The 112,131-nt window shown below is 46.4% G+C and overlaps 1 protein-coding gene across 1 annotated transcript; it reads right to left on the minus strand.

The window, feature by feature from the left end:
- Positions 1-6,896: 6,896 nt before the first annotated feature.
- LOC311105910 (inactive phospholipase C-like protein 2) lies at positions 6,897-103,328 on the minus strand. Its single transcript, XM_084148139.1, has 6 exons — positions 102,614-103,328; positions 35,511-38,000; positions 29,143-29,346; positions 26,754-26,829; positions 14,162-14,271; positions 6,897-8,833 (listed from the first exon to the last, which is right to left on the minus strand). Exons 1-6 carry the CDS (start codon positions 102,935-102,937, stop codon positions 8,441-8,443), a joined length of 3,597 nt encoding a protein of 1,198 aa, XP_084004265.1. The 5' UTR covers positions 102,938-103,328; the 3' UTR covers positions 6,897-8,440.
- Between the last annotated feature and the right edge of the window lie 8,803 nt (positions 103,329-112,131).

Consider the following 112,131-nt stretch of genomic DNA (forward strand, 5'->3'; position numbering starts at 1 on the left):
TCCATTCTAAAAACACTAAATGCAAATTAGGGAGCATTAGCGAGCATTACCATTCCCTTTAGTACATGTACCTACATGACCTTTGTCTGAGGACCATAATGGTTGCTTAAATTATTCACAGTAAAACCATCTGTAATAAAAGCTGTGTTACATAGTCATTCCTACCTTGGTGGATGAGCATCCTGTGTCCATCCCTGGTACTGTAGTCCGGTGCTTTGTGTTGAAACACATGTTCTGTTAAAGGCTGTGGGGTCCACTACTACTCTCACCTCTCTCTTTGAAGCCAGTCTCCTTTTATAAGGCCCTATGTTGTCTCATTTACACCCTCCATAGACGTCATTAAGATATCTTTAGTCCAGTGGACAGGGACATCAACAAAAAGACTGTCCATCAATGCTCTTTTTCTGTTGTAAAGTTTGACTTGTTTGCTCATTTGATGACTTGAAGTCTATCAGCCGTCCTTAATGACTCTGATCCCGCTACAGACCATCTCTAGGACATTTCCTGGGTTTTGAATAAAGTAGTGGAATGCTATTATGTCAGGGTGGTGGGGAGCTTCGTTAGGACATACCATTATGATTAGTGGTGAGGGAGACTGGGTTAATTAGCTGCAGTAATAGACATGGTCTGATCAAAGATATGAGGGAACACAAAGAACCATCCCTGATAACCTTTAGAAGCTGACTGACTGAATGGTCTGTAAATAGATGGTCATCTAACAGTCCTAATGAGGGCTAATGATCATTATCTCTATTGTATTAAATATGACATGTGTCGCTCCGGGAATACTGACACACCAAGAACAGTGTGTTTGTTGTTTCAAACACTGTTCTTGGTGATGTTATCCCCCTAGCTATTGGTCATTGGTGGTAGAGGCACCTTGTCACACATGTACAGTGTATTTGGAAAGTATTCAGACCACTTGACTTTTTTCACATTTTGTTACGTTAGACTTATTCTAAAATGGATTCAATTGATTTTTTCCCTCATCAATCTACACACGATACCCCATAATGACAAAGCAAAAACAGGTTTTTATAAATTTATGAACATTTATCAAAAATAAAAACTGAAATATCACATTTACATAAGTATTCAGACCCTTACTCAGTACTTTGTTGAAGCACCTTTGGCAGCGATTACAGCCTCGATTCTTCTTGGGTATGACACTTCAAGCTTGGCAAATCTGTATTTGGGGAGTTTCTCCCATTTGTCTCTGCAGATCCTCTCAAGCTCTGTCAGGTTGGATGGGGAGCGTTGCTGCACAGCTATTTTCAGGTCTCTCCAGAGCTGTTAGATCGGGTTCAAGTCCATGCTCTGGCTGGGCCACTCAAGAACATTCAGAGACTTGTCCCGAAGCCACTCCTGCATTGTCTTGGCTGTGTGCTTAGGGTCGTTGACCTGTTGGAAGGTGAACCTTAGCCCCAGTCTGAGGTCCTGAGCGCTCTGGAGCAGGTTTTCATCAAGGATCTCTCTGTACTTTGCTCCGTTCATCTTTCCCTTGATCCTGACTAGTCTCCCAGTCCCTGCCGCTGAAAAACATCCCCACAGCATGATGCTGCCACCACCATGCTTCACCGTAGGGATGGTGCAAGGTTTTCTCCAGACTTGACACTTGGCTTCCAGGCCAAAGAATCTTGACCATAGAATCTTGTTTCTCATGGTTTGAGAGTCCTTTCAGTGTCTTTTGGCAAACTCCAAGCGGACTGTCATGAGTCTTTTACTGAGGAGTAATCCATTTTAGAATAAGGCTGTAACTTAACAAAATGTGGAAAAAGTCAAGGGGTCTGAATACTTTCCCAATGCAATGTAGGCACATCATATAGGGCGGCAGGTAGCCTAGTGGTTAGAGCGTTGGGCTTAATTTGTAAATCGGGAGGTCCCGGAACACGTAGTGAGCGTGGGGGGGGGGGGGGGGGGGTAATCCGGGGAGCTCTGAGGTACCGAAACACATTGAGAAAAAAAGTGTCAAACATAACATAGCAGCGCAGCAGACAGAGTAAACAGCCAAGTAGCCTACTATCTATGGTGGTGAAACGGACAGCACTCTCCAAGGTGCTGATTAATTCAAAGCATTTTAGACGTCACTGCAGTATGCCCACATACTTGAATATAGCTGCGGGGTTTACATGTCCGAATTTCTTATAGCCTAATTTTCTAGACATCATTGTACATTAACATTTTTAGACGTCACTGCAGAACACCCGCCATATGCATATGCACACATACTCAGCTGTGGGGCTTACAAAACCCGAATTTCATGTAATTTTCAAGACGTCAATGTAGCAGTAGAACAAATATCACAATATCGGAATATAACTTCAAATAAAATAAATCAATGTAGGCTACAGCAGAACACACATGAGAATATATAGGCCTCCTGCCTTTGTGATAATATGACGTACCACTACATGACCAAAAGTATGTGGACACCTGCTCGTCGAACATCTCATTCGAAAATCATGGGCGTTAATATGGAGTTGGTCCCCCCTTTGCTGCTATAACAACCTCCCCTCCATTCTTCTGGGAAGGCTTTCCACTAGATGTTGCAACATTTCTGCGGGGACTTGCTTCCATTCAGCCACACAAGAGCATTAGTGAGGTCGGGCACTGATGTTGGGCGATTAGGCTTGGCTTGCAGTCGGCATTCCAATTCATCCCAAAGGTGTTTTCGATGGGGTTGAGGTCAGGGTTCTGTGCAGGCCAGTCAAGTTCTTCCACACCGATCTCGACAAACCATTTCTTTTTAGACCACGATTTGTGCATGGGGGTATTGTCCCGCTGAAACAGGAAAAGGCCTTCCCCAAACTGTTACCACAAAGTTGGAAGCACAGAATCGTCTAGAATGTCATTGTATGCTGTAACCTTAAGATTTCCCTTCACTGGAACTAAGGGGTCTAGCCCGAACCATGAAAAACAGCCCCAGACCATTATTCCTCCTCCACCAAACTTTACAGTTGGCACTATTGGGGCAGGTAGCGTTCTCCTTGCATCTGCCAAACCCAGATTTGCCCGTTGGACTGCCAGATGGTGAAGCTTGATTCATCACTCCAGACAACGCGTTTCCATTGCTCCAGAGTCCAATGGCGGTGAGCTTTACACCATTCCAGCCGACGCTTGGCATTGCGCATGGGGATTTCATGAAGCTCCCGACGAACAGTTCTTGTGCTGACGTTGTTCCAGAGGCAATGTCAGCTTCCGAGGACAGACAATGTTTACGCGCTACGCGCTTCAGCACTCAGCGATCCCGTTCTGTGAGCTTGTGTGGCCTACCACTTCGCGGCTGAGCTGTTGTTGCTCCTAGACATTTCCACTTCACAATAACAGCACTTACAGTTGAGCGGGGCAGCTCTAGCAGGGCTGAAATTTGACAAACTGACTTGTTGGAAAAGTGGCATCCTATGACGGTGCCACGTTGAAAGTCACTGAGCTCTTCAGTAAGGCCATTCTACTGCCAATGTTTGTCTATGGAGATTGCATGGCTGTGTCCACGATTTTATACACCTGTCAGCAATGGGTGTGTCTGAAATAGCTGAATCCACTAATTTGAAGGGGTGTCCACATACTTTTGTATATATATTGTATGAGAATATATAGGCCTCCTGCCTATGTGATAATATGATGCATATATTCAGATTAACTTCACAGTACAGAACAAGTTTGTAAAGGAAATAAAATGCTTAGTTTTCAAAACCTCCCACAATGACTCTCCCCATGTCAAGTCCATTTTACTCCTGACAGTCAATTTCTTGCTCAAAGCCATGAGCGGGCCTGTGGCTGTGACATTTATCATGGGCCTGTGGCTGTGACATTTAGTCTCCTTCTAAGGCTGTTCAGGAAACTCTGGCTGAAGTGTCTATTTTTTTATTTTGAGTGTTAACTATAACCTGGGTGTCCTCTTTAGCCTTGTCTACAAGGCTTACTGCCACCAAATGCGCCTTGGTTCGGCATGTTCAAAAACCTTTTTCAGGCGGAGAGAATGTTACTGTACATTTCACCCACTCTTTTGCTAGTTTAATCCCTCCAGTCGTTTCTAGACCCAAATTCCCTACCTTTTTGCATGTTGTACAGCCCAGCTTTGAATTCTGCATGACAAGCCAGGGGTTATACGTTTGCTTGTTCTTGAACTGCAAATTGCACCTGCTGGGAGCACTTCGTCGGTGAATGATGCTAATCCCCCCCAGCTCCCCGTCTCCCTCTCCTGCTGAGAGCGGAGGTGCCGGTGGTGCTGAACTGGTGGGATTAGCAGCGCTGCTAGCTAAGGCATCGCCATCAGGAACAGTTTGCCCCTCACTCCTCTCCTCCGGCACAGACAGCTCAGACATTCTGGGTTCGATTCACCATCTTTCTCTGGATTTCTGGACTTGAAAAAAGTCATCAAACTCGATTGCCTTTTCTTATCCATTTATATTATTTGGCTTTCCCACGTTTCAAATTCAGTAGGGGACGACTAGCCTAGGCTACGTGACGTGATTACGTAGGGACCTCTTCACTAGCTGACCACCACTACCAAGACCTGTGTCAAGATAAATTACTTACCCCACTGGCCCTCCATAACCTCTATTTACAAATAAGAGAGCAAGTCTGGAATCAGTGTGGCAGGATAGGATGATTACACAGAAGGATCACTGCACTTTTACATTATGGTCTTTCTGGGGGGCGGGAGAAATAACAAGGAGGCAACTTAATTTAACGCTGATCGCTTTTATTAGAATGTTTATAGTGTGAACAGTGAAACAATGAATAAATCACGCCGCGAGAGGGACCGGATCCGGGCAAATAGGTTCCGGAACGAACAAAGTGAAATCTAAGAGGTGCCGGATCCTTGTTCCGGCAGGATCCGGCTTAAATTAAGCACTGCTTGGGCCAGTAACAGAAAGTTTGGTAGTTTGAATCCCAGAGCTGACTAGGTGAAAAATCTCCAGTGTTGCAGTCAATAATGGCTGATCCCTGGCCATGACCCCACTCTCTGAGGGTGTCTCAGGAGGAGTGGGATATGCAACACACTTGTACAGGTTACACACTTCAGAACGTATTCATACCCCTTGATTTATTCCACATTTTGTTGTATTACAGCCTGAATTCAAAATTGCTGAAATAAAAATGTTTCTCACCCATCAACACACAATACCCCATAATGACAAAGTGAAAACATGTTTTTAGAAATGTTTGCAAATGTATTGAAAATGAAATACAGAAATATCTAATTTACATAAGTATTCACACCCCTGAGTCAATGCATGTTACAATCACCTGTGACAGCGATTACAGCTGTGAGTCTTTCTGAGTAAGTCTCTAAGAGCTTTGCACACCTGGATTGTACAATATTTGCACATTATTCTTTTAAAAATTCTTCAAGATCTGTCAAGTTGGATCATTGCTAGACAGCTATTTTCAAGTCTTGCCGTAGATTTTCAAGCCGATTTAAGTCAAAACTGTATGTAGGCCACTCAGGAACATTCAATGTAGTCTTGGTAAGCAACTCCAGTGTATATTTGGCCTTGTGTTTCAGGTTATTGTCCTGCTGAAAGGTGAATTTGTCTCCCAGTGTCTGTTGGAAAGCAGACTGAACCAGGTTTTCCTCTAGGATTTTGCCTGTGCTTAGCTCTATTCCGTTTCTGCTGATGAAAACCATAACCATAACATGATGCGGCCACTACCATGCTTGAAAATATGAAGAGTGGTACTCAGCGATGTGCTGGATTTGCCCCAAACATAACACTTATATTCAGGACATGAAGTTAATTTCTTTGCCACATTTTTTGCAGTTTTACTTTAGTGCCTTATTGCAAACAGGATGCATGTTTTTATTCTGTACAGGCTTCCTTATTTTCCCTCTGTCATTTAGGTTAGTATTGTAGAGTAACTACAATGTTGTTGATCCATCATCCATCACAGCCATTAAACTCTGTAGCTGTTTTAAAGTCACCATTGGCCTCATGGTGAAATCCCTGAGCGGTTTCCTTCCTCTCCGGCAACTGAGTTAGGAAGGATGCCTGTATCTTAGTAGTGACTGGGTGTCTTGATACACCATCCAAAGTGTAATTAATAACTTCACCATGCTCAAAGGGATATTCAATGTCTGCTTTTACCAATAGGAGCCCTTCTTTGTGAGGCATTGGAAAATCTACCTGGTCTTTGTGGTTGAATCTGTGTTTGAAATTCACTGCTCGACTGAGGGACCTTACAGATAATTGTACGTGTGGGGTACAGAGATGAGGTAGTCATAAAAAAAACATTTAAACACTATTATTGCCATGACAATGGGATTGAATACTTATTGACTCAAGACATTTCAGCTTTTCATTTGGAATACATTTGTAAAAATGTATAAAAACATAATTCCACTTTGACATTATGGGGTATTGTGTGTAGGCCAGTGACACAAAATCTCAATGTAATCCATTTGAAATTCAGGCTGTAACACAACAAAATGTGGAAAAAGTCAAGGGGTGTGAATACTTTCTGAAGGCACTGTGTGAAGCAGGACAAATATAAGCATCCCCTATTTGACCTGGACCTATAGTACCTGACCTTAGCAAAAGGCTGAATCCCTCATGCCCATCCCTCCAGTCACTCATAACCTTTTCCCTACTATTTGTCGCCACCTTCTGGAGTTGCCTCAGAATTGCTTCATACAATACATTCCCCATTCTTTTCCTGCAGAATAAATCCTACATATTCACATACTGTCCATGTCAGGTAGGCTGCCAGCATAAAGACAATGACAAAGTGGAAGAATTGAAGGAAAGGAGGCAATGAAGCCAGTTTTAATGGGCCATTTTAAGGAGCTCATACAGAAGTCACATCACTTTACAGTGAAACACAAGTCAGGTTATTGTTTGACCCAATTTTTGGAATGATGACCCCCAACCCAAACCCACCCTGACCTCTAACCCCTACACCCGACATTCTACACTACCTGTCTTGATCTGCAGCACAAAACAACAGGTATCAAGTCACTGTATATGTAGAAGCAATGTACTGTATATAAAATAATTGTAATATGAATATAACTAACATCAATTATAACAATAATCATAATATCAATGGGATGTTTTGTTTCAGGGAGAATTATCAGAGATAAATGTAAAGTGTTTCTTCATTACTTGTACATACATACAGTATACATCTATATAGATTCATAGTTTCTCTTTTAGGTTAGGTGTGTGTTTGATTGACAGCAGGAATCTGCCCCAGGTCCATGTTTCTCTTGTGATAGTTGACCTATAGAGTCCTTTTGTCTCTTCAGCGCAGACGGCGTCGACAGACTGTTCCAGTTAAAACAGGCTGGTGAGCTCTTTCTAGTAACTACCTCTGAGCGTTGGAGCGTGGGCAGAGCACGGCCACGCTCCCTCCATCCATGGGACGACGACAGCAACATACGGGACGTTACGCACACAGCCCCTACTACACGCAGAGTCCAGGCATGTTGTGATTGACAATTAACAAAAATAAAAATCTTTAACTAAGGGCACTGTGCAAGTGTTTGGGGTCCTGTGGAGGTTGGAGTCTCCAGCAGGGGGAGCCAGTGCATCATTGTAGAGGCCAGGTAGGTAGGGACTGACAGAGAGAGGCTGCAGAGCTGCAGTCCTTTACCGTCTCTCTCACAGACAGCTCCCAGGTTAGTTTGTGCAGTAATGGTCCTCTAGCTAGGATCCCTACAGAGCTCAAGAGTCTGTGTGAGCTGCTCTACGTTGTGCACTTAAAATGGCAGCCGCCTCCTCAGAGAGAAGGGCAAAAGGTTGAAGCTCAGGATGATGCATGGAAGGGCAGATCTACCGGTAAATGGAGTAAACATAAGGGAGAAGATAGAGGAGGAGGAAAGGAAAGGAAAGGGTCCTGGACCTGCTATGGGTATCTTAGGGGAATCCAAAGGCGAACTTGTGCGGTATGAAATGCCAATGTAAGGTGCCTGTACCCACAGGGCCGGCAGTGCTGGCACTGCCCAGAGAAAGACAGCGAGACTGTCCTGACAGACTGACTGACTCAACGATTGACTGACTGAGAGACTGACAGACTGACTGAACTCACTAATATGGGTGTTATTCGCTCTTTCGAATCCAAGGGAGAGAAATAGGACAGGAGAGAGAGCTGACTGAGACATTTCTTCTTTGTCTCAAACTTGTGTCTCTTGTCTTTTACGGCGAGTTTTCTTCCCCGTCCCTTGCTCTGTTTGCTGTTTCTCTTCTGCTCTTTCCCTCTCACCATCTCTCTCCCTCTCCTTTTCCTGCTCTTTTTCCCTCTCCTTCCTTCTCTCCTTCTCCCTCTCCTCTTTTTTCCTTTCTATCTCACTCTGCATGTCCATCTTCGGGGGTGTTAAAGGAACCATCCATGTTCTTTGCTCTTCTCCTCTCTGCTTCTCAAGCACCCTCTCTCTTTCTATTCTCCTCTCCCTGTCTCTCTTTGGGTGGACTCCACTGCGGGTACAGGCAACGGGTCAGCAGGAACCATCGCTGGCCGTCTCGTTCTCAGAGATGGCATCATGAGAGCCTGCTGCCCTATACTGTGGGGGCTGGGGCGGGAGGGGAGGCAGGGGATGGTGTTGAGTATGGAGCTGGGCCTGGAGCTGTGCTTGGGCCTCGGGCTGGGGTTCCGCCAGGGGTTGGGACAGAGGCTGGGGTTGGTTCTGGGCCTGAGGTTGGAGATGGTGAGGTTGGGGTGGATGGTGGGGCTGGGCCTGGGACTGGGCTTGCGCTTGCAGTGGATTGTGTTGGAGCTGAGGGGAGGCAGCTCCGTTCTTGCTCAGGCCACAGGACTGGGTGGCACAGTGGATCTGACGCAGCGTGTCCAAAGCCTCACTCTTAGCGTGCTTCAGCAGGTCCGCCTGACCCTGAGAGAGAGAGAGAAAGAGAGAGAAAGAGACAAATGAGAAAGAGAGAGAAAATGCTGTCACAGTAATGCCCTCTATACCAGACGGTGTCAGAGGAAGGCCCAAACATTTTTCAGACTCTGGCCACCCAAGCCATAGATAGTTCTCTCTGCTACTGCACGGCAAGCAGTACCAGTGCACCAAGTCTGGAACCAACATGACCCTGAACAGCTTCTACCCCAAAGCCATAAGACTGCTAAACAAGACTGCTAAATAGCTAATCAAATGGATACCCGCTGCTGCTACTACCTATTATCTATCCTATTGCCTAGTTACTTTAACCCTGCCTATATGTATATAGCTACCTCAATTACCTCGTACCCCTGCACATCGACTCAGTACTTGTACTCCCTGTATATAGCCATGTTATTTTTACTCGTAATTGTTATGCATTATTCACTGTGTATTTATTTCTTGAGTCACTATTTCAGTTTTTTATCTTTAACTCTGCATTATGAAAAAGGACCCCTAAGTAAGCATTTCATTGTTAGTCTACACCTGTCGTTTACAAAGCATTTTGATTTGATTTAATGCCCTACATTCTTTTAGCCAGCAGATGGCAGTCTACATCCATGCTGCGGTGTGGTTGGAGGAATTCTCTGCAGTTCTTCAGAGCTCCTTTAAAAGTAATCTGTTGATAAGTGATCCCCCACCATCATCATCGTCGTCTTTATTTAGGAACACCCCAGAGATTAAACTGGGCCAGATGGGGAGGAAGTGATCAGGGCAGGTATCCCGCTTTATGGCGTTGTAAAGTCAATCAGGGCAGTTTCCGTGGCTGCCTTGGTTTCTGAGTGAAAGAGTGAGCTACTGCAGCCCTGCTGGCTCTATTCTGTAGTGTTGTGGGCTTGGAGTAATCACCGTAGACACTCTGACTAGAAGGACGTAGAAAGGGGTGTCTGGGGCGGCATCCTCAACAACAACAAAAACCCAGTCCCCGCCTGAACTTCTGTGTCCCTAAAAAAACCCATAGACCCTCACTACTAAACCTTTAACACTCCCCTCTTCTCTTCTCTTCTCTTCCTTGTCTTCTCTCTACATCCTTACCACTACCACTCCCAGTATGTCTCTCTCTCCATGTCCTCCACCACCACATCCCTTCACAGCCCACCTAAACAGCAACCGTCCCCTATTCTCTTCTCTGACTCTGCTTGTCTCTGAAGCGCTCTGAGTCTCACCACCATACTCACATATTCTACCCTGCCGTCCTCAGCAGTTAGCTGGCTAAAGGAGCCTGAGAGACGTCCCTGTGGGACGATGCTGTTCGAGGCAGGGACCAAGGAACATGTATTGTCTGTACTGGGGGTGTCTGCCTGCCTGCCTGCCTGCCTGCCTGCCTGCCTGCCTGCCTGCCTGCCTGCCTGCCTGCCTGCCTGCCTGCCTGCCTGCCTGCCTGCCTGCCTGCCTGCCTGCCTGCCTGCCTGCCTGTCTGTCTGTCTGTCTGTCTGTCTGTCTGTCTGTCTGTTTGTTTGTTTGTCTGTCGGACTGTACTACAGTCTATTCCCATTGCCACTGGGCAGACAGAGTAGAGTGGCGTGTAGTACAGGTGTGTTGAGGGTACAACCCTGGACAAAATGACAAAATGTTCCCCTCTCACGTGAGGGTAATGCTTAGCGACACCTCTATTACACGAAGGGCCTTAGAACACAATCCACTCCAACAGCATGAATAGATTATGTAATGTTGCTGTGTGAGTCACAAAGCTGGTGCTGCTGCGCCAGTCAGGGACTTGGCTGGTGGTCCCGGAACCAAATCACAATGGGCTGAGCTCAACCATGGCTACGGGGACACTCACCCCAGCAGCTGTCCTGTACTGCAGCACAGCGCTCCACTGGGGGTTAGCCAAGGCTGAGGCTCCACAGCACACAGAGCCAACAATCACACATCTCCATCTGTAGAAGATTCTAACTCCTAGACAAATACAGTTGTTCGTTCCTCGTCCCCAACACAGTCCATTAACCTGTTTCTGTCATTTTTGAGAAGGTTTATCTCAACCGCCAATGTGCCTCCAGATCTGAACATATGGGTCAGAGGGAGAGAGGACTCCGTGAAACTATAGGTTAGCTGTGGAGAGAGCAGTGGGCAACTATAGGTTAGCTGTGGAGAGAGCAGTGGGCAACTATAGGTTAGCTGTGGAGAGAGCAGTGGGCAACTATAGGTTAGCTGTGGAGAGAGCAGTGGGCAACTATAGGTTAGCTGTGGAGAGAGCAGTGGGCAAAGAGTGACTGGTGACAGGAGGAGCTTCAACATGGACAGTCCTTTAATCATTGACTTCTAAGTTACTATGCTTCAAGAACAATACTGTATCTAGAGAATCAGACTAGCTGGTGCTGCTGGAGGGAAGGTAGTGTTCTCTACAATCTCATAGTGTCTTAGGAGCTTCTTATGTTTCTCTCTCTCTCTACCCCCTACCCTCCTGTGCCCAGTAGAGAGAGCTGGCAGGCTGGGTACCCTCATGGAGTCTGTGGGCTGTGGAACCAGCGAGTTGGACTGAATGGAGAGGTGACTGCCTGCCTGGCCTTGGGCTGCCAAGCCTGGCTGGCAAACACAGACCACACTGCCTCATACCAAATGTTCACCACCATAACGAGAGGTAGATTGGCTGTTAATGAGCCCGTGTTTGCTGTGCCATGCAGATACGGACATGCAGCCTGTACCCATAACTCACCGTACAGACACAAGGAAGGAGGAAGGAGGGAGAAGGATGAGGGGTGGAGGGGCCGAAATATGGAGGGGGTAAGGCATTAGGTTTTGTGTGTCCACGATAGGCTTCTTAAGTGCTTAAGTCCTTCAGTTCTATAGAGTGAATTAAAGCTTAATTAAGATAAGCCTGCCAGCCACATATGCTGGCAAAGAACAATGAGTGCAAACAAAATAAGTTGAGCAACACACTTTTTGAAGGTGAATCTAAAACGACTATTAACATTGTCTAGTGGCTACCACTACCTTTGAGCATTCTATTTCTATCCTCTCTTCTAGACATTTCCATTTTGTCTTTAACTTTGTTTCTGATCCTGTTTGATGCAGCCCAGACGTCTCCCTGATAAATCCTGGGGAATCAAATGTCTCCCTCGTCACATCCTCCCTCTTCTGCTGCCTGCCAGCCCGGCGGAGCTCCAAACCAGGCTAAACACGTCCCTCAATCCTGAATAATTACATCCAGATGAGATCGAAAACACAGATCACACATTCTCTCTATATCCTTATTTGTGTCTGGGCGAGATGGCGGCGAGGCTTAGTGCTTTATCAGTGTCGCTATTACCACAGGTAATGATTAATTGAGGCTGTGAAACGAGGGCGTTGGGCCCCGCTTTATATGATTGTGAGCCTGTGTCACAGGCGAGGAGACAGAGCAGAGAGGGCAGAGAAGGGAGAGAGGGGAGAGTGGAGGGAGAGGGGGGATATAGAGGGGAGAGAGGGGACAGAGGGGAGGGGAGAGGAGAGCGAGATGGAGATGGGAGAGAGGAGGGGGAGAGCGTGACTCCAATGGCCCACCGAAGGGCACGTCCGCTGGGTCCAAAACTCCTGGGAAAGGGGGGTGATGGTGGAGAGGGGTGGAGCTTACTGTGCATGTTGGCTAACAAATGGTGTGCGATGGTATCATCGCACATGAAAAAATACTACAGTTTACTATAGAATACTACAGTACTTACTATAGAATTCTACAGTAAACTGTAGTATACTGTAGAATACTATACTACACACTGTAGTATCCCTCGATCATGTGTAGTACTTACTATGGAATGTTGTAGTATACTGTAGAATACTATAGTAAATACTAAATTATTATACGCAAAAAAAGCACTGTAGCAAATACTACAGTAATGTCCGCAAAAACACTACAGGCCGCAAAAACACTACACTTTTTAAACTATAGTAAGTACTACAGTATTTAATTAGCATATACCCTGCCCATTCCCCTCTCCCACATCGCAATTTGCGCCATCCATAAGTGAGAAACCTACATGCCATGTATAGACCATATATTGTGTTCCCTAAACAACATTAATTACTATAGTATATACTACAGTTTTCTTTTACTACAGTATTTATACTATAGTTAACTGTAAATACTACAGTATACTACAGTAAATACTACAGTATACTACAGTAAACACTACAGTGAATACTACAGCAAAGTCTACAAAAACACTACAGTGAATACTCGACCCCATCACCTCCTCCCTTCTCCAGACCATCTGTGGAGACGTTCTCCCATTCCTCACTTCCCTTATCAACTCATCCTGTTGACTCAGCCCGAGTCACTCCCCTCCTCAAGAAACCAATACTCGACTCATCTGACATCAAAAACTATAGACCTGCATCCCTTCTTTCTTTTCTTTCTAAAACACTTGAGCGTGCTGTCTCTGATCAACTTTCTCGTTATCTCTCTCAGAACGATCTTCTTGACCCTAACCAGTCAGGCTTCAAGATGGGTCACTCAACTGAAACTGCTCTTCTCTGTGTCTCTGTATCTCCGCACTCTCAAAGCTGACTCGCTCTCCTCTGTTCTCATCCACCTAGATCTATCCGCTGCCTTCGAAAACCGTGAACCATCAGATCCTCCTCCCCCCTCTCAGGGCTGGGCGTCTCAAGCTCTGCACACTCTTCGATTGCATCCTACCTGGCAGGCCGCTCCTACCAGGTGACGTGGAGAGGATCTGTGTCTGCACCACGTACTCTCACTACTGGTGTCCCCCAGGGCTCGGTTCTAGGCCCTCTCCTCTTCTCTCTATACAGCAAGTCACTCGGCTCCGTCATATCCTCAAAAACATCTGAAACAGTATCTTAAATAATCCTCCTCCTCTCCCCGACCTAAATGTAAGCCACTCAGGATAAGAGCTTCTGCTAAATGACTAAAATGTCAAATGTAAATACTATACTATAGTATTTTTTCATGTGGGATGTGTTATCATGTTAGTTACTGCTGAGCCTACAGACACAGCTATATCTGGGAGCTGCACCAATTAATTAAGATTTAAGGATTACAAAGAAGGGAGATGCCAAATTGCTGTTTTAAGATTGGATGTAATCTCTTGGGAGAGGAGTATAGCGTCAACATAATTTCTGAATATTACTGTAAGTTGTTGCAAATCAATAACCTTGTGAACTTATGCAGACCGGGGCAGTATTTCTAACGAATGATGCACTAGCCATACATTGCTAGTGTTACCTTGACAAAGTGTGTGGATGTACACTATACACTATCCATTAGCCTTCAATGGTACAGTATCTTGTCAAAGAGTTTCCTGTCTTGTGGATGTATGGATGGATGTACTGTATTCATACCTTGAGGACGGTGATGTTCCAGGCGTAGCTCTCCATGGCCTTCTGTAGCTTCCGGCCCTTCAGGCCCTCCTTCACTCCGATCCTGTGAAGGTCCACATGGAAGTCCAGTCCTGGACAAACACACGCACAAGAGAGGTGAATGGACTGTTCATAGGGTACAGGCACATAGGGTACAGGCAGCCAAGGTCAGAGGGGTTAGTATAAAGCGGAAGTCGAATTTCCGTTGGAAATAATTTTCTTCATTTTACTGTAACATCACCACCCGGACGGCCTCATGGCCTGTAGGGCTTACTGTAACATCACCACCCGGACGGCCTCATGGCCTGTAGGGCTTACTGTAACATCACCACCCGGAGGGACCCATGGCCTGTAGGGCTTACTGTAACATCACCACCCGGACGGCCTCATGGCCTGTAGGGCTTACTGTAACATCACCACCCGGAGGGACCCATGGCCTCTAGGGCTTACTGTACCATCACCACCCGGAGGGCCCCATGGCCTGTAGGGCTTACTGTAACATCACCACCCCAGACGGCCCCATGGCCTGTAGAGCTTTCTGTACTGCTGTAAATCTGTCCACTGTCCAGATCATCTGCCACTGGATTGACACTGACTTCTACAGTACACAGATACCGTAATGCTGACTACAGCTGCTTCCCTAGCCACATTTTCAGAGTTTGAGGACGAAGTCTAAATACAGAGCAAGTTCCCACTACAAAGACATGTCTCCTACCCTTCATGTTCTGTGCTCCAATTAAAAAGTCCCCTCAACAAAGTATGCCATCGCCATTCCGGTTCCGCACGGCACACATTGGCACACCCATTTCTAAAACCCCAAAATCTTCATTCCTCCTGCAGAGCCACCCCTTGACACGCACACACCCATAAAACCAGACACAAACACACCCACATCACCACAGTTCAGTGGCTGAGAATCACCCTAGCCGAGAGGCATGCAGAACGAAACAAGAGAGGGAAAGAGAGAAAGATATTATTAGTGAGTTGCTTCTGAACAGTAGTGTAACTGGGGCATCCAGGGGTTATAAATAGCTCCTGGGCGTGATACTAACAACAATAATAACGGTGAGCGACAATAAGTGTCTAGCCAGAGGTCATTTCTCTCTATCTCTCTCTCTAAAACACTCTGTGCCCAACCTTCTGACATGCTCTCCTCTCATCCCTCCATCCACTCATCTATCCATCTCTGTCTCGCCTGGCTTACTGTACTGCTGTCCTTTCAAAGTGATAATAATCAGTGTTGTTATATTAAGCTGTTTTGTTCCCATTTATTTGATGATTGAATATTTTTGTACTGTGTTTCCACGAGCTGTCAGTGAAATGAATCAGTGATATATAATATCCTGAACTTCAACCTATTCATTTATTTCCTTTATACTCACAACAAAACCAAAAGTAAAGGTGTCAGACTCTGTATATTCTTAAAGGGGCAATCTACAGTTGCTACATCCATTTTTTGGCTTATGAATTGATATATACCCATTCATTCTTGAAGAATATAACTTATAAATGCCTCATGAGCTTAGTTCAACTGTCAAATCCAATCAGAACCCAACATATAAGTTTGCTTTACCAATGTTTGTAAACATTGTAAATGTAAACAAACTCTGTATAACCTCAAAACATGCTTAAAACTATCATTTTTATATATTGGATGGTCAGTCCTTGCATCCATAGCTCTGTCTATGACTTTAAGAGTGTTTATATTTTTCTCCAGGCCCATCCCTCAGCTGGAGGGAGCTTGTCGCACACAGCCTCTCGGACCATTTCGTTTACCAATTGTCCTTTTCCCCTCCGGTGGCACACTTGTCGTTTCTAACTGTCACTTCAAGTAAATGTGCCCCTATGGCATACTCTACTCTAGCACGGCTGAGTCTCACGCTTTGCTACTCGTGTGAAGAGAGAGAGAGAGAGAGAGAGAGAGAGAGAGAGAGAGAGAGAGAGAGAGAGAGAGAGAGAGAGAGAGAGAGAGAGAGAGAGAGAGAGAGAGAGAGAGAGAGAGAGAGAGAGAGAGAGAGAGAGAGAGAGAGAGAGAGAGAGAGAGAGAGAGAGAGAGAGAGAGAGAGAGAGAGAGAGAGAGAGAGAGAGAGAGAGAGAGAGAGAGAGACGGGCGTAGAGATAGAGCGGGTGCAGAGTGGGCATGTCAGTGCTGGGACGTGCTCAGAGAGACACACACACACACACTCTCTCTCTCTGTTTCACTATGTAATGAGTACTGCAGCACTGAACCTATGCTCCATATACATATACAAATTGTTTTTATTATTATTTTTTATTTTTTACTTCAGTTTATTTAGTAAATACTTTCTTAACACTTATTTTTCTTAAAACTGCATTGTTGGTTAAGGGCTTGAAAGTAAGCATTTCACTGTAAGGTCTACACCTGTTGTATTCGGCGCATGTGACAAATAAAAATAGATTTTTGATTTGAAATACAGAGAGAGAAACAGGGGGAGAGATAAGAGTGAGTAGTAAAATTGAACAAAAGATGAGCGAGAAAAGGGGACTAATGAGAGAAATGAACAGAATGAAGAAAAAGGCAAAGGCAGAACCATAAGAGAGTGAGAGAGTAACAGAAATCACAAAGGAGAGGCTCCGAGCCGATCTTCATTTATTTATTACGAGTGATGTGCTGCGATGGAGGGAGCAGCCAAAGCCGGATTTCATCACAGGACACCACAGAGAATGGGATTTTCTCTGTCCGGAACGGCGGCATTGACTATGTAAAGACAGGGATCTCTTTATCCCCTGCATTTCCATGGTAATGGGATCCACGGTGAGAGGCTGCTAACCATAACAACGCAGCCAGAGCTGGTGGAGCATCTCATCCATGGTCAGAGAGGGGGAGGGAAGGAAGGGATATCAATAAATAAACATGGCCATATCCATGCAGCCTGTGCCTCCTACCTCCTCCTACGTCCTCCCTCCCTCCATCAGTCCTCCAGCCCTCTACCCACACTACTAATACCAGTCTACTGCTGCTGTCTCTCTCACCCTCTGGTGCCAGGGATGTAAAAGCCCATTATGATATGACCTCTGTGGTTTTCTTAAACATGATTGCAGGATTTTAATAAGCATTATAGGGGTATATACGTGCTGTGTATGTTATGAAAAGCACTATGTATGCACGTACACACACACATTCATGCAGTCACTTGTGCACACATCCACAGGTAGTATCTGTGTCCCAGAACGTGTGTCATTAGTGCAGTCTGTGTTGCCATCAATAGCACCCAGGGGGTTCATCAAGCAGGCACCTCTGTATGTGCAGTTAGCAGGGACATCTTGTCGCCTCACGTCCCGCTTCTCTCTCTCGCTCTCTCTCTCTCTCTCTCTCTCGCTCTCTCTCTTTCTCTCTCCCTCCTCATCAACACATCAGCGCCACTTCTCAAATTAAACTGATTAGAAGCAATAATGGCTGGGCATAATGATCACAGAGAGGGGGAGGAGGAAGGAGGACATAGAGAGTAGCCATTCAAACAGAGTGCTGTTTTCTCTACCGCATATATTTCAAACGGCTGTGTGTGTGTGCGTGTGAGTGAGTGTATTTGAATGTGTGTGTGTGTGTGTGTGTGTGTGTGTGTATGTATGTGTTGATGGAGGGGACTGATCAATTATCAGCGGCATGATGACACACGTGTCCCACTGTGACAGCACCACACTGACATGTACCTCAAATAACCAGTGTAGATGTCAGCTGCAATCAGACCTTGCAATTAAGCACAGACGTCATGGTAGACACACACACACACACACACACACACACATAACCTTTCTGTCGATCACTGCCAGCTCTGTCTGGGATGTTATATTAACTTTTTATGCTTCTCGCCCAGCGACTAAATGCTAATTATACCTTTTGCTATCAAAATCTATCATAGGACAGACCTTCTATTCCATGTAAATGTACCTCTCCCACCCCCTCTTCTCCAGAAAAACGCATGTCAAAAATGTTATAAATTGATTTGCATTTTAATGAGGGAAATAAGTATTTGACCCCCTCTCAATCAGAAAGATTTCTGGCTCCCAGGTGTCTTTTATACAGGTAACGAGCTGAGATTAGGAGCACACTCTTAAAGGGAGTGCTCCTAATCTCAGTTTGTTACCTGTATAAAAGACACCTGTCCACAGAAGCAATCAATCAATCAGATTCCAAACTCTCCACCTTGGCCAAGACCAAAGAGCTCTCCAAGGATGTCAGGGACAAGATTGTAGACCTAGACAAGGCTGGAATGGGCTACAAGACCATCGCCAAGCAGCTTGGTGAGAAGGTGACAACAGTTGGTGTGATTATTCGCAAATGGAAGAAACACAAAAGAACTGTCAATCTCTCTCGGCCTGGGGCTCCATGCAAGATCTCACCTCGTGGAGTTGCAATGATCATGAGAACGGTGACGAATCAGCCCAGAACTACACGGGAGGATATTGTCAATGATCTCAAGGCAGCTAGGACCACAGTCACCAAGAAAACAATTGGTAACACACTACGCCGTGAAGGACTGAAATCCTGCAGTGCCCGCAAGGTCTCCCTGCTCAAGAAAGCACATATACAGGCCCGTCTGAAGTTTGCCAATGAACATCTGAATGATTCAGAGGAGAACTGGGTGAAAGTGTTGTGGTCAGATGAGACCAAAATTGAGCTCTTTGGCATCAACTCAACTCGCCGTGTTTGGAGGAGGAGGAATGCTGCCTATGACCCCAAGAACAACACCATCCCCACCTTCAAACATGGAGGTGGAAACATTATGCTTTGGGGGTGTTTTTCTGCTAAGGGGACAGGACAACTTCACCGCATCAAAGGGACGATGGACGGGGCCATGTGCCGTCAAATCTTGGGTGAGAATCTCCTTCCCTCAGCCAGGGAATTGAAAATGGGTCGTGGATGGGTATTCCAGCATGACAATGACCCAAAACACACGGCCAAGGCAACAAAGGAGTGGCTCAAGAAGAAGCACATTAAGGTCCTGGAGTGGCCTAGCCAGTCTCCAGACCTTAATCCCATAGAAAATCTGTGGAGGGAGCTGAAGCTTCGAGTTGCCAAACGTCAGCCTCGAAACCTGTGTTGATGTATGTGTTGATGGAGGGGACTGATCAATTATCAGCGGCATGATGACACACGTGTCCCACTGTGACAGCACCACACTGACATGTACCTCAAATAACCAGTGTAGATGTCAGCTGCAATCAGACCTTGCAATTAAGCACAGACGTCATGGTAGACACACACACACACACACACACACACACATAACCTTTCTGTCGATCACTGCCAGCTCTGTCTGGGATGTTATATTAACTTTTTATGCTTCTCGCCCAGCGACTAAATGCTAATTATACCTTTTGCTATCAAAATCTATCATAGGACAGACCTTCTATTCCATGTAAATGTACCTCTCCCACCCCCTCTTCTCCAGAAAAACGCATGTCAAAAATGTTATAAATTGATTTGCATTTTAATGAGGGAAATAAGTATTTGACCCCCTCTCAATCAGAAAGATTTCTGGCTCCCAGGTGTCTTTTATACAGGTAACGAGCTGAGATTAGGAGCACACTCTTAAAGGGAGTGCTCCTAATCTCAGTTTGTTACCTGTATAAAAGACACCTGTCCACAGAAGCAATCAATCAATCAGATTCCAAACTCTCCACCTTGGCCAAGACCAAAGAGCTCTCCAAGGATGTCAGGGACAAGATTGTAGACCTAGACAAGGCTGGAATGGGCTACAAGACCATCGCCAAGCAGCTTGGTGAGAAGGTGACAACAGTTGGTGTGATTATTCGCAAATGGAAGAAACACAAAAGAACTGTCAATCTCTCTCGGCCTGGGGCTCCATGCAAGATCTCACCTCGTGGAGTTGCAATGATCATGAGAACGGTGACGAATCAGCCCAGAACTACACGGGAGGATATTGTCAATGATCTCAAGGCAGCTAGGACCACAGTCACCAAGAAAACAATTGGTAACACACTACGCCGTGAAGGACTGAAATCCTGCAGTGCCCGCAAGGTCTCCCTGCTCAAGAAAGCACATATACAGGCCCGTCTGAAGTTTGCCAATGAACATCTGAATGATTCAGAGGAGAACTGGGTGAAAGTGTTGTGGTCAGATGAGACCAAAATTGAGCTCTTTGGCATCAACTCAACTCGCCGTGTTTGGAGGAGGAGGAATGCTGCCTATGACCCCAAGAACAACACCATCCCCACCTTCAAACATGGAGGTGGAAACATTATGCTTTGGGGGTGTTTTTCTGCTAAGGGGACAGGACAACTTCACCGCATCAAAGGGACGATGGACGGGGCCATGTGCCGTCAAATCTTGGGTGAGAATCTCCTTCCCTCAGCCAGGGAATTGAAAATGGGTCGTGGATGGGTATTCCAGCATGACAATGACCCAAAACACACGGCCAAGGCAACAAAGGAGTGGCTCAAGAAGAAGCACATTAAGGTCCTGGAGTGGCCTAGCCAGTCTCCAGACCTTAATCCCATAGAAAATCTGTGGAGGGAGCTGAAGGTTCGAGTTACCAAACGTCAGCCTCGAAACCTTAATGACTTGGAGAAGATCTGCAAAGAGGAGTGGGACAAAATCCCTCCTGAGATGTGTGCAAACCTGGTGGCCAACTACAAGAAACGTCTGACCTCTGTGATTGCCAACAAGGCTTTTGCCACCAAGTACTAAGTCATGTTTTGCAGAGGGGTCAAATACTTATTTCCCTCATTAAAATGCAAATCAATTTAGAACATTTTTTACATGCGTTTTTCTGGATTTTTTTGTTGTTATTCTGTCTCACTGTTCAAATAAACCTACCATTAAAATTATAGACTGATCATGTCTTTGTCAGTGGGCAAACGTACAAAATCAGCAGGGGATCAAATACTTTTTTCCCTCACTGTATATCCTCTGAATAACTTAGTGAATGTAGATGGTGTGGGCCCTCAGTCAACATGTAACCATTTTGGACTGTGACTGTGGGTTTAGGGGGCCATAATAGACTATAGTCCCAACTTCAAACAAGTTATCCTTATCAAAGCCAGGAGAACACACACTGAGACCTGAGGTTACAGTGAGAGCTATCAGGGTATGATAACCTGCCTCCCCATCCTCTGCAGGCTGGCTTCCAGGGCCTAAGGCTTAACTCTGTAGGCAGGTAGCTAGGAGATGAGTTACACACTGACACACACAGCCTCAGAGCATCAGCCGTTTGAAATGGAAGACGGCACCGCTGGAGCCCAGCTGGTGGACAGAGGGAGAGAGGGAAGGGGACGGTGCTCGCTGCCTTTCACTCACAGACGTCCTTTCTCTGTGTTCATCACCAAACACACTCATCAATCTCTAAATGGACTTGAAACATTGACTCATTGCCTAACATCGAATTCCTTTCAAACCTTTGTCATTGGTTAACTAGCTAAACCCCTGCGATTGTCACTGACCAAAATCACAGGATGGATCCTAATCTGCAGCGGAACTGAGAGTCGGATGAGAATCTTTGGTTCTGTTTTGAATAGCTGGCTGATCTCAAAATAGCTGCCTGGCCATGCAGTCAAGCGGCTCTCTCCTCCCTAACTGGTTCTGGCAGTTGATGGTTGGCCTTTGTCTTTTGATTGGCTGGCAGACGGCCATATTTGAATGTGGGTTGGCTGGTTGACCTCTGCCCATACATACACGTGGATGCACACACGCACGTACACCCTCCCATCTCTCTCCTAGTTTTCTCCATCGTTGGTTTTATTAAAGGTGGTGTAGCTGTGCTCCCTATGCCCAGGTGCCTTGTGGGTAAACAGTGGTGTGTTGCCGTGTCTCCGTGGGGCTGCTGAGAGCCCAGCCATGTGTGACACAGGAACACAAAGCTGCTTCAGCTTCCTGTGTTTGTAGTTCCTTCGCCACACACTTTTTATTTTCCCATTCCATTTTGTTCCGCCTGGCATAGCATTACCAAAACAGCCACCTTGTCAGAAAGCATGAGCTGGAATGCAGAGGCATGGGAGAAGTTAAGTCTCAGAAATCTGTGTGAATTCAGCAGAGAGTTTGGGGAGAGGAGAAGGATGGCTGCAGGACATGTCTTTTTACGACTGGGTGAAGGGTGGGGTGGAGGAGCGTGAGGGAGGGAGGGAGGGAGGGAGGGAGCTGGGTCTTAGAGAAAGTGTTATGTTTGGCATGTGGCTGATGGCCCCTAGGGGTTCTTTTTTTTCCAGTTCCCCCACCCCCAATGTTTTCTTATTACATAACCCACCCCTTGACATCCTACTACTGACACCAACACACAGCTATGTGACTGTATAGCTGTGGAGTTACTGTGTGGAGTTTCAGCCATGCATAACCCAGGGCTTCTAATGGGGCTGTTCAATGGAGGAGCGGGGGAGTGCATTCTGATTCAAGCCCAGCTTTCATGCTCCGTCCCTGGGTAATAGGGAAGCACGACACTGGCACAGGGACATGGTGCTGTCCACATGGACGTGGCTGGGCATGGGCATGAGCCTGCTACTGTGTGACTGAGGGGAGACATGTGGGGTGCAGGCTCGCCTCATTAGATTTGGCACACTGGGTGGGCATGTACAAGCCTGTCCAGTGGCTTCAGTGTCTGCTGAATTCTTTGAAAGTCCCCGTCCACCCCCATCTCTGTATCACTCTAACACACTCTCACACAAACACACACGCACACACACACACAGTTTAGGGGACCTAAAATTAATTTCCATTCAAAATCTTATTTTCCCTAACCCTAAACCTTATCCTAACCTTAACCTTAACCCTAACCCGTAACCCTAACCCAAACCTAACTCCTAACGCTAACCACTAAACCCTTAGCCTAATTCTAACCCTAAGCCTAAAATAGCCTTTGTGTCACGTTCGTTCATGAACGGGTCAGACCAAGACGCAGCGTGATATGCATACATGTTTATTTGGAACGAATAAACAAGCGACAAAACAACAAACTAAACGAAACGTGAAGTCCACGGTACACAAACAACATACCTCACACGGAACAAGATCCCACAACCCACTAGTGCCAATAGGCTGCCTAAGTATGGTCCCCAATCAGAGACAACGAGCGACAGCTGCCTCTGATTGGGAACCACACCGGCCAACATAGAAATAGACATACTAGATTCTACAACAATGAACAAACACAACACGGAATATACACACCCTGACTCAACAAATAAACGTCCCCTGAGTCAGGGCGTGACACTTTGTCCTCATGGGGACCTGGGTGTGTGTGTGTGCTTAATCAACACTTTTTTGTTGTTGTTTTATTTTACTTTTTTATTTAAAATAAATGCACTGTTGGTTAAGGGCTGTAAGTAAGCATTTCACTGTTATGTCTGCACCTGTTGTATTCGGCGCATGTGGCCAATAAAATCTGATTTGATTTGATTTGATTTGAAAGGTCCCCACAAGGGAGAATTTTCCTTGTTTTACTATCCTTGTGGGGACTTTTGGGGATTTTAGGTCCCCACAAGGATAGACAAACCAACCAACACACACACACACACACACACGGAGGTCTAGCTTTACCACAGAGTGTGTCTTCACTAAGACAGTCCTGTGTGTCTCTAAGCACGTAAGCCCTGTCTCTGCCTGGTTCTGTTAACATATGGATGTTTTTCATTCCATCCACAGTTCATTCTGAATACTATATAGTGCCTTCAGAAAGTATTCATAACCCTTGACTTATTCCACATTTTGTTGTGTTACAGCCTGAATTCAAAATGGATGAAATGTATATTTTTGCTCACCCATCTACACACAATACCCCATAATGACAAAGTGAAAACATGTTTTTAGAAATGTTAGCACATTTTAGGAAAATGAAATACAGAAATATCTAATTTACATAAGTGTTCACACCCCTGAGTCAATACATGTTAGAATGACCTTTGGCAACGATTACAGCTGTGAGTCTTTCTGGGTAAGTCTCTAAAAGCTTTGTACGCCTGGATTGTACAATATTTGCAAATTTTTTATTTTTTTATTCTTCAAGCTCTGTCAAGTTCATTGTTGATCATTCATTGTTAGACATTTTCAAGTCTTGTCATAGATTTTCACGCCGCTTTAAGTCAAAACTGTAACTAGGCCACTCAGGAACATTCAATGTTGTCTTGGTACGCAACTCCAGTTTATATTTGGCCTTATGTTTTAGGTTATTGTCCTGCTGAAAGGTGACTTTGTCTCCCAGTGTCTGTTGGAAAGCAGACTGAACCAGGTTTCCTCTAGGATTTTGCCTGTGCTTAGCGCTACTTTTTTTGCAGTTTTATTTTAGTGCCTTATTGCAAACAGGATGCATGTTTTCGAATATTTGTATTCTGTACAGGCTTCCTCCTTTTCACTCTGTTATTTAGGTTAGTATTGTGGAGTAACTACAATATTGTTGATCCATCATCAGTTTTCTCCTATCACAGCCATTAAACTCAGTAACTGTTTAGAAGTCACCATTGGCCTCATGGTGAAATCCCTGAGTGGTTTTCTTCCTCTCCAGCAACTGAGTTAGGAAGGACGCCTGTGTATTTGTAGTGACTGGGTGTATTGATACACCATCCAAAGTGTAATTAATAACTTCACCATGCTCAAAGGGATATTCAATGTCCGTTTTATTTATTTATCCATCTACCAATAGGTGCCATTCTTTGCGAGGCATTGGAAAACCTCCCTGGTCTTTGTGGTTGAATCTGTGTTTGAAATTCACTGCTCGACTGAGGGACCTTACAGATAATTGTATGTGGGGTACAGAGATGAGGTAGTCATTCAAATATCATGCTAAACACTATTATTGTACACAGAGTGAGTCCATGCAACTTATTATGTGACTTGTTAAGCACATGTTTACACCTTTACTTATTTAGGCTTGCCATATCAAAGGGGTTGAATACTTATTGACTCAAGACATTTCAGGTTTTCATTTGTAATCCATTTGTAAATCTTTCTAAAAAATATAATTCCACTTTGACATTATGTGGTATTGTGTGTAGACCAGTGACACAAAATCTCAATTTCAACCTCAATGGTGCAGCTATAGAACTTTTTGAGGATCTGAGGGCCCATACCAAATATTTTCAGAAGTGTTGTCATGCCCTCTTCACAACTGTGTTGTGTGTGTGGACCATGTTAATTCCTTAGTGATGTGGTTACCGAGGAAGTCTTGACCCGCTGCTCTATATCCCCATCGATGTGGATGGGGGGCGTGCTCGCCCCTCCGTTTCCTGTAGTCCACGATCAGCTCCTTTGTGTTGCTGACGTTGAGGGAGAGGTTGTTGTCCTGGCACCACACTGCCAGGTCTCTGACCTCCTCCCTATAGGCTGCTTCACTTTTAGCTTCACGTAGGGGAGTGTACACGTGTGCACTTCTGCTTACGTGCATCTGTTTAATATCAATGAGCTTATCAGTGAAGAATGTACTATCTGTGTTTTGTCTCGCCTTCAGAGGCGGGTAGATACAAATACTGTAGGTAAACAAACATAATGATGATAAGTCAAGAATCCTGATTCATCTTTATCTTATCTTCTCTACCATTTAGGAACACTGTCTGTCTGCAGCCGCTCAGTACTGCAGTGGGGGCAACCTGCAATTACAGCCCCACGCAGAGGATGGGGAGCAATCATTGGCCCCCTAATTTGGAGCCATTTTGTACTTAAAAATCTCACTTTAGTCAATTACAACCACGCACCAAAAGCCTTGGTAACCACTATTGTCCACAAGCCATTACAAAAACGGTATTGACGATTCCCTGCTTCCATTATCTCCCCCATTCTAATTTCTATCTATTACTGTCCTTCCTGTCCTTTCAGTTTTATTTAAGGGAATATTGTACTTTATTCACTCCTCTTCTTCTATTCAATGCCGTCTTGCTCGGTGCTAACTACCCAGAGCTGAGTCCCTGAAGATAAACGGTCAATTACTGGATGACGACAGCAATAGCAATGACAGTGACTATGATGACATGCATTTCTATTTCCTGGGCCAGCAGCATTCCACCCTGCATTCCACTGCTGACTTGCCTCTGAAGCTAAGCAGGGTTGGTCCTGGTTGGTCCCTAGATGGGAGACCAGATGCTGCTGGAAGTGGTGTTGGAGGGCCAGTAGGAGGCACTCTTTCCTCTGGTCTAAAAAAAATATCTCAATGCCCCAGGGCAGTGATTGGGGACATTGCCCTGTGTAGGGTGCTGTCTTTAGGATAGGATGTTACAACAGGTGTCCTGATTCTGTGTGGTCACTCAAGCTCCCATGGCACTTATTATAAGAGTAATGGTGTTAACCCCGGTGTCCTGGCTAAATTCCCATCTGGCCCTCATACCGTCATGGCCACCTAATCATCCCCAGTTTCCAGTTGGCTCATTCATCCTCCTTCCTCTCCCCTGTAACTATTCCCCAGGTTGCTGCTGTAAATCAGAATGTGTTCTCAGTCAACTTACCCTGTTAAATAAGGGAAAAAATATATACAGAAAGACTGATCAGAGACCAGTTTGGGATGGGAGTGAGGGCAGTGTTATGCCTGGGTTTGGTGAAGTTCCTGACCTGTGGCATAGACTAACAGATCGGGGACCAGGCTATGTCACTGGTAAAGTGAATACTACAGAGCCTTACCTGCCCGTTGTGCTTGTGTGAGCTTGGAGTAGACCACGTCAGCTGACTCGATCAGCGTCCGGCTCGTCTGAATCATCTACAGAGAAATAAACAAGGGACAAGATTATGCAAAAGGAAGTGAGGTCGTACAGTATCAAGCAATTCCTGTGTCGCAGGGGGACTTCTTATGTTATGAGTCCTACTGTAGCAAAGGCTAAACAGGACAATGGAAACACTAACTCTTAGTAAAGAATAACACACAGAATTATCATTGAATGTATGCGTAGCCAAACATAGGGGAATACCATAGGAAGAATGAATAACAAAACATTGGGAAGAATCTAAAGGGAAATCATTCTCAGAGACGTGATGGAAGAGAAAGAGGGTATGTCAACATTTCTCATAGTCCTTTGATCATTGGCTCTTTATAAAAAATAAGTGAATTCCAGAGAGAGAAAGCGCCTTGAACTTTTTTCTCCCTCTGCTATGGCCAGACACCCTGGGAATCACACCCACACACACAGAGACAGACAAAACACATGCAGGCACGCACACACACACACACATACACACACACACACACAGAGCGAGTGATGTCCTAATCATGTGGTGATCCAGTAGAGGACAGGAAGTGAGAAGAGTCTAGTTGCATCCCAAATGGCACCCCGTTCCATATTTAGTGCACTACTTTTGACCAGGGCCCATAGGGCTCTGGCCAGAAGTAGTGCACTACATAGTAAATAGGGTGCCATTTTGTGATGCAGCCCTTGTCTGGTCCCCTCCCTGTGTTCCTGGAAGCATTGAGCCAGCCTTACAGCTTTAGCCCAGTTCCAATCCCCAACCCTGTGACCTGAACCGAAAACCTTCTGCATTTACACCGACAGTGAGAAGCAGCTAGCCTGCCCCAGCAGTCAGGAGAACGCTAATGGAGTTTCACACTTTAGTTAAGAGCACTAAGACAAGAAGCAGGCCACTGTGTGTGGGCTGGTACAGGGCCATTGGCTCTGGGATCATATTGGTCAGCAGACAGGACAGGGGGCTGGCTCCCATTGGTTCAGGCTGAGCTGGATCTCTCTGGCCTGGTCTCATGGGCGCTGGCCACAGAGTTCCAATCTGCTGACACTCAGTTCACTCCTAGGTTACGGCGCCTGCGTCCAACCAGCCCACATGAGGATGTCTGAGGACAACCATTAATGTCCTAATGGCTAGAGCTGGTACACACACATACACACACACACACACACACACACAAACAGATACACACACACCCGCACACACTGGAGCCTCTGTTCTTGAGAGTGGGGTGTGTGCCAATGGACTAATCTTTGGAAGCACACAGTAACACTCAGCTGACTGACCCTATGCTCAGGACAGACAGCCTCTGTCTCAGACACACTCAGCCTCACTGTAGATCACCTTTCATCTCTTCAGCTGTTGGGACTCTGCTAGCTAATGCTGGGAGGCTGGGAGAACAGGAATGTTGCAATGGAACAGCAGTGGGATTATTTTTAGGCTCTTCATTAAGCCCTTCACATGTGAATGTAATGTACTGGGGCCATAAGAGGTACTCTAAGAGAAGCACGCTCAGGGAGAAAGCTGATTAAAATACAAAGCTCCTGCTATTTAGAGCCCCAGCTATGGAACTTATATGAAGTTGTTGCACACTAGGTGTCAGCAATAGGAGTGACTGTGATGTGAACAGTAATATTATGTAGCTACAACATCACAACACTTCCTCTCTGATGACCCAGTTCAATGGGTCAAACCAATCTCCATCAGGGGGGTGGAATAGTGGCGTGTTGACTTGCCCTGAGAGCTGGGAGAACTTTAACCACCCCTGTGTTGGCCTGTACCAGTAGGTGCCTGGTGAATAATGCATAAGCTGGGTGTTATCACGGATCAGACAGCAGCCAGGATGGAGAGTGACGGCTTGGGAAGGCACAGGGCATGATGGGATGCCGTGCGGATGCGGAGCAGGATGAACTGCTCCGGGATGAGTTAGTGCTTATCACAGCGCTGCAGTATCTATTGTAAATGGTTTGTTGTGGAGGTCATCTGTGGCATGTTGCCTTGCTGTGTCATAATGTGCTAACAATTTATAACATTTTCCAACACTGATAATATTATTTCAAGGCATAGTGTGCAACAGACTCTTAAGACTGTATAATTCACAAGGGTGTTGTAACATGTTACCTTACTAGGTTGTGATGCGTTATCATATCATAGCACCTTTTTAGTGAATAACGTTCACACACCTTTTAACCGTATATGAACGTTGATGAAAGTTAGCGCCTGCGCTACTCGTTCAGCATTTCCCCACAAAATGTTTCTCTCTGAATACAACATAGACCTCAACAGAATGGTAGCTCTGTCGTGTGTGTTATGCCCACGTGGTGCTACTGTAGCGTACCATGTCGTAGGCGTTGAGGACCTTGCGGAGCAGCTCGGGGACGGGCCCCTGGGCCTCCATAGTGGGATAGGCTTGACTCAGGTCCACAGTGACCCTGAGGGCTCGCTCGCTGTTCATCAGCCAAGTGGACACGGTCAGGATACACTGCTTCATGTTGGCCGCCGGCGTCAGACCACACAGCTCCTTGAACGACACCATGGCATTCTGGTAAATAAACACAGAGGATCATGGGTGAGGGTTAGCATCACAGAATCTGTAAATATTGAAAGAGATTGTAAGATAGCAGACCCAAGGGCCAATTCAAACACAGAGAGGATGTTTTATTGATTATTTTATGATCATGGGACAAGTTCACCATTATTACAACATTGCCCACAGCAACTTAAAAACCAAGAATCATTGTGACCAAAATGTCCCACAAGACCGTACTCTACACATGAGAAAATGTGGTCAACCGTATCCTGATACTCTCCTCAGGTCAGAGAGAACCTCAGGAGAGAGAGAACAGTCCTGACTGCGTTTGTGTTCATTAGTGAACCTAGCGGTTCCTATGACATTAGAGCCTGCTCATTCAGCGGTGCAGCGCGGCCCTGGAGCCTCCACCGCAGCCTGCCTGGCCCTGCTCTGTTCCCAGCCTCTCTCCTCTCACTTCCCCTGGGCTGGCCCTGCTCTTCTCCCAGTCTCTCTCCTCTCACTTCCCCTGGTTCTGGCCCTCCCACAACGCCTGCCTCTCAGCCTGCACCTCCAGCCCTGCGTGACCATTCACATCACAGCCCAGCATTGTTCCCTCCAGCATGGGAATCTGAGCCCTGATTCAGAAAAAAAGCAATGAGGGATGAAAGACAGAGACCAAAATTGGAAAGATAGAGTGAGAGGGAAAGAGAGGGGAGGGAGGGAGAGAGAGGGGAGGGAGGGAGAGAGATGGGAGGGAGAGGGGAGAGATGGGAGGGAGGGAGAGAGATGGGAGGGAGGGAGAGAGATGGGAGGGAGGGAGAGAGATGGGATGGAGGGAGAGAGATGGGAGGGAGGGAGAGAGATGGGAGGGAGGGAGAGAGATGGGAGGGAGAGGGGAGAGATGGGAGGGAGGGAGAGAGATGGGAGGGAGAGAGAGAGATGGGAGGGAGGGAGAGAGTTGACAAGGGGGGGGGGGAAGGAAAGACAGAATAAAAGGAGAGGGAGAAACAACAGAGAGAGGTAGGAAGAGAGTGTGTGGTGATGGTATTTGGGAAGCGGTCAACAAACCAGGCAGTGTAGGCCAGGCAGTGTGGGAACGGGGCTGTTTCCCCTTGCAGGACCTCCGGCCCAGGAGAAAGGCTCTTTTCTCCCGCCGGAGGATGGCTGTCATTCTGTGGGCCGACCTTCCTGGACATAGGCATCTGTACGCACACACAGCCTCAACTAAAGCTATTAACACCCTCCGGCTGAGGACGCACAGCCAAGGAGAGAGGCTTTTACTGTTGAATGGGAAATGGAGATGATGTGTTTTGGTTTACTCACTGTAGTGTAGGTGTAGATGTGTGTGTGCACGTGCACGTGTGCCAGTGTGTCTGTGTGTTCACGGAAGTGTGTGTGTGTGTTTGTGCATGCGTGCAAGTGTTTCTGTGTGCCTGTGTGTGTGCATAGTACGTTTCTGTGTTTGTCTCTGTACGTTTGTGTGAGTACACGCCCCTGTGTGTGTGGTTGTTGTTGCTCATTAAACTCCATACTGTATCCAGACTGCAGGCAGGGCCACATAACCAAACAGAACAGTTAGCCACTGCCTTTAATTATCCTCAACCCCTCTTCCTCTACCCCTCCAACATTACATTCCCCAAATGAGAACTGCGTGTCTGGTTTCACTGCTGTTTTTGTTCCCCTCTCTCTTTCTCTCCCTCTCTCTCTCCTTCTCTCACTCTTTCCCCCTCTCTCTCTTTCTCTCTCTAATCTCTTTCTCTCCGGACTGTGGTTTGGAGTTGGAAGTGAATGCAGCAGGCCCTTTACTGGCACGCATGCTGCGGGAACAGAGTATGGGCCGTCTGCCTGCTTGCCTGTTGCAGTGTTCCAATCAACACTCTGCAGGGAAACATACATAGGCATTGCGTGGTAAGCGCACTCTCTCTCTCTCTCTCTCTCTCTCTCTCTCTCTCTCTCTCTCTCTCTCTCTCTCTTTCTCTCTCACTCTCTCTCTCACACACACACAGTGTATGCGCATACACACACAAACATGTCCACGCAAAGGCACACACACAAAGGAAAGGGAGTGTTAAAACCCTACAGAGCCTGAATCGATTTCCTGCCACTCCATCTCCTCTCCCACTCTCCTCCTCTCCAATCCCCTGTAAGAGGAACACACTTCACTCTGTTATTGTTTAGAGTAGATCACCTGGAAAAGTAGTTATTTGAGATCAATCACTCTCTGTGAGAGGTCACTGAAGTGTGATAATGCATTTCTTAATACCATTCCATGCGTATTATGGGGTGTGACTGTAGGAAGTACATTTGACAAACAAATTATCAGACGCTCTTATCCAGAGTGACTTACAGCTGGCCAGAGTGACTTACAGTTTTTACTGTATGTGTTTGCATGTATGGCCAACATTTTAATTAAAACACTGCACTATACAGTATCAATCTGCATGCATGCATAAATGCATGAATGGGTGTGCTATTGTGGTGCGGTTGTGGTGCTGTTATGGTGCTGTTATGGTGACGTGACAGTGTGTGCTGAGGCATGTGAGGCTTCTTTATGCAAATTATCTCATTCCCATGCACCCTCAAAACTTTGTGAAGAGGACTTGAAGTCTACAGCTTTCTTTATTCTGTCCTGTGTGAGTCAGTGGCTGTGTGTCTCAGGGGAGAGGAGGCTCTTTATTGGAGCCTGGCCTACTCTGTGTGAAGCTGCCAGCTGCCAGCTCTGATCTCCTCTACAGGTGGTAATATCATCCAATGGGATGGGGCTCCCCTCGTCTCTGGGTCCTCCTGCCCCCAGCACCACAACCTCTACCTTCCCTTATACTACGGGTACAGGCAGGGTCCATCTGGGGACACCATCTACAAGAAAGCTTTGATGCCAACCACAGTGTTTTGTGACGCCATCCATATCAACATCAAGCCTGAGGCCTCTCTTTCAGTCAGCTTTCATTTATCCGTTGAAAAGGCTGTTTTCCACTTGTTATCTCTGTCCCTCTGAGGGAGATGGACATTTTACATCTCCCTATGGGGAGCAGGGGCAGCTGCTGTGCAGTCTACTCACATGCTGGCAAAAACACAAGCACACACACACAGATCTGATCACCTACTGTACCAGTTACCTAATCGCAATTGTCTTCTAAAAACGTGTATTATGATTGAACAATTAATAGCTCCTGCATGCACACATAAAAACGTCACAACTAACATGTCTCGCTTGTGTATCATTTCCATGCTTAGTATAGACCCCCCCCCCCCCCCCCCCCCCATTTAATGTGGGCGTGTTATCTTAGACTGAGTCATTGTCACTGGCTTCACAATAAAGCCTATTTTGAACGTTGTGCAATCATAAAGGACAGCTTTGAAATACAATTATTGGTAACACTTTATTTGGATAGTCCATCTGTAAATGCTCTACAGACTATCTACAGACTATCAGTAACATTTCAACTATCTACTAATCCTAACCCTAGCTCTAACCCTAACCTTAACCCTTATCCTAACCCTAAATGTAACCCTTACCCTAACCCTAGCCCTAACCCTTACCTTAACCCTCACCCTAATCATTTTTCTAAACCTCAACCTAACCGTAACCTCAGCAAGCAGTTAGTATGACCATCTGTAGAAAATCTAGAGATGGAAAATCTGGACTATCCAAATATAGTATGACAAAATGATTAACTGACAGTATCTGTGTCAGGAATCTTGCTTCGAACCACATTTAACAACTGCTTGACGCTTGTATCGAGTCCCCAAATATGTTCAGTTGCCTTTCACAATAAAAACATTTCTCTAAACAGAATATTTACTGTATCCGCTGATTTGCCTGCAAATTACCCTCCACTTATCACATCCGTTCCAACACTATAATTCAACAGCAAAACTATTCCCCAAAATTACAGTATTAATTTCAAGTCTGGAACACAACAACATCTCCTTTTTCTGTAACAGTGCCTGGGGAAACGAGATGCCCTTTTTAGAAAAGAGAGAGTCAAGATCATCTGCATCAATTCCCACAAATGAAAAATGTATGACAGCATGCTGCTGGATCTCTAATCACATCCCCTGCCTAGTTATTGTGGTCTTGGCTCTTGTTCGCCATGTCCTTAGGCCTAAATTGAGGTTGGCTAGCGGGAGAACAGACCTACCTACCTACAACAACAGGTCTGGAGACAGTCCTAAAGGCTCTGAAAGGATTACCAAGTATAGTACCTGGGATCAGGAGTCAATCGTGCTGATATCTGGGGTAGTGATTTGAAATGGAAAAATCTGGGAGCTGAGAAAGTAGGTAGCTCTATGTACCTGGCGGCAGGTAGCTTAGTGGTAAAGAGCGTTGTGCCAGTAACCGAAAGGTCGCTGGTTCTAATCCCCGAGCCGACTAGGTGAAAAATCTGTCGATGTGCCCTTGAGCAAGGCACTTAACCCTAATTGCTCCTGTAAGTCGCTCTGGATAAGAGCGTCTGCTAAATGACTAAAATGTAATGTATGTAAATGTACCTGGGTTCATAGCGATCATAGACTGAAGATGCATAGTGACCTAGTTTCTTTCCTTCGCTAACAAACACAACATCTAACAATCATACATTTGTTATTTACTGGTACTACAACAGCTTTTTCAGTGCTTGGAGAGACTGTACAAATTGCTGCCAATCTATGCAGAAGAATTGTCATAATAAGTACTGTTATGAATTCCCCTGAGACCTAGCTATGGGTGTGCATTGCAGTTCTCCTTTGTGTAAACTATCATCTCAACCCTTGAGAAAACATATTTGCATGGACGCCATTCATAACCAACTATCATTGCAGAAATATTAATTAAGAAAACATCCTTCCTCTTCAGAAAAAAGAGAGCTATTGTTGAGTTGATGCAACTGCAGTACTATGCGATAGACGGATATGGAGGATTTAAATTATATGACTATGCAGCCTAAACTACTGCCTGTTTGAGATGATTTGAAATAGGCCTAAATCCCTCACATGAAACAATATGTGCTCATGAGCTACTGTAGTAAAGAAGGAAATCCAATTAGGAATGATAGTAGAAATGGAGCTAAGAAAGAATGGAGGGAAGACACAAATAGAGAAAGAGAGAAATAAAGAAATATGAATAATGAGTTTTATGATGCTCTAGGTTTTCACATTTTTATAATCAGCTTTTATCTTCCAAGAACTGTGGCAGTTGGTTTATTAAGGAACCAGGTCCATTCCATTCCTCAGGTAAATCAAGTGTTGTTGATGGAGTTAAAAAGCCCATAACCTACCTGGGATATAAAGCAATGTCAACAAACTATGAGTCGACGTCTGACCCTGATGAAGTTCAAAGTATCCAGAGAAATAGTATATTCTCAAATCTGTCAGACAGGACAAGAGGCCTGCCAGTCTAAACCAGACAGTTGATGTACAAAGTATATAGGGCGTGTAAAGCCTCCTCGCATCCCATCTTTATCATCACACAGACAGACAATAGACCAGACAAGACAGAGAAAAGCTTCATTTTACGTCCTTCAATCATGACAACAACAATTACAAGTCGAACTGCCATCCTCTCCTGACAAACATCTGAATATAAACTATTACAAAACATAAATTGATGGCTATTTATAATCTCAGGGGTAGGGGTAGAGGGAGAAGGGGGGATTCATAACAAACTATTATGAAACATGACTGGTTCGTCATTTATCATTTCTGTGGGGGGTTCATAAGGGTGCTCTAAGAGCCTAACAACACAGACCCTCATCTGCTTAATGATGACACTTTACATAAGCCTTTTAATTGTCCAGCTTTAATGACATTATCATTTATTGCTCCTTATTTACATAATGTAAATACAACACAATTAGCAATGTTTCTCTATCCATCAGAGGGACAAACAGAGAACGAACTGAAAGTCACCTCAACAATGTTTTGTTCCTATTCAGTGAGGTGCTAAGGGGGCACCCGTCTAGTTACCAATTGTGCTATACTATTTCTTCCCAGGCTCCCTCACTCCTAATTGGTGTCTCCTTCTATCTCTCGTGGAACGATTGAACAGCTTTATTGTATTCCATTATGGAAATGCAGGCTGAGAGGCAATCACGACAGCTTAATATCGCCACATCACCCAACCAGATATAATGTATGCAAGGGAAAGTGCCTGCCTTTAATGCTCCTTCAAAGAATTTATAAAAATGTGTACATGTAATGAATGTTAAGTCCTTTACCTGGACGTTCTCCCGGAGGTCTGTGGCTTCCCTCAGAGGCTGGGTGGATGCTCTGAAGAGCTCGTCTACCACCTTGATCCCGGTGGTCTTGGTGGAGGTGTACTCACGAGCCTTCCTGCCCTTCCTCACCGACAGGCCTCTCTTGTGGGCCTTGCCCCCTCCCCTCCTGTTGGTGATGGCCACATGTACGAACAGGGTGCAGTTGGGTAGGAACTCCCCCGTCAGCGACTGCAAGGGGACGTGCCTGTAGCCCGGCTGCAGACATTCAAAGGGGATGGTGTACTGGCCGATGAACTCGTCTCCGATGTAGTCGTCGTCCAGCACTACGAAGCGTAGCGCCGCCAGCTCCGGCAGGTTGATCTGGAACTCAAAGCTCTCATCAAAGACGGGGTTGTCTCCGTTTTGAGAGACCGTCTTGGTCCTCTGCTCGGCGCAGTCTGCCGGGATGCCGTGGATCTCCGCGTAGATGTAGGGTTCCACCACGTCTCCCTTTGCAGCGGAGCCCCGGGGCTTGGGCAGGTTCTGCCCGCTGATTACCTTGATGTGGAGAAGCTGGGCGGACACCCCTGGCAGGGATTCCCTGGCGTTGGCACTGAAGTATGACACCTCCTCCCTCATGATGGCCGGCCGCAACACATAGCCACAGTTCCCGTTCTGCCTGAACCATCCCAGGTTGAGGTCCATCATCAGGCCCGGGGTCTGGTAGTTCATGGCCACAATCTGGCAACCACACTTCCAGAAGTCCTGGGGGTTCATGTTACTCGCGTCGATCCGCATCGGAGTAGGGTACACCCTGGAGAGGAAGCGCTTATTGTAGCACACAAAGTCCTCTGGGAACTCGTTGGCGAACCTGTTGGCGTCGACCTCATTGAAAGAGCACATCTCCCAGTATTGCTGATCCCTCTTGGAGATGTCAAAGTCCCTGAACTGCACTGACTTACAGAGGGAGACCAGGTCTGACAGTTCCTTACACAGCCTCAGCCGTTTGCAGCCAAGGCCGTTGAGATGGTCCTTATCATCTGCCCCCACCCTCCTGGTCATCTCCAGACCCTCCTCCTCATCAGTCACCTCCCCCTCTGACTCTGGGTAGTTTGGGGGCAGCCGCTTGCCCTTCAGCAGGATTTTACCCTTGAGTTTCTCTGGGGAGGGTAGGTAGTGGTCCTCTGAGCCGGGGGCGTCCAAGTACAGCTTGTCTCCCAGGATCTTCTTCATGTGCTGGGCCATGACCCTCTGCTGGGGGATGCAGCAGTGTGTCACCAGGCAGAGGATGAGGGGGTACTCAGAGCTCTCAAATGCATACTGGTTTATAATATCCAAGACCTTGCAGAGGGCTAGCTGAGATGCCACCGAGCTCCCCACGTAGACCACAGGTTCGTTGTCAGGGCCGTCCCACACAATGACCTCCAGGCTGCGGCAGCCCATCTTCAGTGCCCGGATGTAGCTGCTGATGTCGGAGGAGCCCCAGAAGTGGTCCTCTAGGAGGGAGGCGTTGTGCGAAGAGTTGATGTAGTAGTGGGAGAGCGGCTGGCTCATATCCTGGCACACCCGCTTGTGCTGGGGGTCGAAGATGTGACACTCGGAGGAGAGGAGGTAGTGCGTGAAGCCGTCGATGGAGAGGCTGGCCTTCTCCCGGCCCTCGGCGGACGGCTCGTACTTCTGGACGATGTCCCGGCACATGTCCTCCGTCACGCCCTCCATGCCCTGCTCCACCTCCACAAACAGCATCAGATCCTTGCTGTCCAGGTACTCCTTGTTGCTGGAGAACTGCACCAGCAGGAAGAAGATCTCTGGCCTTGTGCACAGCTCGCAGTAGGCCTCCACAAAGGTTTCCATGTCAATGTCCTCCCCGTACTGGTCTTTGGCCTTCTGGAGCTCCTTGAACTTCAGCTCTATCCGGGACTCCTTCATTCCCGGGTTGAGCCCCTTGATGATCTGGGTGGCCCTGAACAGGTTGATGTGGCCGTTCCTCTCCATGTCAGCCAGCTCAAACACCGATCCGATCCAGGAGGTCCTCAGGCTGGGCTGGCTAGGCTCAGCCACCTCCACCGTGTGCCTCCCGTAGGAGACCAGGTAGCGGAGGCCCATCACCCAGGTGCTGACCACATCAGCCGTGGTGGCCACCAGGTCCAGAGACTCATAGTTGTCCCCGTAGATGATGGAAAAGGCGCACTCGTCTGGGAACTGGTCGGACAGGCCATTGCTGCGCAGCACAGGGGTCTTCTTCCCCAGACGAACCTCCTTGATGCTCTTGATCTCCAACTTGGCTTTCTCTGAGTCCTTCTTGGAGGGCTCCCAGCGGAGCCAGTGCATGTCCGGGTCCAACAGGAAGTAGCGGTTGTACATGCGCGAGTTGGAGCGCACCTTCTTCATCTCGCAGCCCTCCATCATGAAAGCCATGCAGGCGGCTGTGCTGTTGATCTTACGGTCGTTGGGCATGGAGCTGAAGGAGACAGTCTTCTTCTGCCTCACCTGCCTCTGCTTGGAGCCATCCTGGAGAGAGGGAACGAGAGAGAGAGAGAGAGAGAGAGAGAGAGAGAGAGAGAGAGAGAGAGAGAGAGAGAGAGAGAGAGAGAGAGAGAGAGAGAGAGAGAGAGAGGGAACGAGAGAGAGAGAGCGAGAGAGAGAGAGAGAGAGAGAGAGAGAGAGAGAGAGAGAGAGAGAGAGAGAGGGAACGAGAGAGAGAGAGCGAGAGCGAGAGAGAGAGAGAGAGAGAGAGAGAGAGAGAGAGAGAGGGAGAGAGGAGAGAGAGAGAGAGAGAGAGAGAGAAAGAGAGAGAGAGAGAGAGAGAGAGAGAGAGAGAAGAGAGAGAGAGAGAGAGAGAGAGAGAGAGAGAGAGAGAGAGAGAGAGAGAGAGAGAGAGAGAGAGAGAGAGTGAGAGAAAGAGAGAGAGAGAGAGTACGTTAGCGACACATTGCCTTTTCTCCTTCCAAACACATCCACATAAAACAGATTGATGAGATTGATATATAACTTTGATTACATAAGCCAGGAGAGTCAAAATCTAGGAGACAAAGAGCAGAGCAATCCTTTCATCGCAAGGAGATGAAACACCTACGTGGATGGATGTGTACACTGTGGACACAAAATGTAAACACAGACTGTCCCTGTGCTGCTGGCAGGTAAAGATGGATCTGATTTACCTCCCTCTGGGTTGTGCTAAACCACACTGGCTCTGACAGCAGGCATTAACAACCTGTCATCATAAGACCAGTTACGGAGGACATTTGTGTTTTCATGCAGCCACCCCCTTCCTTCCCCTGCTCACCCCCCACCAAGCCAACCCCCAGGAGGTTTGGTCATTAGTGCTGGCACAGTGCCATGGATGCCCCATGCCGTGCCTGTTCTGACAGTTGACTGCTGGCAGAAATAACAAAACCAACACTATTAACAGATTCATAACATTGTGCGTTGTGCCAACACACAAAGACATTGACCTTTGGGATGATAATCAGATGCATGTTTAAAATGCATATTTCCTTGTCTGATTATTCAGCTCCCAGTTTACATTGTGTAACTACGTGGTGAAGGCAAACGTAACTCCCACGGTCTCCCCTCAAGACAAATGGTAATATAATGCATGCCGTACGAGGACTGTTTCCGTTTAGAAGTGCAGCACTCAGTTTAATGATAAGGGAATGAGGCAGTGGATACCATTTTGTTTTGGCTAATGTTTCAATAGTGTAGTTCCTCAAACACTCCTAAGGGCCGTCAAAACAAAGATTCAAACTACAATAAAGCTGCAAATGAGATTTTCGGGTAAAATATTTATCAATATTTGTTATTATTCTTTTTGCACACTCACACACTCACTCACACACACTCCAATACGCACACACACACTTGTAAATATCGTATTGGAATTGACCCTGTATATAGCTTACTTACTTTCTCGTGTTCTTCTTATTTCGTATTTCTTATTTCTATTTCTCGTGTGGTTTTGTTCTACCTTACATTATTTTATAGCACTACACGGATATTGATTACTGCATTTTTGGAATAAGAGCTTGCAAGAAAGGCATTTCACTGTACTTGTGCACGTGACGTTAAAACTTGAAACTTATCAGGAGTGGGAATGAATGTACATTAATTTCTTTTTTAGAGGCAGACAACAGGCACTAGCAGAGCCTGTAATGCAATATTTGCAGAGCCCAGTGCATTTCTAATTAGTCTTATCTCGCTCAGTAACTCCTGGGCAGCTCTGGATCCTTACAGATTATATTATAAGACTGACTGGGGAGACAGAGATAATGAGAGAGAGATAAAGAGAGAGAAATAGAAAGACAGAAAGGTTCCTGTCAAGAAATGGGGAAACGTTCGTTGTAACTGGTAAACACAGAATTGACATCCAGGCCTACCGCTATACAGTATTGTGGGTATTATCCAATATCCCTATTGGACCTGCGTACTAAGAGGGAGTGAGATAACGCACACACACAGGGAATAATTATTAATTATTTATGCATAGTCACTTTAACTCTACCCACATGTACATATTACCTCAACTACCTCAACTAGCCGGTGCCCCCGCACATTGACTCTGCACCGGTACCCCCCTGTATATATAGCCTACCTACTGTTCTTTTATTTTACTTCTGCTCTTTTTTTCTCAACACTTCTTTGTTGTTGTTTTATTTTACTTTTTTTATTAAAAAATAAATGCATTGTTGGTTAAGGGCTGTAAGTAAGCATTTCACTGTAATGTCTACACCTGTTGTATTCGGCGCATGTGGCCAAGAACATTTGATTTGATTTGATTTGAATAATGACCTATGCGACACAAACTATTCCAAATGTGTATGAATCTGTGAATAAGGGTGAACAATTTCTCCTTACTGAAAGATAAAGTGGGAATCGACTTGTAAGAAGTTTTCATGAAGGCAAATCAGACATAATGATCTATCGGCTTGTCACTTGGCATCGCTTGACTGAGCAACGAAATCTTTCGTGACACTAAATGGCAGATAGACACTCAATCTAGCTCACTCACTCTCTATATTGTCTGTGAATCTGAACTTTTTGTGAATCCTCTCTATTTGTTTACAGACCTGATAAATCCCCCCCAAAGCATGGTTTAGCCCCCAAGCCCCAGTGAAACACCTCAAAGCCATCCATCTTACACCTGACAGGCAGTAGCAGATGATGCCTGATGCGACATCACGATTTCTCCGAAAAACAAGCGTATCTCTGTGAAATGTCAACGGAGCACAGAGCGTACCACAAGCTTTTTATTTTCAAAGCCTTTTACATTTAATTCAGCTTGTGTCATGTTCATTTTGATTTTTGAGACCCACGGAAACAACTTCTCATACGACCACCACAACATGTAAAATCCTCAGTTCTTATTATCGGATGTATTAGGTTACAAAATCCGACTTCTTGGATATAATGTTAATGATACGTTAGAGAAAGACCCCACTGAATGATTCAGAACATGAAGAATCATATTTGTCTTGGTAAAAGGCATTTTATAACATAAGGAAGTGAAATTTCATCACCAAAGTGCGTTTTAACCCACTCTGGGCAGAGTGGGTGGACACCCTATAAATCATTGAATTCGAACCTTTTGAAGTCAGAAGGTATTAGCCCTGGTTGAAAATAATTAAATGCGAAAACAGGCCTTGGCTTTACTAGGGCACCCCACCACGGGGGCAGTGTCATGGGAGCCATAAACAATCTAAGGAAGGATAAATACGGGTGTATGTTTATCGTCCCCCCTTTCCGATAAATTCTTGGCATTTGCATTCAGTTGTTGTGCGAAACAGTGCCAGGAATCATCAGGGCATAGTAAAACATGAACCACCTCCAAGACGATCTGTTGGTTCAGCTGGAGGGAAGAGAAGCACTACTTCACTCTCACTCAACAGATACCAATTTAATAATAATCATAATCATTTGTCCTATTTCACACATTTACAAGTGTGTATTATACACATGTGAATTGGAAATGTGTTTCCCCTGAGACACCCTCGGAGAGTGGGGTCACGGCCAGGGGTCAGTCATTATTGACTGTGACCCAGGAGACATGAGGGTTAAGTGCCTTGCTCAAGGGCACATCAACAGATTTTTCACCTAGTCAGCTCCGGGATTCGAACCAACAAGCTTTCGGTTACTGGCCCAACACTAGGCTACTTGCCACCCCCAGCCTAAGAGGTGATATAGAGGTAAAGGGGCTGTGTGAACCACTTCACAGAGGGAGTAAGATTGCGTCCCAAATGACACCCTATTCCCTATATAGTGCTCTACTTTTGATAAGGGTCCAGTGCACTATATAGGGAATAGAGTGCCATTTGGGACGCCGTTCACAACATCATGGACCACCACACCACCACCCACCCTGAATGGGCTCCACATCCCCTCCCCCTGCTCCCTTTCCCCCGTACACTCCCCTTCCTCCCCCTAGCGCCCACATCGATGACGCCGGGGGCAATAATTATGACATCACATTTCACCCCCATCCTGAACTCTTTAATCTAACATGGCTTCCAAGTCCCTGCCCATTTGGCTTCTTCACAGGACCTACAGGCGACCACTCAGATGGCGGTCAGAGAGTCTATTTTAGTCCCGTACCAAAAGCAGTGTCACGATTCTCTAAAGCAGAACCCAGAAGCAGACCAGGACAAGGTGAGTAGAACGAAGGTGAGTATTTATTTACAGATTCAAATGTGGAAGCAGAATAATCCAGGAGACGGAGCGGGCAGCGGAGGTGAGTTGGTGGGAGTGAATAGGCAGATCCAATGATGGCACCGAAGCCACCGACGACCAGGCAGGGGTGGGGTGAATGTTCCGGGAGAATGACTGTAGACAGAGTAAACGAAGGTAAGTACACGGCAAGCAAAATGTACAAAACAACAAAACTAACTCTAGTAACTTTGAGGCTGATACGCTGACACAACATACTGTTCATGGCTAACGATCCGGCAGGGAATGGATGTCAGGTCAGAGCTTATGAAGAGGTGATGATCAGGACCTGGTGTGCAGATAGCTGATGAGATGCAGGTTACGGTAATCGAGAGATCTCCCGCCTAGCTTTGTCGCCCGGCAACCAGACAGGGTGCGTTCAGGAACCTTCAGGAAACAGACTCCATGACAGAAAACAGGCAACTCAGGCAGAAACAGACTCAGGAAGCGGGATTCATGACAGTACCCCCCCTCCGACGAACGCCACCGGGCGGACTACCCGGAGCACCAGGATGGAGGCGGTAGAAGTCACGAAGGAGGTCAGCATCAAGGATCTGACGCCGAGGAATCCAACTCCTCTCCTCAGGACCATACCCCTCCCAGTCCACGAGATACTGGAAACCCCGACCCCGCCGTCTGGAATCCATGATGCGGCGCACCGTGTAGACAGGACCACCTCCGATCATCCGAGGAGGAGGCGGAGGGGGCAGCAGAGGGCTGAGGAGAACAGGCTTGAGGCAGGAGACATGAAAGGTGGGATGGACTCTGAGCGTCCTAGGCAATTTGAGTCAAACCACAACAGGATTAATCACTCTCTCCACCACAAACGGACCAATGAACTTCGGTGACAGCTTCTTCGACTCAGTCCGCAGAGGAAGATCCCGTGTAGCCAACCAGACCTTATCTCCGATGGCATAAGCGGGGGCTGGAATACGGCGACGATTCGCCTGGAGCTGATACCGGTCAGAAACTCTAAGGAGGGCCTTTCTGGCCCATTGCCAAGTCCGGTGGCAACGACGAATGTGGGCCTGGAATGAGGTAACCGAGAGATCCTTCTCCTGAGAAGGAAACAAGGGAGGTTGGTAGCCATACAGGCACTGGAAGGGAGACATCCCAGTGGCAGATGTAGGGAGAGTATTGTGGGCATACTCGACCCATGGCAACTGAGAGACCCAAGAGGTGGGGTTGGAGGAGACAAGGCAGCGCAGCGTGGATTCCATCTTCTGGATGGCTCTCTCCGCCTGACCTTTAGATTGGGGGTGAAATCCAGATGTGAGACTGACTGTAGCTCCAATGGCCAAACATAAGGATTTCCAGACAGCAGAGGTAAACTGAGGACCACAGTCGGAAATTATGTCACTGGGCAACCCGTGGACCCTGAAAACCTCCCTAACAATCTCGGACGTCTCAGAGGCAGAGGGAAGCTTGGAGATGGGCACAAAGTGGGCAAACTTGCTGATTCTGTCCACAATCGTCAGAATGACCGTGTTCCCATCAGAAGAGGTCAACCCAGTGACAAAGTCCAGGGCCAGATGCGACCATGGTCGCCGGGGAATAGGTAGGGGGTGAAGAAGTCCAGAGCTGGGCCGATTGGTACTCTTATTCTGCGCACAAACTGGACAGGCAGCAACAAACCTCCGGGTATCTTCTCCCATGGCAGGCCACCAAAATCGTCTGCGTAGTAACGCCATCATCCGAGCCACGCCAGGGTGACAAGCCATCTTGCTGGCGTGGGACCATTGGAGGACAGCAGAACGGACGGACTCAGGCACAAACAACTGACCGGGTGGACCGTTACCGGGACCGGGCTGCGTCCGAAGGGCCGCCATAACCTCCTCTTCAATCCTCCACGTAACTGCTCCCACAACGAGGTTCTGGGGAAGAATCGTCTCAGTCTTGGCCCCACTCTCCTCCGTCTTGGAGAACATCCGGGACAAGGCGTCCGCCTTGCCGTTCTTAGAACCCGGTCGGAAAGTCAGGGAAAAATTAAAGCGTCCAAAAAACAAAGCCCACCTGGCCTGACAGGAGTTGAGATGTCTAGCCGATTGCACGTAAGCAAGATTCTTGTGGTCAGTCCAGACAATAAACGGTTGCTCCGCCCCCTCCAACCAGTGGCGCCACTCCTCCAAGGCAAGTTTCACCGCGAGAAGCTCCCGGTTACCCACATCATAGTTTCTCTCCGCAGACGAGAGACGACGAGAGTAGAAGGCGCAGGGATGAGTTTTCCGTCAGTGGAGCTTCCCTGGGACAGGATGGCGCCAACCCCCACATCAGACGCGTCCACTTCAACGACAAACTGACGGGCAGTGTCAGGTTGAGAGAGAATCGGGGCGTTGGTGAATCGACTCTTCAAATCCAGAAATGCTCGGTCTGCCTCAGGATTCCAACAGAAGGTTCTGGTGCTAGAAGTCAGGACAGTTAATGGAGCGGCCACATGGCTGTAATCACGGATAAATCTACGATAGAAATTCGCAAAACCCAGAAACCTCTGGAGCTGCAATCTCGTACCGGGCTGGCCCCAATCCAGAACCGCCCTAAACTTCTCTTGGTCCATCCTAATCTCTCCCCTGGAGATGATGTACCCGAGAAAGGATGTAGTGTGGGTGTGGAAATCACACTTCTCTGCCTTCACAAACAGGCGGTTCTCCAACAATCGCTGCAGAACCTGCTTGACATGCTGGACGTGGCTGGAAAGATCCTTAGAGAAGATGAGAATGTCATCCAGGTACACGAACACAAATAGACTGATCATATCTCTCAGAACGTCATTTACCATGCTCTGGAACACTGCTGGAGCATTGGTCAATCCAAACGGCATCACTTGGTACTCGAAGTGTCCCATAGGTGTGTTGAACCCAGTCAACCACTCGTCCCCCTCTCTGATCCGGACCAGATGATACGTATTGCGTAGATCCAGCTTAGTGAACACAGTAGCACCCTGTAAGGAGTCGAAAGCAGAGCTCATCAAAGGCAGGGGATACTTGTTCTTGACCGTAATATCATTCAAACCCTGATAATCAATACACGGTCGAAGAGAGCCAACCTGCTCCCAGGGGTGATGACGAGGGACGAATGAGACCAGCAGCTAGAGACTCCTTTATGTAGGTCTCCAAAGCTTCACGTTCAGGTCGAGAGATACTGTACAAACGTCCCTTGGGATAGGCAGCTCCAGGGAACAGGTTAATCGCACAATCATATAGTCGGTAGAGAGGAAGTGATAGAGCCTTCTGTTTACTGAACACTTCACCCAAATCGTGATATGTTTCAGGAACCAGGGACAAATCTGGGGGGGTAGAATCAATGACCTGACTGGGAGCAGAATGGGAACAGGCAGTCTTAAGGCAGTTAGCATGACATTCCATGCTCCAACTAGTTACCTTGCCAGTCACCCAATCGAACGTGGGATTGTGTTCTCTCAGCCAGGGGTATCCAAGAACCAGAGGAACATGGGGAGAAGGCAGAATGAAGAAGGAGATAACCTCTGAATGATTCCCTGACAACAGCATCTTAACAGGTTCAGTCCTCATAGTGATACGTGCCAGACTACTGCCGTTCAGAGTGGTAGCTTCAATGGCTTCCGGTAATTGCTCCTTGGAAAGTCCCAGCTGTTCCACCAAGTCAGCATCCATAAAGCTGCCATCGGCACCTGAATCGATAAAAGCGTTAATCGCTAAACTCTGATTCTTGTTCATGAGGGTTGCAGGAAAACGAGGTCTGACAGGGCTATTGAGAGGCTGAAACTGGCTCGCTAAAAGTCCTCCCAAACTTAGCGAGCTGGGCAGTTTAACGGGCGCTGGGGACAATCGGAGATGTAATGTCCCGAGTTACCACAGTAGAGGCAGCTGTTGGTCTCACGTCTACGTTGGCACTCCTCCTTGGTTAACCCGTGCCGCCCCACTTGCATGGTTTCAGGATCTGGAGGCAGGACCCCTCCACTAATCCCGTGAGGTGAATAACGATCGACTCGTTCTGGTCCACTTCCTGACCCGAATGGTAACCGAGTAGCTGATTGATTAGACGTGCCCCATTGCTTCTCCCTCCTTCTCTCTCAGACTCTGTTATCCACCCGAATAGATAATGCTACCAAACTGTCCAGGTCACTAGGCTCAGGATAAGAGATCAACTCATCCTTGAGTTGCTCCGACAACCCCTGATAAAAAACTGCTTGTAGTGACTCCTCATTCCACCCACTCTCCACAGCCAATGTCCTGAATTCCATAACTAAGTCGGCAACACTGCGAGCTCCTTGGCGAAGAGAAAACAAACGCTTAGCTGCGTCCTTACCTCGGACTGGATGGTCAAACAGCTTCCTCATCTCTGCCGTGAACTCCTGGTATGACGCCATGCAGGTGTCCTGACGTTCCCATACGGCTGAAGCCCACTCCAGAGCTCTACCACGCAGCAGTTCAATAACAAAAGCTATCCTAGCCTTGTCTGTGGCATAAGAGTGGGGCTGCAGATCAAACACTTATCCACACTGCATAAGAAATGAACGGCATCTTCCCAAATCCCCTTCATACTTATCTGGCGTCAGAACCTTGGGCTCATGGAAGGGAACAGCTCCAGAAGCGGCAGGCGAGAGGGTGAAACAGGTGGTGGATTCTCCTCCGGCAAACTGAGCTGAGCCTGGATACTCGTCAGACTGGCAGAAAAGTTCAGAACCGACAACGCTATCTCCTGTAGCGCCGTGCTATGTTGTCCCAACATCTTCTCCTGATGGGTAATGGCATGGCGAACAGAGTCCAGGTCCGCTGGGTTCATCCTTGGCCGGATCGTTCTGTCACGATTCTCTAAAGCAGAACCCAGAAGAAGACCAGGACAAGGTGAGTAGAACGAAGGTGAGTATTTATTTACAGATTCAAATGTGGAAGCAGAATAATCCAGGAGACGGAGCGGGCAGCGGAGGTGAGTTGGTGGGAGTGAATAGGCAGATCCAATGATAGCACCGAAGCCACCGACGACCAGGCAGGGGTGGGGTGAATGTTCCGGGAGAATGACTGTAGACAGAGTAAACGAAGGTAAGTACACGGCAAGCAAAATGTACAAAACAACAAAACTAACTCTAGTAACTTTGAGTTCATGGCTAACGATCCGGCAGGGAATGGATGTCAGGTCAGAGCTTATGAAGAGGTGATGATCAGGACCAGGTGTGCAGATAGCTGATGAGATGCAGGTGCGGGTAATCGAGAGATCTCCCGCCTAGCTTCGTCGCCCGGCAATAATAATAATATAATAATATGACATTTAGCAGACGCTTTTATCCAAAGCGACTTACAGTCATGCGTGCATACATTTTTTTTGTGTATGGGTGGTCCCGGGGATCAAACCCACTACCTTGGCATTACAAGCACCGTGCTCTACCAGCTGAGCTACAGAGGACAGAATGCGTTCAGGAACCTTCAGGAAACAGACTCCAAGACAGAAAACAGGCAACTCAGGCAGAAACAGACTCAGGAAGCGGGATTCATGACAAGGAGAACGGATACTTTGTAGTTTTCTTCTGTTTTAAGAGTCCACCAGACTGAGCTGCATGGCGTTCTAAGGATGTGTGTGTGCGTGAGGGAAGCTCTCTCAGACAGAAAGCAGATAGAAGGAAGAGGAGGGAGGGGGGAGGAGGGAGGAGGAGGCGAAGTGTTGGACATGGGAGATTGTTTCCAGGTCTGCCTCCTTTTGGGAAGTGCTGTGAGCACTAAAGGTCAAAGGGTGTGGGTAATCTTGTGTTTCATTAGCCGACCCTACATGAAGTTATAATTAGCCTGAGGGCTCAGCAGGACAAGCTGTTGCTCTCTGATCTCCCTCAATCACATTAAAGCAGGCACACAGAAGGTGCGTGTGTGTGGGATCTGTGTTTATGAGTGTATACATTCCTGGGTGCGGGTGTGTGTGGACTACAACATTTGAATTGTCACACAGATTCTGTTTTGTTGAGTTTTCATCTTGATTGAACCTAAATCAGCTGCATTGATTGCCAGAGATGGTTGGAGAACTTTGGGTTTTGTTGTTCGATTATTCAATTAAACCACAGCTCTAAAAGGACTGCAGGAGACAAGAAGGTCATGACAACAAAAAAATACAAATACCAATAAACCCATCCGTCCATCTATCTCCCCCTCTCTCTCACTCTCTCTCTGTCTGTTTCCCTCTCTCTGTCTCTCTCACCCTTTCCATTCTCCACATCCCCTCTCTCTGTCTGTTTCCCTCTCTCGGTCTCTCTCACCCGTTCCATTCTCCACATCCCCTCTCTCTGTTTACCCCTTCCCCTTTACCCCATCGCTTCATGTTCTCACCCCTCCCTCCAGGCTGTTTCCTGGCAGAGATGTCAGTTAGTCCCAGCCTGTCTGTCTGCCCTGTTCTGGTGGTCAGCTCAGCTGCCGGTCAACTTGGCCCTATCTCGCCTCCCTCGCCTGTTGCTGCTGTTGCTGGGGTGACGGGGGTATTTTGGTAACCCTGTGTGTGTTGTGTGTGAAGGTGGCTGAGCGCCCCCAGCGGGGTCGGGGTGGGGGTTGGGGATGGTGGTGGTGGTGGGGGGGGGGGGGGGTTTATGACTGGGTCTGACTGAGGGGTGACGCTGAGACAAGCCCCATCGTCCTGTGAATCACACCCGCTCTCCTCACATCAACCCTGTCTGTCTGTCTGTCACACGCTCGTCTGACTACCGCTACCCCTTAAACTGGTCCGACGTGGAGAACGCTCCTCACTTAACTCTTAAGACACTCAGTGTGACAAACCTTCTGAGGTCCACTGTAGCGTGTACACAAGACTGGTTTGCTAGATCTGGATAAAGATATTTACTGCTTGACATAAATTGTCTACTTGATTAGCTGAAAGCCGTGGGTATACCACGGATATGACAAAACATAGATTTTTACTGTTCTAATTACATTTGTAACCAGTTTATAATAGCAATAAGGCACCTCTGGGGTTTGTGATATATGGCCAATATACCACGGCTAAGGGCTGTATCGATGCACTCCGCATTGCATTGTGCATAAGAACAGCCCTAGCCATGGTATATTGGCCATATACCACACCCCCTTGTGCCTTATTGCTTAAATATTGACTGCATATTATTAACCTTATGATGGTGCCTACCTCCCACCTCCCATAGGGAAGACTTGGGAGGTTGCTGCAAGGTATATGTACTTCTTTATCTACCACTATGATCAGTATTCATTAGCTCCTCTCCAAAACTCCCATACCTTTCTCATGTGTTCCTACCCTCTGTCTATCCTTCCCTCCCCCAGCCCGTACCGTTGTAGACCCAGGCAGGAATGCAGCCCTATCAGGCCTGCCCTGGCCCTGCCTGCCCCTCCCCAGGGCCAGATGGGAGTCTGTGGAGTGTCAGGACCCCCAAGGACTTCGGGGGTGCCCTGTCTGCCGGACCTCTCCCACTACAGCATGGCTACACAGGGCTGCTCAGAGAGAGTCAGTGGAGCTGCACACTGCTCTTACATACACAAACAAACAGCTCAGCCACTCAAATAACACACATCTCTACACAGGATCGACAAGGCTGCTGCCACATGCCAATGCACAGGCCTGTAGAGTGTGAAAGCCAACAGTGTGTTCTGCTGTGCTGAATCCACAGCGTTGAATAGGACAGTGATGACTGCGTCCCCTTAGGGATGGTTATCTCTTCCTGTGGGACTTTGACATACTGCTCCATTCACCACGCCACTGCACTGGCAGGCCTGTCTGGGTTGCTTAGCACTAGAGCAAACGACTCTGCTAAGATCCTTGTACTACATCCTCTGCAACAAGTAGAATGTCATGAAGAAGTTCATGGAACTCTAGCTGAAGCCATGAATAACCCACACCACAGGGCCGTGGTGGAAAGAAAAGTGGAACAGAGGAGAGCGGATGACGTCATCTCTCTTTCTCTATCTCTCCAAACACACAGTGACTCATGGGGTAGATGAGCAGAGGAAGGGATCAGAGCATGAAAGCCTACACAGACAGACACACACACACACACACACACACACACACACACACACACACTGAGACAAGCAGTCACAGCTCCGTCTCGGCTACACAGTCCTGTACACATACAGTACATACAGGCAGAGGAGCCAGACAGCCATCAGCCTGGGGGATTTGACAGGCCAGCATGGCTGGTGAGGTGAGCCCTGCAGCTTGTCCCAGCACCGTGACAGGTCATCAGAGGTTAGACTCCACTGATCTGGTATTACCACACCATTACCCAACCTCCCCTTTCCCTCATCACCATCACACTCAGGGTGATATCTGAATCCAGCTACAGCCTGCGCTAAGCACACATCACTCACCTTTTACAAGGGTAAAACACAACAGAGAGCAGGAAAGATGTGAAAAGAGAGGGGCGAGGAGAGAGAGAGAGGAAGAGAGATTCACACAGCCACTGTCAACATTCTGGTATTTGTTACGCTAATCTCTCACATGACGGCAGTTTAGAGTCCCACATGGTGAGTTTGACTCTCACCCACGCAGAGGAAATCTGTCTTGACAGAATCTCAGCAAGCCAGTCTGAGGAAATCACAGTCGGTGAAGCCATCTCAACCCACAACTCAGCAGCATTGTTGCAGTTTTAACAGACATAACTAGTAGCTAATCCCACTCAGTAAGTAGTTCACTAATGCAGTGTGTGTGTGTGTGTGTGTGTGTGTGTGTATTAAATTAGCATATGCTACTCTGGTATGCTCTGAGTGTATTTTAATTTCTGTCTGAAGGTATTGTGTGTGTGTGTGTGTGTGTATGTGTGTGTGTGTGTGTGTGTGTATGCAGGTGCGCTCTTCTACGGATGTGCCCTGAAAACTAAAACCAATACAGTATGTGTTAACACTCTTTCAATTTTTTCTCCAATAATGACTGGAAACTCTCTGGACAACTTTAAACAAGCCAAACTGCACCAAACAATCCATTAATTACAGGGCCACAGAGAGGCTGGTCAATGGTATTGAACTCCCATATACCAACACTAATAACAGGGGAGAGAGACTTATAGGCTCTTCTAAATATATCAGTTACAATGCAATATTTTTACTATCCTTCATGAAACCCTTCGATACATGTAGCCTGCTGACAGCGAAAGGCTGTTGGTGGAGGCTGGAGCGGTCGTTCATCATATCCCACCTTTCTGAATATGGGGAGGGAGCAGCTCTCCTCTCCTGTAGTTCACCTGTCTATTTTCACTGTTGATTGCCTCTACTCTCCTCTACCTCTCTTCTCTCATTCTCTCTATCCAGCCCCATGTATCTCCGATGGGTCCAATTATCTACTCCTGTACAATACTATTTCAGCCCTGTGACGGGTAGAGAAACTGAAAGGGGGACGGGGCGTACGCCCTCTGAGGGTGACACTTAGGGAGGAGGTAAGATGGAGGTGGGAGGGGGTGTAAGATGGAGGGGGGTTGGGGGGGTGGTTAGATAGAGGGGGCGTGGGGGGGGGGGGGGGGGGAGGTTAAGATGGGGGGGAGGTTGTTTCATGTCTCATCTCTCTGATGTCAGAATGTTCTTTGAACCATGATGTTTGAAATCACACCTCCTAGATGTTCTAAGAAACATGGTATCTCTGTGGATTAGGTTAGATAACTGTTCCTATTTCCTGCACCGCAATGTCTCACATTGTCATTGTCTCTCTCTCTGTTGAATCACATTCTTATTACTTAGAGAGCACATTTTCTCTTATAAGATATTTCCCACTGTGTGTGTGTGTGTGCGTGTGTGTGTGTCGTTTGGTTTTACTATCCTTGTGGGGACCAGAAGTCCTCACAAGGATAGCAAAGCAAGGAAAATTTGAACAAGTGGGGACAAGTGAGCACGCCCCCATTCTCATCGACAGGGTTGTAGTGGAGCAGGTTGAGAGCTTCAAGTTCCTTGGTGTCCACATCACCAACGAACTATCATGGTCCAAACACACCAAGACGGTCGTGAAGAGGGCACGACAACGCCTATTCCCCCTCAGGAGACTGAAAAGATTTGGCATGGGTCCTCAGATCCTCAAGAAGTTCTGCAGCTGCACATTCGGGAGTGTCCTAACTGGTTGCATCGCCGCCTGGTATGGCAACTACTCGGCACACATTGACTCTGTACCGGTACCCCCTCGTTACTGTTATTTTCTGCTGCTCTTTAATTATTTGTTATTTTTCTATTTTCTTATTTTTTGTTTATTTTTACTTCAGTTTACTTTAGTAAATACTTTCTTAACACTTATTTTTCTTAAAACTGCATTGTTGGTTAAGGGCTTGTAAGTAAGCATTTCACTGTTGTATTTGGCGTTTGTGACAAATAAAAAATTATTTTGATTTAGCCGGTCCCCACAAGCAAAAAGCCTATTTTAGGGTTAAAATTAGGGTTAGGGTTAGAATTAGAGTTGGGTGTTAGGTTTAGGGTTAGGAGTTATGTGTATGACCTCTTGCACTATACCACTGTATGACCTGTCTTGATGTGAGCATTTTCTGAAGCTCACTGAATCTGCTCATCTTTGGTATCTGCCATCTCAGATCCATCTCCTCCGAATATCCCTCCTTTGCTGATCACAACAACCCACCCAACAACACACAACACACACAGAGCACTGCTCCTGTGTGTGCCAAACACTTTATTGGTGATCGGTGAACCAGTGGATCAATGGAAATATTTCCAATTCAACATGTTCAGTTCATTTAAAACATTTGAAATGTTCCTCCTCAAATGTTTCCTTGTTGTTCATCATCCAATTGAATAGTAACATAAAAGCCTTCCAGTTATATTCCAGTCATGTTTGTTCATTGTCATATTTGCCTACAGTGTGATGTTTGATTAGGTTTTACATGAATGGTTGTTTGCCCGGTTCCATACTGATGACTTTTGATGAAGGAGGTGTAATTGTTGACACTGGTGCGTTGACACATGGGTCTCTCCAAACCCCTTACTGATATCTGCTGCGCTAGCTAGTCACTGAGCCGCAATAAATACATTAGATTGATGCTGCAGAAACAATTAAGGCAGGGCTAGTGGTGTGTGCTGGCATCGCTGGCCTGCCCCCAAGGGAAATGATTAATCACCGCCTGAATACCAACTAACAAAGGCAGATGTTTTTAACCAACTCACAAACAGACAGATGGAACAGATGAATGGACGGTAGTGTGATTAAGAGGAAATATCACGCTGCCAGTCCTTTGTCACACATCTCCACGGCATTTAGTCCTACCTTGGAGATAAGACTTTCATGTGATATGACAGACTGCCAGCAGATCAAAGACACACAGAGAGAACGGGAGAGAGAAGGGGGAGAGAGAGAGAGAGAGAGAGAGATAGAGAGAGAGAGAGAGAGAGAGAGAGAGAGAGAGAGAGGGAGGGAGGAAGGGAAGGGAAGGAGAAACAGAAAGAGAACAGAGGACATAGGGAGACGGATTCTATCAATGCAATCAAATCAAATCAAATCAAATTTTATTGGTCACATGCGCCGAATACAACAGGTGCAGACATTACAGTGAAATGCTTACTTACAGCCCTTAACCAACAGTGCATTTATTTTAAACAAAAAAGTAAGAATAAAACAACAACAAAAAAGTGTTGAGAAAAAAAGAGCAGAAGTGAAATAAAGTGACAGTAGGGAGGCTATATATACAGTAAAATAAAGTGACAGTAGGGAGGCTATATATACAGGGGGGTACCGTTGCATAGTCAATGTGCGGGGGCACCGGCTAGTTGAGGTAGTTGAGGTAATATGTACATGTGGGTAGAGTTAAAGTGACTATGCATAAATACTTAACAGAGTAGCAGCAGCGTAAAAAGGATGGGGTGGGGGGGCAGTGCAAATAGTCCGGGTAGCCATGATTAGCTGTTCAGGAGTCTTATGGCTTGGGGGTAGAAGCTGTTGAGAAGTCTTTTGGACCTAGACTTGGCACTCCGGTACCGCTTGCCGTGCGGTAGCAGAGAGAACAGTCTATGACTAGGGTGGCTGGAGTCTTTGACAATTTTGAGGGCCTTCCTCTGACACCGCCTGGTATAGAGGTCTCGAATACAAATGAACTGTTTCTCCCTGCTAGGCAGCCCTGAAACTTAATTTGGTGTTGGATTGTGATACTGTGAGCTGCAGCAGTCAGCATATGAAGGTTCTCTGGCTATAAATAAATGCGGACAGAGAGAGGCCGGTACGTTTTCCTCAAGCTAGTTGGCTCTCTCCTCTCTCTCCGCCTCTCCTCTCCTCGGTGCCCTGAATACCTCAGCCCATCGCAGCGGCGACTGTGGTAACCTTGACTGCAGTCTGCAATGCAGCTGAAGGCGGAAGAGAGGTGCCCCTTCCTGCTTGTTTGACGCTTGAGAGTTGTACAGCTGCTGCAGTGCACCTCCACTCCACTCCCCCACTTATTTCTCCTGTCCTTTAACTCCCCATCTGGGACCATGGGTAAGGGGAGGGGGAGGGGGAAGGCAGGAGGGGCATCCTGTACTGTCCACACGCAGACAGTGCACACACACACACACAATCTAGTTTCTCCACCATCTCGTTTTTCGAGGTCATCATTGATGTCCTGGATCCATGCATACAATTCCTACAATATGACACACTCAATTCAGTCCAGCAATCTATTCTAGACCTCCTCATACATAGATGCATTCATAAACACACACAGGCAGAAAACATACACACACACACACACACAACAACAACTCCCATGCCCTAGTAGCCACCCGCCCACCAAGAGCTGTGTATTCTCCAATCCCAGGCAGAGTAGCAGGCAGGCAGACAAGGTAGAGGTGTTGTCAGAGGGAGGGGGGCTAATTGGCTGCTGTTCAGTAGAGCTCAGTCACCTGAGTAGGAGTTGAGGAGTGAGTGGTAGAAGGCCAGGCTGATTACTACACATCGAGCCAGAAATTGTTTTGTAAAAAAGCTGCCCAGCTCTCTCTCTCTCTCTCTCTCTCTCTCTCTCTCTCTCTCTCTCTCTCTCTCTCTCGCTCTCTCTCTCTCTCAATTTCAATTTATTGTCATGGGAAACGTATGTTAACATTGCCAGAGCAAGTGAAGTAGATAGTAAACAAAAGTGAAATAAACAATAAATATTAACAGTAAAAAGTTTGCCGAAGTTTTCTCTCTCTCTCTCTCTCTCTCTCGCTCTCTCTCTCTCTCTCTCTCTCTCTCTCTCTCAATTTCAATTTATTGTCATGGGAAACCTATGTTAACATTGCCAGAGCAAGTGAAGTAGATAGTAAACAAAAGTGAAATAAACAATAAATATTAACAGTAAAAAGTTTGCCGAAGTTTTCTCTCTCTCTCTCTCTCTCTCGCTCTCTCTCTCTCTCTCTCTCTCTCAATTTCAATTTATTGTCATGGGAAACGTATGTTAACATTGCCAGAGCAAGTGAAGTAGATAGTAAACAAAAGTGAAATAAACAATAAATATTAACAGTAAAAAGTTTGCCGAAGTTTTCTCTCTCTCTCTCTCTCTCTCTCTCTCTCTCTCTCTCTCTCTCTCTCTCTCTCTCTCTCTCTCTCTCTCTCTATTTGGCAAAATAAAAATATGTCTCAGAGCGAGCAGAGGGCTTTGATGAATGATGCGTTTTCTCTCTGACACATTCCACGCCCACGAAGCGCGCGTCCGTGAAGCCCACTCAACTCTATAAATAATCCCCAGCAGCCTGCTCCTCTCCTGGGCTCCTTCTGTCTCAGTCTCCCTGAGAGGCCTGGAGATCCAGCAGCCCTCCACTCTCATTGTTCCTGCCTTCTCCAGAGAGAAGAACTCACCCCAGATTCACTATTCAGGCAGGCAACATTCCTATCTCTCTTTCTCTCTCCCCCTCTCTTGCGCTCTCTCCCTCTCTCCCACTCCGTTCACCCTACTTCTTCCATAAACTGATCATTCATCAGAGCCATTTCCATGACCATATTTGGGGGCAGCATTCTAGCTAAGACTGTGTTTTTTAAATAATATATTTTTTAAATCATTTCTCAGTGCAGGTAAATGTTTATGGACTATGGCTGACTTGGAGTGCATTTGTAATAACATAGTATTACAGCCCCAGTCTGTGTTCGGAACAGGGAACAGGGAGGGAGCCAGTTACTGTAGTTGTCTAATTGACTCTAGTTAACCAACATCACCTGTTAACTCCTTTTATCTTCAACAATTAGAACAGCCTCTCCTTCATTGAAGTGAAATAATTCTGTCTTGATTAATTATATTAGCTTTGATATGATTTACAACTTCATTGCACAGTTCCTGTATAGGAGACAAATGTAGGCCATGGTTGAGCAGGCAGGCAGGAGGACTCAAGGTGATGGGGGGTGTTCAGTGCAGTATGCCCACTCTGCAGAACTGGGCAAAGGTGACCCACTGCAGCCTGCACAGGAAGGGATCGACTGCAGCGGGGAGGGAGGAGGGATGTCAGGGTCAGATCTGCTGACGGATGGAGAGGAGAGAAACCAGAGAGGAGACAGAGTGGAGCCCGCTTTCCACCCATAGGGCCAGCCAGGGGGAACACAGGGAAAGAGAGCGGGAGCGGACCCTATTTTTAGAGCTGCCACAGCATGTTCTTAAAAACACCCATCTGGCATCTCTTCGTCTTCTCTTAAGGTCAGGATTCCCTCAGAGACTTCTGGACGGAGAGCTGGAGCGGGGGAGAGAGACGAAAGCAGAGAGGCTGGGAAAAGCTTTAAGAGCACAAGCTTACACCTCAGCCCCCATGTCACCTGACCCACTTTCGCTGCGTGGCAACCTGATTCCCCTGGTATGTAAGGACACAAAGCAGTGGATTGTGGGACTGGTAGGAGGCTGAGACTAGGGATGAGGCTTGGGCTGGAGCTGAGGCTGGGGCTGAGGCAGAGGTCAGGTGAGGGCAGCCTTGTGGCCTGTGCGTGTCTGCAGGGTGTTAGGAGGTGTAGAAGGCTATTATCTCCTCTGGCTTAGTGCAGAGAGAGGTTCCCTGAGGCAAGGTCAGGGGCATCACACTGAGTGGTGTTATTGACTACCATCACATTCATTGATTCTTGGAAAAGAGCACTGAGTGACACGGGAGAGAGACAAAGCGAGAGACAGAGACAGAGTGAAAAGTGAAAATCTGTGTTGGAAGGAGAGGCTTCTAAAGTGTGTCTGACCAAACAACAAACGTTTCCTTGACATTTGGTCTAAGTGCCTTCTAAGGTAGGTAGCATAGCGGTTAAGAATGTCCCTAATTACATACTCTTTTTCCTGTGACATTGGCTGAGACTATTGTGTACATATGAATGTGAATGGGACAGAATTCAGCACAGCCTGAACCTGTATTGAAACTCAAGGTAAGTATGAGGGTGTAGGAGGCCTGAAGAGATTTGCTTCCTCCATCCATTCACCAGTCTACGGAAGCTACTTTATTTATTTATTTACACAATGTACCTCAACCAAGGCTGCATTCTCATTTTCTCCCCTTCTACGGGTCCAGGTAATGAACATGACTACACTTTTAGAAAATAAGGTGCTATCTAGAACGTAAAAGGGTTCTTTGGCTGTCACCGTTTTGGTTCCAGGTAGAACCCTTTTGGTTCCAGGTATAACCCTTTTGGGTTCCATGTAGAACCCTTTCCACAGAAAGGTTCTACATCGACACCAAAAGGGTTCTACCTGGAACCAAAAAGGGTTATCCTATGGGGACAGCCGAAGAACCCTTTAGGAACCCTTTTTTCTAAGAGTGTACACAACCACTCACTCAGTCTATTTTATGCATCACAACACCACTCTGCACCAAGGAGTTCCTCGGCAAACAAGCTGATTTGTTCTTTGTGATGAGGAGAAATCAATCTATTGTGCCACGTAAACAGCAGAGAATACAGAGAGAAAATAATGATCTGCCTTGGAATGAATCCTCCCAGGTCTACTGTTTTCTCTCACTCCCTCTTTCTTTCTCACTTTCTTTCTTTCTCTCTTTCTCTCTCATCATCTTTTACTCAGCATTACATCTAGCTAGGGTTGGAAAGCCACTGGTAATTTACCAAAGTTACCGGAATCTTCGGTACTTTCTGTAATAATCTACAGTAATCTATGATAACTTTGGTAATTTATACTTGAATACATTTTTTACAATTATTTACATATAGTATTAATTTTGTAGTGGATAGACCATATGGTTAAAAAAATAATTGCCTAATTAATGAAAAAAGCATCTAATCAACAATGGCATTCGTTTCAATTAACTCTGCAACTCTTCCAACTATTGACTTTTTTCCACAACTGCCACCAGTTTGGTGCCAAAACATTGACAACAAATACATATTGACATAGTCAAATAAATAAGTGTCAAAATATATTAAGGATATGTCATGCTAAAACCCTCATATTAAACACTAATGGTAATCACACTAAGTTGATGGTTTATATTTAGGATAATGTTTTACAGCTTTGTCATTCTATTTTTTATTTTTTAATAATCTTATTTGATTATTTTATATATTTTATCCCCTAGACATGCTAACCTCTCACCATTACCAATAATAGGGGAGGTTAGCAATAATAATTTAGACAATTTTGTTAAACAAAATCTCTTTCTCTGAGCAACTGCAATTGCAATTTCTACACCATTAAGTTTGCTGACGACATGACGGTGGTAGGCTGATCACCGACGACGATGAGACAGCCTACAGGGAGGAGGACAGTGACCTGGCTGTGTGGTGCCAGGACAACAACCTTTCCCTCAACGTAAGCAAGACAAAGGAGCTGATCGTGGACTACAGGAAACGGAGGGCCGAGCACGCACCTATCGACAGGGCTGTAGTGGAGCAGGTCGAGAGCTTCAAGTTTCTCGCTGTCCACATCACTAAGGAATTAACATGGTCCACACACACCAACACAGTTGTCAAGAAGGCACAACAAAGCCTCTTCCCCCTCATTAGGCTTTAAAGATTTGGCCTGGGCCCTCAGATCCTCAAAAATGTCTACAGCTGCACCATTGAGAGCATCTTCAATGGCTGCATCACCGCTTGGTATGGCAACTGCTTGGCATCCAACCGCAAGGCGCTACAGAGGGTAGTGCGTAGGGCCCAGTACATCACTGGGGCCAAGCTCCCTGCCATCCAGGACCTCTATACCAGGCGGTGTCAGAGGAAGGCCCAAAAAAGACTCCAGCCACCCTAGTCATAGACTGTTCTCTCTGCTACCGCACGGCAAGCGGTACCGATGACAAAGTCTGGAACCAACAAGCTCCTGAACAGCTTCTACCCCCAAGCAATAAGACTGCTAATAGTTAATCAAATAGCTACCAAGACTATCTGCATTTTGCACTCTTTTGACTCATCACATACGCTGCTGCTACTGCTTATTATCTATCCTGTAGCCTAGTCACTTTACCCCTACCTGTACATACATATCTACCTCAATTACATCGTACCCCTGCACATCAACTCGGTACTGGTTCCACGTGTATATAGCCAAGTTATCGTTACTCATTGTGTATCTATTCCTCGTGATATTATATTTTTATTATTTTTCAATTATTATGCAGCCCTATGTGCCACAGTAGATGTGACCCTGGCTGAGTCAGCTAACAGGGGACTTCTCTACCGCCTGTTCAATTAGGACGTAAAGCAGCCTGTCTCAACAGCTGTTTCATTACAACTAGCGCAAATGAAGCATGAAATGTGTCAGATTCAGGCTGCCTTGGGTTAATTGCTAGACCTGTACCAAAACCAAAATTGAAAAGGTTTCAATCATTTTAAAAGAAATCCTACACTAGCTGAATCTGTTCACTTCTCCAGAGATATCATTGAATGATATGCATGGCACAGTGAAAAAGGAGACACACAGGTACGTAAGCACCACATATGCACACACCCACACCTTTTTATGCAAGAGGAGGAGGGGAAAAGAGAGGAGATAAGATTGAAAGTGGTTCCTCCTCTCCTGCAGTGTGTGTGTAGCCCCATGCTGTGTGCTGGCTGGCAGACTAACAGCAGCTCTGTTACATCACAGTGATGTTTATGGGAGGACCTGCCCGGGCCACACTCAGAACACAAAATCTCCTCATCACTACAAAGCATTATTAATCACATAAATGAACCATGCCACTCAAACTCCACATCCCTGATTGGAATAGCTCTTAAATTAAAGCTCAACAACTGAGAGATATTGCTAGACTCAAAGATAAACAAGTTTCCATTAATTATTCAACCAAAACTAATCTGTGTGCTCAGTACTGAACAATTAAGAAATGTCTAAGTGAACAACAGAAATCAATAGTGTTTTGAGTATAGGGAGCTCAGACTTGTTGGCAGACTGTCTCTCTCCTTAGGAAATGAATGGCGTTTCCTCTGGCTTAGTGAACTCTGCTCCAACCAGTACAGTACTTGTTGTAGCCTACACTCCACAGTCAGCTTGTCTGTCTGCTGCCTGCAGGTAGATATTCTACAGGCCCAGGGTCCTCTTTAATCCAGGAGAAATATCTGCAGTCGTTTTCCCCCTCTTCCTCCTGCAAATAGGCTGAAAGTCCCCTCACGGCCCAGCAGAAATATCGCCATTTCGCTCTTCTTCTAATCAGCCATATCTGCAGGAAGCAGCCCTATACAACGTAACAAAATGTGGAAAAATAAAGGAGTCTGAATACTTTCCGAAGGCACTATATTCACTGGGAGTAAATACGGCTACCATTTCTCTTCTTCTTATCAATCTAGTGTGTTTAGGCTACTGGACGTTCTTTAATCATCGGGGCAGAGGCATTGGCAGCCCCTTTGTCATTTCCCCGATGTGGGGCTGTGTGTGATTTAGCACCCGCCACCGTGACCATCACCCTGATTTACTAGAGTAATTATGGACAAGGGCAACGTCGTCCTAGCACTGGCACAGATAGGAGGCAACATTGCGGTAACATTGCAGGAAGGTGATAACGCCACACAAACATTTCAAAAACGTTGGGAGTGATGATCAAGGGAGGACAGAAAATGAAAAAAAAACACTTCATCTCTCTCTCTCTATCTTTTTCTCTCTCTGGTTCTTTCTCTCTCTCTCTCTATCTCTGTGTTTGTAAAGGGAGGGACAGAGAGGATACCCGAAGGATGAGATGGCATACTGATGCACATCCTCACACACACACACACACACACACACACACACACGACTGGGCTAATCTGATCAAACACAAGGGAGAGAAAAGAAAGCAGCAGTCTAATCCTGTAAGATTGTCTTCAGAGAGCAAACATGTTAACGCGGGAGTCTGAGAGCAAGCAGCAAGGGATTCACCTTCAACAGGAAAAACACAGTAAAACAGCTCTGTATACAGTGGCGGCGTCCTAAATAGTATGCCATTATTTGTATGCAAAAAAAGAAAGTTTAATAATATGCGACATTCTGAAAATTGAGTATACTTTAAATGGCCGGATGTGGCTAAGTAGTTTTTGTTCTCCTTAAAATGATCAAATTTTCCCCCAAAATGGATGACTGTTTTCTCACTAAAAAGTGTTTCTTGGCCTTCATCAGAGCTCTTAAACTAAAAACTAAACAATCTTTTGATTTCTAACTGTGTCGACACCGGGGACTTGGGATGTGGCTGCGTTATTGATGTCATGTTAATCAGGCCTTTTGATTTGAACATATGGATTGATTTAGATTTGTAGGCTACCTATTACATTTGTTGTATTTATGGATCAAGCCTTAGCAGTCATTCTGATCTCGTTCCCAATGATCAGTGCTTTAGTCTATTATGTTTCTGTCCATGCACCCGACTGTCCACGTTTTTATGTGCAATAGCCTTTTGATTTGAACAATTGAATAGTTTTGATGTGTGTACTATGCTATTTGATTTAATTTATATACTGAATGTTACAGTATTTGGTTTCACTAATAAATATGTTGAAATGGAACCAAATGATCTGTTGTTAGATTAATTAGTATTTTAAGAATAATGACTAAAGGATTTCACCCCAAATACAGCATAAATGTGTAAACTGTGTTAGAATTATAATGTAGTGTCAACCCACTAACAGAGGGGGGCGGGACTAAACATTCCAGGGTGAAGGAGAAAGGTGGAAACTGTTTAAGAAAGCCTCCTAAAGGTGGGCGGAGCAAAGTGCCTTTGTGTGTCAAGGGGTATAAAACAGTAGTGTATGGGTTTTGGCGCCAGAGCTCTCCATGAATAAAAATACAGATCATTCTTGCTGGTTGTGGACCTTGAATCATTTATGATTAAAACCAGAGCCTTACAACCTCTGGTAATGATTCAAGCTTAGGTTGAATTAGAGATAGAAATTCTCGTAACATCTGTTTCTGTCTTCAGTCATTTTTAAATAGGATAGATGGGGTATATTGTCTACTACGGTATAGGTTGAATGTGATAATCTGCCTGAGTAGGCCTATAACTACATTCCTATTCTATTCAGAGTTGAGAGAAATGAGCTATTATCAGACTGGTTATTAATGCGATGCATGTCTGTTGAATATGGAAAAAAACTGCCACACTCGGCCCCGCCCTACCTACTCAGCCAATCAGGAGCCGCTACTGAGTTGCAGCCGTGGAATACTGCATACTTTTTACTAAACTTTACGTGCTAAATAGTATGCGATGATGAGTAAATAGTATGCAGTTTAAGTATGTAGTATGCTAATATGGGTATTCGGACACGGCCAGCGAATCAGGATGCACCACAGAGGACAAACAATAGTCACAGACTCCTATAGTCCACTGTGCTTTCTAGCTGCATTCCTATTTTTTTATATTTTTTATTATTTAACCTTTATTTAACTAGGCAAATCTTTTAAGAACAAATTCTTATTTACAATGACGGCCTACCCCGGCCAAACCCGGACGACGCTGGACCAATTGTGCGCCTCCCTATGGGACTCCCAATTACTTGTTCTCATTCAGTATTATCTCATTGGGCCAGGAGATTATTCCTGACCACATTACCTGACCAAGAAAAACTTCAGGCCATAAAGAAAAAAACTAATGCTCACCCTAGTTCTAGGCTGTAACTGGTGGGGTTGCATGGTCAGGAAAACTCCCTACACAGAGTTACAGAACCTTTAGACAAACACCTGCTATAGCACCTTAACCTCTACAGTGAGGGGAAAATTGGCAGTTGATAGTTATCTTGTTTAAAAAGCAATCATCTGAAATTTGCTAGACATTGACATTTCGCCCATCAAAGTAAAGTGAGACCATAGATACAGTGAGGGAAAAAATTATTTGATCCCCTGCTGATTTTGTACGTTTGCACACTGACAAAGAAATTATCAGTCTATAATTTTAATGGTAGGTTTATTTGAAAAGTGAGAGACAGAATAACAAAAAACAACAACAGAAAAACGCATGTCAAAAATGTTATAAAGTGATTTGCATTTTAATGAAGGAAATAAGTATTTGACCCCCTCTCAATCAGAAAGATTTCTGGCTCCCAGGTGTCTTTTATACAGGTAACGAGCTGAGATTAGGAGCACACTCTTAAAGGGAGTGCTCATAATCTCAGTTTGTTACCTGTATAAAAGACACCTGTCCACAGAAGCAATCAATCAATCAGATTCCAAACTCTCCACCATGGCCAAGACCAAAGAGCTCTCCAAGGATGTCAGGGACAAGATTGTAGACCTACACAAGGCTGGAATGGGCTACAAGACCATCACCAAGCAGCTTGGTGAGAAGGTGACAACAGTTGGTGCGATTATTCAAATGGAAGAAACACAAAATAACTGTCAATCTCCCTCGGCCTGGGGCTCCATGCAAGATCTCACCTTGTGGAGTTGCAATGATCATGAGAACGATGAGGAATCAGCCCAGAACTACATGGGAGAATCTTGTCAATGATCTCAAGGCAGCTGGGACCATAGTCACCAAGAAAACAATTGGTAACACTCTATGCCGTGAAGGACTGAAATCCTGCAGTGCCCGCAAGGTCCCCCTGCTCAAGAAAGCACATATACAGGCCCGTCTGAAGTTTGCCAATGAACATCTGAATGATTCAGAGGAGAACTGGGTGAAAGTGTTGTGGTCAGATGAGACCAAAATCGAGCTCTTTGGCATCAACTCAACTCGCCGTGTTTGGAGGAGGAGGAATGCTGCCTATGACTCAAAGAACACCATCCCCACCGTCAAATATGGAGGTGGAAACATTATGCTTTGGGGGTGTTTTTCTGCTAAGGGGACAGGACAACTTCACCGCATCAAAGGGACGATGGACGGGGCCATGTACCGTCAAATCTTGGGTGAGAATCTCCTTCCCTCAGCCAGGGCATTGAAAATGGGTCGTGGATGGGTTTTCCAGCATGACAATGACCCAAAACACACGGCCAAGGCAACAAAAGAGTGGCTCAAGAAGAAGCACATTAAGGTCCTGGAGTGGCCTAGCCAGTCTCCAGACCTTAATTCCATAGAAAATCTGTGGAGGGAGCTGAAGGTTCGAGTTGCCAAATGTCAGCCTCGAAACCTTAATGATTTGGAGAAGATCTGCAAAGAGGAGTGGGACAAAATCCCTCCTGAGATGTGTGCAAACCTGGTGGCCAACTACAAGAAACGTCTGACCTCTGTGATTGCCAACAAGGGTTTTGCCACCAAGTACTAAGTCATGTTTTGCAGAGGGGTCAAATACTTATTTCCCTCATTAAAATGCAAATCAATTTATAACATTTTTGACATGCGTTTTTCTGGATTTTTTGGTTGTTATTCTGTCTCTCACTGTTCAAATAAACCTACCATTAAAATTATAGACTGATCATGTCTTTGTCAGTGGGCAAACGTACAAAATCAGCAGGGGATCAAATACTTTTTTCCCTCACTGTATCCATGGTCTAACTTTACTTTGATGGGCAAACTGTCAATGTCTAGCAAATTTCAGATGATTGCTTTTGAAACAAGATAACTATCAACTGCCAATTTGCTGGCATATGAGTAAATTCATACAGCGCAAATTATATATTTTTTTACGACTTAGCTCACCGTAGCCGCATTCTGCTTTTCACTCATCAACCTGTCTCAGACAGATAGCTGGTCAATGATAAGCTGACAAATGATACAGTGACAGGGAACAAGCTAAATATATATATATATTGGGAGGTGACACAGCAGTATTGAATTTCATTCTTATAAATGATAATGCATTCTGTCACTGAAAGCGGTGAATTCTAAAACCATTTATCACAGACTAATAGAGTTTGGATCCCGTTTTCAGATACCGTGCTGGCTGCCTGCCTGCACACCACGAGGTATAGCTGTTAGAATGTTAATCTGTCTCTGCCAGCTAATCTCTGGACTGTTTATTACAGTTCATTCAAAAGCAAATAAGCAACATTGTGCCATGGAGTTAATGAGATTTTAGCCATTAAGTAAGTCTTGTCCAAGCCAGAATAGCCCATAGGGCCTGTTTCTGTAGTGTAAGGCAGCTTGATGTATAAGTATATCCACTGGACAGGATGCTTATATAGTCAGCCATTATTTAGTCTGAATAAAGTCTGTCCTGTCATTGTGAGATCCCCCTCTGTCCTGAATGCAGGGCTGTTCCCTATCCCCAATATAATTTATACATCACTGTCCTGACTCTAGCGGCAGTCAGCAGTAGAAACAATAACAAAGCATTTTCCCCACCCCTGTTTTGGTAAAAAGCTGAGGGATGGGGCTGAAGAAATGTAACCACTCTCAAATTCATAGACAGAGCTATGGATGTAAGGACTGAACATCCATGATATCAAAATTATAGTTTAAACCATGTTTACATTGTTTACAAACATTGGAGTAAAACAAGCTTATATTTTGGGTTCTGATGGGGTACGACAGTTGAACTATGCTCATGGGGCAATTTTTGGTTATATTCTTCGAGAATCAATGTGTATATATTCATTTATAAGTAAAAAAACAAAAAAAATTGATGTAGCACCCACTGATTGCCCCTTTAATCTAGGGACCCTTTAAAAAAAACAAAAAAACATCCGTCTTCCCAATATACAGGCCTTGCCATGAGAGGACTAACTGGTCCCTTATTATCTCTTATCTGGCCCCTACCTACCTCCAGTCTACCCCATTAGCCCTACGTGGAGAATGTGAGTTCAGCTGTATCAAATGAGCATGCGGATCTGTATCCCAGGTAGGTAGGTATCCATTCTCAGTGTGGACAAAGGGCCTGACTGATCTCTCTCTGTATGGAGCCTTTCTTCCTGTAGCCTTCCAAGCCCTGGGCCTGGCACAGAGAGAGTACATGCTAGCAGGATACCATGGCATGGGAAATCCCTTTACATCCTATTACAGCGTTACAGAGACTCTACATTCTTAGACCAGCCGTAGCACTACATTACCTCAGCCCAGGAATAAAGGGGAAATTGGACACGTACAAGACTGTCACTGTGTGAGTGAGGTACTGAGGTTGACATACACAGGGGAAGAGATGGGAGGAAGATAGCTCTATGTATCGTCATTCACTTCATTGTGTTATGCCATGAAGAGTTTCTCGCATAAAGGTAAGAGTCAGGCCTTGTGTTGGAGACACTGACGCAAAGCTTTGATGTCGAGATTCTGTGGACTTTCTTTAATTCACTTTACCGTGGTACCTTTAAAGTGATTTTCAACATCTAACTTGTGTAATGGTTGTGGTTGTGCTCCCTTTGCACCCTGTGACGTCTGTGAGTAAACTCTGTGAACAACTGATGCACTCCCACTGGTTGTCAATGCTGCACGCTGCACCAGCTCCGGTCACGCTAACACCTAGTTTAGATACAGTAACTTAAGACACCTCAGTGGCTATAGAGTCATACAGAGGCAACAGCAATGCAGAACTACAAGCACCTGAGATCACCAATAAAAAGGAGAAACTATTTCCCTGAGCTTTAAATTCAATTGCAAATGAAAGACTGGTGAAGGGAAAAGGGGGCTATTTCCCTCTCTCTTTCGATGTGCTGATGACTTTGGTTTTCTGTCAGTGGAAAAGCAAGGAATTGATTGTGCCGGCTTGTGTTGGTGAGATCCAGCGACACTAATCAATGGCTAATAAAGTAGACAGTACTTGGAATAATGGACAGATATTCCATTCTGACACGTTTCCATGGGGGCAGCACTAACCACTGTCAACAACACAACACTGCTGATTGCTTGTGGTTGAACATCTATGGACATCATTATTAGACTAACAGTCTCAGAGCGATGTTATTGCTCTAGAAGAGCTAATGTGAGGGTTCCGACACACTAGCCAGTATTAGGTGTACTGGGATGTAGACTGAGCTCCAATGAACAATGAGAGCTTCCACATACAATATCTACAACATGGCTTAATGAATGATTGGCTCGATATCAAAGTGAGTGATGGCACGGCTCCACCTACACTCTCATGGAGGCTATAATATACTTCCATTCTCCCAGCACAACCATGGTAAAGGTCTACAGCTGTAGAACACAGCAGCAGATGGGTAAGGGAATACAGTACTGTACACTTTGTACTCTGCATTTATTTGCTGACAGAGAGAGAGACAACAAGTGAAGAGGAACACTGCAACCGTAGAAAAGGACAAAAAACTAAAATAGATCCTCCCTTTCACATTGAGCTAATGATGCAGAAATATAAAAGCCATTTTATTTCACGGCAGTAAGTATTTCTCTCTTAGTCGTCACAAGAAACAAAAATATAATGTTTAAATAAGATTTGTCAGCTGAATATGAGAGAAAAATTGACTTAAAGATGAAAGTTTACTAAGTCTATTCGGTACCTTGTAGCCCCCTCATTAATTGAAAACGGTGGAAGGTGGAGGATTGAGGTGATGGTCGTGTTGCCCAGCAACTTGATGACGCTTTTCATTTGTTAATTCACACTTACACAAGGTCAGCAGCACCTATAGAACAACAAACATATTTTGGGCATTGAGTGGGTACAGAGATCGTGAAGTAAAAGATCCAGGCAGTAAGGTCACATTTTAATGTTCAATTAAATACCTTTGAAGTACACCATTCAATTAGACTAGTGTGACAATGTTTTTAGAATCAGAGTGGATGGACATTGACCTGGACTCAAAACCTGTTGTGTAACAGTTACAGGTCAGGGCGTTCATCGTCAGTAGGAAGAGAAGGAGAATGAACACTGATGTATGTCAGTGAATGATCCAGTTCAGTATGTCCCTCTCTCATTCCCATGGCAATAAGGATGAAGAGCATCCATCTCTCACTGAGAAGAAACAACAAACAGGCTTGGTATGTCGTTTCAGTCAGCACAGTAAAATGAGTCATCATGTTGAGCCGTTAGCCACAAGGTTACAGATTATGATGACCATCAATAATGGGATTGTATGGCGACTGAAGTTGTGAGAGCACCATATATTTAAATATATAAACATATATGTAGAAATATATAAAAACGGCCCATTTTGTAATATGTCCATATATTACAAAATATAAACACATATTTAGATGTTTGTAATTTACATATATGTAAATATATTATTTTCAGTATAGGGACTGAAGTTGTGAGAGCTGGGAGTGTATAGCTGCTGCCTGGAACATAGTCTCTACTCAAGGCCTCTCCCAGGACATCTGTCTGCAGTGTTGAAGGGGAGATGTAGGGGATAGAGGGCAGTGAAAGGACAGCGAGACTTAAGGGGTGGAGCTGCTGAGCTCACATTAGTCTGTTTATTATGATGTGAGGGGATGTGATGTCTCTCATATCTCTGAGTAGTATGCATAATGGCGAGTCAGCACACTGGATGCATAAGTCATCCACACATTCTAGTTTCTATATGAGGTTTTAACAAAGCCAATAAACACACACACACTTGCACTTACAGCCCCTCTCAGACTGTTAGACAGCAGTCTGCCCAGCAACCGGCCCAAAAAACTAACCGCCCACAGAAAACCCTGTGAAGCATTACGCACAATTGCTCCCTACGGTCTACACACACACTGCCGTTTTTCAGCCGATCCGTCGACTCAGCACTTTTCAGCTGGTGTTCACCCTCAGCTGCTTCCTTTTAATGTTCTGTTTTTAAAGTAAAAACTAGGCTCGTGCACATCCTCTTTCCCTCACCGCCCGTCACGCCTTCACGTCAGACAACAGATGTTAGAAAACCAGACAAATCTCTGAGACAGAAAGATGACACTTACTGTCTGTCACCATTTGTCAATTTCCTACTGTCTGAAATCAAGTATGATGGAGCCAGAATGAAGTTACATTCTGAAGCTGTGAAGCCTTAAATAGCTCCATACATCCAGGCATCTTCACACATTTCCTGAAACGAAGAACCTGTTACCACAAGGTCTGATGGCATGGGCTGATAGTCCAGATATTCTCCACAGCTGAGGCTGAGCCTGTTCCAATAACACCACCACAGGGGTAGGAGATAGCATTAACCGAAGCCAGGAGCAGTAGCCAGCAGGGGAACAGGCTTTAGAGGCTGGAGCCATGAAAAACACTCCAGTACACCGACTACCCTCCGTGCTCCATCTGGTCCAATGGACAGCCTGTCTCTCTGTGCTACCAATCCAAGGCCTTCAGCCAAGCCACCAGATCAGCCAATCAGGCCTGGATGTGAGGACAGAGATAGCACAGAAGGTCTAGATGGCCAAATACCATGTTCATCTGCTGTGCTGAGGAGGACTATGATCCCTATTAGAGCTACATGGAGAGGTAGTCACTACTCACTGTGCACACACTGGTTGAATCAACGTTGTTTCCACGTCATTTCAATTCAATAATAAAAGGTGCTCTCTATCGGTACAGTTGCACTGTATCCTAGCACTAGTCTCCCTCTCATAGAGACTCAACAGAGAGGTAGTAACACCTCAAGGGACTGAGCTGAGCCAAGCCATTTGGAACCTGGAATCACCCATCATCAGCCTCTTTAGTCTGCACCAGGACTGCCCAACCCTGCTCCTGGAGAGCTACCATCCTGCAGGTTTTTGCTCCAACCCTAATCTAGCACACCTGATTCTAATAATTAGCAGGTTGATAAGATGAATCAGGTTAGTAACACCTGGGGTTGGAGCGAAAACCTACAGGAGGGTAGCTCTCCAGGAACAGGGTTGGGCAACCCTGGTCTACACACTCAATGCCTGTGTTCCACTCCGGTGCACTGGCATCAGCATTTGATAAACTAGCCTGTAATCCGATTGCTCTGCAGTTATCTCCTAATCTAATTTGGCGCCTGCCTAATCTTAAACTGACCACCACATAACCTCCCTCCACCTCCTTTTTCCTCTCCTCCTCTGTCCCTCCATACTCTCTCCCTGGAATATACTAACTTATCTCCTTACATCATTCTCTCCTTCCCCTTGACGTCTCTCTCTCTCTCTCTCTCTCTCTCTCTCTCTCTCTCTCTCCCAATGGGGCTTTATTGACATGGGAAATATATGTTTACATTGCCAAAGCAAGTGAAAAACAATTAACAAAAGTGAAATGGTAAGGGAAAATACATAAACAGATAAATATTGGTTGGTTGTACTTACAAAGGTGTTTGTGCTCCACTGGTTGCCCTTTTCTTGTGACAACAGGTCACTGCGGCATTCTTGATGCTCCCACTACGCCTGCTTTCTTTCCCCCTCCATCCGCTCTCTCTTTCTACCCCTCTCTCTACCTCCTTTCCTCTTATTTCCTTGCATGCTCCTACTTCACTTGCTCTCTCCCTCTCAGAGCCCTGCTGCTAGCTCCATGTGGTGCCATGCAGGGCTGGTGCTGGTGTATGTGAAAAATGTCTACCTTTTGAAATGGATCGAACATGTTGAATTGGAAATATCTCCAAGGAGGGATATTCAGAGGTGATAGTAGATGGTGGAGCTGAGATAGCAGATACCAAAGATGAGCAGATTCAGTGAGCTTCAGAAAACGTATATCTCTCTCTCACACACACAGTGGGAAATTTCTTAAAAGAGAAAATGTGCTCTGTAAGCATTAAGAATGTGATTCAACAGAGAGAGACAATATGACAACGTGAGACATTGCGGTGCAGGAGATAGTAACAGTTATCTAACCTAATCCACAGAGATACCATGTTTCTTAGAACATCTAGGAGGTGTGATTTAAAACATAATGTTTCAAAGAACATTCTCTAACCTACGAGAGATGAGACAGGAAATGACCCCCCCCCCCCATCTTAACCCCTCCCCCTTACGCCCCCTCTATCTTACCAACGCACAACCCCCCTCCATCTTACACCCCCCTCCCACCTCCATCTTACCTCCTCCCTAAGTGTCACCCTCAGAGGGCGTACGCCCCGTCCCCCTTTCAGTTTCTCTACCCGTCACAGGGCTGAAATAGTATTGTACAGGAGTAGATAATTGGCCCCATCAGAGATACATGGGGCTGGATAGAGAGAATGAGAGAAGAGAGGTAGAGGAGAGTCGAGGCAATCAACAGTGAAAATAGACAGGTGAACTACAGGAGAGGAGAGCTGCTCCCTCCCCATATTCAGAAAGGTGGGATATGATGAACGACCGCTCCAGCCTCCACCAACAGCCTTTCACTGTCAGCAGGCTACATGTATCGAAGGGTTTCATGACGGATAGTAAAAATAAACAAAGATTTTACATTGGTGAGTGTATTGTAACTTATTTATTTAGAAGAGCATATAAGTCTCTCTCCCCCCTGTTATTAGTGTTGGTATATGGGAGTTCAATACAATTGACCAGCCTCTCTGTGGCCCTGTAATTAATGGATTGTTTGGTGTAGTTTGGCTTGTTTAAAGTTCTCCAGAGAGTTTCCAGTCATTAATGGAGAAAAAATTGAAGGAACGTTAACACATACTGTATTGGTTTTTGTTTTCAGGGCACATCCATAGTAGAGCGCACCTGCACACACACACACACACACACACACACACACACACACACACACACACACACACACACACACACACACACACACACACACACACACACACACACACACACACACAATACCTTCAGACAGAAAGAAAAGTACACTCACAGCATACAAGAGTAGTATACTAATTTAATACACACCGCCACACACACACACACACACTCACCAGGGCCCTCTCTAGAGCAGAAGTGGCAGGTAAGAGAGTGGTGCCTCCGCAGGGGCCTGCATTGTCACAGCCACATAATGCTTTCCCACAATCCCCCACTTTCAGGCGGCGCTGACAATGTCCCTTCCTCACAGCCGGGAGGCACACAAACACAGACAGGCAGGTGGGTAAACGCACACCTGCGTCCCCTTCACACACACGTACACGCACGCATGCACGCACATACAAACACACACACATACACACAAGCGAGTAAGCTTGCACACACACCACACACACACACACAGTCACTGACACAGTCTGGCACCTGGAAATTACTGTCCTTTCTCCTCAGGACCTTGTGAGAGAATTCAATCAATCCCAGTGTGCAACATGGCTTTCTACAGTATGAATGTTAATAAACTACAGATACAGAAAAGCAGGGAAACAGTCAGCTGGGTGGAAAACAAGGGAGAACGGCTGATTAACCCTTACAGTGCTGGTCCCTGGTCCACCCTGATGGGGCTCCTTGGTTCCCCTGAACCCCCTCTACTTGACATTCTCCCACAACGCAGCTAGTCTGCTCATCTAAAGCAGTGCTGTGAGCGTGCACACACACACACACACACATCACAACATGGTAAATAACTGTTATTAAATAATCCTGATGTGTATGGCCACTATTAGGTCTAAAATGGCCGACTCACAGGTCTGGAGGGTTTGGATCTGTGCCAGCTTGTTTTGTTTTGCCTCCCCTCTCCTCTCCCCTATTTTCTTCTCCCCTACTCTCCACTCCTCTCCGAGGCTGCAGAGATTATTCACTGGCTTTGGGATTATTACGGTAATTTTGTCACCCCCTGTTGAACTCTGGGTTTGGGGGACAGATGGAGAGAAAGAAAGAGACAGAGGGAGAAGGCGGCAAGGCCGACGTTGAATGGGCCACTCGAGGGCCGCTAACTGGGCCAATCACAATCACACAATCAACACCCACAACAGCCGTTACATAAACTAACAGGTCACTTCAACCTCGACCTTGCCCTGCTGGTCCACAGCATGCACGCACGCACTCACTCACTCACTCACTCACTCACTCACTCACTCACTCACTCACTCACTCACTCACTCACTCACTCACTCACTCACTCACTCACTCTCACTCAGACACTCAGTAAAAATACATTGATTCAAGGCCCTGATTGTGAGTCATTTGGAGGCAGAGAGGGAGAGAGGAGTAGGCCATTAACTGGGATGAAAAAACACTAGGAGAAATCTGGTACAGCATTGAAGGGTGAAGGAGAAGGAAAGCGTGTGACTTTAATAAACGCTGTAAAACACAACACAGGAGGAAGTGGATACTGGCAGGGAAACGGAATTCCAAACGCAAACATCAACACACGAAACAAAACACACACAAACAGAATCCTTCTCTTCCTTCTATATATATACAGTGCATTAGGAAAGTATTCAGACCCCTTGACTTTTTCCACATTTTGTTACATTACAGCCTCATTCTAAAATTGATTAAATAGTTTCCCCCCTCATCAATCTACACACAATACCCCATAATGACAAAGAAAAAACAGGTTTGCAAAAATGTCATTATGGGATGTTGTGTGCAGATAGATGAGAAAAAAGTAATAATTTAATCCATTTTAGAATAAGGCTGTAACGTAACAAAATGTGGAAAAAGGGAAGGGGTCTGAATATTTCCAAATGCACTGTCTTTTTTTTTTGCTCAGAAAACTTGGGGGCCCAAATAAAACCACCGCCAGTTGGAGAACCCTGATGTAGAGGCTACTTCTCAAGGTGCCTCTACATCATGATTTCAATAATAGAGTTGAATGACTAGGGGCAAAAAGAGCTAGATATAGTACTAAACGACTAAAATATATCAAAATGAAGCCCAGAATTGACATGTTTCACTATAACTAAGCCTAAAACATCAAGTTTTTCATGAAAGTTACTCTTTAAGATGATCACAGTGCTGTTATGATTGACATATCTGCGTCTCTACCAGAACACACACACACATACAAACACGCACCCTCTTGATCCCTGTGACTGATGACCTAATGCTGTCAGCCTCACACACAATTGCCCGATTCCATGACAAATGCTTTATAGCACTTTCAGTCCATGACCTGGTGCTTAAATTGGAACTGGCTCAACTTGTCTTGACAATGCAGCATACTTTACATAGGTAGTAGGTAGGGTCGGGACAATACCAGTAATGCGATACTCGTTAGTATCGTGGCAAGGAAACAAAACACGAAGTGGATATAAATTCTTTAGGAAAACAGTCCTAATGTTGGAAACAACCATCATTATGTTGTCATCCAGAGACACATTTATTTATTTTCCAAGCTATAGCACACAATATTTTACATACAGCAGGTTTTTAAAGTACCAATGAGTTTGGCCATGGAAAATAAATATTGCTATACTGGTATCGTCACAGCACTAGTAGTAGGGCTGTTGACAAGTTGCCTGGCTACCCAAACTCCATGGCCAAACGTTAACCCCACAAACGTTAGTTTATTCTCCGCAATTAGTCCTGATCTAAGTACCTCCCTGACATTTTCTAGAACGCAAATACATTCTAACCGTTCTGATTGGTACCAGAAACTGATGGGTTGGGCCAGAGGCAGAACACACGTGGATGAAGCGGTGTTTAGAAAATGTGTCATTGGCTTTGATACTCTAATTGGTTAGAGATGATCGAATTGCTGATGACTGATGTTTTGTACAACACCCCTCATTCTGCCGTCTCCACAAACGACTTCAACAATGGCAGTCTCAGACTGAAGTATGTAGCGAACATAGAGCAGTGGAAGAATTATGTTTAGTCGTCAGTCAAGTTGACAAGGACTACAGGCAATACACAGATTACTGGGACTTTCCAAATGTTCTTGGCAGGGTTGAGGTCAATTCCATTTCAAGTGAGTCAATTCCGGAACTAAACTGACATTCCCATTCCAATTCTCCTCAATACTTTTCTATGAGACAAATTTGTAATTGTAATTGTAATTTCAGTTTACTTCATGAATTGACTGAAGGACTCAGATTTTTTACTTTAAAATGTCAACCAAACAAAAACCATTGATTTTAAAGTTTACCAAACCATAGAAAACCATGCACAAGGACTACTTTTAACAATTCCCACAGAAACATTTTCTAAAACACATTGACATGAATAACTGTGCTGATACAAACTTTGTTAAAATAATAAAACGGAGGGAGATTACTGTAATTCTGTTACCAAACTTTCCAAAGTTTTTCCAGTAAATGTGCTTTATTATTATTTACTGTGTACATGTTTCAAAGTAATCATTGTGTATAGAGTTCTATGGTTCGTTAAACTTTGAAATCAATTGGTTTTGTTTGGCATACATTTTAAAGTGAAGAATCTGAGTCTCAGCGTAATTCCGTTACTGTGGATTTGCCCTGAACTGAAATGGAAATTACCACAAACCTGGTCCCTCTGTTTTCCTGGAAAAAGGCTGTGAAAAAGGCTTTCTGGAAACATCAAAAGGACAGGCAGTCCCCTTTCCCAATTGAGTACCGAGAACTGGTGAAGTTGGGTCTTTCTATAAACTAGGGTACCAATGAGGCTTTCTTACACTGGACAACTTGTTACAGCTGTTGGTAAATCATTGATAATCATTTGAATTTTATTTTCATGTCATTACATTAAGAGGGGGATCATAGCTATATTCCCTAAAATCCACGAGTTGATTTAAAACATTATTTTCACATACTTTAGAAAGTAATATTAATTTGAATATCAATACATTGGCAAGGCCCAGAAAAAAACACTATTGTTAAAGTGGAAATTTCCTACTTTTTGGAGACTTTTTGCTTTTTGGGGGGAGGGGGGTTCTATATTAGACCCTATATGTACAATTATAAACTTTACACAATTGTATAACATGGAGGTCCTTGAAAGGAATTATAATGATTTGCTTGAAAAAGTCCCTGAAAGTCCTTGAATTTGACTTGCCAAGTCTGTATGAACCCTGCTTAAAGGATGTATAGTTCTAGGCCTAGGTTGTTCTATAGGTGGAGTTATGGGCCAATTTGCATATGTGGAACTGCATGAAAATCTTTTTCATTTTAGTTTCAAACCATTTAGACATTTTTATACCAATGTCACACATTGGCCCCATTATTTATAGAAAGACCCAATTGGGGCAGAAGCCTAAACAACCATTAGAGACAGGGTTATCATTAACCTACCGCTTTGGGTGATGAGAAGTGATAATGGACTAGCACTTGAAGCACTTTCTCTCTATCCTTTTTTCAATTTGTGTTCCTCTCCCTCGGCCAAGCTCTTTCCACCTCCTTCCCTGTTTCGCTCTTCCTTTATCTCTCTCTACCGCCATCCATGTTTAACACTCCACAGAGCAGTCTCATAGCAGGCATTGTCCCCTTACCACTGGCACAGCATGGGTTCCTTCCTCAGTCATCTCAGGCCAATGCTTGCATAATCACCCTCACACACACACCTTGTACTAAGACTGTCTTAAGGCTCGCACACTGAATGTGGATCTAGCATTCGTTCAACGCGCGGTGTTTTAGGGACCACCCACTGTAGATGTCTGACTGCCAACATTTTCACGAGATGTAGAATCGGTCCGCACTCGGTTCGTAAATTACGGCTGGCACTCTGTTCAGAGGTGCTAAGTACTCTCGGCCAGCAAACGCTGTTGGTGTGTCTGAACTCTTTGAGATAACCGTGTCTAACACCCAACACATATAAACACATGGACATGCTCGCAAACACACACACGCGGCATGGACACACAGACACACACATACAGACACACACACACAAAATCCTCCCTCATCCTGACCCATTAGACCAACCCCAATCCCAACCCCAGGCCCAATTCCATCAACACAGCAACATCTAACACACACACACACACACACAATTGGATTCCTTCTGTCCTTGGCTTCTGATACAGTCAACTGCACACCCTCCCTCCCTCTCTCTCTCCCTGTCCTGCACAGCCCTTTTGATTCCATCTAAAAGGGTTCATCCGTGTCCCTCTCTAACACTCTGCCGTTATAACTGGGTCGCCGTATTAAGGTTTGGCCTGATGTGGGTCTGATAGGTTTCTGACAGGCTGTACTGCATGTTCCTTTCTGCAAATTTGATCCAAATCAACAGGTAAAGCAATGATGATCAACCTAGTGGCATCCATTTAATCATTCACCTGCCAGTCTGTTTTTTATCAACGCACAAAAAAAAGACATTAATTAACAGACATTAGTTCATGGATCAAACTAAGACAAAATCAGCTTGTCCTCTGCATGTCCCCCCAGCAGTTTCAGGTGGTACAGAGAGAAGTGTGTGTGTGAGTACTGCAGTACAGCTCTCTCCTTCTACTCTGCTGCTCTCCTCTCAGAGCTGGGTCTCTAGTTACTGCTCAGTCTCAGTATCAAATTACTACTCAGCAAACACTGCTTTCACTCTCTCGCTCTCCCTCTCTCTCCACCTCTCTTTCTCTCTCTCCATCTCCCACTCTGAGACACTGACTGACACTTGCACTGACCATCGCAAACACACACACACAAACCTCTCACACACACGGCGTAACACAGAGTCCTCGCTCTCTTCCTCTCTCTCTCTTTCCCTCTCTCACTCTCTCTCTCTTTCCCTCTCACCCTCTCTCTCTTTCCCTCTCTCCCTCTCTCCTTGAGACACTGACACAAACACAAATACACACTCACAGTGACAGACTTTAATGCTCAAACACAAACAGACACACAGACAGTGGTGTAAAGCCCTTAAGTAAAAATACTTTAAAGTACTACTTATGTAGTTTTTTGGGGTATCTGTACTTTACTTTACTAAAGAAAATAATGTACTTTTTAATCCATAAATTTTCCCTGAAACCCAAAAGTACTCGTTACATTTTGAATGCTTAGCAGGACAGGAAAAGGGTCCAATTCACACACTTCTCAAGAGAACATCCCCATCCCTGGTCATCCCTACTGCCTCTGATCTGGCTGACTCACTACACACAAATGCTTTGTTTGTAAATTATGTCTGAGTGTTGGAGTGTGCCCTTGGCCATCTTAAAGCCGTCTGGTTTGCTTAATGTAAGGAATGTGAAATGATTTATACTTTTACTTTTGATACTTAAGTATATTTTAGCAATTACATTTACCGTACTTTTGATACTTAAGTATATTTAAAACCAAATACTTTTAGACTTTTACTCAAGCAGTATTTTACTGGGTGACTTTCACTTTTACTTGAGTCATTTTCTATTAAAGTATCTTTACTTTAACTCAAGTATGACAATTGGGTACTTTTTCCACCACTGCACACAGTTCGTCTTGTTAGCAGAGGATAACATAAGACCCCTGGACACAAAGTTGATCCCTAACATATTATATTTGATATACTTCTGGCTGATTCATACTTTGTTCTAAAGTAATATACACACACACACATAAATAGATAGAGACATGCGGGATATACTCGACCAGCCCCTTACACACATATGCAAACACACTCCTAGAATGCATACAAATGATTTATGATTAGAGTGTGTGTGTATATGTGTGTGTGTATGTGTATATGTGTACATGTGTGTTCGTACGAGTGTGTACGTATTTGTGTGGTATTTGGTATTTTATTAGGATCCCCATTAGCTGTTGCGTTAGCAGCAGCTACTCTTCCTGGGGTCCACACAAAACATGAAACATGACATAATACAGAACATTAATAGACAATAACTGCTCAAGCACAGAACAACATCAATAAAAAATAAAAAAAGCATATGTAGCCTACATATCAATACCAATAAATACACACAAACTATCTAGGTCAAATAGGGGAGAGGCATTGTGAGTTGTTGCTTTATCTGTTTTTTGAAACCAGGTTTGCTGTTCATTTGAGCAATATGAGATGGAACGGAGTTCTATGCAATAATGTCTCTATATAATACTGAACGCTTTCTTGAATTTGGTCTGGATTTGGGGACTGTGAAAAGACCCCTGGTGGCGTGTCTGGTGGGGTAAGTGTGTGTGTCAGAGCTGTGTGTAAATTGACTATGCAAACGTTTTGGGATTTTCAACACATTAATGTTTCTTATAAAAAGAAGAAGTGATGCAGTCAGTCTCTCCTCAACTCTTAGCCAAGAGAGACTGGCATGCATAGTATTAATATTAGCCCTCTGATTACAATGAAGAGCAAGATGTGCCGCTCTGTGTGGTTACAGCATCCGTGGAATGCCAGAGTAGCAGTGTGTGTCTGTGCCTCTGTACTGTATGACCTAACTATAACCCACTGTGGGTGACACACGCAGGGATAAGAGCATGAATAAAGCAATGACTACTCAATACACAACCACATCTAATACATTAGTTCCAACATAACCAAACACAAGCCACCTGTGACACTCTGGCTCCATGGACTTTGAGATTTGAGCCAGGGTTGTTCATTTTCATTTGTTTGGGTGTATTTCTATGTTGGGGTGTCTAGGTTGTTGATTTCTATGTTTGGTATTGTGCTTGATTAGTCATATGACTCCCAATCGGAGGTAACGAGTGTCAGCTGTCGGCTCGTTATCTCTGATTGGGAGCCATATTTATACTGTGTGGTTTCTCCTTGGTTTTGTGGGTTTTTGTTCCATGTTCCTGTACAGTATTTGTAACTGTGGACTTCACTAGTCGTCTTGGTTTATTGTTTTTGTCGTTCGTGTACTTTTCTCTAATAAAGTCATCATGTTCACTCCACGCGCTGCGTATTGGTCCGCTTCTTCAGACGTTCGTGACAGAAAAACCCACCACAAAAAGACCAAGCAGCGTGTCAAGCGGCAACAGGACCTACCTACACAGGATTTATGGACTCCCATAAAGGATTCATGGACATGGGAGGAGATTCTGGATGGTGAGGGGCCTTGGGATCAACCGGGAGAATATCGCCGTCCTCGTGAAGAGCGGGAGGCAGCTAAAGCCGAGAGGCGGCGATATGAGGAGGCAGCACGGAGGCAAGGCTGGAAGCCCGAGAGTACTACCCAAAAATTTCTTGGGGGGGGGGGCTAGAAGGGAGTGTGGCGAAGTCAGGTAGGAGACCTGCGCCTACTCCCTGGACTGACCGTGGAGAGCGAGAGTACGGGCAGACACCGTGTTACGCAGTAGAGCGCATGGTGTCTCCTGTACGCAGGCATAGCCCGGTTCGGTACATTCCGGCTCCACGTATCGGCCGGGCTAGACTGAGCATTGAGCCAGATGTCATGAGGCCGGCCCCACGCATCCGGTCACCAGTGCGTCTCCTCGGGCCGGCTTACATGGCACCAGCCGTACGCATGGTGTCCCCGGTTCGCCTACATAGCCCGGTGCGGGTTATTCCACCTCCCTGTACTGGTCAGGCGACGGGGAGCATACAACCAGGTAAGGTTGGTCAGGCTCAGTGCTCAAGGGAGCCAGTACGCCTGCACGGTCCGGTATTTCCGGCACCACCTCCTGTCTCCAGTCCAGTACCACCAGTGCCTACACCACGCACTAAGCCTCCTGTGTGTTCCCCGAGTCCTGTGCGTCCTGTTCCTGCTTCCCGCACTAGCCCTGAGATGCGTGTCCTCAGCCCGGTACCTCCAGTTCCGGCACCACGCATCAGGCCTACGGTGCGTCCCCAGGGTCCAGCATGCCCTGTTGCTTCTCTCCGCACTAGCCCTGAGATGCGTGTCCTCAGCCCGGTACCTCCAGTTCCGGCACCACGCATCAGGCCTACGGTGCGTCCCCAGGGTCCAGCATGCCCTGTTGCTTCTCCCCGCACTAGCCCTGAGATGCGTGTCCTCAGCCCGGTACCTCCAGTTCCGGCACCACGCATCAGGCCTACGGTGCGTCCCCAGGGTCCAGCATGCCCTGTTGCTTCTCCCCGCACTAGCCCTGAGATGCGTGTCCTCAGCCCGGTACCTCCTGTTCCGGCACCACGCACCAGGCCTACGATGCGCCTCAGACAGCCAGAGTCTGCCGTCTGCCCAACGGGGCCTGAACTGTCCGTCTGCCCAACGCCGTCTGAACTGCCCGTCTGTCCAACGGGGCCTGAACTGTCCGTCTGCCCAACGCCGTCTGAACTGCCCGTCTGCCCAACGCCGTCTGAACTGTCCGTCTGCCAAGCGCCGCAGGAACTGCCCGTCTGTACTGAGCCTGCAAAGCCGCCCGTCTGCCATGAGCCTTCAGAGCCGTCCGCCAGACCGGAGCCGCTAGAGCTCTCCGCCAGACAGGAGCAGCCAGAGCCTTCCGCCAGACAGGATCAGCCAGAGCCTTCCGCCAGACAGGATCAGCCAGAGCCTTCCGCCAGACAGGATCAGCCAGAGCCTTCCGCCAGACAGGATCAGCCAGAGCCTTCCGCCAGACAGGATCAGCCAGAGCCGTCCGCCAGACGGGATCAGCCAGAGCCTTCCGCCAGCCATGAGCAGCCAGATCCGTCAGCCAGCCATGAACAGCCAGATCCGTCAGCCAGCCATGAGCAGCCAGATCCGTCAGCCAGCCATGAGCAGCCAGATCCGTCAGCCAGCCATGAGCCGTCCAGCCAGGATCCGCCAGAGCCGTCCAGCCAGGATCCGCCAGAGCCGTCCAGCCAGGATCCGCCAGAGCCGTCCAGCCCGGATCCGCCAGCCAGCCAGGATCCGCCAGAGCCAGCCAGCCAGGATCCGCCATTCAGTCAGGTACTGTCCCTTAGCCCGGTGCTGCCCCTTAGCCCGGTGCTGCCCCTTAGCCCGGTGCTGCCCCTTATCCCGGTGCTGCCCCTTATCCCGGTGCTGCCCCTTAGTCCGGTGCTGCCCCTTAGTCCGGTGTTGCCCCTTAGTCCAGGTGGGGTTAGTTGGAGGGTGGTCATTGGGAGGAGGCTACTGAAGCAGGTTGTGACTGTGGTGGGGTGGGGATCACGACCGGGGCCAGAGCCGCCACCGTGGACAGACGCCCACCCAGACCCTCCCCTAGTCCTTATGTTGGTGCGCCCGGAGTTCGCACCTTTAGGGGGGGGTACTGTGACACTCTGGCTCCATGGACTTTGAGATTTGAGCCAGGGTTGTTCATTTTCATTTGTTTGGGTGTATTTCTATGTTGGGGTGTCTAGGTTGTTGATTTCTATGTTTGGTATTGTGCTTGATTAGTCATATGACTCCCAATCGGAGGTAACGAGTGTCAGCTGTCGGCTCGTTATCTCTGATTGGGAGCCATATTTATACTGTGTGGTTTCTCCTTGGTTTTGTTGGTTTTTGTTCCATGTTCCTGTACAGTATTTGTAACTGTGGACTTCACTAGTCGTCTTGGTTTATTGTTTTTGTCGTTCGTGTACTTTTCTCTAATAAAGTCATCATGTTCACTCCACGCGCTGCGTATTGGTCCGCTTCTTCAGACGTTCGTGACACCACCAGTGCTATACCTATGTTTACCTATGCTAAACCTATGTTAGCTAGTAGCATACCACCCTGCATCCCACTGCTGGCTCTGAAGCTAAGCAGGGTTGGTCCTGGTTAGTCCCTGGATGGGAGACCAGATGCTGCTGGAAGTGGTGTTGGAGGGCCAGTACGAAGCACTCTTTCCTCTGGTCTAAAAAATATCTGGCCGTCATGGCCACCTAATCATCCCCAGCTTCCAATTGGCTTATTCATCCCCCTCCTCTCCCCTGTAACTATTCCCCAGGTCATTGCTGAGAATGTGTTCTCAGTCAACTTACCTGGTTAAATAAATGTGTATCAGTGCTATGACCAAATACTAGGTAGCCTGGCGGGTAGGAGCGTTGGGCCAGTAACCGAAAGGTTGCTGGATAGAATCCCTGACCCGACAATGTAAAAATCTGCCGTTCTGCCCCTGACCAAGGCACTTAACAACAACTGCTCGCCGGGTGCTGATGATGTTGATTAAGGCAGCTCCCCGCCCCTGTCTGATTCAGAGGGGTTGGGTTAAATGCAGAAGACACATTTCAGTTGAATGCATTCAGTTGCGCAACTGACTAGGTTTCCCCTTTACTATGTTGCTCATTCTCTCTCACACATGCGCACAGACAAACACATGCACGTCACATGCAAACGCACATACATGCAAATTCCAAGTCCAAAGGGAAATGCTAAATTGGAACGAAACCTATAATTAATCCATCACAAAGCAACAAACTGTTCATCTTCTGTTTCTAAATCTACTGTCACAGAGGACGGATAATTTTCCTCTCGTTGAGAAAAATTGCTGTCTGCTGGCTTGGCAAATTACATTTCGGATGACACTGTACACGCACAAATCAAATCAAATCAAATGTTATTTGTCACATACACGTGTTTAGCAGATGTTATTGCGGGTGTAGCGAAATGCTTGTGCTTCTAGCGCCGACAGTGCAGTAATATCTAACAAGTAATATCTAACCATTTCACAACATATACCCAATACACACAAATCTAGGTAAGGAATGGAATTAAGAATATATACATATATGGACGAGCAATGACAGAACGGCATGGACTAAGATACAGTAGAATATTATAGAATACAGTATATACATATCAGATGAGTAATGCAAGATATGTAAACATTATTAAAGTGACTAGTGTTCCATTTCTTAAAGTGGCCTGTCACGCCCTGACTTATGGGACTCTAGTATGATGAGTCAGGGTGTGGAGTTCTATGTTGTATTTTCTGTGTTCTTGTTCTAGGTGTTGTATTTCTATGTTTAGCCGGGTGTGATTCCCAATCAGAGACAGCTGTCGCTCGTTGTCTCTGATTAGGGATCATACTTAGGCAGCCTGTTTGCTATCATTAGTTGTGGGATCTTGTTCCATGTAGAGGCTTGTGTTGTGTTTAGCCTGAGGACTTCACGTTATGTTGTTTTGTTGTTTTGTTCGTGTGTTTATCATTGAAATAAACATGTACGCATTTCACACTGCGCCTTGGTCTGACCCGTCCTTAAACGAACGTGACAGAAGACCCCACCACACATGGACCAAGCAGCGTGCCCAGGAGCAGACATCCTGGACATGGGAGGAGATCCTGGATGGAAAGGGATCCTGGACATGGGAGGAGATTCAGGCTGGGATGGATCGCCGTCCTTGGGAGGAGACAGTGGAGGCCCGGTTTAGAGAGGAGCAACGGCAACGCAGAAGGCGCCGGCCGAGGAGGAAGCCTGAGAGACATCCCCAAGAAAAAAAAATGTGGGGGCTAAAAGGGTGGTCGGGGATCGATGGAGAAGAGCCCCGATCACTGCACTCGTGGGGGCTCAGGGAGGAGTCCTCACTGGAGGAGGACTGGGCGCGGAGAGTGAAAGACTGGTACAGTCGGAGATCTCTAACGTCAGTTCCCAGTCCGGTACACCTCGTGCCTGCGTCTCGCACCAAGCTAATGGTGCATGTCGCCAGTCCGGCCCGGCCCGTTCCTGTTCCTCGCACCAAGCCAGTGGTGCGTGTCGCCAGTCCGGCCCGGCCCGTGCCTGCTCCCCACACCAAGCCAGTGGTTTGTGTGCCCATTCCGGCCCGGCCCACTCCTGCTCCCCGCACCAAGTCAGTGGTGCGTGTCGCCAGCCCGGTACGCCCCGTACCTGCTCCCCGCACCAAGCCAGTGGTGCGTGTTCCCAGTCCGGCCCGGCCGTGCCTGCTCCCCGCACCAAGCCAGTGGTGCGTGTTCCCAGTCCGGTACGGCCCGTGGCTGCTCCCCGCACCAAGCCAGTGGTGCATGTTCCCAGTCCGGTACGGCCCGTACCTGCTCCCCGCACCAAGCCAGTGGTGTGTGTCCCCAGTCCGGCCCGGCCCGTTCCTGCTCCTCGCACCAGACTAGTGGGGGTGGGTGGAACGGGCACGGGCCGGACCGGACTAGGAACACGCACCACTGGCTTGGTGCAAGGAGCAGGAACGGGCCGGACTGGCGACACGCACCACTGGCTTGGTGCGGGGAGTAGGCACGGGCAGTACCAGACTGGGAACACGCACCACTGGCTTGGTGCGAGGAACAGGAACGGGCCGGACTGGGAACACGCACCACTAGTTCACAGTCCGGCCCGTCCCGTTCCTGTTCCTCGCACCAAGTCAGTGGTGCGTGTTCCCAGTCCGGTACGGCCCGTGCCTGCTCCCCGCACCAAGCCAGTAGTGCGTGTCGCCAGTCCGGCCCGGCCCGGCCCGTTCCTACTCCTCGCACCAAGCCAGTGGTGCGTGTTCCTAGTCCGGTCCGGCCAATGCCTGCTCCTTGCACCAGACCAGTGGTGCGTGTGTCCAGTCCGGCACGGCCCGTGCCCGTTCCACCGGTGCCTGGTCCGGCACCGGTCAACTGCTCCACTCCGGAACCAGAGCAGTCCGCTCCACCGGGGTCCAGTCCAGCTCCGGTCAGCTGCTCCACTCCGGAGCCAGAGCAGTCCGCTCCACCGGTGCCCAGTCCAGCTCCGGTCAGCGGCTCTACTCTGGAGCCAAAGCAGTCCACTCCACCGGTGCCCAGTCCAGCTCCGGTCAGCGGCTCCAGTCCGCAGCCAGAGCAGTCCGCTCCACCGGTGCCCAGTTCAGCTCCGATCAGTGGCTCCAGTCCGGAGCCAGAGCAGTCCGCTCCACCGGTGCCTAGTCCAGCTCCGGTCAGCGGCTCCAGTACAGACCCAGACGTCAGCCCCTCTCCAGGTTCGGGGTCTCCCACACCAGGGTCCAGACAGGGCTTGGTACATCGTGGGAGGAAGGAGAGGGGAAGCAGCGCGCCGAGGTCCAGACCAGACCAGGGGCGTAACGGGGAGGCTGAGAGAAAGTGGTCGTCACGCCCGGAGCCGGATCCGCCTCCGAGGCGGAATGCCCACCCGGACCCTTCCCTGTTATGTCAGGAACGTGACATGGCCAGTGATTTCAATAGGCAGCAGCAGTCTCTAATGTGCTAGTGATGGCTATTTAACAGTCTGATGGCCTTGAGATAGAAGCTGTTTTTCAGTCTCATGGTCCCAGCATTGATGTACCTGTACTGACCTTGCCTTCTGGATGATAGCGGGGTGAACAGGCAGTGGCTCGGGTGGTTGATGACCTTGATGATCTTTTTGGCCTTGGTGTCCTGGAGGGCGGGTAGTTTGCCCCCGGTAATGTGTTGGGCAGACCGCACCACCCTCTGGAGAGCCCTGCGGTTGCGGGTGGTGCAGTTGCTGTACCAGGCGGTGATACAGCCTGACAGGATGCTCTCAATTGTGCATCTGTAAAAGTTTGTGAGGGTTTTAGGTGCCAAGCTCTGTTGCGCCTTCTTCACCACATTGTCTGTGTGGGTGGACCATTTCAGTTTGTCAGTGATGTGTACGCCAAGGAACTTGAAGCTTTCCACCTTCTCCACTGCGGTCCCATCGATGTGGATAGGGGGGTGCACCATCTGCTGTTTCCTGAAGTCCACGATCATCTCCTTTGTTTTGTTGACGTTGAGTGAGAGGTTATTTTCCTGGCACCACACTCCCAGAGCCCTCAACTACACTCCCAGAGTCCTCCCTGTAGGCTGTCTCGTCATTGTTGGTAATCAAGCATACTACTACTGTTGTGTCGTCTGCAAACTTGATGATTGAGTTGGAGGCGTGCTTGGCCACACAGTCATGGGTGAACAGGAAGTACAGGAGTGGGCTGAGCACGCACCCTTACCTGTCACCCAATGAACAGCATTCTTACATAGGTATTTCTCTTGTCCAGATGGGATAGGGCAGTGTGCAGTGTGATGGTGATTGCATCATCTGTGGATCTGTTGGGGCGGTAAGCAAATTGAAGTGGGTCTAGGGTGACAGGTAAGGTAGAGGTGATATGATCCTTGACTAGTCTCTCAAAGCACTTCATGATGACAGAGGTGAGTGCTACGGGGCGATAGTCATTTAGTTCAGTTACCTTTGCTTTCTTGGGTACAGGAACAATGGTGGCCATCTTGAATCATGTGGGGACAGCAGACTGGGATAGGGAGAGATTGAATATGTCCGTAAACACACCAGCCAGCTGGTCTGTGCATGCTCTGAGAACGCGGCTAGGCCAGCAGCCTTGAGAGGGTTAACATGCCTAAGTGTCTTACTCACGTCGGCCATGGAGAAGGAGAGCCTACAGTCCTTGGTAGTGGGCCGCATTGGTGGCACTGTGTTATCCTCAAAGTGGCCAAAGAATGTGTTTAGCTTGTCCGGAAGCAAGACGTCGGTGTCGGCGACGTGGCTGGTTTTCCTTTTGTAGTCCGTGATTGTCTGTAGACCCTGCCACATATGTCTCGTGTCTGAGCCGTTGAATTGCGACTGCACTTTGTCTCTATACTGATGTTTTGCCAGTTTAATTGCCTTGTGGAGTGAGTAGCTACACTGTTTGTATTCTGCCATATTCCCAGTCACCTTGCCATGGTTAAATCCGGTGGTTTGCGCTTTCAGTTTTGCGCGAATGCTACCATCTATCCACAGTTTCTGGTTAGGGTAGGTTTTAATAGTCACAGTGGGCACAACATCTCCTATACACTTCCTGATAAACTCATTCACCATTTCAGTGTATTCGTCTACAGTATTTTCGCAAGCTAACCGGAACATATCCCAGTCCGCGTGATCAAAACAATCTTGATGCGTGGATTCCGATTGGTCAGACCAGCGTTGAATAGTCCTTATCACGGGTACTTCCTATTTGAGTTTCTGCTATAGGAAGGGAGGAGCAAAATGGAGTTGTGGTCAAATTTGCGAAAAGGAGGACGAGGGAGGGCCTTGTAAGAATCCCGGAAGTTCGAATAGCAATGGTCGAGTATTTTAGCAGCCCGAGTACAACAGTCGATATGTTGATAGAACTTCGGCAGCCTAGTCCTCAAATTTGCTTGGTTAAAATCCCCAGCTACAATAAATGCAGCCTCAGGATATGTGGTTTCCGGTTTGCATAAGGTCCAGTGAAGTTCTTTGAGGGCCGTCGTGGTATCAGCTTGAGGGGGGATATACACGGCCGTGACTATAACCAAAGAAAATTCTCTTGGGAGATAATACGGTCGGCATTTGATTGTGAGATATTCTAGGTCGGGTGAACAAAAAAACTTGAGTTCCTATATGTTACTACAATTACACCATGAGTCGTACACACAAAGTCAAGAAGACAGACACTCAAAACAAACACACACACACTTAACGAAAGATAACAAATGTCCTGAAATGCACGCATAAAGAAACACGTGACTGAGCACATACACACACCTCCAAAGTCCCAGTTCTTACTCCTCATCCTTTGCCATCTGTGCCAAGGCAAGCCGTGGCACCATCTGTGAGTGGCTGGCACGATCTGGTCTGCCAATCATCAACCACACTGGTAAATACACAAGTACTGGAATAGACTGACTGTGTGAGCCCTCTGCATGATGGGCCCCTGTCACGATCGTCATTCATAGAGGAGGACCAAGGCGCAGCGTTGAATGCGAACATTTTATTTATTAGAATGATCACACGATCAAAACAACAAAACGAAAACGTGACGTCCCTGGTTACATAAACAAACCAACACGGAACAAGAAACCACAAATAATGAATGCCTAACGGCTACCTAAGTATGACTCCCAATCAGAGACAACGAGCTACAGCCGTCTCTGATTGGGAGCCACCCTGGCCAACATAGATATACAACAACTAGAACATAAACAAATGAAAACTCACACCCTGGCTCAACATACTAGAGTCCCCAGAGCCAGGGCGTGACAGTACCCCACCCTAAAGGTGCGGACTCCGACCGCGCCAACCAAATACAACAGGGGAGGGACCGGGTGGGCACTCCGCCTCGGCGGCGGATCCGGCTCCGGACATGACCCCAACTCTTTCTCTAACCCCCCAAAGTACCCCTGGTCCGGTCTGGCCCTGCTGACTAGAGCTGAACTGAACACTGGTGGAGCGGATTGCTCTAGCTCCGGCGTGACGCAGCACCTGACCGGTGCCGGACCCGCCACCGGTGGAACAGGCACGGGCCGTGCCGGACTGACGACGCACACCACTGGCTTGGTGTGGGGAGCAGGAGCGGGCCGAGCCGGGCTGACGAAACGCACCACTGACTTGGTGCGGGGAGCAGGAGCGGGCCGGACCGGGCTGACGAAGCGCACCACTGACTTGGTGCGGGGAGCAGGAACGGGCCGTGCCGGGCTGACGACGCGCACCACTGACTTGGTGCGGGGAGCAGGAACGGGCCGGACAGGGCTGACGAAACGCACCACTGACTTGGTGCGGGGAGCAGGAATGGGCCGGACTGGGCTGGCGACGCGCACCACAGACTTGGTGCGGAGAGCAGGAACGGGCCGGACAGGGCTGACGAAACGCACCACAGACTTGGTGCGGGGAGCAGGAATGGGCCGGACTGGGCTGGCGACGCGCACCACAGACTTGGTGCGGAGAGCAGGAACGGGCCGGACAGGGCTGACGAAACGCACCACTGACTTGGTGCGGGGAGCAGGAATGGGCCGGGCCGAGCTGGCGATGTGCACCGTAGACTTGGTGCGAGTGGCAGGAACAGGCCGGACCGTACTGGGAGCACACACCACTGGCCCTACGTGGGGATCAGGAACAGGCCGGACCGGACTGGCAACACACGCCAGTACCTCTCGCCGTGCCTCTACATCTTCCACCCCCTCTTCGACCAGTGGCCCCCGTAACCTGGCGGCCTCCTCTGCCAATCCGCTGGGCCGCTCTGCCGCGGTCTCCTGCTGGCCCGTCGTCCACGGCGTTAGCCCCCCCCTAAAAAATTTCTGGGCGTCTCCCCTACCCGTGGACCAGGTCTCCATGTCCCTCGCCAGCCTTTCGCCCTTCTGCCACAATGTCAAGCCCTTCTCTTCCTCACTCGGCTTGACCCAGTCGAGGAGGCGAAGGAGATCTGTTAGGGATCTCCCTGGCGATGTCTCCTGGACACGCTGCTTGGTCACATCTTGGTGGTTTCTTCTGTCACGATCGTCATTCATAGAGGAGGACCAAGGCGCAGCGTTGAATGCGAACATTTTATTTATTAGAATGATCACACGATCAAAACAACAAAACGAAAACATGACGTCCCTGGTTACATAAACAAACCAACACGGAACAAGAAACCACAAATAATGAATGCCTAACGGCTACCTAAGTATGACTCCCAATCAGAGACAACGAGCTACAGCCGTCTCTGATTGGGAGCCACCCTGGCCAACATAGATATACAACAACTAGAACATAAACAAATGAAAACTCACACCCTGGCTCAACATACTAGAGTCCCCAGAGCCAGGGCGTGACAGTCCCACCCTATGAGGGCCCCTGTGATCTATAGACTACAGCAGGATGGTACACTAACCCCATCACATTTCACTTCACAGCCACAAAGATACACAGGGACTTGGTTGACAACATTGGCCTTGGTTGAGGACATTTGGCTTGATTCAAAACATTGGGCTGGTTGAGGATGCTGGTTGTTAGAACAAATGAAAGTGTTGTGCTAATTATTGTAGTGCAGGCAACCCCACCACAGCCTATAAATAGGCTGCTGAATGGTGTAGGTCTGTGGACTGGGGTTTGGAACTGTGTGTGGTTAGAGGAACTGAACAGAACGAGGCCACGTGGCGGAAGAGGCAAAACAGAAACAGCTCTCAAAACACAGCAGCAGAGAAGGCTCAGAGAGACAGCAGCAGAGAAGGATCAGAGAGACAGCAGCAGAGAAGGCTCAGAGAGACAGCAGCAGAGAAGGCTCAGAGAGACAGCAGCAGAGAAGGCTCAGAGAGACAGCAGCAGAGAAGGCTCAGAGAGACAGCAGCAGAGAAGGCTCAGAGAGACAGCAGCAGAGAAGGCTCAGAGAGACAGCAGCAGAGAAGGCACAGAGAGACAGCAGCAGAGAAGGCTCAGAGAGACAGCAGCAGAGAAGGCTCAGAGAGACAGCAGCAGAGAAGGCTCAGAGAGACAGCAGCAGAGAAGGCTCAGAGAGACAGCAGCAGAGAAGGCTCAGAGAGACAGCAGCAGAGAAGGCACAAAGAGACAGCAGCAGAGAAGGCTCAGAGAGACACAGCAGAGAAGGCTCAGAGAGACACAGCAGAGAAGGCTCAGAGAGACAGCAGCAGAGAAGGCACAGAGAGACAGCAGCAGAGAAGGCACAGAGAGACAGCAGCAGCACAGCACCAGCAGAGCCACGGGTCCCTGATCAATAGGACAGTTTACTCCTCCACTCTCTTGCTCTGTTCCAAGCGACAAACACACACTTGCAGAATCACTGTATTTAACCAGGGCCAAAGTGTCTGCGCTGCAATGTGTTATGTGCAAAACATATTATGACCGTGTGTAATGTCAGTCTCGCTCTCAGCTCTCACTTATACAAACACACACTCTGTAACACACAGACACACACACACACAGGTTTATTAAGCTTGACTAGAGCAGTATCCTCTCTGACAGTGTCAGGGCACGAGAGCACTATAATTGCCACTCTGTGGACTAGGCAGGCTGGGCAGTGGGCCCTTCAGAATTACCCTGTCGCTTTCAGTATGTCTGTAGTGTAGCAGAGTTCAAGAATATATCTGGCCCACATTGCTGACTGCTGAGGTAATTTCCTTTGTTTTGATGGCTAGCGCTAATAACGCTCGACTAGCCGATGTGTGCTGTAACGTGACTAACCACAATCGAAAAGCTGATGCTAAGCTCACTTCCTGTTGCGGAGTGACAGGGTGAAACTGAATACCCCCATACTCTCCCCCCTTCCACCTATCCTTTACTGCTTGAAGGAAGTGCAGAGCTGGTTTGTTCAGTGGACCAGTAACAACGAAAACACCTGGGGAGGAGTAGAGAGGAAGTAAGGAGGGACATAAGAATGCAGTGGTGTGGACGTGTAGACATTGTCCACCGCTGGCCAAATCAAACAGATCAGCTGCTTGGCCAAACACAGCCAGGTCATCCAGGAGGAATCGCTGTGGTTTTACCTGTTATTCTCTCATTACTACCCCTTTAATTAAGGCGGGAAGAAGAAACAACCCTGAGTCTGGTTAGTGGGATTAGACTGAAGCTGGGGGTTTCAGGGTTTCAGGCCTCCTCCACTGGCAGTTTACTGGGGGGATGGGATACTTAAGGCGCCAGTCTTGGGTGAGGGGTGAGAGAAAAAGAGAGGGGGGTGTGGCCCCCGTCGAATGGGCTCTCGATGTGATTTTGGATCTCTAGACAACATTCCATCAAACACACAAACATCACGCAGCTGAGGGCAACGGAAGGACAGTGTGTGAAGGGGAGGGTGAAACATCAAAGGTTAGTTAACCCCTGTACGATCAGAAGTAATGCTAGAGATTTACACTTGGGGAGAAGAAGCTAAAACTGTTAAGAGGTCACAAAACCTTCCGGAGGACAACCATCTCAAAGAGCCCTTATTGGAAATTCTTTCTGACGAATCCCAATTCGGATTCTCATCTTTGTCATACATATTTGATATTTTAAAAAGACTATGAAAATACCATTGGTTTCTTTTCATAGTAGTACTTCAGCATATCGACCACCATATCCTTTTTATGACATATAATTTTTATTCTCTCTGTCTTCCATGTCTTTCATTCAGTCAAAACTCAGAACAAAAAGAAGAGCTAGACATCCGATCAAAGGAAGTCACTTTAGTTAGAGAGGGGAAGTGAGATATGAAAGGCCACCAAACGACATGTCAGATGACCAGACTGTTGGAGTGGCTGTTGCTGCAGCTATACCTCCACATTCATTCATCACACCAGCACCATAGTGGCCCAAATGACCCAGGGAAATATTGAGCGGATAAAGTCTGAATACTACTCATCGTTACGTCTCCATTTCAAATGGCCCGAGTGCAGCAATTAACCCTCAGGTCGGTAGATCACCCTGTGAACGACTCTAAAACCAAATACCGCTTCATTTCTCACACCAGACAGCCACATTTTAGTAAAATCGAGACCTAATTTCAGAGACTTTAACAGACATTTTGAACAGACTTTTCCAGAATCCATTGATATCCTAGCTGCTCTTCTGACAATAGAGGACCACATAAACCCTGTACACCAAAGACCCTGTCCCTGCCACTGCCTCTGTCTTTCAGCATCATCACTGTTGCTTTATAAGGCACATTAAAATGAAGCGTCAACCCACACACCCCAGTGTCCAATTAAATCAATTCTCCTCAGTTCAAAAAGCTCTTCTTTATCTGGGCCCCAATTTCACACATGGCTGATTGAGGTTCCTGTTCACTTAGCACAAGTCATTATCCCCAAAGGAAACAGATAAAGGAAAGATATGGAATTTAAAAATCAGAAGAGCCCCCCATGAAACAAGAGCATGGTTCTACTATAGTACTCACTGTTCTCTCAGTACTGTTAAAAGGGTTCTGCTCTGAAGCCCTGGCCAGGTGCAACAGTAAATGGTTTAGGACCAAACAGGGATCTTTAGCATGAAGCTTCACTGCCCATATTGGACAGACAAAGAGACCAAATGCTTCTGTGTGTTTCAAATATTCAAGAAACCCTCACATTGGATATTATGAGGCATCTGTCTTGAAATGAATTGGCAAGAAATGAGGTGCTTGAGAAAATGCCAGTCAGAGAAATCTGTTTACTGTTCAAACTGTGCTTTCAACTGGGACAGGAGGATGGGCATTTGCTAGTATTTGTGGTCATGATCCACAATATGGACTCAAGCATTATGGACTTTGAACACAGAGTACACACTATTTACTTTTCATTTATCAAACTTCATGTCCAAGAGCTTTTGGTCTCCTGCTGTTACTGTAGATTTTTTAAACATGGGATGAGAGGAGGTTTGGGATAGGCGTGCATATGCATGACTTGCAATATGTGGCCCTTTGCACGTCAATGCTTCATTTTGGATCCAAATATAGTATTTGAAATGTTTGCGTTTCACAGATTGCTGCATGGAGATCAACAGCCAAGAGAGTCCCAGAAGACTGATCAGCCATAGACATCTGCCATGATCCTCATCCATCTTCATCTACCCTCCTCCTCTTCCTCTGCTCATCCTTTGCCTCCCCTTCACCTCATAGTCCTCCGTCCAGAGTGAGACTGTGACAACTTAATTTTCATGATGCCCCTGGGTGGGCTATCATAGTGATGGAGATGGGGACACATTAACTGTGTTCTTTAATATTAATAATCATTGAGAGCATCTTGACTGGCTGCATCACCGCTTGGTATCGCATCTGCTTGGCATCCGACCGCAAGGCGCTGCAGAGGGTAGTGAGTACGGCCCAGTACATCACTTGGGCTGAGCTTCCTGCCATCCAGGGCCTCCATACCAGGCGATGTCAAAGGAAGGCCGTAAAAATTGTTAAAGACTCCAGCCACCCAAGTCATAGACTGCTCTCTCTGCTACCACACGGCTAGCGGTACCAATGGACCAAGTCTGGAACTAACAGGACCCTGAACAGCTTCTACTCCCAAGCCATAAGACTGCTAAATAGTTAACCAAATAGCTACCAGGACTATCTGCATTGACCCTTTTTGCACTAACTCTTTTGACTCATCACATATGCTGTTTATTACCTATCCTGTTGCCTAGTCACTTTACCCCTACCTATATGTACATATCTACTTCAATTACCTCGTACCCCTGCACATCGACTCGGTACTGGTACCCCATGTATATAGACAAGTTATCGTTACTCTTTATGTATTTATTCCTTGTGCTATTATTATTTGTAGATTATTTTTCTATTTTTCTCTCTGCATTGTTGGAAAGGGCCCGTAAGTAAGCTTTCCACTGTTAGTCTACGCCTGTTGTTTACGAAGCATGTGACAAATACAAATTCATTAAATAGAGAAGATCAACCACAGCCTACAGTCAGCCAGACAGACCCCCTGAGTACCACTATCAGCACTCCATCAGAGTGAGTCTTATTGGACAGTAGTGTTTTCAGTACGCTGGTAAGAGAGACCATCTCATAGGCCCAAAATAACACTTAAGAAATAGATATTACCACCAGGGCTAGAATATGCCCAGCTTCTTATCCCACTGGATCCTTCAGCATGTAATCAGTGTTATTTGAGAAGGATCTGACTGAGTTCGGTGCTTCTCCGATCCTGGTGTTGATTAAGTAAATCCCAGGATTCAACGTCTGGGGAAAGAATTCCAAGATCGCCTCGGACAGCATTGGTGGGAAAGGGATCAATCTGGGGCTCGGGGGAATTTCTGGCACTGCCGAACTATCAGATAAAGACTGTGAGAGATCTGGGTAAACCTATAAGTGCTTTATGTATTTAATGACTGGAGGGGGGTAGGGGTGGGGTTTTATCCAAAGCCAGGGAGTGGTTATTGGGTAGAGGTCTAGAACGGAATGTCCCCACCACACCACCAGAACAGGGGGAATGGTTTGACAGATGCACCTCAGATTCTATGCTCGATTGAGAATGAGATTCCTTTCTCTCCTCCTCATGTGAACAGAGATGTGAGTTTGTAAAACAACACACTATATAACTGTTGACGAAGTCAACAAGCCAGATGGTGTTTGGAGACAAAGACTTATGAAATCAATGCTCACATTACTATGTTCGTTTCCAGGGTTTCCCCACCCCCTGCAAAACAGAATATGTATAACCTGGAATCATCTCTTTCATTGAATACAACTGGAGCTGGATTTAGATATGACCTAGATTTAAAGGAATAAGTAAGACTGCTGCACTCAAATCAGAGTTCTTCTAATACCGCCTACACAAACATTCATTAAAACATAATTGTAGAATGTCGCCATCTATTTAAAAAATATCCCCTCTCTATCTCTCTAACAGACACATATCTCTCTATCTCTCTATCAAAGAGAGAGATAGATAGATAGAGAGAGAAAGAGAGAGAGAGAGAGAGATCTAATCTCACTCTCACACTCTCTAAGTGCTTGACTAATGTATTATAGAGCCATGTGACTAGGACAGGATAGAGAGCTGAATGCCTGTTAGCCAGCCTGTTAGCCAGCCTGTTAGCCAGCCTGTTAGCCAGACTGTTAGCCAACCGGTTCCACAGTGAGTGAGAGCAGAAGTATGACACACTGGGTTATTTTAGAGGGGAAAGGGGGTTTAATAAATGACAGGGTGAGCTGATTTCCTACCCCTCAGTGACTGACTGGGGAGAGGAGTTGGTGAAGAGTGGGAGGGGAGTGGTGGTGTGGTGGCATGCAGTAGGGCTATATGGTATGTCCCAACAGCTAGCTCCATGACCACAAAGCCCTGTGGTTAAGGTTCTGTGTATTACTCTGTATAACGTCTGTTATAATTTTATCCCGTCATGTTTTAGCTCTGCTTTTGTCATGCTGACCATGTTCATCTTTCCAGTAACCGCTCTGAATAAGACTTTGACCTTTTATTTGCTCCAGAGGTCAAGAACCCCTCAGAGCGTGAGATAGAGAGTGGGAGGGAGGGGGGAGAGATAAAGAAACCCATTTTGGTGAGCTGTGATATGGTCACAACAGTGCTGGGGGAAGATCCTTCCTATCCCTCAGTCTGTGCTGGCAGGCCGGCAGGCACACAGCCGTCTTCCCAAAAGTCAGCCAGAGTGAGGTAGGCAGGGCAGGAGCCTGCAGCTGTCCACAGACCTGCTTACAAAACCAGACTGGAACATCCCCCGTCAACCTGTCCCCGTCCCCTCCAACCACTTTAGACGCCCTCCCTTCCCTTCCCTCCCACCACGGGACAGTCACTCACCACACCAAGGGGGTGACAACCTTGCAGGATTTGGCTGGTTCAACGATATAGACACAGATGGGTTCTCCACTGCTCCACTGGACCCTCCTAAGCCCCCTCATGCCACAGCCTTCGTGCCTACAGGAGGCCATTTTAATGTGTTAAAGAGATTTTCCTGAAGTTTTGCATACGTTTTAGCCAGTAGTTCTGAAAGCAGCACCCAAGAGCCAAAAAGGGTCCCCGAAAATGTTGCACAATTGTGTACAACGTCATCAAGTAATTGCTCTCGAGCCCATGCACCGTGTGCACAAAGACAGTGAAAAAAACTCTGTGGTGTTCATGTGGTGTGCATGCAACCTCACTGGACAATGCTGTGCTGATCTGATCCCGCCTCCCACTTTAACCTTGAAACCTCATTGGACATCATTCCACCTGCCAATCAACATTGTCCCTCATGTTCGGTTGTGGCTAGTTCCCTGTCACGATCGTTAACGGAAGATACGGACCAAGGCGCAGCGTGATAAGCGTACATTTTATTAAGTACTTAACACGACACAAAACAACAAACAAACGATACTTGAAGTCCTAGGTTACACAAAACAAACCTTTACGGAACAAGATCCCACCCCGACTAGTGCCAAACAGGCTGCCTAAGTATGGTCCCCAATAAGAGACAACGAGATACAGCTGCCTCTTATTGGGAACCACCCTGGCCAACATAGATCTAAACGATCTAGAAAATCAACATAGAAAATATAACACAGAAACTACACACCCTGGCTCAACATTTCAGAGTCCCTAGAGCCAGGGCGTGACAGTAACCCCCCCCCCCAAAGGCGCGGACTGCGACCGCGCCACACAAACACAACAGGGTAGGGGCCGGGTGGGCATTCTGCCTCGGAGGCGGATCCGGCTCCGGGCGTGAACACCACTTTCTCTCCACCTCCCCGTTGCGCCCCTGATCTGGTCTGGCACCGCTGACTGGAGCTGGACCCAACGACGGTGGATCAAACCGTACAGGCTCCGGACTGGAGCCGCTGGCCGGAGCTGGACTGGACACCGGTGGAGCGGATTGCTCTGGCTCCGGAGTGGATCCGCTGACTGGAGTTGGACCGGACCCCGGTGGAGCGGATTGCTCTGGCTCCGGAGTGGAGCAGCTGACCGGTGCCGGACCAGGCACCGGTGGAACAGGCACGGGCCGTGCCGGACTGGACACACGCACCACTGGCTTGGTGCGGGGAGCCGGAACGGGCTGGACCGGGCTGACGACGCGCACCACTGGCTTGGTGCGGGGAGCAGGAACGGGCCGGACCGGGCTGACGACGCGCACCACTGGCTTGGTGCGGGGAGCAGGAACGGGCCGGACCGGGCTGACGACGCGCACCACTGGCTTGGTGCAGGGAGCAGGAACAGGCCGAACCGGGCTGGCGACGCGCACCAATGGCTTGGTGCGAGGGGCAGGAACAGGCCGGACCGGGCTGGCGACGCGCACCACTGGCATGGTGCGAGGGGCAGGAACAGGCCGGACCGGGCTGGCGATGCGCACCACTGGCTTGGTGCGAGGGACAGGAACGGGCCGGGCTGGACTGGGAATACGCACCACTGGCTTCGTGCGGGGAGCAGGAACGGGCCGGGCCGGACTGGGAACACGCACCACTGGCTTAGTGCGAGGAGCAGGAACGGGCCGAACCGTACTGGGAACACGCACCACTAACTTAGTGCGGGGAGCAGGAACGGGCCGGACCGTACTGGGAACACACACCACTGGCCTTGTGCGAGGAGCGGGACTGGATTTACTTATAAACCTCCGCTCCTTTTGCTGCCTAACCAGTTCCTCTCGCCGTGCCTCTACACTCTCCCTCTCCCTTAACGCCTCTTGTAGCTCCTCCCTCCGACCAATTAACTCCTGCTCCCTCTGGACCAATAGCCCCCGTAACCTGGTGGCCTCCTCTCCTAGTCTGCAGATTCGCCCTGTAGCTGCCTCCTGCTGTCCCGTCGTCCACGGCGTGTGCCCCCCCAAAAAAATGTATTGGGGTTGCCTCTCGCGTGTCCGTCGTCGGCACGGTTGGCGCCGTTTCTCCTCTCCTGCCTGGGCATTTACCTTTGCCCATGGCCCTCTCCCCGCGAATATCTCCTCCCATGACCACCAATTGCCCACCTGAGACATCGCTATCTTCTCCTCCTGGGCACGCTGCTTGGTCCTCTTTTGGTGGGATCTTCTGTCACGATCGTTAACGGAAGATACGGACCAAGGCGCAGCGTGATAAGCGTACATTTTATTAAGTACTTAACACGACACAAAACAACAAACAAACGATACGTGAAGTCCTAGGTTACACAAAACAAACCTTTACGGAACAAGATCCCACCCCGACTAGTGCCAAACAGGCTGCCTAAGTATGGACCCCAATCAGAGACAACGAGATACAGCTGCCTCTGATTGGGAACCACCCTGGCCAACATAGATCTAAACGATCTAGAACATCAACATAGAAAATATAACACAGAAACTACACACCCTGGCTCAACATTTCAGAGTCCACAGAGCCAGGGCGTGACATTCCCCTTGTTGCTTCAGACTAGTATGGTAAGTAAGCAATTGTGATAATGTAATTTTATACAATGGAAAAGTTATACGTTTGCATCAAATATCCTACTCCTTGAAAGTGGTTTATTGATTAAATATAGCATTTGCCTACATGATGAATGATGATCACTGGCAATCAACTGCAGTGTTGGATTATTACCCCATATCATGGAATACCTGTGTGAACTTTAATAAGGACTAAATGTGGACACATGGAATTATTTGATTTGGATGGATGGTCGATACAGAAAGGTGGGGTGATATTTTCTTATCTAAAAAGTGGGTGAAAGTTTGCAGAAAACATTTTTCGAGTGCATCAAGTCGTGATTCGCAAGCGGGAAAAACGGATGGACGCGCGCACCTAGTGAAAACCTTAGCCTATTGCACAATCAATTCCAGAATTCTAACAACAACCAAAATTATACACCAGCGACACCATTTAGGAGATGCAGGTTGTGAGCATAGTGTTTCTGATCGGGTTGACAATCATATTCTAATATATTTGTCTGGCTACAATGCCATCTTTAGGGCACATAATTTTCTGCTTGGTTTCCAGATAAATGTATTGAAAGAGACAAATGAAACTACTAGTGAGGTCTAATAGATCTAGCATGTTTTCTAACTTATGATGTATGGATTTGATCGATGTATTGCATGTATTTTTGCTGTTATTCAAATAACTAATGGTAAGACCATGCAGCCAGGCAATCTTTGTTGCTTCAGAGCGTTCACTACATGACAGGAACGAGCACGTAGATCTCATGCACCAAATGATGGAAGGTTAGAATGTAAGGATTCTGTGCCTTTTTCCGCTGAGAGAGGACTGTAGATCCTTTATTATGCATGTATGAGCCATACATTGTCCAAATGGGAGGTTTAAAGAAATAACGATCTACAGTCCTCTCTCACCAGAATATCTCTTTAATGAGCACAATGTTGTAATTGCTAATTTGCCTCTCTACCCCACTCCCCCCTTTAGTCCCCTCAGACTGCTGAAACATGTGTGTGGGTATTGAAGCTCCGGCAGCACTACACATGGACTACAGTAGTGAACTTGTTGCACATTCGTGTTATAAACTATCATTATATTTATCGTTATCGCATCAATTCAGTCCATTTATCACAATATGGATTTTTGTCCTTATCACCCAGCTCTACTACAGGATACCTGACCCAGATTCCCATCACGCCACTCTCTATCAGTGTGTTCCCCATGTTGTGACTGAAGATGAAGTTCATTGTGTTGTGACGTTCCTTTCTGATTCTATGAGTGAAAATGCCTTCTTGGCTGCATTTGCAGCAGAGTCTATCTAAAAGGACTGTTAACCCTAACTGTTCTGTGATACGATTCCATAACACTAACCCTTTAACCCCGATATGAGGGAGCACAGTCACAATTCCACACGTACAGAGTGTACTAACCTATTCCGATAATCACATTGAGAGAGACACCTCTTTTACGCCCAAGGATGGGTGTAGGCCTTTAGGGATATACAGGAATAGAAGCAGACGTCAGTGTGCTGTAGGACCAACACATCCATATTGGAATGAGAACAGGAAATGATGCTCTGATGCTCTGCTAAAAGTGGACATGGTTATCTAACTGGGTTATCACACGCAACCCTGACAGAGTCGCACACTTATAACCTCTGGTGAGTTGTCTGTAAACTGGCATTTCACGCCTGGCATTCAAAATGTTGACCCCAAATCCAGTGGTGAACTTTCCTCAACGTGAATCACATAAGCCATACGGACAACTAACTCTTATCTGACTGGGTCGAGGCAGTCTCTACGTTATAGATGCATTACTCTAGTGAAGGAATGAGTCTTCTTTACTGGTTCTATAATGGTCTATTTGTCCAGCATCTTTGATAGTACATCCTGGTCCTTCCAATAGCAACAGTTGGTGAGAGTTCAATGTTGCCATACAGCTGAGCTGATTTACAGAAGAAAACTCCAAACACGTTTATCCCTATGTGCATTACAATAAATATTACAACAAAGCCTTATGTATAGCAATACAATGCCATATGAACAGGACAGTACATTCTGAGAATAAGCTTTAGAGGATTTGAGACCTAGAGCATGTTGACAACATGATCCGCTCTGCATTCTTAACATATTTCTGTTATGAAGTTTGAACTTATGAACGTCAGTAGATTGCTCCAGTTCTTTTGGAGGGAAGGAGAGTGGTTTGGGGTGGAGAGATTTAGGCCTTAGCCTCGTATGATACTATTCCATGGAAGTTCCTGGAAGAACAACCCTGCTTTTCATCAGTAGGGCAAAACATCCTGGGGTGAAGAGAAGCAACACTCAGGATTCCCCTACACCTCAGAGAAGCACATCAAACCAGAGAGCAGGCAGTGTTTGGATGTATTTGCCCACACATCCACAGGGAACTTAATAACAGGGGAAATAGATAGAATTAGGGTTTTAGGCCAGTTGCTAAGCAAACTGGCTCATAATGACAGAATGCCACTCTCTCTCTCCAACAGCTCCCACCTCCACAGAGCTTCTCCACAAGGCCCCTCAGTACACCGTCTGTCTGTCTCTGTCATGCTACACGATCTGACTGGAGACATCCTGGAGTAGGAGACATGAGACATGCCTTGGGGGAAATAGTGACTAAAGGCAGACATGTTCTCTGTAATATGTAGGCATATCATTTTTGTTTGAAAGTCCCTGGAGGAGCCCAGACTTTGTGGATAGGCCTCATCTTAATAGTCAACAAACTATTTTGCATACGATTTAAATAGCATTGCCAGTTTTGTGTTGTTTGTTTTCCTTTTACATAGTACTCTACTTACAAGTCTATTGGAACAGTAGTGTAGTTCGACTATAGAGGCATGTTTTACTATCCAGGGAGGGAATGTCATTACAGTTAAGACGCATCCTTTAGCTGCGCTCATAGCAGAGGACAACCTTTATTTCACTTTTGGTGACCTAACCTTGCAGCAGACGCAGCAGCAGCAGCTTCGCACACCATCAGCTCCTCGAGGCATGAAGAAGTACATCACGCAAACTTCAGATCATTGGATCAGTTAGTCCTACCTTCTTTGGAATATTGTAACTGTTTCTGAGACTTGTAGCCTAACTGCGAATGATAGACTACATTATAACATTTTCCTCAGCAAAATGTTTACCCTGCACTAGACCATCAGTTTGTTACACAGTAACAACTCAGCATCCTTTATTATTATTATTATTATTATTATTATTATTATTATTATTATTATTATTATTATTATTACAGTTTTGTCACTAACTGTTCATCTAACCCTGGGTCCATAACAATAGAATTAATCACAATGATGGCTAGTCACTGAATGCATAATGTGGTTTTGCGTGGGCTGTGAGGAGATAATGATTCCCTCATTAATGCAACCGTCAAGAGCTTCCTCTGATTGACGTAACATGATAAAGTAGGCTTTATGATAACAGACCAACCTTCATAATGCCGCAAGGTGTGTTCACGCCTCCATGACTCCTTTCGGCTGAATTGTCACGGCTGCTGCTGCCAGTCCGAGGACTCCCGTGGTCCATGTACCTTCCGTTGGTGTAAACTCCCTCTGCCCCATAGACCGGTTGCCCGGCGGCAAACGCAGCCGCCGAAATGTCCAGGTATGCCCGGGTGCCAGTCGGAGGCAGCACCGTGGCGTCATTGTTGTTCAACCCCGCTATTTGTGTTGCGTTCTGTGCTGGAGAGGCTGCAATGGTAGGATTTAGCAAATGTCCCGACACAGCATCGGAAGCGTGTACCCCTGCCATCATCCACGGACGTTACAGCTAAACATTACAGCTAAACATTCAACCTAATGCATTGACCCATTGTTTCAAAATATGAGCCCACGGCTGTGTAGCCCACATAAGATCATCAGTCCACAGACGAAGCGCAGTCCACTGAATCTGGGATAGACAGATTGAACCGCCGCGTCTGGCAGAACAAACTCTTTCTTGTCGCTCTAAAATGAACAGATGGTGCTCCGTATGTGATCTGGTGTGATTAGCTAACTGCATGGATTCATAAGGAGCCCGCTCAGAAACAGTTCCGGCTAATATAAAGGCATTAATTAGCGTTTACACGCGCTTTCGTTTTAGTCCAAGCTTCTTGTTTGCGCCGAGGCTGCATGCAGAATAACGTCCTATTCGCCTGGTCCCTACTTTCCTATCCGCTCTCCGCAGATGAGAAATCAGAAGCTTCCCCACGTGCATCCGCGGGATGCAGCTATATACAATATGCTGTGTCCCCTCCCTACACAATCCATGTCCGTGCGCGCTAATTCACAGACACACACACACACACGCACGCGCGCGCACACACACACACATACACGTTCACGCACACACACACACACACACACACACACACACACACACACACACACAACTTGTAGGCTAAGCCATTTCTAGGCTAAAACACAATAATGTATTAACAGCAGAGGAGGCTGGTGGGAGGATCTATAGGAGGACGGGCTCATTGTAATGGCTGGAATGGAATATGGTTTCCATATGTTTGATGTGTTTGATACGTTCCCTTTATTCCATTCCAGGCATTACAATGAGCCTGTCCTCCTATAGCTCCTCCCACCAGCCTCCTCTGATTAACAGGGAATGTGAGTGTATTTGCATGAAATATGTCTTATCATTAGGCTATTGTCTAAGGCTTTTCAAATGCATATTTATTATCACAGCCAAAACTTAGATCAGGGAGACTGGTGATTCAGAAAGTCCCCTAAGTTGCATTAAGAACAAATAGCCCTTTCTGGTGGCAAGGGCAAAAAGCTCCATTGATGCTGATGATCCTCATATGACATATCCCTATGGGCTTTATCAACTTAATCTCAGAACCCAAAACAAAATATTACATGCAGTCTGATAACAAGAGACTATTATTATTTTTATATTGTTTGAGTTTTTCTGTGTTGGATGGGCAGGCCAGGTTTCAGTCCCAATCAGAGAGGGAGTGGCACATCATCAACATTACCTCCAGCAGTAATCCACAGAGACACCACACCAGCCACCTCCACTTTATTGATTGGTGAGAATGAAAAGCACAGGACACTTATTCATACTGTAGAACAAGTGGTACACAACCAATCCCTGTGTCTGACAGCCACAGTTCAGAATTCAATGGCTGCAGATAGAAAGACCATGGTGCTTGCCTATGGAGCAGTGAGGGGAACGGCACCTCTGTACCTTCGGGCTCTGATCAGTCCCTACACCCAAACGAGGGCATTGCGTTCATCCACCTTTGGCCTGCTGGCTCCCCTTCCTCTGTGGAAGCATAGTTCCCGCTCAGCCCAGTCAAAACTGTTCGCTGCTCTGGCACCCCAATGGTGGAACAATCTCCCTCACGACGCCAGGACAGCGGAGTCACTCACCACCTTCCGGAGGCATTTGAAACCCCACCTCTTTAAGGAATACCTGGGATAGGATAAAGTAATCCTTCTACCCCCCCCCCCCCCCCCAAAATTGTAAAGTGGTTATCCCACTGGCTATAGGGTGAACGCACCAATTGGTGAGTCGCTCTGGATAAGAGCGTCTGCTAAATGACGTAAATGTGCCCTTGAGCAAGGCACTTAACCCTAATTGCTCCTGTAAGTCGCTCTGGATAAGAGCGTCTGCTAAATGACTAAAATGTAAATGTAAATGTAGAAACCCACGATATCTGTAATGATTCAATTCTGACTACAAATTAGCTGAATCACTGTCACTATCATCATTCAACAAATCTGAGGAACAAGGGAGACAATTATCTCTGTGCAATCACTGATGACTTCTACAAAAATCATTATAGATCTACTTCAACCCCAGCACATGACCTCACACAAACTCATCATTCTGTCAAAGTGTTTTACACCTAATGATGCAGGACAAACCCACCAACAGGGGTTTCATCCCAAATGGTACCCTATTCCCTATATAGTGCACTACTTTTGACCACTGCCCATATAGGGCTCTGGTCAAAAGTAGTGCATTATGAAGGGAATAGGGTACCATTTGGGATGAAACCGGGGTCTTCGCCATCAGGCAGACATGTCAGGGGAGGAGGAAGGAACGATGAACAAGAAACACTGATAATACAGTCTAACACACTGAGAGGACTAATCACACCACAGCCAGTTGGAAGAAGATAAATAATGTGCTGCTGCGGTAGAGCTGCTCAGAGTGTTTGGTCATTATTGTCCAACCAAGTCGTTATAATCAAACCCAGAACTGGCTTGTTTTTTTGTCAGACCAGACAAATCCGAATCTGAATCATGCAGCATGGATGAGCGGTTAGGTCAGCTGCTCTGTGGTTTTTCTATGACATTGATGTGTCTTTGAATTGAAGGAGTGTGAACTAAGCTCCTGAGTGGCGCAGTGGTCTAAGGCACTGCATCTCAGTGCTTGAGGTGTCACTCTAGACCCCCTGGTTTGATGCCAGGCTGTATCACAACTGGCTGTGATTGGGAGTCCCATAGGGTGGTGCACAATTGGCCGGTGGTTTGGCTGGTGTAGGCTGTCATTGTAAATAAGAATTTGTTATTAACTGACTTGCCTAGTTAAATAAAGGTACAAATAAATAAAAAACTAGGATAGTGTGTGTTCTTCCTGTAAACTTAAATGAGGGTGGTAGCCTACATGCTGCCTTGTCCATTTTATGCCAGTCAGTCTATGTACTCATTGACCAGAAACTACTTCTCAATGTGAATTATTTATACATAGCTGTCTTCTAGAACACAGTAGTTCAGATGCTGGGCCAGAGAGAGCGATAGAGAGAGAGAGAGAGAGAGAGAGAGAGAGAGAGAGAGAGAGAGAGAGAGAGAGAGAGAGAGAGAGAGAGAGAGAGAGAGAGAGAGAGAGAGAGAGAGAGAGAGATTCTACTGCTCTCTCCCTTTCAATTCAATTGAATTGAGAGGGAGAGAACAGTAGAAAGAGGGAGAGGGAAACATTGGTGGAATGAACAAATTATGGAGAAAGATGGGGTGGATGGAAAGATCGAGGAAAGGTGAGAGGGAGAGATGGAGGTGAGGGATACTACTGTTGAGAAAAATAAGTCAAGAATTAAGGGGAGAGGTTGGGGCGAGGTAGTCCATCTCTCTCTCTCACTCTCTTCTCTCTCTCTCTCTCTCTCTCTGATTAATATATTATGCATCTTCAGAAATAATTCAGAATAAGTCCTGCTTTTAAAAGTCCTGCTCTAAGCCTTCCAGCCAGGCTCTCACTTTAATGTTCAAATGCCTTTGGCGCCCAAGCCTCAAACTCAAACAGGAGCCCATCCAGGACCCACACGGTGGAACCACACTAGGATTTATTAATAAAGGACCTTATCATATGCTGCATCACTGCAAACTGGCGTGCCAACACTCCTCCACTTAGGTAAGAAAGATGTTGTGATGAAGAGATGAGGACTCTACTGGGGAGGAGAATGGAATTATTGTTAAGGAGAGCTGGAGAGGGAGTGAGTGAGAGAGAGAGAGAGAGAGAGAGAGAGAGAGAGAGAGAGAGAGAGAGAGAGAGAGAGAGAGAGAGAGAGAGAGAGAGAGAGAGAGAGAGAGAGAAAGAGAAAGAGAGAGAATACAAGAGAGACTGTGAGAGATCAACAGAAATTAAATGGAAAGCAGTTGCAGCTTTGTTTTCCGTTTGACTATCATGCCACTAACAATTAAATCACACTCTGGTTGCTTTCCATTGAGGTTGCTCGTAGCTTCCTGTGACAGGAAGTGAGCCAGAGTTTAGCTGTCTCCCTTCCCCTCCCTTCCCCCACCTCCCTCTCTGTGAACCACAAACATATGAAGGGATAGCCATCCATACATCCCCCCACCCCCAACCCTGATCCCTCCAGCCCCTTTCCAGGAGAAGCCAGATCATTTTAGATTGTATTGATGACAATAGTATTGATTAGTGTTACCCAATCACAGCTGATGAAAGGCCCTTTGACTGCTGGGTAATCTGACGGTGCAGGTCCCACATGGTTTTCGTCCTGGAGGTTGAGGTCATCAAGTCAAATTCTCTTCATTAGTTACCATGGACGTTTTTATTTATATGGCCATGTCTTGTATTTAAGACATTTGACCACAGACGTTACGACTCTCTCCCCTCATTCAGGCTCACCTCATTCATGCATGGTAAGAATTATTGTGTATCAATACAGGAAATCAAGGTATTGATTACAAATGGATAGGGTATTCTTGTTTACCAATGCACAACATATAGAAAATATATAGCTACAGGGGTTTGTCTACATAAGAGAAGCAGTTCTACCTAACAGAATCAGTTGAAGGTGCTGCGTCTTGTCAGGGGGAATAGTGTTTGTGTATGATACGAGAGGGAACTCTGACACACGATGAGGCTGAATAATCCCCAAAAGTGTAATTCGTTTTTGTGTGAAGTGAGCTGAGACTCCCCACTGGCCACAGCAGGGGGTCTGAGGGTGTTCCTCCCAGAGCCTAACCACCATACTTTCTGTTTCTCTTACACATCACTTCCTGTGCTCTCTCACATGACCTCTGTGGAGGGAGGAAATTAAACTTGTCCCTAAACAACCTCTGCGTCAACACTCTTTACTAATCAATCAGAGCAGTGCTGTGGTTTTCTGTCCCATCCTAGGGACTGTGTCTGTGTCCTTTGTGCCTCGACTGGACCTCCTTCCACTGGAGCCCCTAATTACTAGAGTTGATGCAAAGATTAATTTGTACGCATAGACTAATACGATGGTAATTAGTGCCAATTTGCATCTTAATTATCTGATGAAAGATGTTTCCTGGGGAGGACGTCAAGGCCGTGACTAAATTATTCAAATTTCTGACCTGTAGGAGAGACTGAGAGACAGCTTTATTGAGCTGGGATGATGATATGAAGGGCTCATTTTAAAAAGCACGTCTATCATGGTTTTTCGATTCCTGTTACAACATGTTAATCTCGTGACATGTCCCACATGCATCCTATGCATACTGCTGACCGGCATTATGCTATGTTTCATCATTCATTTCCATTCCCAGTGTTATTGCAGAGTGCAGGAATCATATTGGACACTGATGACATCTAGTGGGCACAAGGTAGAACGACGGGCTGGATCCATCTGCTCCATTGAAAAAGCTGTTCCTTTCAGTTCTTTGTAGCGAGGCTATACATAGCAGTTGGTGGGTGCCAGTCTTGCAAATCTCCCAGAGCATTTTATCTCGAGTATATACAATCCAATGTCAAGTAAGATATGGCTGTGAATACCTTATAATACTATATTTATATAGTATACCTTATTATACTACAGTATACAACATTCTACTGTAATAACCCCACACATTCACCCTCACATGCCCTCAATGCTATAACCCTTTCCTTTGCTGGAAAAACTGCTTTATTGTGAGAAAGGCTGGTTTCCTGTAATATTTATTTATTTTGATCTGCAGAATTGTCTGTTGTCAACAGAAGAAAACAGTGGTGGCCTACTGAATACTGTATGTTTCATTTTAAAAAATTGCCCATTTCACCTTACTGCTGTGTTACATTGAATTTTATTCTCTGTCCAACACTATGCTTTTACAGCTAATGTTGTGAATATTGAACAGTATCCAAGCAACCACGTGCAGTTTCGTTTCCAAGCAACAGTCTCCCTCTGACCTCCAGACATGTCCGATGTTTTAAAAAATGGATTTATTTTAATTAGAATATAGTAAATGTGATTGAAGGAGAATTTCAATGAACTACAACTAATGAGTTATTTGTTGAGAAGGCAAACAGTCGGTCTTGGTTCTGTCTGTTCCATAGGAGATTGACAATCATAACATATTTTATAGTAATCAATGGTGTCATAGTCGATTACTGTTCATGCATTAGGTTAATTACATTGTCTAATCACTTTTCCATGTCCCTTTAAAGGTACAGTGCATACCGGTCCGGTACCTTGTCTCAGAGACAATATGTGTTCCTGCCACACGATGGCAGATGTGAGTTGCCACTGGACAATCGATCACATAAACCAGTGTGGAGGGAGACGAAGCGAGATTAGAGGGATTGCACAGGGTTTAGAGGGAGAGAGGGATATAGACAGAGAAAGCTAAAGAAAGGAAGAGGTAGAGCGTGCAGTGGACCACAGACTGCATCTGAGCAGTGACATGTCAGTCCATCCAAGCCTAGATCGAGGAAGAGGCAGATTAAGTATTGTGATGAGAGGAGGTATTGCCAAATTAACACTGCAGCATGAGGTCAATAACCACTCTCAGCTCTCACCCACCTACATGACATGCTTGGACCTGTATTTTTCAACAAATTGTTCTTCAAAGAAACTGAAGTGAAAGTAGTGTGAGAATCATTGGACTATACTGTAACATTTACATTTTAGTCATTTAGCAGACGCTCTTATCCAGAGCGACTTACAGTTAGTGAATACATTTTTTTTTATACTGGCCCCCCGTGGGAATTAAACCCACAACCCTGGCGTTGCAAACGCCATGCTCTATCAACTGACCTACATCCCTGCCGGCTATTCCCTCCCCTACCCTTGACGACGACCACTGCGCCACTCAGGAGCTTATGTAACCACTGGTCACAGGCGTCAATTCAACGTCTATTCCACGTTGAACCGTAATTTCATTGAAATGACATGGAAATAACATTGATTCAACCAGTGTGTGTCCAGAGGGTAGCTATTACATGTACAGATAGGACCTGCTTGATCAAGCTGCTACAATAAAAACAGAAGTGCACTTTCTTAAGGCAAATGGTAGAGGTTCCAGTTCAATAAACAGTATGCTTGGCATAGAGTCCCATTCTTTGTTTGTGATTATTGGTCTCTCTTCATTCAAGTACATCAAACGTATAGTGAGTGAGTATCTGTACATAAGACCATCTAAACGCAGTTTGGCTTATAGTTTTAACCATGTTTTGAGGCTATACAGCGTTTGTTTACATTTACTTTGTTTACAAACATTGGAGTAAAACAAGCTCATATTTTGGGTTCTGATGGGGTACGACAATTAAACTAAGCTCATGAGGAATGTATAAGTTATATTCTTCAAGAAACAATGGGTACATATCATTAATTTATAAGTCCAAAAATGGATGTAGCAACTTCTGATTGGACCTTTAAGGCAAATGGTAGGTCAATGAGGTTCAGTTCAATATCAACATCCCTGCTGCGTGGCATAGAGTCCCCCTCTTTGTTTGTGATTATTGGTCGCCCTTCATTCAAGTACACCAAACGTATAGTGAGTGAGTATTTGTACATACGACCGTCTAAATGCAGTTTGGCTTAGCGGGAAGTTAGAATCACAATGGTGCTTCAGTGCAATCTGATCTGATAATTACAATGTATAACATGCAATGATCACAGCTCATGTTATTCAACAGCAGATTGCTGCATGCATCTACACTACCGTTCAAACGTTTGGGGTCACTTAGAAATGTCCTTGTTTTCGAAAGAAAAAGCCATATCTCAGACTGCCGATCTTTTCTTTTTATTGACCAGTCTGAGATATGGCTTTTTCGTTGCAACTCTGCCTAGAAGGTCAGCATCCCGGAATCACCTCTTCACTGTTGACGTTGAGACAGTTGTTTTGCGGGTACTATTTAATGAAGCTGCCAGTTGAGGACCTGTGAGGCGTCTGTTTCTCAAACTAGACACTCTAATGTATTTGTCCTTTTGCTCAGTTGTGCACCGGGGCCTCCCACTCCTCTTTCTATTCTGGTTAGAGCCAGTTTGCGCTGTTCTGTGAAGGGAGTATTACACAGCGTTGTACGAGATCTTCAGTTTCTTGGCAATTTCTCGCGTGGAATAGCCTTCATTTCTCAGAACAAGAATAGACTGACGAGTTTCAGAAGAAAGTTATTTGTTTCTGGCCATTTTGAGCCTGTAATCGAACCCACCATTGCTGATGCGCCAGATACTCAACTAGTCTCAAGAAGGCCAGTTTTATTGCTTCTTTAATCAGCACAACAGTTTTCAGCTGTGCTAACATAATCGCAAAAGGGTTTTCTAATGATCAATTAGCCTTTTAAAATGATAAACCTTGATTAGCAAACACAACGTGCCATTAGAACACAGGACTGATGGTTGCTGATAATGGGTCTCTGTACGCCTACATAGATATTCCATAAAAAAATCAGTCGTTTGCAGCTACAATAGCCATTTACAACATTAACAATGTCTACACTGTATTTCTTTATTTTAATGTACAAAAAAATTGCTTTTCTTTTTCGAAAACAAGGACATTTCTATGTGACCTCAAACTTTTGAACTTTAGTGTATGTGTTAGAGTGCAAATGTAAAAAGGCATGTAGTGCTGCTATGTTATAGTGGTGCTATGATGCCCACACCCAGTCAGAAGGCAGTTGAAAGGCTAGTCAGGATTGGGGTCTATTCCTTTTCAATAGAGTCAATTCAGAAAGTAAACTGAAATTCCAATTCCAGTTTTCTTCAATGCTCAATGAGAAGAAATTAGAATTGGAATTTGAGTTTTCATTCTGAATTGACTCTATTGAAATGGTCTCATGTACAGTATCGGTAAGGTTCAGACTGACATAGAATGTGAACAAATAAACCATTACATTTATTCAGTCACAACTTATTATTTTGCATACATGTTACGGTTGAAATTATTTATAAAACTTTTTTTTTTTTTTTTTTTCAATTGCAGTTTTTCTTGAAACACATCCGAAGTGCTAAAACCAAACCACAAACATGGAACTAACACTGAACAGAACACAGCTTCATATACAGCTTCCAGAGTACATAGACGAACTAAGGTGAAGCAAAGATCCAAGTTTGAAATGATCAGAATAATGTTAAAAAAAAGGAAACGTCACAAGAATTCCCATGTATCTTTGACTCTTCAAAAAACATCAGTGAAATCAAGAAATACAAAGAAGAAAAACAAGCTGTTTTGACCCGGAAAAATTAAAGAAACAAAGATAGGAAAAGGCTAAATATTGTCAACTGGACAAACACAAAAGCAACATTCTTCTGATTCTCGTTTGCAATATGG

The sequence above is a fragment of the Coregonus lavaretus genome, assembly GCF_964263955.1.
Source record: "Coregonus lavaretus genome assembly, chromosome: 2".
Lineage (NCBI taxonomy): Eukaryota > Metazoa > Chordata > Actinopteri > Salmoniformes > Salmonidae > Coregonus > Coregonus lavaretus.

Excerpts from the sequence above, each read along its gene's own strand:
- LOC311105910 (XM_084148139.1), bottom strand. The coding sequence starts at position 102,937 with ATGATGGCAGGGGTACACGCTTCCGATGCTGTGTCGGGACATTTGCTA. Across the intron at positions 38,001-102,613 it reads CACCTTGCGGCATTATGAAG|GATGGCTCCAAGCAGAGGCA; the intron begins GTTGGTCTGTTA and ends CCCTCTCTCCAG. Across the intron at positions 26,830-29,142 it reads TCCTCAACGCCTACGACATG|ATGATTCAGACGAGCCGGAC; the intron begins GTACGCTACAGT and ends ATTTCTCTGTAG.